The sequence below is a fragment of the Sceloporus occidentalis genome, unplaced genomic scaffold (assembly GCF_023333645.1).
Source record: "Sceloporus occidentalis isolate IW3139 unplaced genomic scaffold, rSceOcc1.0.p SCAF_52, whole genome shotgun sequence".
Taxonomy (NCBI): domain Eukaryota; kingdom Metazoa; phylum Chordata; class Lepidosauria; order Squamata; family Phrynosomatidae; genus Sceloporus; species Sceloporus occidentalis.
Window position 1 is genome coordinate 1,666,400 of NW_028317032.1, and position 144,179 is coordinate 1,810,578.

The following is a 144,179-nucleotide window of genomic DNA, read 5'->3' on the forward strand; positions in this document are numbered from 1 at the left end:
CGCAAACGTTCCCCGATTTTACTTGGTAAATGCTTTACTAGATCTTAATGAATGAATGAGATCTTTTATGAATCTTTAATTAATTCCTTCGCTTTCTTGTGCTTTTGGAATGACCAACCCCGGGCCACCGAAGGGTTAATAGGTTAGGGTGTTGGTGTCGCGTGTTACGTAATGTGCAGAAAACGTTACGCCGGCTGCATTTTTATAAACATCGCAACATGACCCGAAAATCTCAGACGAGGAGAAAACAGGACTCGGCAATCTGGTGCAAGAACCTGGATTTCTTGGCAGGAAAGGGAGTTTTTAATGAGGAATGGAAAAAATGACTTGGAGTTTCGATGCAGGTGGAAAAAGGTTAACCCAACTAGGCTGTCAGATGTCGTTAGAGAAATATCAATCGGAATGAGTTAAAATCTAGAAGACAGATAGCGAATTACCTAAAAGTAAGTGCTAATAACCCTGTCGGGGGATTGATTAATACGGGGAGGTTGGCATCGGCTCGGGGTTCTAAGGAACGCTGGATTCCGTACTTCCTTAACGTTTGCTGGCCTTTCTTTGGGTTTAACTCCGATGTGGTCTCCTGAAGCCATCGTCGGAAAACAGAACTATTGAACTTTCACTCCCAGCGTCAACGGGATAAGAAATAGCAAAAGCCGAATGAATATTTTGTATCCCAACCCTTGTGTAGAGATGTGTTCAGTGAGCGCAAGTTCTACCTGCCTAACCCGGTCTATTAAAATAACGATTAGCGCGTGTGTTCCTTGGCTTCAGCTCAACTGGGCTCCCGAGTGGATGGGCTTGTTGATGGAATACGACCAATAATACACATACCCTGAATTAATTGACGGGGATTTCATTATTAAAGCTAATTTGAGATGTATTGCTTTTTTTGTGAGCGATATAAATATATAAGAAAAGTTTTTTATTCGGTTTCTCATGGGCTCTACCATAGCGTTTTTTCACAAGATCTGGTGTGCTGTTTACCGGGCAAGACCCTAAGTTCTCAAATACAGCAGGACATGGTGGGACATCCCGAGTGTCATCTCACTATTTTGGTGTCCTGTTGTCTCCTGACTTTCAGTATGGACGGTGAAGGTTGCTGGTTCTCCTGCTCTTAATTTCAAAGATATTCTGGTTGTATCCCTTGAAACCGGTTCCCTGACTTACACAGTCTGAAGCTCTTAAAAAGTTATTTGTTGATCTCAAAATTCGCTCTCGGGTACCTACAGACCCAAAACGAGGAACAAGCGACACGCTGTGCTGACATACTGAGCAAGTGGAGCAATCAATTCCCTTACATATCCCAGAATGCATAAAATAAATAAAAATGTATTTTTGAATGATAAATTATAATTTAATGTATCTTAATGAATATGAAAGGACCATATAAGGTAAATAAATGATAATAATAATAATAATAATAATAAAATGTAATTTTACATTTCTGATATTTTTTATTTCTATGGCAACATTATATCAGTGCCTGGTTATGTGTCACATGAAAATTAAGCATTCCAATGTTTCCCTAAATATTTGAATTAGAACTTTGGTATTTTATTAATGATAATTATTAATCATAATTTTGAAAATGTTCATATATTTAGGAAGAAATATTTTTAAAATAAATTATAATGATGTTCTTAAATGAGCAATAGTAACTATACCTTATTTATAGAATTGAGTTAGGGGATTTGTATTAAAGTGGACCATATCTTTAATGTATATGTTATAATTTCACGTTTTATATACTGTGAAAACGTGCAGCATGGAAAAATAATTACAAGAAGGTGGAGAAAAAAATAAGGTAAAAAAAGAGTGTATGTGCTTTCAAGTGTGTACCTAGTGACATGGTTCTTGGATCGTTTCCAAATGTGTAAGCTGTAGACATGACAACACGTTCATAATTACAAGCGGTGATGTGATCGGCCTGACTTTAAAAAAAAAAAAAAAAAAGTCACTAACGTTTTTAATCAATTTAGTGATGTCATAAAGACACCTGCTACCATTTTAAATCGTGGTGAAAGATCCTGTTACAAACCAAATTTGTCATCATTTATCTGCATGACATTTACTTGTGATTGTATAGCGACTCGCGAGAAAGCCTCTGACATTATTAATATAGTGCCAATGAAAACAAATCATATCTGAATAATATATATATATATATATATATATATATATATATAATTATTATGATTTGAGAGAATTATGAGTTTATCAGAGAATCCCAGGTGGTTAAAACAGATAAACGATTCTTAAGAGAATTGTGAGAAATAGTATAATGTCTTTAATAAAAAGTAATAATTTTCAGAGCGGTACCTTTTTCCAGTGATCCGTATAACACAGTCTCCGTTTCCCAACCTTATACACTAAAAAAAAAAAAACGAAACAAGAATATATTAAGGCCCGGCCAAGGTTACCTTTATCTCCGATTCTGTGGGGTCTTTGCTTCCCCAACCCACTGGACCACAAATGATCTCCTGCTGCCCTTTAATTAGTGGTTACACGTGGGGTTAAATTAGTGAGAGTCGGAACTCCTGGCCTGGATTAGTTAACTTCAAAATGTGGACTAGAGCGCTGGTCCACCCCACTATGCAGATGTTCCACCCCAGGAGTACTCTACCTTGGTCTATTTCACAGTACGTGTAAGTGTCCATTTTCTTTTACTATATTGAGACACATAGGCTAAATAGAACAATGCGATCATCATGGATCAACCAGGAAGGATAGATGTAGGTAGAAGAGTTGAACTCGATGGACTTAGGTCTTTTTTGATTACTTTGTTACTAAAGAATGCGGCAAAACAGTAATTGAGGGCCACCAAGTGGACACCAGTGACGCAAGACCAACTCATTCGTCAAAAAGAACTCTACTAGAGTTTTGTGAACTCTCTTATTGCTCTTTAATCAAATGTGTAATTGTATTGAGCGTACCATCCCAAAAAACTGTTTGGTTTGTGACCCTTTGGGTCAAACAATTGATATATATGTGACCAGTGATGTCCATGGCAAGGCTTGAGACATCACTGGCGCCTGTAGGACATTCTCAAAAACATCAGCCACAAAGCCTATTGCCTCCTATTCTGTCTCATGTTCCTTAAGTTGAATCTGGATCTTCACCGTAGGGTAGCGTTTTTAGCTGAATTTTACTCTCGCTAGTCCGGAGTTTTAGCGAATATGTCTGAAATTTTTTTATTTTTATGGACGTTTAGCTTCTTAATGGAGCTAAGCAGACACTATTCTCATGCCTAAGCTAACAGCATAAGTACAGGATGTGGTGCGTCAGAAGAATTATGTGATAAAACATCACGTTCCCTCCTGGGTCACGCTCCACCTCGTCTGAACCTGGACGCTTCTCCACACGCAATGCTTATTTCACGGATAGTACTGCAATAATAACTGTTGTAGAATACACCCAAAGCCCAGTAAGCGCCCTCAGTCAAGATCATGAGTCTTTTAATAGACTTAAATAACATCTCATTTGTTTTGTAGGTGAATAAACCTTTGGTGTGCCCTGGGTATTTAATAACACTTCAAAGCTTGTACAGATAGCCTACACATCAAGCTTAGATGTTAAGGGCTAGAAGTCTTCCGCTAGCCAGATGGCATTTAGGAGTGATAACGGAATTTCTTGTCTCTTTGACACACATTGGAAGCCTCTACAACGTGAACTTGTTGTCTTCTTTTGGATCAACAATGAGGATTGTGTCTTTTTTTTCAGCCTACGTTACATTCTTGTTTAGGATCTGGATTCAGGGTTGGCTCCAGCTGCAACCTGTCCACGCCATCGCCATCGGCAGGGGTTTGGGTGAAGGGTTGCCCCCGCAAACTTTCACCAAACCAGCTGCCATTGTTAGTGGTTTTAGTGCAAGTCGTGCAAGCCTAGCGATTCACTGTGTATTGTGGTGGCCATATCCTAAAATAAATGCGCATCTGCACTGCTAATAGTACAACTTTTATATAAACGTCACTGTGGATACAACATTTTGTGTTATTGTTTGTACAGTTGTTGTTGGTGAATAGGTAATGCATGATTGAGTCTCCTTGTTGTAGACATTTCTAATGTTAACAGCTAAATGATTTATTTATTTTATTTATTTTTGTAGGGTGCCTGGCAGGATATTACTCAGTGACACCCCAGTTTGGACTTGAATTTTGTATTAAGGCTAAGGCGACTTGGTGCTTCTCATCTCCCAGGTAAGAGAAGTGACATCATCATCACACAGGTATTAATTGGACAGTAAGGACTCGTTGATAGCCTTAAAGAAGTGGTTCATATGTCCTTTTTTTTTTAATTAAAAAGTCTATTTCTTAACCTTGCTCACTTTCACCACTCAAGGGATGTCCTGGCACTCGGGGGGGCTGTTATTTAATCAGTGGGTAGAGTTGGAGATTGCGCATGTTGTTGTGGTGCTATGACATCATCGGTGCTGCGAGCAGATTGCGCAAAGCACTTTTCATATGTGCTGCCAGTAGATCATTATCTGTCGGGACCCAGCCGAGTCAAGTCCAAATGAAGTGTGAAGATGCTGCGGGAATGCTGTGACATTTGATAAACCCACAATCTTGTATGTAGACGGGACAATTGTAGCACCGTCCTGGTTTATCGCTGGAAGCCGACACAGTTTTGGTGAGCAACCAGGAGCAACGTTGTCATATCAGACACAAAGTGTTTCATCTCAGGGTACTTTCTCAAGGTGGAATCCCGGTCTGCATGAACATCCCCGCATGGATACCATAAATAAAAAATCCAGATGTGAGAAGGCAACATAAAATATCTTTCCGTTGGACTATACACTGTCCGCGTTTGTAGGAGTCCATGTACACCAACATCTTAACTTCTAAATGTATAGAATAATTCATTAGAATCATCTGTATACATTCAGTTTTATCATGAGTTCCTTTTGCTACGCAGGCGATGCTGACGATGGAATTGGTTTGTAAGGGTGGATGGAGGAGAATAAGCGTAGAGCGAAATAACTGATATGCTAGTTCTGCCACACCTTGCCACACTCATGATCTGCATGACGTCCAATAGTCCCAATTATCTCTAATAACAATCACAATAATTTGGAAACAAAAAACACAAGCTATAGATAGTTTTAACAAATTAATTAAGTTAGGCTAAAAGCGGTGACATCAACAGCTTCCCCAGGTAACTGTAACGCATCATGAAATGAAGTTTAATCCGTCCACCATCCTGATATTCGCCTTTTTTTACAGTGACATCTCCAGCCGACTTATTAAAAATGTGTATGTGCTGCATTTTATTACATTTGTTAACACATCACCGGCGAGTAATGTCTAGTTATTCCTACGTACAAAGCTGAACAGTATGTGTTCCACGGCGTGTAACGATATTCTGCGTTACAGCAAAACGACTCGACATACCGATATTGCAGCGCTGTACGGGGGGGACCTATAAAAACGTCCACAAACAAAGTTTACGCTGCACAGACAGTGAGAGGTGTTTGATTGATGGAGAAACCGACCGAGCAAAAGCTCATTAAGGTCCACAATGTCGACTTTGCTGCGGAGGGGAAAATTATTTCCAAACCATTTGGGTCCGAGGCGTTAAAAACATCCCTAGGTGCTAAAATGTAGTTTGGCAGTTAATGGCTGATAAACTCTTCTCCATAAAGTTGGAAACACATTGGATAAATAATAAAGTAAAAGCTACGAGTAAACTTAGAATGTGTTTAAGAAATGGGGTAACGTCTGACCAGCACCTCCCAGACGGGAACATATATATATACATACCTACATATATGTGTGTGTGTTCTTCAAGTCGATGTGCCGCCCTCGCAGGTTTTAGCGTATTTATTTATTAAAATTATAGATCTCGATTTTATTAATCAGTCTAATTAACCCTTAATTCATAATGCACCTTACTTATAGATATGCCCCTCTGCTCCCCTGATATGCCAATCGCCCCCCCCGACTTACCATAGATCCTCAGACTCCCTGGTATCTACCGCCGGCGGAAGTGCCAGCAGCAGTGGAAGTTGCCTGCGAGCATTGCACAGACGTTCACCGGCTGCCCGAGAAGAGGATCCAGGTCTCCTGCAGCGCTGCAGGGGATCCTCATCTCTGGCAGCCGGTGAACGTCTGTGAGGTGCTCTCAGACAACCTCTGCTGCGGCCGGCACTTCCGCGGGGGCGTCTATGTTGGAGCACCGGAAGGTCACGACACCAACGTTCCACCATAGAAGCCCCGGCGGACGAGGGGGTTGTCTGCATGACGCAGATGTCCACCAGCTGCCAGACAAGCTCTGCAGGGGACCTGGATCCTAACCCTGCTGCTTACCCGCAGCACGGCTAAAAGAAAACCTGCCCGGATTGCGCATATAATTGGGCCAATATGGTATAATATGTAAATATGTTGAAAAAATATTTGAATTGTTGGTAATTACAATATATCAGAGCTTTCCTAATCCATATACCTTACATTCTACTGGGAATACGGAAATCTATCACCAGAGTGACTTCCTAATTATTGATCGATTAAACAATTGATTGCCAGAGTCTTGTTGTTTCTATACGTTATAATCACAAGACAATAGAAACCAAGAAAGGTGGTTTTTCATTGTCTTTTCCAATACCTGCCATCTGAAAAAGCTGCCAACATTTTAGGCATTTGTCTGTTTTGATCTATACATTTTATAACGGTTCGGCCGGCACAGTATACAGATGGTTTTATATTTGTTATTACCGGCTTTATAATGCAATGTATGCTCGCAAATAGCGTTATGTGAGTTGTCTTTTTTTCTTTTCTTTTAGCGTAAAATGTCGGACGATCACATCCCTGAGCACGAGGAGTTCGTGTACTGTGGCGGGGCTGCCACACAAGTCTTGAAGTTTGGGCCATGGATAGACCTGCAAAAAACCAAAGGAGAGGTTCCACCGAAGCTGCTGTTCTTCATCGTTCCCGGTAGGTGCGCGTTTAACAAACATTTTGCCCCAGTGGCGCTCAGAGTTAGATAATGGCTGATTCTTCATACATGTTCACGTTATTTAACCCCTTCATGACAAAGCCCGTACATGTAGAGTCTTGTTTTAACTCCCTCACTACACTATTCATTATAAAGGGCCAACGCTGACAGGTTTCTCCAGTAAAGAAGAGCTGGGCTGGCCCTGTATTATGTATGATTAATGAGAAAGAGACTTTGAAGAAACCTCACCGATTTAACAGGACATTATACAGCACACTGCGATGAGGTTGGCCCTTCAAAATCCAATCGTAACGCAGCTCATTGTTTAGTGAATAAGGGCCACAGGCGTTAAAGCTGCTGTTCCACCTACTCTGAATGTAGGGTTTTTAAACTAAATGCGGCGTTAGAAGCACCATCCATAGTTACGGGTTGGCAAAAACGTTTATCCAACTCCAAAAATGGGTGGAAAGTAACTCTTTTTTTAACTCTTTGGAAACACCCACATGAAACTTAATGATCTAGGGATGAAATTGCACAGCATTTACTATCGTAGAACCCCCCCCCCCAGGAAACAAGAGGGGTTCTGTTAAATAGATGAATAATTATTCAATCATCTAATTTTTTTTTAGGGAATGCTTAATTGTCATGTGACACAAACGCAGAACCTGATTGGCTGCTTCTGCAGAAATTAACCCTTTAGAGGAAAAAATTAAATCTGCTAAAATGTATTTGTTTATCATGCTAGAGAATACCATCAATGTTTGATGAAACAGTACTTTTAATTGTAATGGTTATTATCCAACCACCTATTTTTTCCTGCACAAACAATATTTTTTTAACTATTTATATCACCGCCATGCACCCCACATCTGGGGGGGGGCGCACCTAAAACCTGCCAAGCACTTACTGCAAAAAAATATATATTAAAATGAAGAATAAAGCATGTTTACGAATGACCTGAAAACGTAGGGCATATCTTCTTACTTGTCATCGAGAAAAATAAATAACAAATCAGGATATATTCCTTGTCTTTGATGTGTGGAAAATTCTTACAAAAAATATAGTCCAGGCGGCAGCATTAATACATTAATCTGAACACGTGATCAGCGTTCCAGAAGAACACTGTTCTTGCATATAATTACCGTGGTGCGTTTCTCATATGGTTCTATATATTCATATTCTGTGAAAGTCTAAGACAATGTGGTACCGCTTTGTACCGTGACTTTGATATGTAAAATACTCCCCCCCCCCCCAATGTTTTTTCTTACTTTTAAGCATCGGAATGCAGCACGGTATCTTAATATCTGGATTTCTAACTTTCTTCCTTCCCATATTTCCAGATACTTTTCTCTCATTGTTTTGGTGAGTTTTAGCCAAAAAGTTGCGTTTTATATTTGATAAATGTGTCGTAGCTGGCTTGAAAAATGTTGACTGTAACCATTTCCGACCGGTGGCTTATTTTGCATCTTGTAGTCTGTTGGCGAGCGTCCAGAGAGCTGCTTCGCTTCTGCCAGGGTTCCTGCTTTGTCCGTTAGCACTTGGATTGCTTCTGGCTAACTGGAACCCAATGACAAGTTCTCGGAGGAAATTGGTGGCGTCTTTAATGTTATTGGGATCTTGAGTTTCAAAATCTTCTTCGAAGACTTGTCTTAAGCTATTGTTTCTTTTTCGGTTACTTCCTTTTAATCTTATGCTATGTATCTGAAGTTTAAACTGACATTTGTTGCTCTCTGGACATGATAGCTGTTCTACTATATATACTATATTATAGTATGTGGCATCTTGCACATGCTCAGTAGAACTCCCATTTAAGTCACTGAAGCAGCAGCCAATCACACGTATGCTAGCAAACCATCAGGGTTCTGATAACACGTTATGGCGGTGTTATATAGCAGTGAGTTCTACTGAGCATGTGCAAGCAGCATACTGTGGTATGCTTCCTGTGTTTAGTAGAGGCCGCTGGGGGCGGAGTTTAATGAGAAGAACTCTCATTAAAATGGAAGAACTCCATTTGCCAAAGAAACTCCCGCACCGATTTGCATGCAGTCAAAATGCACCAGAGCACGTGCTAAATGATCTCAAATGCTCACTTAACATGGAAATAGGGCTGGAGTGCTCATTTAATGGAGTCTCTCCAGGCAGACACACACAGGGTGATATTTTAGATGCTTTGAACCTAATTTTGTGTGTGTGCCGGGATGCATGTGTTCTGCTGATGTAAGCGTCGTCATGGCATTTTATTTAAGCAGTTATTGACTCCATGGTCGACAAATATTCTTGGAAGTAATTGCCCTTTATATCTTAAAAAATGCCTTTTCAAGAGGTGTGATGGACAGATTTCTTTATTTAAAGAAATAAAAGCACTTAGAAAGGTGTTTCGAATTTTTTTCAGGTTAGGGCTAATATATATTAATCTAATATATATTAATATATATATTTTGTATATAATCTAATATATATATCTATATATATAGTTTAATTATTTTATTTGCTTTTTATTAGTAGCCAACCATCATAGTGGGGCATATACAAGTCGTTGTTGCACTGTCCACGCCTGCCAGAAGGTGGTGCTGTTTCAATGATTTACAGTAGCTGTCATTTGTAATTGAAGCAGAAAGCCGGGGGTTTGTGACACTTCGGAAAGATGCTTCTCCAGGCAGGTAACGAAAAGGCTGTTTTTAGAGACAGAATCCCTTTAAGACAGCGGATATTTACCCTCTGCGTGAAAAACACTGGTATTATGTGGTTTTATTGAGCCTGCAGCTTATGTATTGTCTAACGTGCGGCACACAGAATGACAAAGACCCGCAAGAATTGCAGACACAATAGTAGCCATAGCGTTGTTTGCGTACAGAGGGTATTCTTAGTATTTGCTTTCCTGTAAAAATGCACATTTAGAAATTTCACACACAAAAAAGTGTTGGACTTGATATCCTTGAAGTGATAAATGGTGACAAATGATACAAAAACTACCTTGGCCGGAAACAGACGGCATTTAATAAATTTGCCGTACAGATGGAACCCAACTGAGATTTTTTTTATAAAAAATGTTAGCTCCCCTTGTGTTTTTACGGAGGAAACAAAAAAACATCAACATCCCGTCTATTTTCATTTGCATAAGGGAACCAAAAGTGTGTATCGTTAGTATGGCATCATCAACGTCATCGTCATCATCATCGCCTGGTATCCCACTAGGCGTTGTGAGCAAAGAGGCAAACGTCTCAACTTTTCAACTTTTCAATCAAATTCCACCCGTAGGTTAATCAGTAGATTGCAGACAATAACGATAACATAAGACACAGCGCCGCCCTTTCCCCAAATACTGAAACATGGACATGTATAGAAAATATAAATAAAAACTTTCGGCTGAAGACCAATCGATTCGGAAAACAAAACTAGCAGGGTGTTAGTCTGGGCTCTCGTTTTACTCTTAGAGAGAAAATGAATGTTGTTATATTATGCTATTTTCACTCTCCCGTTCTCCTTTCTCAGTTTGCTCCTCCATCGTTTATTCGTTTCATTCCCCAAAGTGTTCTTCAAGATTTTCCCTTTTCTCCTGAATCGCTGGCATCATTGAACATCTCGCTGTTCTACATAAATGCCGTATTGAGGGGAAATTTATCTATAACATTCCTGTATACACGTATGGGTGGTGTTGAGATGGAGAGGGGCCGGTGTCTAGGACCATGATTAAAAGCCACAGAGGAGAAGTTCAGTTCTCTTTCATGTTTAGAAAAATCATTCTTAGCGGTGTCCTTCTTGGATGCCTGTAGTAGCCTGTTTGCTGTCAGTAGGCCATGAAGATCATTCACTAAAGCTTATGCTGGCCCCAAATCCAAAATACCGAGCAGGCAATTCACGAAACAGGAGCTTAGGAGTTTTGCCCCTTTCAGTGAATGAAGACCAGTCTTGGGGGTAAAAAACTGCTCAGTGAACAGTGAGTTTGTAGTTAGAACCTAATACTCCAAGTATTAGAACCAAATACTCACGTGGTCCTTAAGTCAGAAATGTTAGGGTTTAGTGAATAACCCCCTTACCTGCTTTCTTTTTCTGCGTCTTTCCCTTGTCATACTTTTGTTCCTCCGCGTGAGTTAAAGGTACGAGAGACAAAGGCTTTATGCGTGTGCTGAAACGCTGATCTAAGTAAATCCCCACCATTTCGCCCAAGAAGAGTTGGCGACGTTCCTTTAAATCCTTGTAGGCGATTGAATCACATAGAAACCTCGGGGCAAAACTGATCACCGTTCAAAGGGATGTGTTTCGCAGCCATAAAATCTAATTTCTGGGGGAAGAAAACACATGTGGACATAATGAATATGCTTAGATGTCGAATTCCATATCTAGATCCTGTAAGGTTCCAGTTACACTTTACACTTTGGCCATATGTATGCGTTTAAGACGAATATAATACAAAATAATGTTTTTGCACGCCTCTACACATTCCTTACACCGGTTTCTCAGCTTTTCACGTACTTAAGTGATGGGACACAATGTAAGTGCAGAAGTGTCAGAATACAATAAAACCCATTTCCAAATACTGCTCTGGGCTCCTAAAGTCCCCCGACAAGGCTTGCGGGAGGATTAGCATCCAATCAGTATGACTTAATTAGAATCCTAGCAATGCGGTGTATGTTGTGGTCTTTGATGATGTCATATCTTTTAAGACTTAACTTGCAGATGTTTGAAGCTCCAAGACTCTGTCCTCAGCTGGTGGCCTTAGCGGGTTTTTTCCCAGACATTTACAGGTGGATTTGAATAGAAAACGTAACATTACAAAGACTGAATGCAATCCTGTGTAACATTGAATTAAAATGAGAGATAAGCCAGGGCCAGACCTGGGCCAAGTAAAAAAAAACACTCTTTGGGGCCCCTTTAGTTTTTTTTTTTCCCCATTTATATCAATTATGATTTTTTTAATTTAAGCTTTTAAACAAAATTATTGTGTGTCTACACAATTTCATTTATTATTGTTTTGTCTGGGATCTAGGATTATTTATTATAGATTTATTTTTAGATTATATAGATTAAATGTATTTTTACAAGACTTTTTTTTTATTTGTTTTTTTTTCCATTATATTTGAATAATACAACACAGTGATGGTGTTTTGGGACCTGCCGTTCTTATTTTGGTTATCTTGTGAATCTTTTATTTTTTGTTCATGTTTTAAATGTGAAAGAAGAAAATAAAAAGAAACAAATAAACAAAAAATACCAGATGGCAAACTGTTTTTGAGAATTTTTTTTTCACCTTTTGGATGAAAAAAAAATCTTCTAATACAATAATGTTTGTAAGTCAAAGCAGCTGGTTTATTATGAAATGAGAAGCACTAATCCAATAAAGGTTAACAGGGCCAAGCATTTTGAGCCAAATGTCAAGAGACCACCAATGACCACTTGCAACTTTTTGGTAGTTTTTGGAGCCTGTCACCAGGAATAAAGAAGTTATAGAGTTGGGGATTTAGCTTCATGGCTGCATATTACAAACAGGTTTCTACCTCCTGTGTGTGTGCTCAGAAGCTATTTTTTTTATGGTATCATAAGGATAAGCTAACTGTGGTTGATTTAGAGTCTGAGCACATTAGTTCCAACCCTTTTTTTGTGTCCATTTTCCCCAAGGGTGCCCACCAGGGTCTACTTTGAATAGGGTCTCGGCGCCGGGACATGATCTTTGGGAGGGCAAGATAGAGTATGGAGGCTGTGCCATCTAGGAACAGCCATCCATAGTATAAATGGGCCAGTTATTTCCAATGAGCTCAGTGAGTTGATCCTTGGTGTACCATGGAGCCTTATGTCCCAGTTGGTGATCTACTGACACCGGAGTTGCGCCTCCCCAAACCTGCCACCTTAGGTCTAGTTGGCCTAGGCCATAATGCCATCCTGATCAAGGCTTAAGTCAGTCTTGTTGATTGTGCCAACAATTCTGATTTATAGAGCTTTATACAATTTATATACCGGGGATCATATATTTCCAGCTGTAGATCTTTGTAAACGGAATCCCGGAGTGTTTGGTAAATGATACTCTGTGAAGACATTTTTAGAGGTATTGTGTATTGCTCTGGGATGACCGTCTTCAATTTCAACAGGTCGGGTCTAATATGTGGACGCGGCTTCTGTCCATCCAGATGCTGCCCCAGCATTCCGCAAACGGAATATCTTAGCTACAAATCGTCAACACAGGTTACTCTAAATGTGTTGACGTCTCTTGTAATTCCCAGCTTTTCCAGCCCTGAGTATAGCAAAGTTTTCCACATTAAAGTTTGCTAATTACATAGAAAGTGATCAGAAACGTGGCGAGCGACACTTTATATAAACCAGTGTTTGTTGTGTCATCATGAAATAATTTAATGCTAACAGTAGTACACTTTCCGAAATTATTTCAAAGGATTCCTGAAAATAAATAGTGTGTGTGTGTGTGCATGCGCATCATTTCGGCTGAGGTTGGTACATCACTAAAGACTAAAGTGATTTTTTTTGCCCCTGACTAGTGTTTTCGCAGCCCTGATTATGCCGCGAGTGCAATTTAAGCATTATTCCTACCAATGCGGTTGGCACAATACCCCCTCTATGCACTAGAATAGTGATCAGTGCATTGCATGGAGTTTCACCACAATGCTTGTGGTTTGCGCAGGAGCAGATGTTTTTACAGTAAGTCAAGTTTTTATTCTGCGGGTTATCTGTCCAAGCCTGTAAAAAAAAAAAAAAAAAGAAGAAGGAAGAAACCTCAGGTAAAAGTTGCCATTTGCACAGAATAAAAGGGGCGAAAGAAAATACCGACATCAGTCACAAGTGTCAGGAGGAAGCCAAGGGTCAACTGAGAAACTTGACAGGTGGGTTGTAAATGCTAATTACTTTCACTCTCTATCCAGCTGATTACTGGGGGGTTGATGGGGAATGAGGCCTAGTGCTAAACCGAGGGGTTAATTCTCCTAAGGGTGTGCTATTTGTTCCAAGAAATTAGAGAGGATTTTCGAGAGACAATGGAATCGTGTTAGCTGCCTGAAAGTGGATATTGTAATTGAAGGGTTAGGAAAGAGCGTCTGCTCGGGGGTCAGGCTCGTGTGTTTACTGTAAACAGTTTAATGCATTGTATGGCCCTCTGGACGTGTTACTTCAGAAGGAAACCCCCCCGAACCTCCCCTCTCGTCCAAAACCCACCACCAGCTTGTTAAACATTTCCTTCTATTCAACAATATTTAGCAGCTGCTCTGCGAAATACATACGATGAGGAATATAATGCCTAACGTTTCCTAAATCGCATGAAGAGATTTAAGGAGCGCTCATCTGGCCTTATAGAACATCCACAAGCGAGGAAGGTGAGCGAGGTAGAGGATGGGACAACGCTGACAATGGCGGTTCCTTGTGCCCTGCTCTCTTGTATCGCTAACAAATGGGTTTTGGTTGACATTAAAAATATTTTTTTTCTTAAAGTTCGCACAGACATTATCTTAAGCTTCTGAGTATTGTATACTATAATATATTTATATCACTTACCTTACAGCCGAGCACCGCTATAAATGATATATAAGTCAGTATGGATGCTGCCAGAGAGCGGAAAGAGATCTGCTTCCTGCAATTTATTCTAATTATTGTTTTATATAGCGCCATCATATTCTGCAGCGCTGTACTAAAGCCGGTCGGTCTCTTTTCACAAATATCACGTTTTACAAATCTATACATAAAAAAAAAATTGGAACTAGTGTGAAGCGTGTATTGGAAATGTGATGTCACAGGAACTGGCATCTTAACTTCCTGTTCTCCGGATCCCCATGATTACTCCTCTTTATTATTTTTTTTTCAGCCTGTTGTTAAACCACTGATTCATTTTAGTTCAGGGAGACATTGTAAGAGTGATGGGAGTAGAAGAGGTATAATAACTGGACGGGAAATTGATATGCTAGTTCTGCCACATTTTGCCACAGACCTTAACCTTTCAGATCATATAATTGCCCCTTCCTTTTGAAGAAAAAACAAAAAGCGCTAACTGTATATATGTTTTACTACAAAGCCCACCAGCTTACCTGAGCAAATTGGCTACTTTAACCCCGTAGGGGTTTCTTAGGTGTTACATTTCTTATCCCGTGCCCTTACTACCTCCTACTTTGCTACTGTCATAGCATTTCCCATTCCAGCGTATGCTGATTTTTTGGTAGCACGCTAGTAAATGGAAAGTAGCGTGTTTAACCCCTTAATGACAAAGCCCGTATATGTACAGGCTCAAAATACATTGTTTTCAATGGGTTTAGGGACCGCCAATTGTCCTTAAGGGGTTAACTTTCACAGCACAAAGCTATATAAATAAAAAAGCGAAATAATTTCGCTGGTGAGTACATCTGATCGTCCTTAGTGGCTTGAGAAAACCCATCACGCGCTTGTTAGCCCTTAACAACAAAGCTACGTTCTACTTGGCCATTAAATGGAATCTGATAAATAGAATTGTAATGCAAAATGATGTCATTGCCCCCAAAACCAAAGTTGGTTATTTCACCTGTGCCAATGCAGAGGCGCCCTGTTGAGGAATGAAGTTTGAGTAACCTACTAGAGATGCCAGCGTGACCTTTAATAAGGATGAGAATGCTTGGTATGTGTATTCCCTCTGGCCGCATCTTCGCACCTTGGTGGGGGAGGATGATTGCAAATGAATAGTGTTAAACAGCGGCCCCTAATCCCCGCGAGCACTTAGAGGATCCTCCTAAATGTCATGGATGGTGTCAGTACTTGCCGAGGGACAGCGGCCCTTTTCACCCCGCTTCGCTGGCCTCGAACGCATACCGGAGAACTCTCAGGGTTTGACCCTGACTCTCTCTGGGTTTTGGCTTATATCTCAGGGTGAAGGGGCAAAATCAAAGGGTCACGCAGTCTGGAGCTGATGATATCTGAGACTAATTAATACTAATTAGGGCTTTTGCTGCCGGTATGATATGATTGACATGCATGTTTGAATGCGTGTTATCCTAAGTGTATCTTTAAGTAATGACAAGTCAAGGCTTCCACGAGGACAGGTCTTAGAGCCATCTGGCTGACCTATTTGATGGGTCGCTACATAAAATCCATAAATGGTTTAATATTTAAAGAGTCTCAGCGTCGGCTCATTTAGAAAGTTCTCAGGTATACCCATATGTACTGTGATCACCCCACGACACCTTTCTTTTTACTAAGACTTTCTATGTGACTGTTAGACCTAATAATAGGCATAATACACATTATTGTGACTTTTGGAACTGTAGAACACTGTTATACACTCCTACCCAGCGAACATTCTGAGCTCATAGGAAACATGGACATCAGAGGAGAAAAGAGCATACCTAGGAACTTCTCATGACTTCTCATGGCCTGACATTACCCACCTGTCCAAGAAGAAACTGACTCCGAGACCCTGGAGAGCAGGGCTTCACCCGGAGACCCCAGGTCAAACCTGAAGCATTTCCAGTTATCTAAAAGAGGGACAGAACAGAGGGACTGCTTCCTAAAGAAGGATAGTTGAAAGGTATGATATTCTATGTGCACAATAATTCTGAAAATATATACAATTATTCTTTTGTAGGTAATCCTGGCATTGTTGGCTACTACAGGACATTTATGCATTCGTTGTACCGCGGCTTAAATCAGAAGTACCCAGTGTGGGCAGTCAGCCACGCAGGTCATTGTGCGCCACCTAAAGGAATGGACATGATTGACGGTATGTTACACATATTAATATATATATATATATATATATGGCGCCACGTGAATTGCATAATGTATTGCATTAAAAAGCAATAAAGAACTAAAATAGCCCATCAACAACTATGAACATTTAAATATATAGAATCTAACTTAAAAAATATATATATTATTTACTTGGATAAATAAGGTGTTAAAATAGGTGCATTAGATCATTTATCCAGAATATATTTTTGATATGGCAGTTCATGATGAATAGCAATCCATCCCCTGCATCCTTGTGCCCCGTTTACCCTACTTTAAATAAATCGCCTGCCCAAACACTACTTTTCCTGCCCCATCTAGGCTGGCTTTGTAGCCTTCTTCCCCACCACCATGCATATTTTATAAAGCCCGAGCAGATCCTACAGTGCTTTTATAATCTCTAGTTTATATGCGTTGGTTTAATATTTATTACTAAAATGAGCAAACCGATTCCAGATTTAATGCTTTATAAGTGGCAGGAACGTTCTGAGCAGCATGCAGAGGAATCTTATTTGTTTAGCCCACTCTTTGAAGTTCTTGTCGGAAACTGTATTGCTAGTGACGGATAATTTGTGCTCAGTTTTTTAGCAAATTAAATCTGAAGTGTGTTTTAAGGCTGAGGTTAGTTCCAGAATGTTGTTGTTTTTTTTTCTTGTTTCTCGCAAATCTGCGTAGACAGGTTAGCATGTTAAACATAACGAGAAACAATGACTTGCCCTGCAGCTAACACGAGATAATAGTCTTGCTCTGTCATATTAAAACGTAGAAGTCCATGTAATGTGCGTCTCTCCTTAAATAATGTGCTGTGAATGACAGCCAGACTAAATGATTGCTGCAATGTGGTTTTTTTTTTCAACTTCTACATCCTATGGAGAGTTTCTGTTGCCCTTAGTTGAGGCAGATGAGACTTGGAACAGCCAACGGGTGGAGAATGATGAACAGAAAAGCATTCTTCCGTTCTACTGTTTAATTGATGTTTGGTCCATGACCGTCGGAATTCCATACCAGAACAAGTCATTTTGGGCACCCTATAAAGTCTAGACAAAAAGTCTGACAAAGGCCTACAACTTCCTGCTGGTTATCTACAACACTTCTTTTCATGAGAGTCAAAGCGAGAATGGGAAAGTGGAGATTAATATGGTGTTCTGGGTTTGTAGAAGAGGGCTTGTGGTCAACAAAATGAAGGAATGTGTGCCCGAGGCTTTGACGGGGCAACAGTTACTGCAACCAAGCAACAAAAATGTCCCAATACCCTGGCCTATCCGCACGGAATAAATCTTATCCACGACGTGAAGGTAACGTTTGAACTGTTACACATGCGCTTTGATTAATATTACATATGGAACGTAGAAGCTACACGGTTTAGGTCATTTTTCCATGTGTTGGAATTTTAAAGATCATCGGTCCAATGAAAAGCAACGACGACTCATATCGCGAAACCATCTCCACCTAGTTTTTACCTTTTTGGGTTTTATAAAATGTATCAATTTGTGTATTAGTCCTCTCTGCCACGAAACACCAATGTTCTAAGGTCAAGGATCAATATGGTTGAACTACGGTTAAAGGTATCCTGCAGAGCAAATATGTGATCGTTAGACTGGATGGACCAACTTGTTCGCATCACCTGTCAAAATCTAACTTTTTTTTCCTGAACACCAAGATCTTTTTCAGCCACATTTCTACCTATTTCCAATAGCAAAAATATTTTCATCTTATTACCACTATAATATAATATAATATTAATATTTTTCATCTTATTACCACTATAAATGGAAGTAAGGATTATTGGGGGCGATACCTACCCTATCATGCGTTTTTGTAAAAAAAAAACAAATTTTATTAAGAAAGTTTTATTGAAGTTTCCACTGTAATGTACTATTGTGGATTCAACAGAGAAATCCATAGGTGCACATTTTCACCTGCCAATGTAGCATGACACCACTACGGAGGTCTGTATGTTATGAATTTGGAAGGAATACCGAGCTTTGTGCTACTCAGGCCTTTTAAATTAATTCTTTTACAACTTACAGCTGTCACAGATAACATCCGTTTCAGCTCCACAGCATGAAATGTTTTGTTTTTTTTCTTTTTCGAAGAATAGTCCGTATTTAACCCACACCGTTCCGAGGCATTCCTATTCGCCATGATTTCACGGGAACATTAAAACAAAACAAAAAAACTCACAAACAAACTTGAAATGAAAACACGAGGTTATAGAAAAATAATATTCATAAAAATACGAAATAATATTGGATAGATAATATACAGTCTTTTCTCTTTAAAAATGGACAATGAAAAAAGTATACAATATTTAAGTGTCCCCGGCTGCTAGATGTGTGGTCCCCCTGAAGGACTCATCACTACATACTTAAAAGTGTACCCAAACAGTCCACGGATTCTGAACTTTTTTATTATTTTTTTTTATTTAGCACCATCATATTCTGCAGCGCTGTACAATGGCATCTTAGTAAAGTTTTTTTTTCTATCTTTAGCCATTTTGTTGGTAATTTTAAACCATTATTTTTTTCAAAAGAAAACTTGCACGCGGAGCTTGATGTCATTTTGTTTAAATGATTGGTTTGTGATTTATTTCTTTTTTTTTCTTAGTTTATGTGCTTTTCCCCATGAGTTTCCTTGTTTTGTTCTCTGTAGGTTTATTACTCGTGAGACCCACTCTAGTGAAACAACTGGAGTAATATCTTGTTTTTTCATGTTTTTTTTTCCTTTTAGCTGTATTTTAATTTTCTCGTACCACTTTTCACCATATAGTCGTGTTCCGCCCTCTCCAGAATACAAAAGTAACTGTAACACAAACACCGGATCCACGTAATTTAGTTCATGAAGGGATCAGTAAATATGTATGAATACTTCTTTCGCATTTAACTGTTGGTGCTTACTGATCATCATACCTGGGAACTTCCATTCTCTGCCCCCCCCCCCGGAGCCCTTCCTTTTAGGGTAGCCCGATGATGTCGATGGGTGTGATCGAAATCCTGGTAGTTAGTGGGCATGGCCAGTGATGTTGTGGGTGGGGCTAGCACTAGACGCTTTATATTTCTTTGGCGGTGGGAGGCGGAAAATGGCCATGGGTGGGAAGTGAGGCGTGTCTAAAAGCTATAACGACCCATAGATTTCAGGCCATGACCAGGAGACCCACAGAAGTTGTGCTTCATCAGGAGTCTCCAGGCAAAGCCCAGAGAGTTCCCAGGTATGTAGATCATGCGTACAAGTGAAAAGGTAAAAGATTAACGGTAAGATCCAGAATGACTATGTCACCTTTATGTCCTTTTGTGTTGTATTGTTGTTGGAACTTCCATAACAACTAATAACTTCCAAAAAAGCATAGTTTCAATGTTGAATCTCATTTTCCATTAGATTGAACCGTCCCTAAATGTATTTAACACAAATAAAGAGCTATGCGCCATTTTCTTGGCTTGGTTTGGGGGAATGGTAATACAGGAGTTAAAATAAGCCATTAAAAGTTGATAAACTTAAATTTTAATCACTTAATGATCAACAATTAAATTAATAGCGCCTAGACCTGGAAGGGATCTGGCTCTTCAACTCTGAAATGTTTTTTAACATCTTAAGTACCGTCTAAGATCGTCTGCACTTTCACAACAATCCTGGAGTCCATACGATAAACATGGGAAATGATGTTTACTCAATTAGTAGACCTGAAGAGCCCTGCAAAGGCATAAGAGGCAGAATGTTTAATTCTACACGAAGGACGTTAAGATTGTTAATAAACACAGATTGTCATTAAATGGTTAAGTGGTTCAGGATTAGTTAAGTTGCTGATTTCAGGGTGCCTTTGGGGTCCAAACTTTTTCAGATTTTTTGAACCATTACAATTTGCAAGATGCACCTAAACTGTTAAATGTAGAAACGCTGTTTTATGTCTCTCCTTTTTGGAACATCGGCAGCTTAAAGGTTCTAATACAGAAGTATGACAGGTTGATTTTCTAGCGCTGGGCTTGAGACCTCACTCTCCTTTTCACTTAAATGAATCTTTTATCGAGCACTCAAACCCATACTAGCTCTCTAGGAGACATACTTGCAGTGATTTATCTGCGGTAATCAACTGGTGTTCACTTCTGACTGTGTTTACATTTTAAGAGAGAGACAAAGGTCATATGATTGGATGAAGGCATTTTTAAGAAATACAGAATTATTATTATTTATTATTTTATATAGCGCCATCGTGTTCCGCAGGGCTGCAGAATGGGTAAACAGGACAACAAGTAATGTATGACATAACAATGTGACCCTGATGCCCGTCTAGTCTCCCCATTTTTCCTGATGTAGAGACTCGGGTCTTAATCAGTCCTTGGTCATCTTAGATTCTAGATCTCATGCATGTTTAAATTCCCTCATTGAGTTAACATCTACCACTTCTGCTAGGAGACTGTTCCACTTATCTACTACCCTCTCAGTAAAGTAAAACTTACATTCCATCTAAGCTTTTGACCCTCAATTTGGGTTTAGAAATGTATCTAAAAAACGTTGTATTCCAAAAACAGAACCGTAAAGACATCATTTTCAAAATAACTAAACTTATATTTGAAATTTGAAATTGTCTACTGACAATACAAATTAAAAGCAAAAACATGTTTTAAAGGATCAAGCACGACATTTTAATGACATTGTTGCAATATATTTTTCTGTTTAAAAATAAAAATAATAATCAAAAAGTGGGTATGGCTGCCCATTTCAATGTTTAAAAACCAGGCAAATGTTTCCGTTGCAAGATCTCGTCTTTCTCGTGCGTGGCTGGTCCTGCGTTGATCGTTGTTTTCTTCACAGTCACCATCTCTTTCGACATATGTTCCTCTGTTCTTTCACCTATTGTTATTTACCGACTCCAAACGTCTTCACGCTAAATGATGCAATCGTCATTCAGATAAATGTTACCCCTTCGCAACTGGTCCTAATTTAGACCTCGAGCTTTGGCTCTTTGATTTTTGTAATGGATACATTTCTTTTTTTTTTGCGGAATATAAAAGGAAGATTCCAAATACAACATAATAGGTTCTGCTCATGAGGGAGTGTTAAATGAAATGAATCTTTTACAGCTTATTCCCTTCAATAAGCCATGACGGCCTAGGGCTAGTTTCAGTTGGAATGGCTTTGTTGGCTATTTCTCTAAGGTTTTCTGGTTTGGATCTCTGCTGCAGAGAAAATTCCAAAATTTCTCCTATAGTAATTCAGATATTTGATTTAAGCGTCTTGAAGAATGTTTTAATCACCTTCCTATTGTATTTTGGGAAACCTTGAGCACAATTGTCTTTAATAATTGGCCTGTCCTCCTATTTGGGTGGCTCGAAAATCTTAGTGGGTGGCTGCTGTGGGTTTTGGTAATTTTTTATAATATTTTTTTACCTTGAGCATTAAAAACCAGTGCTGTAAACATATAGACGTTAACATAATCCTGGTGAGCTAGTGAACTTCATTTATCTGCAGACCTGGAGGCTGCCAGGCGACATGTTGGGTGACTTTATTCCTCAAACACTACATTGAGCTGAGTATTTATGGCTATGTTTATGAAGGCTGTTCCTAGTCCTACATAGATTTGTGTCCAGCTGGGTGATTAACACCGAGCCATTCTACTGTTGATGTGGTGAATAGGGATGACCTCAGACAAGTGTTCCTTAGTCCACAGGTACAACCAATGCTCTAATGCCATCTTTATGCTCCTGAGAATCTGCCCATTCACCTTGCGATTGGGGCAAAATCTGTGAAACCCAAGGAAATACCATAAGGTTCTTAAAATCGTATTTACTCTTCCTGTGGTCGATGGCGATATAAGTACCATGCGCTTAATAAAGCACACAAGTGGCATTTTGAAGACAGAGTATGTACGGAAGAGGACAACGTATCATGAAATTAAAGGTCCTTCTTAAAAACCTTTTTATTATTGCTCTAAACTGAAAATATAAGAAGGAAAAAAACTAATAGGACATAATCCCATTTAACAAACAAGATTACCCGAATTTGATTATGTAATTTAATTTGTCCATTAAAATATTTTATCTTAAGGTTTGCTTGATGTATTTTTACTTTTTGTTATATAAAATAGGTTTTTAGGGTTCAAATCAGTACAAAGCGTGTTACCTGGAAGGATAATGGATGCATGAAATAGCAGAGCTTCTGAGGTCAAGTTTTTTAAAGATATGAATTTTTTACATTTTGGTCATGCCTTGCATGGTCGTGAGGTCACGTTTGATAAGAAAAGGGACATGTTTTTTTAGGGTAGACAATGAGAAGAAAAAGCTTTGTAACATTAAAAAAGGTCCATCAAGGTCAACGTGTCCAAAATGTCCCTAATTGTACCGGTCATACTCAAGGCAATTTAAAAAAAAACCTGGATTTTTTTAAAATTAATTTATTAGTAGACAAATGCTACACCAAGGCTGGACAGGTGTGTGCAAACTTCAGGTGTTCAAAGAACTTGAGGAGCCAAGAAAATATATTTCCTTGTAATATCACAACACCTCCAATGGCCTTCACAGATGATGTAACTGCCAGGGTTCTTTTTCAGAAAGCTCTCCGTGGAAACGTTCCATTCTTCTCAAAATCAGTATGGTGAACATTCCATAAAATCTAGAATTACAATAACTTTTTAGACAGTGAAGTAAACTAAAGTGCTGCTATTACTTACCCAGTGGCTTCATCTCGTCATCACGGGCTAAGTACATCAACCTAGTCAGCCAAGAGTGTTGGTTACTTGCGCATGTATGGGTTCCAAGTATAGCCTAGTGAGAATGGGTAGGGTGTTGACCAGCTAATAAGGAGGGTGGGTTTAGATTATTTACGTAGGGTTGTTTCTTTCCCCCCACAAATGGCATTGATAAAGAATTGGGGAACATTCGCTTTAATGTTAATTTAATTAGAATGAAATTGAAGAAATCATTGAGTCTATTCAGCCTCCAAGTGCCGCCAGCTTGTGTGGCGCCATCATACTCCATGTACTGTATCAAAATCTGAGTGAATTGTTAGGGTTATATAAGAAAAAAATAATGATAAATGCTCTAGTGTGTGTCTTAAGTCGAGTTTTGCAGCGTGCATTTTCTGCTAAAAAAAAATCAACGTGTGTATCGTATTATATGAGATCAAAATTATATTATGAATAACAATGTTTTGGCCAAAGGGGAATTTAGAGGTTTTCGACCATACAAATAGCTTCCTTGTTTTGAAATACAAAATGAAGACCCCCTTTGGCTAAACAGCATCTTATCTTATTTATTTGTGTCTGCGTGTGTTTTATTTTCAGTTCCAAATGAGTTTTAACCCCTTAAAGACAAAGGCCGTACATGTACGGGCTCAAAATTCGTTGTTTTTAATGGGTTTAGGGACCGCCCATTGTCCTTAAGGGGTTAAGAAACATTCTGTATGTCCTGCCAGAGTCTTAGAAGTAAATCATGCTGGGATTAATATATATATATATGTTATTTTTTACTATATTAATATTTTTTATTTTTTTTATCTTGTGCTGGGGCCGTTATATTTTCCGAGCTATTATTCTTGAATACTGAAAGGTGGGGAGATTTATTAAGTACTATACACTGGAAATAGAAAGGTTGGTTTAGGTAATTTAAAACATGTTAACAGTACACATCGAATAAAATAACACCGTCGCTGTTAAACATATTAGTTCTGTTTATATAAAAGTATTATTTAATTTTTAGAAAGTGGTATGGAGATGTTGCGCAGATGGATAAACAGAGCAGGGCGAAAATATATTATCTGTCACCGGGGTTCTCCGAGAGGGTCCGTGCTGGGGTAGTTTATATATTCAGGTGATTCTGTATACATCCCAAACAAAAACTGTGCTCAAGTGACCTCTTTTGTGTACGGGGGAAAAAAGTCAGAATTTGAGTGTTAAAAGGCCATCCTGAACACACTTACACCCTCCTCCTCCTTCAGATCTTAAGGGGGTCTGGGCAAGTTTGTGCATGTTGCCCTTTATAATTTCTACTGGGGGGAGAGGCTTCATGGAGACAGAGTTAGCCTCTTGTGGGTGGGGCTATCCTCGGAGTACCTTTTGTAGGTGGAGCAAGCGGAACACAGACATGGAGTGGGCGCGGCTACACACTCGCTCCCCTGCCCAGAGTCTCCGGGTCAATAATTAAATAATAGTTTGATTGTTGCCAAGAACATATAATTGTCACGTGACACAAAAACAGGCGCTGGTAGGTTGTTGCCATGGAAACAGAAAATCCTACTTTAAAGTTTAATTTAAAAAAAAAAAACATTCATGGGATTAAAGGTTGTGTCACTGCTTTTAGGAAAAATACTTTTTTTCTTTTATTTTTATTATGTGATTTGGAAATGATGGGGTTTTTTTTTGTTTTTTTTTAGAATCTTTACTTTTATGAATAGATTACGTTGTCCTGAAAAAAATATACGTTGACCAACTTCGGTAAAGTAGTCCCTCCACTCAGTGGCTTAAAGGTGCCGTTCCACTTATATTTAGTGATAAAATGGCACCGGATAGGTGCATCAACATATTCCATAGCGCTGTACAATGGGATTAGGTTTGTTTAATGGAAGCATAGAATAACAGAAACATTTCAGATTTTCAGTTAAAAGTATTTTCCTAAATAACATACTAATCTCGACATGTGTGAAAACAATCAGAAATCACAGAAACTTTTGAAAAAAAGGCTGGAGAATATATCTATTCTTTACATTAGATTACATTTGTTTATATAGCGCCAGCAGATACAGTATCGCTGTATACAATAGGCATAAATTAAATTCATGCACATTGTATGGATTCAGGATGACTGTAGCTCTTTGTTTTACAAAAAAAGTACTAAGAAATACGCTTTGGTGCTCGTAATCGGCAGGATAAGGAGAGCGGGACCTTTAAATACAATCATTTTTCCTTCTTGCAGATAGAGATGAAGACCAGAATGAAGATATATTTGGACTCAATGGACAGATTGAGCACAAACTTTGTTTTTTAAGGAAGAATGTACCGCCGGATACAAAGCTGGTTCTGATTGGTCATTCCATTGGCTGTTATATCATACTGGAGATGATGAAGCGAGCCTTACACCTCCAGGTAATCGCATGCCTTTGGAGAGAAACCTAGAATATGCGTGTAAAGGTGAACCAGTGTGTCATTTCCTTTAATTATATAGGTACATGGCTAGACCCATCGTTTGGTCTACATGGTGATTCAAGCCCATCCCTGCAAAACACCCATTCCACAGCACCGGGTGGAAGGAAACTATGGAGTTTGCACAGCCTCGATATAGCTAATGTGCCATATGAGACGATCAGAGATTTCCCTTTTTTTTTTTTTTTAGATTAACTGGCTAATTGAGCAGTAGTGATAGAAGGGGCTTGATCTCCCAATAGGGTAAATAGCTCTCCTTGTTATGCTCTGCCACCCCCCCCCCCAAACTACCATCCAAAATGGCCAGAATACGCCATTGATTACCATATCAACTAGTACACTATTCCAGCTCATTGGACTGGTCCATTGGTTGGTTAGGAAACAATGTCACTGGTAAAACTTTGATTTTTTTTTACCAGAATCTCTTTTTTTTTTTTACATAAACCCCATTTCCTTGCTAAACGTTTTTGTTCTGATCTGCCTGATGCATAACTTTCATTTATTAGAGCCTGAAAGCGTTACATCGGGTTCCGTTGAATAGAACTCATTTGTTACAGCCTTTAAACAAAAGAATCCTTCGAAGTGTAGGGAGCCGCAGAGCTCTTGCGGGGCTGCAGCCCGCAGATCATGAGTCGACTTTGACAATAGATAATATTTCAGCTACCCGGAGCGTTGTGCAACTTCTTTATTACTGCCAATAAAAGTTAACTGCTAACTTGGATAACATATGAAGTGTAATAATCAGAAACGTGTGTTCACGTCTCTATTATTGTGCTGAATGCAGATATGCATGTTTTAGGCTGTCAGAGAGGTTTTTGGATCCCGGACATCAGAGGTGAACACTTATGGGTGTCAGAACCTGCGGGTAACATTTTTATAATCAGAATAGTCCATTATGCGGCCTGGAAGGCAGCAGGGTCAGCATTAACCCCTTCAGTAGAAGAAAGGTGAGCAGCTTATTGATTTTCAGCACATTGCTCCCTCCCCTATCACAGAAAGAGTTAAAGACACCCAGGCAAGAGGTTCGGTTTCTTATATGCCATATACACGCTGTATCGTACGGTAGTCAGGGTAATATCGGTAGTTGCTATGGATCGGCGTCAATTCTTTCGAGCTGATCATGTTTTCCAATTTTGTGGTTAGCGTGGTAATCGTTACTAGTCATAAAAACTAAGGAGGGTTATTTCTCAGGGAAGGATACCAGAGGGGCTATTCACACAGGAAGGGTGGGGGGTCTTTTTGTTTTTTTTTATCTAAGTCCATGACGTCTTCTTCCAGCCACAATAACCAGTATTTTAAAAAAATGTCTTAATTGTGCTCTGTTTCCCCATCAAATATCCCTCCCGACCTTTTTTTTTTATTTCTGGGAAAACACCGCGGTTCAAAGAAGTCATTTTTAACAAAAAAAAAACAGTAAGTACAGTTTGAGCCGTTACAAAGACGGGCAGCCAAGGAACGTACCCCCATCTGGGCTCTCTAGCATATAGATGTATAATGTTATATCTCTTTATGAGTCCAAAGCGATGACCTCTATATAAAATATTCCTAAATAAGTAAAATATTTGGAAAATAATAACAACTTTTATAACACTTTAAGCATGCGTGCTATAGCCTGTATGGTTTTTAATTATTGTATTTTAAGTTAGAGAATACTAAAATCTGGGAGTTTTGATCTATCATGATATTTAATGTAAAGGATTTCTCCCCACATCACTTCTTTAATAGGCTTCGGTTTTCTCTATAGGGACAAACTTCCTGGTTGAGAGAGCCCCATTACCTTAACATTACCATGGATAGGGCTAGGCATACCTGGGGACTGATTATTGGCCTCCAAGGCACCGCCCACTCGTCATCACAGCTCCGCCTACTCTCTATCCTATTTGTCAGGGGGCTAGCCCCACCTTCCCGCCTTGGTCCCACCCTTCCCAATTCCTATAAGATGGCTTTGGGGGGGAACTTCCCAGGTATTTAAATCCAGCTGTAGTTCATTACCTTGTGTTTGAGCGCATAGCTGTCACATAATGGCAGCGAGAGTCGGGGTTAAAAAGCCATAGAAGTTCTAACATAAGGAATAATGATATATTAAATTATTTGCCTGCAGGTGTCACCTATAATTGTGTCTTTTTCTGCATGACCTCATTGATGACATAATAGAACGCCATCATACACGACACAGGTGTAGATTGGTGAATTGCTAAAATTCATATAATTATTATTATTATATTATAATTATTGCGTAATTTCTCTTACTTGCTATAGGTTTGATTGCTTTAAGTAGTGATCCACACTGTTACGAAGCCGTACAGATGCTTCGAGGCAGATGTTTACGCGCGTATGTACTTCATTTCCCGTTTCCTTCCTATTAATATTTTTATTTGCTTTGAAGTCGCTTGACATGTAACATTATCCCAATGTCTGAGTATCTGAAAGTAATTAATCATGAAGTGTCGGGGGAAGAGACACAATGGGTAGGGTGAAAAGTAATACTCCATTTAAGTCATTTCTGATGGGGGAAAACTTGACACAAGTAGGAGATTACAGGGAACAATAACTCACAGAGATGCTTGACATGGCATTCCAAGTGGCAGGTATTGTTTAACCTTCGTAACCGGCATTATTGTGTGATGAGAAGGGTCAAAAGTGACACCGCATGTACCGAGAGGCTTACACTGTGTCAGCTTTCAGCCTAAAGCCCAACTTTCTATTTCAAAGGGGAAAACAAATAAAGTAAGCTTTGGGGAAAATCCAACATTATGTTTAATTTTACTTTAAATAGCATACTGTTCACGTAAAAAAAATAATTAAATTTTTTTCAAATAAAGTGAAATAAAATAAAAAATAATGATTAAAATGCTGCATAGCGTCACCGGCTTTTACTGTAGCCGAAAAAAAAAATATTTAACTTCCGTAAGTTACCGTATTTGCTCGATTATAAGACGAGGTTTTTTTCAGAGCAAATGCTCTGAAAAATACCCCTCGTCTTCTAATCGGGGTCGTCTTCTAATCAGACCTCAAATAGAGGTCTGACTATGAGACTAAGATCCAGATCCCCCGCACCGCTGCAGGGGACCTGGATCCTTCTGTCTCCCCCCATTTAACACTCCCCCCACCCCACCCCACACACACTTACCGGTGCTTCCAATTTCCTGCTGTATACCGGGGCAGCGGGTTGACGTCCACGTGATCCGCGTAGACAACTTCCGCTGCAGCCGGATGGAGGTGTGGCTAGCAGCGGGGGTTGTCTGCGTCCATCGCGCAGACCTTCCCCAACTGTCAGAGATCAGAGTTCCCCGCACCGGTGCCGCACTGGTGCGGGGAACTCTGATCTCTGACAGCCGGGGGACAAACCCCCGCTGCCAACTCCACCTCCTTCCGGCTGCAGCGAATCGTGGAGACGTCAACCCGCTGCCCCGGCAATACAACAGGAAATTTGAAGGACCGGTAAGTGGGGGTGGGGTGTTAAATAGGGGGGAGACAGAAGGAAGACTGCTGCACCGGTATACAGCAGGAAATTGGAAGCACCGGTAAGTCTCTGTGTGTGGGGGGGAGTGTTAAATGGGGGCATAGGGCATTTCTGGAGGCAGAGTGCTCTATGAAATGCCTTTTAACCCCCTGAAGCCACTCTGCCTCCTGAAATGCCTTATACCTCCCTCAATGCCACTCCGCCCCATAATATGCCTTTTAACCCCCTAAATGCCAGAGTGGCATATATAAGGCATTTCTGGAGGCAGAGTGGCACATAGGGGGTTAAAAGGCATATCATGGGGCACAGTGCCATATTGGAGTGGCAAGCCTGGGGGCAGGTTGGAAAATACAAGGAAATAAAAACAAAAAAATATTTTTCTCAATCATAGCTTTTATTAAAAAAATTTATAGTTTACATGAATTAACATTAACTGGAAAAACTTTTTTTCTATAGGGTCGTCTTATATTCAGGCTTTTTCTTTTTTTTCCTAAATTAATATTCAGATTTTGGGGGGTCGTCTTACAATCAGCCCTTACGAAAAATTACTGCAGTTTTTTCTGAAGTAATACTGCAGTTTTTTGGACATGAAAAAACTGCAATACTGCACTTTTACTGCAGTATTACTGCACATTTACTGCACTTTTTTTTTATACTGCAAACCTACAGTTGTACTTCAAAGTACTGTAGCTTTATTGCATTTGTACTTCCGTACAAAAATAACTGCAGTACAACTGCAGTACAGTGAAGTACAAATGCAGTAAAAGTGCAGTAAATGTGAAGTAATACTGCAGTAAAAGTGCAGTATTGCAGTTTTTTCATGTCCAAAAAACTGCAGTATTACTTCAGAAAAACTGCAGTATTTTTTTTGTAAGGGAGGGTCGTCTTATAATCGAGCACATACGGTAATATTTAAATTCCATTACATTTTCTGATAGCATTATTGTGCTACATTATATTTAATTGTATGTATTTGGCTGAGAAACTTTTTTTTAGTTGTTAGAATGTATTTTTTGTAATATTTTTTGTATGAAAGTTTGGAAATCTGCCCTTATTTTGGCCGTCAGGCAATTATTGGGTAGCAGCTGATTCAAAACCATTCAAAAGCACAATATGTCCATTAAAATTGCCAGGAATGGACCAGAAACGGCTGATTTTTAATGGAATATTTTCATAGGTGTACAGAGGCCCTTTATCACTCCCATCACTCCCATCACTCTTTATCACTCCCATCACTCCTTTATCACCCCCATCACTTCCGTATTTTAATGGCACCTTTTGTTTGCTGATCCAAGTTTAAGTTTAAAAGGCTAATTAATCGTTAGAAAACCCTTTTGCAATTATGTTACAGCAAGAAATATTCTTGTTTTCCGTGAAAACTGCTAAGTGACCCCCAAAGCATATATATATATATATATATATATATATATATATATATATATATATATATACACACACACATACATAACCTTGTGTATAGTATAAGCCATTGATGTATTTATAGTCCTACCAACATAACATTATATCGCAGTACTCCACCTTAATATAAACTATCAATCAAACATGTACTTGGCCTCCTATATCAAAACTTATTTTATTGCTTATAGTATTTTTACACAAATGCTGCCATTTGAATTTGGTCGCTACTGGATATTTGTTTAATTCCTTAATAATGCTAAGAATATATTGTCCGTTTCGATATTAGGTGATTTAAATCACGTAAAAGGAAAAAATATTTTACAAAAATATCTCCTATGGGACAGATTTTAAGTCAACGTGGATGAATACATACAATAATGTTACGCATTGTGTGATATAAATCAAAATTCCTTCATTTGTCTATCATCAGACTTATTGAAAAACGAAAGTACCGTATTTATAACTAATATACGAAGCTGAAACCCTACCTGCGTGTTATACGCCGATGAATCCTAGAGCTGCACGATTTGCAGCCACGTCTCTCTCTCTTCCGGTCCTGGGGAGGGGGCGCGTTATACCCCGGCGCATTTTATACAATAAATATGGTATCTAATACTGAAGGGACTCAGATCTAGTCTAATTTGGGAAAACCATTTAGGTTAGACTTTTTCCTGTTCTTCTAGAGAGAGAAGTATCTGCGCGTTTTATGAGGCGGCTGCCTTCCCCTGTTGGACTTAAGACAGGGGTGTCAAACCTGCGGCCCTCCAGCTGCTGCTGGACTACATCTCCCATACTCCTCAGCCAGCCCCTTAGCTGAAAGAGCATTGTGGGAGATGTAGTCCTGCAGCAGCTGGAGGTCCGCAGGTTGGACACCCCTAACTTAAGAAATCAGTTTGTGATGTCAAATCACGGCACTCTCAGTCTACCCTCTAGTCCCTTCTAGGTAATCACCAAATGTTGCACCCCCAGGTTATGAGAGCAGACGACTCAGGACATCAGGCGACGGGCCCCAAATGTATTATTCCATGGGCCCTTCTTCAGTTAATTATCTCTCTAGCTATTAAAATAATCCAATTCTCAAAAGGGGAATGTACCTGAATTCTAAATTGTTCGCCTTGCTACACCCTTAGCTTGGCTCCCCCAAGCCGCCCGCTGCTCGGTAGTTACCGAAACTTCCAGAGAGTGTTCTTTGTACAAAATCAAAATCCGTGGGGTACTTGTTTGAAACATAACTTTTAATCCATAATTAAAAATCATGTTCGCTTCTATTGTACACAAAGTAACAATCTAACTAGTTACAAAATGAGATGTAGTTAAATTGATATGATAGATACCAGTAGACAATTAAATAAATAATAATAAATATAATATATATAATATTATATAATAAATATATATTAAATATGTAATTAAATATATTCATGATATATTTAAAATGTATTATATTATGAATATACTTATTTCCTTAAATAGGTTTTAAATATAATTAAATAATGAAATAAATTCGGAATATATTTTATTATATATTTAAATATATAATCACTATCCATACATGCATTGAGACTATTGAGACATTACATCATGTTCTAAAAGGTAGCTATTAAAATAAAATTACTAAAAAGAACTCTGAGTTATTTACATTGCATTCCAAAATCTTTTTTGTTTTTGGGTTTAGACTAACTCATTTCCACAATATTTTTTAATACTAATTCCTGATCCCTGTTGTGTTTTATGTAATTTTTTTGCTTTAAGTTGTGCCTTTTGCAGTCATTTCGTGCAGATGTGTATGATTAACCTCACTCGGCGAGTTAAGTATATCTTTTTTTTTATTTTTTTTACCGTAAATATTGAGCAAGTGTTCCTTTATTTTCATTATGATTTTCAGGTCTTGGGTCATTTACAGCCAGAGCCGTACAGGTGTTAAGTTGTTTAAAGAGTTCTTTGCGTATGTTCTGGAGAAATAGGATAAAGATGACTTGTTTTTTCTCAGCGATCTAAATTAAGTGCTTCAAACGTATTTACCCCCTGCACATACTTGCTCATGCCTTTTACGTCTTGGCGAGTTTGAGACATAGTTTTTTTTTTTTTGTAAATATTTGTTTAATGTGGTCAGACAGTGACATTTGTATGATATATTCCTGGGTAATGGTCATAACCAGAGAACTCCCTGTATCTTATTGTTGGCACAAGAATCGTTCGAAGAAAGCATTTTTATTGACAGAAGGGTAATTTAATTTTGAGTTATATCATACCAAAAGTGGGGATATTATCACTATTAAGGAAACTGTTGATCAAAAGGAAATAACATCCTCTAAAATCAATAGTAAGAACATAACACATTTTAACGACCTGCGTGAAGATCGTCCCATTGCACAGCGCTGCAGAATATGATGGCGCTATATAAAACAATAAATAATAGGTAGCAATCCCAAACTAACAATGAGCAAACAAAATCTAAACTCCTCTAAAACAGTAGATGTTTTTGAAAAGGTCTTTTCCTAAAAAAAAATTTTTAGGAAATAAAATTGTATTTGTATATTCTGAATAGAAAAGTAGAAAATCTTTACATTGCAATCTGAGATTTTCTACTACAATGGCATGAATCGAAATAGTAAATTTGGCCAATTTACGACTTTTTATATATATCTTTTTTTTTTTTTTGCACAAACATAATAGCATTATGACAAATCTGTATGTTTTTCTAGGTATTAGTGTATTTTAGTATTTTTTCTCGCACACGCTTTCTATACACATGTGAACTGTAATTGATCTTGCACACTACTCAGGCGTGCACAGCACCAAGTACAAGGGTCTTAGGTCAAGAACAAAAATAATTTCCAACATCCAGTGATTAGTATTTGTAAGGCAGAGACGGACACATGCAGTGGAATTCGAGCAACATTATCTCCCCACGGTTAAGTTGCTGATTGTTCTTGATTGTTCAGGCAGTCTTTTTAAGGAAGGGAGTGAACCTTAGGACAGGGAATTAATTAGAAAATGACTTGCTCTGCCATGGGTTGATCTCAGCCTCCATTAGGTGCATTTTGAAACGGAATATTTCCGAAACAAAGAAGTAGTTTTAATTCATTAATTAATTTAATTAAAAGCTTTCACTGTAACAGTTCAACTTTAAAGCAAAAAAACCCCAATGTCTTTGTAAATGGCCCGTAAGCATTTAACTCTAGTAATAGTCCCCTTTAAATGTGCAGTCGGTCACATCTGTAGGTAGAGCTGACAGATAGAGAGGAACTATTGGGGAAAGAAAACACAGTGTTAGTAAATAGACAGATTGAACTAAACGGAGTGTGGAGGCCTTTCAATGGATGATTGCAAAAGGAACTGTACATTTTCGAACATGTTGAAACCGATATCTTTATGGATTTTTGTTATCGTTCTTTTGCGGAATTGTCCTTTCTAGGGGTCACGTTAGAACACAGGGTTGAGAGCGAGGTGGTAGCCAGACTTTAGTAAGAACGGGTCCCTAGAGTTTTCCAGAGTAAGCAAATTGGAATCCATAACAATTCGTAGCATATTTTAACAAAAACGCCGCTCTATATTATATTGCGTCCATGTTCTAATCTGGAACTGGCATCCGTACAAGAGCCGTTTCCTGCTCGAATATAGCCTGAAGTGCGTCTTTGACTGTTGTCAGGTATATCTTTCCTTAATAGCACCTGATAGGTTCTTGTATGTCCTAAGACGTGTTCCATATCTTTTTATCAGTTTTTTATTTCTTTTTTTTTTTTTGTAAAGCTCTAATTAAAAGAAAATAATGTAATTTTATACTCGATGTTGACAGGTATAGAACGTCCTTTGTTTTTTAGGTTTGTTTTTTCTACTCACAAGGAAAAGGCAGAGAGCACAGCTGCCTTCGTGTCCCATACATTTTACTTGTTTGAAACCAACAACGCTTTGCTAAATAAGTAAGAGCTTTATAGAAAATCCCAGAACCCCCTCCATATAACTCTGTTGTCTGATGATGGCAGTGAAGTCTTCTAATAAAAACATAATATTCTATAGGAAACTAGACAAGGCTCATACACTATATGGACAAATGCATTGGGACACCTAACCATTACACCAAAAGAGACATTCTAAATACATGGACACTGATATGTAGTTAGTCCCCCCCCCCTTTGCAGCTTTGGTAGCTTCCACTCTTCTGGGAAGGCTTTCCACAAGAGTTTTGAGTGTGTACGTTGGATTTTTTGCCCATTCATCCATAAGAATGTTTGCAGTAGACCACTGATGTTGAACAAGAAGGTCTGGCTCACAATCTCCGTTCCAGTTGATGGGGTTGAGGTCAGGGCTCTGTGCGGTTGGTCAAGTTGGTCAGGCAGACCAAACTGATCTAGCTATGTCTTTATGGACCTTGCTTTGTGTACTGGGACATAGTCATGCTGGAATAGGAATCGGTCTTCCCCAAACTGTTCCCACAAAGCTGGAAGCATAGCATTGTCTAAAATGGCTTGGTATGCTGAAGCATTAAGGTTTCCCTTCAGTGGAAGTAAGGGACCCAACCCCTGACTTCAATACTTTCATCCATGTAGTGGTGCATAAAGCAAGGTCCATAAAAGGGATGGATGGATGAGGTTGGTGTGGAAGAACCTGACCGGCCGCACAGAGCCCTGACCTCAACCCCATCATGCAGGTCCCAAGAACGGAAAGTTAAGATGGCTGCTCCCATAGTCTCCATTTTACAGGGATTTTTATTGCATATACCGGATATTGCTTATTAGGGCCAAAGCCAAAAAAGCTTTCTATAATTTTGGTGTGTGTTTGTGTACCTGGTGTTTATAATACTACTGTAACTATTTAAAATTCATGTTCAAATTACTCAAAAGAATAATGACACTATTGAATGTAACATCTAAAGCATCTTAAAATGACACAAAGTACGTACAGAAATTGCAGAGGCGACAAACTAAATAAGTCAACCCCCAAAACGCCCATTACCTAACACACACACGTACTTCTCCTAGACATCTGTCTCAGCTCAGGGAACGCTCCCTCTTGCACTAGTAAAGCTTGGTCGCGTGAAATTGCTTTACATGCCCTGCTGAGAACCTTTCTGTTTCAAGGAAAATCTTTTATTTTCCATTAAATATTTAGGTTTTGGGCTTAGGATTTGCTGTTTTTGTTTATTCAGAAACTGTCCCAACGGGGTCTGGACGGGTGCCTGATACCCCCATGATTCACGCACCCAAGGAACTGCCTGGAACTTCTGGCACCAAGACTGGCCCTGTTCCTTATTTTAATAAATATACCATTACACTGATTTATTTAGGGTTCCTTTCATAAAACGTGCACACGAACACTCTAATGCATGCACTAATTCGCTCTTACCCCCTTCACCCAACATTGTCTTGTTCCTCCGCCTTATAAATCAGGAACATGAAGAGATGTTCATTAACTTTTGCTTATTTTGGCAGCTTTCCATCTTACAAACTTAAAGAAACACTCAATCCTTGGAGATACGAGAGGAATTAATTTAATTGAGGTGTTATTTTTCAGATCAAGAGATTAAATTGTATTTTGGGCTGTATTTCGCAAACTGTGTATACAAAATCAGATTCCTACCTCGAGCTAAAAGACGGGATTATTATTATTATTAAAACACTTCTTTAAGTTTCCAGCATTGTAAAGCTTTTTGTATATTCTATTAATACTGCGTGACAGTTCATCCATGTACGGCCAAGTAGTCAGAAGGACAGACCGTATTCTTCAGAATTCCATATTTATTTAAAAAAATATTTCCTATAATATCTATTATTCTAACTTTTTTTGTATTAAGATTGTTGATGTAAAGTTAGAACAGGTGCTTTATTTTTGTTCAAATTATTTCATTTTATATATTAATTTCTTTTACTGTGAAAGAAACTCAGATTTGTTTCTAGGGAGGAAACAAATATAACAAATATAAAACTGAACATAAGAAATATAGAATTTGATGGGCATCTAGGCTGCTAAATAAATCTCCTTATGGTTTTAGCCTCTACCACTTCTGCTGGAAGGCTGTTCCACTTAAGCTACCCTATTCTAGTCTAACCAAAATCATTCATGATGGTGTCTTGATAAAGTAATCAGTGAAGCATTAAAAACTTTGCTTCTAGTATAATTCGTTTTTATCTGTTTACCATTATGTTAGTTAAGGGTTAATAGGGATGGAGAAAATTTCCTGCTAAAAGAACTATGAGAACTGCTATGAGAACTGAAACTTCCTTCTTTCCATAGGAAATCACGCAAATCATGTAAATTCATTGTTTTTGCTCCATTTTGTGTACCTATTAAAAAAAGTAAAAATGGATAGTTTTGGGACTTTTTTTTTGCATTTTCATGCTATTCAGGTGTTCAGTCGGATGTAAATTTCTAAAAATTTTGTTTTTGCAAAAAAAAAAAGCAATCATTCCTAAAATGTGAATTCTAAATGTTAAAAAGACATTCATGTATTATTGCCCCATTAATGGAATATTTAGTGCTTTATTATTATCTATCGTTTTATATAGCGCCATTAGATTCCGCAGCCCTGCACAATGGATGCTTATAAACTAAACACGACTAACTTCTCTGTATGCACTTGTTTGGAAGGGGCAGTAATACCCAGATTGTTTCACTGGCCCATCTAATAGCCCTGCTGGACTGGCTCAGAATCCCCAGGTAGTATTGTAGATCTAGAACATCTGCCATATCTACAGGATTCTTTTTTTCCAGTGCTCAAGTTTGATAATTATATTAGGTTTTAAATTTAAAATTGAGAACTCGATATATTCATTTTTTTTTTACCTGTGAACTTTGATGTATGACTTCTATTCATCCGTTTACAAGAATTTGCCACATTTTGAAACCTATTTAGTTACCTAGCTGAAGTCTGGTGTATAAGCTTTCAGGACTGTTTGCCATCAAATATATGTATATAAAGTAGCAGAGTCATTCACCTGACTTAACAAATTAAATGTACGTTTCTGGTGATTATATTTAATATGATGGAAAAGTTGGCCTCCTTTGAAAAGAAATTTCAGAAGAATCAATCATTGAAGTAAAGGAGAGGGTGAGGTTCATGCGAGGATTAAACTGCTCGGTCAGTGTGACGTGAGAGTAACAAATTGACAAGTGGACAAACATCTGTAATGTATGTTTGTTTTGCTCATTTCCTATTGGCTACACAGTGTTTTGTTTTAGAATGTTGATGGGCTGATACAGACATTGGTTCTTGTGAATAAGGGATTAATTAATAGGACCCGGTTTTTCATTGTGTCTGCCCTATCTCCCTATACATTGACCTTGCTGCTTGCCACTGACGCAGAATGCACAAGATGGGTTACCTTCACAAACTTTTATCTTTCCAATCTACAGACGAAAAAACCCAAATCACTCACTACCAAAATTTGCAACAATTGTGTTCCTGAATTTAAATTGTTGGCAGTCAGTGAGAGTGAGTGTGTAAGTGTATAGTGTTGGTGAATGTGTGTATGTGTATGGTGGTAGAATTGGTAATGAATACTATGTGGTGTAAGCGTGTAAGTGAGTGTATGATGTTAGCATGTGTGTTACGATATGATGGTAGAGTGTTCATGTGTTAGTGTATGGTGTTAGGATGTGTTAGTTTATGTTGTTGGCAACTGTGTAAGAATATGGCATTAGCATGTGTGAGTGTATGCTGTTACCATATGTGTTACTTTATGGTGTTAGTGTGTGTGTGTATGTTAGTATATGGTATCAGCATGAGTGTGTGTGTTAGTATTTGATGTTAATGTGTGTATAGTGTTAGGGTGAGTTTATGTGTCAGCTTAGGTCGCAAGAGGGAGATAGTTTGTGTATAATTTTAGAGTTAGTGGGTGTTAGAGTGCGTTTGAATATGAGCGCTTGTTGTATTTAAGGGGGGACTGAAGAAACTCCATGCTCCACTGACCCTAGGTTCATCCCTGCAGGTAACTGCCCCACCGTCTTGCTTTTGTAGGTATTGAGGAGCCTGGGCCAGTTGGGGAGATCCTCAGATCTTCGCTGACTGGCCCAGGGAGGTGAACAATCAGCGGAGGTGTGTACTGTTGCAGCACAGACCTCTATTTCAGCTCCCACTTTGTCTCCTTGTGACATAGTGTCGTCAGGTGGCTATTCATGTAAGGTAAACAGGTGATGACACCTTCCACACATCCGCTCCATGGGCTGGTCATGCCCTCTCCGCCTTTTGCCTCACCACCCAACTCGGCTGTCTCAATTTGGCTATGGTGTCAGCATCCAACATGTGTTTGATCCTAAAGGGACATACAAGTGATGTTTTGATGTTACTTTTGAAGCAGTTTATTGATTTTGTAGGGGTTCCCCCTTTGTAAAGTAAGACTAAACATTACCGGATCTTTCAAAAACCACAGTACGCCCTGCAGCGCCATTAACTTAAAGAATGATCTTTAAACAAGGCCAACTTGGCCCTTCTCACAGGAGAAACTTGCTAAGGCTGGGTCTTAAAAATGTTGCTGAGATCTAGCATTACAGGAGAAAGCTTTAATACATTATTGTCCATAATCACTTTAAATGACATTAAATGTATTTTGTTTTACTTTAAATCAACCTTTTTTTAGAGGCCATCGTGTTTAGTGCCAGTAATACACTGCACAGCTGTAACTGCAGTAGCACTAAAGAGATCCCTTGAGTTAGCCACAGGTGTATGTTCCATAGAACATCTTGAAGTATACAGCCCATTCTCTTTCTTCTGTAGATAAGCAGGACGTATGGATGTTGCCAAGTTTAAAGTGCTTTGCGGAGAGCTGGATGTCCGGATCTTATCTTTCCCTTGTTGTAGTAGCCTGTAGTTCTTGCTTTTAAAATCTGTGGATTAAAGTTCCTGTCTAGATAAATTAGTTGTAAAATGTTTTTTTTTTTTAGCATTCAACTTTAACATTCAAATTTGGGTCCCTAAAAAGTTCCTGCTTGTTGTATTAAAAATAATCCCAAATACTTAATGGGTTATTGTTCCTAAAGGATGGCTTCAAGTCTTAAGCATCATTTGTCTTATTACCCATTGCGATGCCCAACCAAGCTCTACGGGCAGAAAAAGTGCTTTTTAGTATGTTAAATGGTTCTTATTTAGTTTACTGTGAAATTAAACACTAACATGCAATCAAGTAATGGTCACTTTCACAATCCTAATAGCAGGTCTCATTGCCAGTGTGTTGTTCTGCAGGCAGAGCCTAAAAGCTGTGTGACAACGTGGTACGATGAGCACATCTAGGAACCTAGGGGGAGTGGTTTCATAAAAGGGAAGGAGCAGTTACAAATTTGGGCGGTTCTAGCCACAGGTAACCTTTAGTAGAAAGGGAGTGGGTGTGGCCAAACACCCCTCCCCTGCCCAGAGAAAGGCAAAACTGTGCCAGGGAACGAGGACTCCCCCAGTAGACTCCAGGTCCAGTCCCCATGTATGCTGATGAGACCCCCGTACCCTTTTTGTTGTTTTGTTATCTCCTGATTTATATTTTTAGGGAGAAGGATTCTGGTTTTCCAATTTAACACCAATTCCAAAACTAAAATCACAAGGAAGTTTTAATTACACAACTTTACGCTAAGAGCTGTGGCCATCTTTTCCCTTAATTTAAAGCATAAGATCCTATCTTTTCTGAGAAATGTATTTTTTCCTGCTTGTTTTTTTTAGTATCTGCCCGAGATAAGTTTTGAGTTTGTCACCCTGTCTTAGATCTTCATATTTTCAGTCTTTTTATCTTTCAGTTTTCTTAAATGCATTTTATTTTTAACGTGTAGAGTCTGTAACCTAATTTGTAAACATTTCTTATTTCTTATTAAATTATTTTGTATTATTGTAATCATAAAAACGTGTTATTGTACTATAGAGTCTTCCGGAGAATACTTTCTTCTGGTTCTGTGTCAGTCCATTTTATTTCATGGTAAAAAGTCATGTCACTTACGTATCATGTATGTACTGCTTATAAGTCGGGCATTTATATATTTGAAAGGCTTTTTATGTAAAGATTGTTTAACCAGTCTAGAATAAAAGGTGAAAACTGTAAATCTAAAGTGAACATGTTAGGGGTATTCTTGGCCCCCAGCATAGTCCGTTTGACCTTTTTGGAGGGTAGGGGTTTAATCTAAAGAAGTGAAGACCTGTTAATGGTTTCTCTTAATTAGCTTAGATTGTATATATAGATCATAATTAAGAAACATAGAATGTGACCATAGATAAGAACCACTCACCCCATCTAGTCTGCCCAAATTTCCTGCTGTAAAGACTCAAACCTTAATCAGTCGTTGGTTTCGTCTTAGATTCAGGGGCCATATGCGTATCCCATGCATGATTAAATTCTCTCATTGTAATAATCTCTACTACTTCTGCTGGGAGGCTTTCTACTTCTCTACCATCCACTCAGTAAAGTAAAACTTTCTTACTTTACCTCTAAGCCTCTGACCCTCTTACTTTAGGTTATGACCACTTGTTCCAACATTTCTCCTCCTTCAACATAAACATTCCTGGGGATCAAACCCACGACCCTGAGATTAAAAGTCTCATGCTCTGTGCTACTCTCTAAGGGCATAGCGATACTGAAGGATTATACAGAGATTCACTCCAAAGAATTAGGTGAGCGAGCTATGATGGTCTGTAAGCGTAGCTGATGTTAAGCCAAGACCCAGATGAAACAAGTTCCAGGTGGAGTTGGTGCAGAGTCCTTTAAAGGGCTGTACTAATCAATTATTGAAGGTTAACAGAGGCGTCCCTACCTGAGGGCCACATGAACAACCAAGCCTTCTCCATGGTCCGCTGATTAGCACGGCTGATTGGCTGCTATAAATCAGCGGATAAGTGATAGGGAAGCGCTCCCATTAAAATCAACGGAGTGCTTTCTGTGCATCCACACTGGAGGTCTCATTAGGGCCCCATGCCCAATGTTTGGCAAGCCAGCACTGGGACAGAGGGGCAGTAGGTAAACTACATGTCAGCAAAAAGTGAGACGGGCAGGAGGGCAAAGGGGGCAAATCCATATGATGGCTGAAGTGTCCCTTTGAGCAGAAAGGTGGATCATCATGGCGCATCATCATGCAGCAGGAGTGGCAATTGCTGAGGATAAATATAGCACAGTTTGCCTCACATTTTCTTTTAAAAAAAAACACAACAAAAGGACATGCCTGACCTTTTAAGGAAATGCCCATGATTTTACAGACAAAGTGGACCTCTTTCAGATTCTTGGGAAATTTAAACATGATGTGACCGTGTTGTTTCAGCAATTTCACTTGTTATTTTTCAACCCCCTTTAAAATGTTGCAATATTCTAGAAACACAAATGCCACTTGGGTTTAGTCATATTTTCTTTAAACGATGAGAAAATGTTGCCGCGTGCCAATAATTCTTCATCTCGATGAACTCCTGCCAACGATAACACGCAGGTAACAGAACGATTCTCAGAAGCTCACTCGGTGTCATGTTCTTCTTCAGGGATCAACAAGCCTCCGAAGAGATTCTCAGGTATTTCTTAAAAACCCCCTTGTCTTTCATAATGTTATCAAACACATAAAAAAAAGTTAATTTACAAAGTGTGACAAAAAAGAATCTTTATGAATGTTTTGAAAATACTGTTTCCATGTAAAGGAGATCTAGTTTAGAAGTGTATGGGTTTCAGATACCAATATGGAACACGTTATGACGTTGCCCTTAGAGTAAAAGTGACTGTTATTGTAGAAGGACTTTCTTTGATGCTGGAGGAACATTAGAAAATTGTGTCTGTTTTGTCATGTGCGTTAACTTGGATGCCGTCTCGACGCAGCTGTGTTAATAAAACGAGAGTAGATTTCATTGACCCCGGTGATTTTGCCTGCAGGTTACTTCATGCCGACGAGAAGAAATTGTGATTAATATGACACTGTCACTTTTCGACGTTGGATAACGATTAAGTGTGTGGTTATGTTACGTCCTCGGTTTCACCTGACGGAAAATAGCTGATCCCTCCACCCAACAACCCAGAGAAATGAAATGTGCGCAAGGGAGGTTTTCAGATACATCAGAATGAACGTTACGTTTGACAGGGAGCACTTTTATATTTGGGGGGGGGGGGCTTCAGAGATTTCCTCATCTCCTTCCTGGTCAAATGAGGATATTACCGTCTCAGAGCACTTTGCGTATCCCGTAATTCATGGGATTTTGGTATTTTTGGATTGATGCGTTTTTATGATCATTTAATGTTGATGATTTAAGACGAGCTTCCAATTGGCTCTTAGACGCCGACATGATACTTTCTTTAATCCCCACTTCATTGTAGAAAAAGAAGCATTTCTCTTTCCGGTGAGATATGATGATATTTAATGTACTATAAAAGCACTCTGCTTGCTTCATTAATCTTTAATTGAATTTGCAGGTCTTATATTTTGACAATGGTTCTGTATGTACAATTCTCATTTCCTCTGTTCTGAGGTCACCGATAAGGGTTATTCAAGAATATCAGTTAAATTTACAATCATTACTAACTTCAGAAATCTGTATTCAAGGTTTATCTTCTTTTACTGGTTTTATTTGGGAAATAAGTATTGCTTATCCTGCTGACACCACCAGCTATACCTTACCTGATGGATGAACATCTCAAGGTGTCCACGGATAGCTCTGCTAATCCCTTTGGAGACACATTGACCGATTTATGTCTTTGGGTCTCAGGAACGAGGCTCCAAACAAATTTGGGGAAACCACTGGCTAAATTCCCCAATGAGGTCTAGAAGCCCCGCAATGGACACATTTGTCCTTGGACATGTCTCCTACCACAACGCCTGATCTACCAGTGCTTACATGTGTCTATTGAATTATCTGCCAAGGACAGTGCATGTCCATTGGTTGATTCATAAATGTTCACTGCTATCTAAAAAAAAAAAAATTTTTGTCCGCAGCTGTCCTTAGCATGATCCCCAAACAAAACATTGAAGTCCAACTTTATCTCCAGAATGGCCTGCATGAGGGTTTTTTCTCTCTAACCTCTTTAACAGTAATTTGTTTACCAAGTAACTGTACTTTCACCAATACTGAAAAAAAAGGAACAAAATATTTACTTGTTAGTAGTATTCAGTCTCAAAAAGTACAAAAAGAACATATGAGAGGCCTTATCAGGTTGATGTTTGTGGAGACATAAACGTTTCTGGCTGTATTGATTATGGAGAACTTAAAACTTAAGCAAATTTAGAATTACCCCCCCGGAGTCAGGGCTTCACCAAAAATGTGTCCTATTAGGGGACACAACGGGAACCAGTTTGCCAAGTCTTCTTTCTTTGGGGGGCACAATCCCCAGAAGGTTATGAGACCCATTCCTTCGCTCCTTGTCCTACAATTACCCATGCAATTATGCAAATCCTAATGGTTATATTTATATGCAGCATACATATTGTGGTGTTTTTTCTGTCCTTAACCTTGGTTATTTTTCTGTTGGCCGCCATCTGCCTGCCGCAGCATATTTTATGTTTCTTCTCCACTTTCTGAGTCATGGGAATAACTTTACAGAGGAATGGCTGGGTTTTAAACAATCTGTAGTCTGGGAGGCTTCTGCACAGCTTGCGGAAACAATGCATGCAGAGCACGGGTTGACAGTAGGATTCTAAAGTAATTGCCGCTGAGGGATCATGGGAAATTTGCATGGAATGCCGGCGTGATTGTAGAACTCGTGAAATATAAGTTTGAACAACTAAAAATGGACCATTAAATAAATAATACCAAAAGTGATGTATGGTTTTCACCGCTGGATTCAATTATGATTTTATCTCTGATGTGACATTTCCTCATTAAATTATTACTCGACCCATAGAAAATAACTTGATGTAATTTCAAGGCTGCTGAACAAACTGTTCTCTCTCTCTCTCGGAATCTGACTGTTGATTGGGAGATCAAAAGCTGTAGGCAAAATGCAATCCAGCCCATCATAGACCATTATTTTGACAATAATTTGTTTGTACGCAGGGTGTTGCTGCTCTCGGACTGTACAGGAACAGGCTCTGTCCATAGCGTGTGATCAGATCCTCACTGGTATCCTCATGTGTTTAAGTGCTGGATTAATGATTATTGTTAGGGGACCTGGAAAAGATGTCACTCTACGACTCATCCAGTTCCACTATTTCTTGGCCCCAGAGGATTATCTCTGGGTCATGTCTTCGTGTCTCAAAGGTCTAGGCGGCCTAAGACAGTCTATGAAAGCTGTAGCTTTGGTCAGGGAGTGATAATATCTGTACTTCGCCCTCTAGTGGCCCCTCACCTCATCATTTTCTTCATTCCTCCATACCCTCCCTTTCTTCCGTCTTTCTTTGAATCTTTCCTCCCATTCTGGAATTGCAAATGGTGCGTCATGGGTCAAATGGTGTGTCATGGGTCAACACCTTGCTCAGCTCACACGCCACCTAGAGGAATATGATGGGGTAACAGCGATTTTGGTGAAGAGTGGTGCAATCACCATAGCAACAAATTCAATGTTCAACCTCAACTACCCCCAATGTGTCTTGGTTTTAAAGATGTGCTAGCAATTGGATACTAAACTCACAATACAGGCTTTGAAAGTAAAAATATGCAATTTTTTTGGTGAGGATTCTTATTCATGATCTGCAGTACACCACCCAACATTCACCCAGGTTTTCTCTTTACCCCTTGGTTTTCGCAGGTTCTAAGGGCTGTGTTGCTCTTTCCGACAATAGAAAGGATGGCTCAGTCGCCCCAGGGCAAAATCATGACCCCGTTGTTGTGCAGCCTGCGCTATATCGTATACATGCCTCTCTATCTTCTCTCTTTTCTGCCTGAAAGTTTAAAAGCCTCGGTGGTGAAATTTATCCTGCGGGGGGTAAAGTCTGTCGATGAATCTTCAGTCACAGCCTCATTGAGCCTCTTCAGGGTGGATTGTGCAGGTACGTGTCCTATTATTCTAATTATTGAGAGTATCTCATATGATATCTTTACTTAACCCCTTAATGACAAAGCCTGTATATGTACAGGCTCAAAATGGAACCCAAAACCTATACATCCTTTATTAATATGATTTCTGTGTTGTATGCCTTGTGGGGGGATTAAACGAAAAGTAATGGTTTTATTTACTAAATGGCGAAGCTCCCAATACCTATAGTACAGCATAGTATTTCCTTCCCCTGGCAAGAGCAATTTTGGTTAGGACATTCCACTGGTTTATATAATCATAAGTTATATAGACCCGGAGGCCGCCATTGCTGTCGGTCATGTGATATTTTGGGTGACTTTCCCGACTCAAACACCACACTGAGCTGATGCTTTATGGAAATGCTAATTAATTTTTATGGTAATGAGGTCCTCTCTTTCGTTGACATTCATGAGTCAAAGGGTCCCTCTGGAAGATTAAGATATTTTTAATTGTTTGTCACAAGGCAGTATGATGATAAGTGTTGGTCTAGAACATATACAGAGCTGGAACATATACAGAGCTAGGACATACACAGAGCTGGAACATATACAGAGCTGGGACATATACAGAGCTAGGACATACACAGAGCTGGAACATATACAGAGCTAGGACATACACAGAGCTGGAACATACACAGAGCTAGGACATACACAGAGCTGGAACATATACAGAGCTGGAACATATACAGAGCTGGAACATATACAGAGCTGGAACATATACAGAGCTGGAACATACACAGAGCTGGAACATACACAGAGTTGGAACATATACAGAGCTAGGACATACACAGAGCTGGAACATATACAGAGCTGGAACATACACAGAGCTGGAACATACACAGAGCTGGAACATACACAGAGCTGGAACATACACAGAGCTGGAACATACACAGAGCTGGAACATACACAGAGCTGGAACATATACAGAGCTGGAACATATACAGATCTAGGACATACACAGAGCTGGAACATATACAGAGCTGGAACATACACAGAGCTGGAACATACACAGAGCTAGGACATATACAGAGCTGGAACATACACAGAGCTGGAACATACACAGAGCTAGGACATATACAGAGCTAGGACATACACAGAGCTGGAACATACACAGAGCTGGAACATATACAGAGCTAGGACATACACAGAGCTGGAACATATACAGAGCTAGGACATACACATGTGCAAAATGCGCAGCCATTTCTAAACATTATATTATGTGAAAACTGGAATTGTTTTAAAACAAAAAAAAGTAAAATGAATGATACTAATATTAAGCTATCGGAGAAAGTTTTGATCCAGTTTGCTCATTATGTCCATCATTGTGTTTTTGGTAAATCTTTGTTACCTTTACATAGCTGCTGTAAATAGCTGGCCCAAAAGAAGTTGTGTATAAATATAACTATTTGCAATACCAGCGACGATTGTCCCATCTCCCAACGAGGAAAAGTGTGCCCCCGACCCCTGGGCACTCAAGGGTTAAAAGCAATTAATTTCCATTCGAAACAGTAGTCCCGTTCCTGCGATACCCTTCGCGCTAAAGCGTTTCTGCTTTTGTATAAATAAAGGTTTTATTTTTAAGTTTTGTATATTTCCATTTTCTGCCAATTTATTTTTTTTTGCCCGTTTTTGCATATTCTAGATACATACATTGACAATTATTTATTTATTTATTTTAACTGAAAATCGTAAACGTATCCACGGCGGTTCCGCACCGACGCGGGGTCATACGAGGGCAGGATGTTTTATCTAATAGTGTGCCTTTAAAGCAGAGTGCGACAGAATGAAGTGTCTGTAACCCGGTGCTGGAAAAAGACACTGGCTCGCAGCTTTTAATTCACACTGAGTCACAGGCACCTGTGGAACCCTGTCCTGGGGGCATTAAAAAAAAAACAAAACTTGACGTTCCACGTTTTGAGGCTAAATTCCAGAATTTCATTATCATTCGTGGTTTGCTGCGCATCACCTCCATCCTGAGAACATTAAACAAATATCCAGTATCTCTAAAATAGCCGCGATTATTTTTTCCAACTGGAGTGTGGCCCACGATAATTTTGCTAGATGCGTTCCCCTCGGCTGTTAAAACGCGTTTGGTCTCTGCAAGAGGTCTGCGAGTGTTTGTAGGTGACCTTACTTTTCTTCCTGTGGTTTGTTTATTATCCGCTCCTAGTGACGAGCCGAGGGTAAGGGACCCCGGCCAAACGCTTTTCTCATACAACGTCCTGAGGCTCCGCTCGGCAAATGCTTCTTCAGGCCTCCGGCCAAACAACACGTTTAATATAAATTGACCCAGAACTGGGCAAACGCTGGTACAGGATGCCGTACGTTTTTTGGTTTTTTTTGTACAAACACACAGTTCGTGTAAGTGTTTCAAATATTGACACAGTTTGTAGATTAGTGACCTGCTTTCTGGGCAGGATTTCCCATAAGGCTCCGTTAGTTTGAGGGAAAATTAGTTTATACCAGCCGTTAACTCTAAAAGTAAACTTTAACCATCCACGTTGTGTCGATGTGCATATTCCACTAAACCGATTTTTTATTTTAAAGAGAGCAATATTTTTTTTAATAACTCACTGTGTTGCATGAGTTTAAACTCATTTACAATTTTACCTCAGATAAAAGTATTTGGCCACATTTTTCCCTTATTTTTAGTAATGCCTTTTTTTGTAAGACCCTTGTAACCCAAGTGGGGAGAGGTGGAGGGTGGAGGTGTTAATAGAGAATAATAGAGAGACTCATCTCTTCTTTTGAATTTCACTATTGCCTCTATGCCGACAACAGGCTAGTCTCATCTCCTGATCTCTCGATCTCTTCCTGTGCGCCTAATTGTCTCTTGTTGTTTGTTATCTCTCTGTCTCCTCTATCCACAGTATCATTACCATACCTGGGAACTTCTGAGCTCTGGCCTTCCCATGCGGGACGCGGCCAGGACTACCCACTGACGGCCGTGGGCAGTCCCGCTGCCGTTGGTGGGCGGTCCCGCTGCTGCCGGTGGGCGGTCCCGCTGCCGTCGGTGGGCGGTTCCACTGCCATCGCCGAGCGGTCCCGCTGCCATCAGTGGGTGTTCCTGAGGACGTCTAGGGCATTCCCAATGACATCTGGGGCGTTCCCGCTGATGTCAGTTAGCTGACATCGTGGGAAATGCCCCCATTTAATGGGAAAATTGGCAGGAAGCGGCGGTGTGTCAAGACCCCGCACCCCCGACCCAGAGCACCGGTGCTTCACCCAGAGTTCTCTGGGTCAAACCCGGGGAGTTCCCAGGTATGATCATTACTGCAGAGAACAGGTTCTCTGCCTTGGTGTTTTGGCTCGCTGTCTTCTTCATCTATCCTATACAGTCACTCGCCAATTCCTAAAGCCTTCACCTGAAATGTCAGATTAAGCATTTCCTCACACAAGAGACTAATTAAATATTAATCAGTTTCCTTTCGATACTCCATCTGGATTATTGCAACTGGCCTCCACCCTTGGCGTTTCACCCCTCCAATCCATTCTGAACACCTCTCCCGGACTAATTGTCTTATCCCATCACTGTTCATCTGCTGCCTTGCTGTGCTGGTCCCTTCACTGGCTCTCTTGGCCCTTACCTACAGAGTCCTTAATGCACCCCTAGATATCTTATCTGCTCCACCCTCAAAACCTCCAGACCATTGAAGTCTCCTCATCACCCTCACTAAAACCAAATCATCTTCATCTAGGCAGCCATGTTTTTGTCTCGTTTCCCCTCAGCCTCCTAATAGCTCACAGGGGCAGTGGGCTCATCTCTGTCTGTACCAGTATGTCTTGACGTATGGCATTGTCAATGTTCTTATTGTGTTAATGGTGCCAAGCCATCTACTGGTGTTGTAATATAATGTAAAATTAACCACAACAAGAACACAAGTTAATACATACTGATACAACAGGAGAAGAGGGCTTTGTTCTTGAGAGCTTACAGTCTATTAGGAGTGCAATAGTGATAAAAGTGATTAAAGGTTATTTTTGAAGTTAACAAAAAAAAAAATGTCTTCTAAATTAATAAAGAAAAATCTTTATGTTAACATGATTCTCTTCCAAGGAAATTCTTTTATGTCAAACTGGGATGTAGTTAAAACAGATTCAGATTAATTAGTCTGTGTCTCTATAGAAGCCGCAGTGATTGGCTTTTTGCCCCAAGCATTTTATTTGGTGTTGATTGTTCTGTTTGTTCTATTACAGATAGAACATTGTAATGGAGCTCGGAACAAAGAGTGAACATAATAAAATATAAAGTACATTGTTATTTTCCTCGTAAGAATAAAACATTCTTCTTCATTAATATCAGTTTCATTGGAACGCTGAACACTTCTGGGTATTTAACGGTCCTTAATGTGTACAGAAAGATTTGATGGGGGATAGATACATCTGCAGTGTTCCAGTTTCAGCAAAGAAACATTCTTATGTTCTGGTCGTCAGTTTTATTTTTTGGCAGCTGCCCCTGATTGTGACAACCAACACCTCTGCATAAGCAATGTCAGAATAAGGCGATATGGCAGAGCTGTTCATTTGCCCCATCAAACATATAAAGTGGGAGGAAGGTGGTATGACGTTGCCAATTACATGCTGCGAGCAGACCTGAGAAGGACATTGTGCAAACTTGGGATTCCCAGGAAAGAGACGCTCAATTGTTGGGAATAAATAGGTTATCTTGAGCAACCCAAGGTTTTGGTAGCATTTACCCCATGACTAGATCCTTCTGTGTCCATCGGTTGTCTTTGTGCACTTTTACTTTTGTCAATTATCTGTAGGGCTGGAAGGAGCAGTGCTTATTCTACATTTTTGGATACTATGTGTGTCATAATGGGCCACTTGGCTTCAAGGTTTCCTGTCGTCTCCTGGCCATAAAGTGTATTGAAGGGACACGCCAGCCACCATATGCATTTTAATTTATTTGATTAATGGTTCCTTTAAATTTCCTAGTGGACCCCATTGCATACACATGGGAGTACTGAATAATTCCACCATATGCATTTTCCTCCAGCTATTTGCCTTCAAGGAGATGCTTTGGCCGACCACATCTCCTGCCATGTCATATACTTACCACCGATCAGCTCCAGACAATTTCTGGGGAATCTAACGAGACACCAACCCCCATCCCCCGTGGGTAGAAAGCTTTCCTATTGAGTTGATGTGGGAAAAGTACAGAGGGTTCATGTTTAATAATATAATTCCAACCAAAATGTGTGGATGAACAGATGGATAAAGAGGTAAGCACAATAAGCATCCATGCTACAATTTCACCAAGAAGGAGAAGCTAGAAAACATTAAATGAAGAAAATTGTCTACAGTCATGGATGTAAAAAGTTGCTGTTGCATTTTTCTTTTTTCTTCTTTTTTCTTTTTTTTTTTTTTTTTAGACATTTTAGTGCTGAAGTTCTAGGCCAGTCAAAAATAGTTAAGCAAAAATAAATTCAGTTTAGGCAATTCAGACAATTCCATACATACCAACCACATACCCAATGTAACTATTTTTTCAAAAAAATAAACAATAATGGCCGAAAAGGTATCAAACATGACATACATGCAAAAAATGTAATACTAAAACATGGTTTAATAAACTTTATTGGTCTGACGTAAGGTTTTAATCTAAATTAAGTGCGGCCGCCAAAACACGTGCCTCGAAGCGACACAGGATTTCCAACGTGTATTCTTGGAAAATGAATTAATATCTGTCTGGAAGCTGAAAAATTTCCCATCATAATTTTTTGACAATTTTCTGTAATTCAGAATTAGCCATTTAGCCAAATAAGATATTAAATTTTGTTTTTTTTAAAAACTATTTTATTTTTTTCTGTTGAAATCATCACAGATTTGAATGTACATGGATTATGTTACCTATAGTTTGTATTTGTAATTAATCTTCTCCAAAAACTTTTTTTTTATATATGATATTTATATCTAAAAATCTATTATTTGCCGACACGTCAACACCACTTGGCTCCATGTCTTTGGTCTTGCCAATTGGGGTCTGTTTACTAGGGTTGGATAGATAGAAGAGTTACGTTTCAGCCCCTTGACTTCACTATATATATATATATATATATATATATATATATATATATATATATATATATATATATATATATATATATTATCCCCTGTGAGCTTCTGCTGCAGGGGGAGCTTGTCTGGCCCTGTATAATGTGTAATTAAATCAGTGACATTTGACATTAACAATAATAACCGTGTCATCGACATAAGTGAGGCTACTAGGACCATTTTGGGACTGATTCATCCCCAATCCATATCTTCATTTGCATGCAAAGCCGCATTCTTTCATTGGTGGCCACAGGTAGATGTATTTATGATGTCATCTTGTTAAGTTATGTTTTGTGTGCTATACACAGGATTCCTTCATCTTTGTGTCTTTACAAATGTATTTGCTTAAATAATCAACAATATTGGAAAGGGTTTTTTTTTTTTTTGTTCTTTTCGTTGTCCGGAATGTCATATAAGCTGTCCAGTTGCTAAAAAAATACCTTTCACAGTTTTCTGCATAAAATTCTATTTCCTGAGAGCATCCACAGTTATAGTATTCAGTATTTTTTTTTAGAATCTGTAAATATGGAATATCAGATCCTCTTAGTTGTCTGGTTTTTGTACACTCACGTCAACAGCGGCAAACCACATTCTAGCCACAAACGACCCATTTGCCACTATTTAAAACATTAATAACCTGAGAAACATTTTCTAAGTCTGTGCAGTCTTTCCACAGAATGTTTTCAGTTATATATCCTGAAAGCTACTGAACTGCCAATAAATGTATATTATTTTAATCTTTATAAAGCTATAAATTTGATGACAAACCTATTTTATAAATTATAACTAGTCATCCCAAACGGAGAAAAGGAAAAGATGCAAAATTCATGGAATAATGGGAAATACTGGTCCGTCAGAAATTACAGATTTATATAATCTTGAGATTCTGCGTACTTCAGTTTGAGAATAGAGGACTCGCTAGATTTTGTATAATAAGGAAGTTTATTGCTTCCTTCTGTTTGGGAGTTTTCATACATTGAGTTTTTTTTATTGTTATTTTATTTAATTATAAGGTAGTTTATTTGGGGATTATAAATGTTAAAGTAATACTCAAGTGATGGGTAACTATAGGCACTGGATCTGTTGTCATATATCTGGTACTTACCTATAAGAGATCCTAAATCCCGTTCGATGCCCCTCTTTTCTAGAAGCGCAGAATGTATGCTGGGTTCTACAGCCCAAAACATCACAATAATCTGTATAATCAGCAGTAAATGGGTTCATAAATGACATTGTGTAAATAAAATACATTATTATTCTTCTGAATGTCTTTGTTTCATAAACAATGATGAATATGTCAAAAAAAATCAAAAAAGGTCTAGTTTAAAGCCCTCTGTCTTAGCCATGCCGATAACCACGACCATGAAAATAAAAGTGTTCCTCTGTAGAGGTGTCTGTGTGTTATGTTGTGATATAAATCCTTCCGAAAGACCCTTCAGGAAGGGGAAACAGGAACTGATTGATTGATTTTGTTACAACTGGAAACTGATACACAGAATAAGTGGATCTTGAGGGAGTTTTTGACGGACTGAAGGAAAACGGAGGGGGGGGGGTCAGATAAGTCAGCAAAGGACATTCCAGAGAACGGGAGCACCCCCTGAGAAATCTTGTAGGCGAAGAAGTGGAAATCCGATCAGAGGACAGACAAATATCATTAGATGAGCGGAGAGACCAGGTGTTTGGACATAAGAGAGAAGACAGTCCGGTGTTATATGCTCCTTTCATTATAACATTATAGTCCCAAAAACCGTGGCCGACACAAATGTGGACTAATAATTTACTCATTCAACGATTTATTTATTTTTACTATGTCAACAGTTAATGTTGTCGAGGATAGCCGTATTGGTCCTGTGGTTTAAATACCAAAAACATGAGTATTGGAGTTTGCGGTAGTATCTTTTTTTATTGGACTAACATTTGGTTTTAGGATGACCTTTAAAGAGTATGAACTTCAAAAATATTGCACGGCGTGGTACTAAATACGTATCTGAGGAGTGAATGACTGGTGCGGTGGTCATAGTCGTTTGAAAAAATGTCCTCTAGCTCCACCTAGAGGAGGGGAACATTAATATTGGCCTTAAAATCTCTACTGCAGCTATTGGCAGAGAATTGACCCCTCGTGGCCTGAAGAATAAGGGGCACATCTGTAATACCCCATGGAGTTTTACGATTAATATTCAAGCCACCAACATTCTACCACCAAATCAGCTGATACCGGTTCACCCACTGTCATGCCATGTTTTAATAGCATGTTTACATGTGCCTGAGTGTGTTTCTAATTTGGTGACGTGTTTAGGATAAATCTTGTTCCACTCAAGTTTTGAGACTAGTACAACATTCCTTGTCTTTGGTAGCAGTAAATATATAAAACTCTATATACAACATTTTTATATACGGACAATATAACCTATATTCCAGGGTATGTAACGATGTCAGAATGATAATTGTCGCCAAACACTTTTTTTTTTTTTTTTTTGATGTACTGGATTTTTTTTGTAAAGATTTTTAGGGGGGGGGGGAATATAAAAAAAAAAACTTTAGGGCTATTTTTCCATTTTTTTTCCCCTCATTCTTTAAAATAAAAAAAAAACATTAAATATTGTAAAGGCTGCACTCAAATTTTTATTTTTTTTAAAGAATTTTCATAAAAATGTTTGGTTCACTGTAAAAAGGTGAAATTTCCAGATTTTACCATTTTACTTTTTTTACAGTGATCCGTTTCTCTGACGTGCGATAGGGAGAGGGACTAATACTTGTATAACACAATGAGCTTTATTACATGAAAATGTAATTACCTAAAGCCCAAACATGAAAGAGGGTCTCATAGCCCCCCCTTTTGCGTTTGCTTCTCTGTGCCCGGCGGACGTGTAGAAATAAGAAAACGCAAACCAGCGAAATTTGGGAAGAACAAATAGAAATTCTACCAGCGGCTGAATAAATCCAGTAAATTTACATGATGGATATGAACTTTGCTATAACGCATGGGGGACCCGGTTAGTTTCACAGTCCTAGCCATCTCTAGCGATGCCCCCCAATAAATTACATATAGTATGATACAATGAAAGTGTTCCGTATGTGTTGAGAGGCGCAAAGCTTGTTAACTTTTTTAATGATGGATAAGGGGGAACGGTTTAAGTAGTTGTTGGTTTTCATGTGCCAACCTGTTAATATAATCCCACGCAAATTAATGGCATATGTCGGTGGATTAAGTTGCAAACTTCAGCCTCGATGTTTTGTAAACCGCCTCCTCCCCTGTCCCCTGCTCTAAACAAATGTCTTCATATGATACGGTGTTAAAAAAAAAATCCCTGCCCCGTACCTCGGACCGAAATCCAGATCTAGTGACTGTCCGTGGAGTTCCAAGACACTTGGCAACAGTGGAGAAATGGGGGTTGTAACTCTCAAATGATGCATTATACTTCACTATATGGGATATCTACCCTCCCCCCATTCCTACTATATTTTAGTGAATTTTAAGAGTTTAGTCATTTTGTGTGTAGCGTGACACGCATTACACAACAATGGTTTATAGTTACATGTGTTAGGAAGGATCGCAGTGTCTAGATTTCTCCCAATATATAAAACATCTTTCTTGGACCGTAGACCCTCTTTATTTTCCTATGGCTCGGTTGTGTAGTGTATGTACATTATGTCACAGAGGACCCCAGATGCTTGGCCAGGCATTAGTGTGTGATATGGTGTTACATTTAAGGGGGGAACACAGTTGCCGAAGTGAAAATGTGACAAGAGAGAACAAAATAGAACTACTAGTTTAATAGTTTGGGGTTTTTTTTAAATATATATATAATATCAGTATAAATGAACAAGTTAAAGATATGTTCATTTTTGAAACTTGGAAAAATAAAGAATAAATATTTTTTTTGTGTGTTTTTAGGCACATAAAACTTATTATAAAATCCTATGAATAATAAAGTCTGTAAGTTCACATTCTATTCTAATCGTAACACAGACTACGTTACAATAGGTTGGATTTCTAGGGCTCCAGCAGATTCCGTAGCGCCATTACACCAGGGTACAACATACGATGAACTATAAGGTTAAAACAGATAATATACAACATAAATAATAAAATGAACATACGTTAAGACGAAGTATTAGAGGAGGAAAGGGCTCCTACTGTTTGCACATATATAGTATATATTTTGTAATGTGTAAAGTACTAGTATATACATAAAGCAATCATTTTTAGATAAAATGGTCAACAATTAGTTTTCCCTGCTAGATTTAGTTTTAGATGGGTTTGTGAAGGTAAGGTTTCTGTCTCCTTAAGTAACCCATTTTGCTTGCAAACTACCCTATTCCTTTACCTGCTTTAGGTATTACAAATATCACCTCAAACTACCCTATTCCTTTACCTGCTTTAGGTATTACAAATATCACCTATCCATCTCATCTCTGGCTCAGTGTCCATATGTCTTTGCTTCTAAGCGACAAGACTAGGCAAACTGCGACACCCCATGCGTAGCCAACTTTAAATCAACTGATCTGTTGCGGTGAAGATGTTGTGACCTGTGAAGAAGTAGGACAGATGGCTCTTGGTAACACCATTTTATCCCTCTCTAAATCGGGCTCGGATACATACGTAGAACCATAGATATTGTTTTACAATCGCGGAGAGTCCGGGGTCAAACGCGGATGGCATGGTGATAGGTCTTTGACAGTACTAGGCCTTGGGCAATTGATTGTTTTGCCCATGGGATAAAATGTCTCTTATTACTTACATGACTTATTGTTTATTAAGGTCATTGTTCCTATTCACAAACGACCTCTCTTTATCCCTCCTGGTGCTTAATTTAGCCACTAAACCACTTTAAACCTCACCTCCGGCTGTGAGGACATCTCCACAAGAAAGAACCATCAGCTCACCTTGAATCCCTCATTTCCTTTACCTACCATCTGTTGACCGAGTTTCTAACCTTCCCATGCATCTGGTACGGCTGGAAAGTATAAGAAAATGCTTTGTTGACTAACCAAGCTTCTCCATTTATAACTTTTTTTTTTTTATACCGCAATTATGTTTATAAGACGTGTTTTTTTTATTTATTGTTGGATTTCTTTTGTTTGTTTTTACAGCAAATGCCATGTACATGGGCAGCCAAGAAATGGTGAAAGTTGTGGAACGAGACAACAGAACCATCAAAGAAAACTTAAGCAAGGTAATACTAACTACCAAAATAAAAATGAACAAATGTGTAACAATATATATATATATATATATATATATTATATATATATATATTATATATATAAAATATATATATTATATATTATACATTTATTACCAAAACAATTTAAACATTTAACTGCAATATGTTGTTTGATCATTTTATGAGTAAGCTAACTAAATATTTATTTTAAATTTTATTTATTATCATTTTTTTTTTACGTTTATCTTTTTTTTAGTCCCTCCCCCAATGCACTAATGAGATCATTGACCGTGCCAATTGCATTTATTTGCACGCTAACGAAAAAGTAAAGAGGTGGCGGAAACCTCCTTACAGTCAACACGGCATTTACAAGAATATTTAGTAATTCAAGATGCTGTCTTGGCAAGTTTAATGGGACGAGAATTCTCACACTCTGATCTTTATAACCAATACGTCGAGTCTGTCTATATTCACTCACCCCTTGTGGCAAGTTTTGTTAATCTCCTGTTGTCTTTAAAACGCATTTTGGGGGAAAAGAATCTGAATTGGGTTCAATTTACATTTATAGCGTTCTACCCTTAAAAGTACAAAACAAGAAGGAAAAACTTCAAAAAAAAAAGTGAATTAAAAAAAATTGCATTAATGTTTCTCTATGAATATGGCTGAATATATTGTCCCATCTGCTAATGGATATATATATATACTGGAATGAAATAAAGGATAATACTGTTAGTAAATAAGCGACTGTTTATTTCCCTTAAAAAAAAAAGCTGGCATCCATTCATAGTTTGTAGTTTATAGACAGGGCAAGTGGGTTAAAATTATAAGGGTTGGAAGTTTATAAAAACAAGCAATAAAACCTTAGTTTCTTTACAGTTGGCAAGTTACCACTCTGAAAAATTTATAGTGTTTAGTAGTTATAGAGATCGTAAGTTAAAAGCCAATCTTAACACCTGGCTTTGCCAACCACTGTGAAATTGAAAAGTTATTCCTGGAACCTGCTTGAATCTCCGTGTTCTGAAGCTGATGGAAGATGAGGCACTAAATTATTCCAGTCTGACATCAAGTGCGGCTTTAGGAATACTTAACGCTATCCAGGGAGTGATTGAAAATATTTTTATTTGAGGTCTTGTGTTCCGAATGTTGCTGTTGTAATTAGCGTAATACATGTCCTCTGGATTTTGGAACGGCTTTGACATGTTTTAATTAATTTTATTTTGCCCGGTACGTTTGTGCTCCTAGTAACCCATGTAATATCCGTCGTTATGCGTAATATATTTATATTTGTCTGTATTACATTGTGTTGTGAACGGAAGAGAGCATTCATCTCCCATTGGCTCCACAAGGTTCTGCCAGTTGATCTAACTGTATGAATTCTATGCCACTGGGGAACATGTCTAGGGCCCCGGGCCCCCATATCTCTGGAACCTACTTCTACCGAACCTTCAGCTTTCACCCTCCCTCCGAACATTCAGGAAACATCTCAAAACCCCGCACTACCTCTCACCTTTCTCTGCTCCTTATGCTTGTCCTCACCCCATTCCCTCTAGATTGTAAGCTTGCGATCCAAGCTCTCTCCACCTAATGTATCGTTTTGTCTTAGTCTGTCAATTCTCGTCTTGTCAGACCCCTTGAATTTATGTATTGTATTAAGCGCTGCGTAAATTGTTGGCGCTATATAAATAAAAGATAAAAATAATAATAAAGTAGCGGCACTGTGCAAACTCAGACCACGTCTCTCCCGTTCTTTTGGTCTTGCTTGTTAAGATGGCTGCTCCCATGGATTAAGCATTGGATGGATTTCTAATGTATACTAAATATATACTTAGACATTTTGTTGTTTTTCAAAGAAAAGCCAACTTTGTCCGTTAAAATAACATGAAATGGATCAGAAATCCAGCGCAGGTGGGGTTAATGCTGTAAATTACTATTGTAGCTGGAAATGGCTGATTTTTAATGGAATCTCTTCATAGACGTACAAAGGCCCTTTATCACTCCCATCACTCCTTTATCACTCCCATCACTCCTTTATCACTCTCATCACTCCTTTATCACTCTCATCACTCCTGTGTTCCAATGGCACGTCGTGTTTGCTGATCCAAGTGTAAGTTCGAAAGGCTGATTGTTAGAAAACCCTTTGGCAATTATGTTACGGCTCGAACTTTCCTTGTTTTTCCATGAAGCTAATTGACCCCAAACTTTTGTGTGGCAGTGTATGTATAACCCTTGAGGGTTTAGGGAAGAGGGTCGAGCTGGGTCTATCCAATTACTGCCTTCTAAAAAATTCATCTGCCATCAGAAGGCCATCAGCTTTGTGCCCCAAACACCTGCGCTACTAAAAAGTACAATTACGGTCACAGATTCCCCTTTTTTAAAGAAATAAAGGTTTAGCTCTATTTAGCGGTGTCCGTCACAAAAGTTAGGATATTGTAACAACCACCACCTATCCCTTTTATCAAAATTTCCTGGATATGCCTTAACTACCCGCAAAAAAGCCATGCCTAATGACTCCATAACGGCGTGATTTAACTATTGCACGAGTGCCTGATGGGGCACGGAGTTCTGGGGAAGGGGATTTGTACGTTTTCAGTTGATTTAAAAGGACCAGCTCCAGTTAAAACAATGCAGATGGTTTCAAGTTGATAGATGCATTAACAAACATATTATTCATGTAAACAGCTGCTAATATCTGACTAATGTATCATAAAAAATATGGGCAACATCGCTCTCAACATCTGTTACAAAATTTGTTTGGTCTGTTCTAAGTTATTTACAGAAATAAAAAATGTTTCTCTAGACTGTACTTATTAACCGGTTTCCTGTTCTGCCCGAACAACAGAGGCCTCGTCCAGAAACATTGTTACATTTTGTGAAATTGACACAAGTATAAAAAGTCAGGAGTCTAAATTATTCCTTTTTTTTAATATATATATATATATATATAAGTAAATATATATAAATATATATCTAAAACCAAAGGTTCTAGAGCCAGATCCAAAAGCGTGACATAGCGGAAAACAGAGCAATAAAATTCGAATAGGAAATGTCATCGATAAAATGCGAATGAAGTGAAATAAGAGTTTTATTTACTTCTTTTCAATGTGTGTTACAAACCCAAGGAGGAAATATTTGTTGAGGATTGGACTATAAAAATAAATTTTCTTGAGCGTGCCACTTGACAGTAAACATAAGTATTAAAGACGGATATACTTGGTCTTTGTTGATAACTTTTTATTGCGACAATATTGGAAAACTTGTAAAGTCTCAGCGTTGTCTTCTTCAAGACAGTGTTACAATATTACTCTTTAAGCATGTCGGTTTAGACTTTTGCCATCACACCTTTTATCATCACTAAATGGATTTATTAAAAAAACTTACGGCTCGGGCAATTGTTATAATTGTTTTGGAGATGGTTGCTTTAAAGTTTAACTAAAGGAATCAGAGAAAAGGATGTGCATTATCCAATCAATTTCCTGTTTTCAAAGGTTGTCTGAAACAGTAAGCATCATAAGAACAGGGAAGACTTAATTGGGACGAATAATCATCTCTTTATAAACAAGGACCATCGTTTATGCATATAGTGCGATATGATATGATATGATGAAGACTTACATGAACGTGAAATGATTTGTGTTTGGAATGTACAGGTGGACATTTATTCCCGTAGAGCTGGATAAGTTTGAGCAGGACTAAGGGGCTAAAGAACCAACGTTGGCTTAGGATGAGATAGTAAACCCTAAACACACGGCAGGTCAGGCTGGAGTCTCTGCTGTCAGCAGGATCAGTCCCCATTGGCCGTGCGGAGACACATGAAGTGTCCCAGTGCAAGCGCAAGTGGATGCCCCAAACGAGAGTTCTACTGAGAATTCTCCTCCACTGGAACAATAATAAAAAAAAAGTTCCTAGAGGGTCTATCCAGAGCGAATAAAAAAAAAAAAAAGATAAATAAAAACATTTAAAAAAAATTATTGATAAAAAATTAAATATAAAAAAATTGTAAATAAAAAATGCAAAAAAAATTCTAAATAAATAGTCTGGCCCCAGGGATGGGACTACCAAATGTACAGACCTGAGCGCGAGGGTCTGCGGCCCATACTTACATAGGCAGAAGAGCACGTCCTTTACAGAAAGAGAATTATAGCCCAGTCTTACACTATGGAGAAAGGCAGGTACGGGGGGGGGGGGGTTACAGCTCATTACTCAGTGTCCTCATTGGGGCTCCATAAATCACCTGCTCCACCAGACTCCCGATGTGAAATGATGTGGTCGACACTCGCGTTTCTCCTCCCCAGACTGACATCTTAGCAGGATGATCATTGCTTATCGTTCTTGGGAGCCTTCAGCTCTCCTGAAGTGTTACCAGATGTTTCTACAGTAAATTTCAATCAGACAACCTGGCTGTTTAGGGGAATGAAATTTCTTATGGATGTCATCTCTCAAAGTTGCACTTAGGAAAGTGTATGGATTTTTTTTGGGGGGGGGGTAAATGTATCGCCGCATTCAATGAAGAAGGATACATCCCAAGAGGACAGGAACATAGTTGCATGTAAATCAGTTAAATAATTGCTTGATAAGAAATTAAAATATGGTAAATCACACTTTTTACACTATTAAAGGCTTCTGTAAAAAAAAAAAATCTGTATTTTTTTTTTTCTTTTCCAAGAACCAGGTCTGAGTATTTACCATGGTGACATACGTTAGGTACACGTCTCTTCCATGCTCCGTCCAACACATTTTTTCTCCTCTCCGGCTTACGAAATATTTTTAACTTGGATTTAATTGACACTTTCAATCGTGCTGTTTTGACACCCATTTTTTTTTTATTTTTTTTTTTTAACACCCAACGTATCTGGTGCACTCGTGCTTTCTCATTATAATGAAAAACAGATTGCTATCCAGCCTTGACAATGACATAATTATGTGGACTAATACAGACACATAAACTGTGTTTCTGTCTCACCAGGTGCATCGTATTAGCTTTTCAAAATTGTCATTCCCAATCCAGAACAACATATACGCATGAGCTAATAATCATCCCAGCTCCGTACATACTGTTCGCAAGCCACCCCCAAAAACTATAACATTCTACATGGACGTGCATATAAAAGAACGAAAGCGAGTGGCAGAAATACATAAATTGGATTAATCTGTGGTTTGGTGGAGCGCACCGTATGGATACGACAATATTTATGAGTAGGGACTCATTTGTCAGTATTTTAGGGCTATGATGCCGTTTCTTGTTTGACTGAGGATATTTTACACGGCAAAGAAAAAAAATTGTTATTGTTCCCGTTTTATATATTATTTATTTTGATGAGAATTTATATGCTCAATGCTGTTGAATAAGACGCCGCCGCTTGTATTTTAGTGACAAACACGTGGCAACACACATTGATGTTGGATCCTTTTGTGAACAAGCAAATACACTTAAAAATATATAAATGATAAGGGAATATTAATGTTTACGTGTAATTATCTTAATTGTGAGATTGAAAGCAAGTGATAATTTCCGGCTTTCACACACACGTACATATACACACATGTACACACACACACACACACACACACACACACACTGCAGAACTCAGCTGTCAGTAACATGCTGGGGCATTTTCAGGCCTTTTAAGGTCCATGTAGCTCCCTCATTCTGTTTTGGCCCCATTACAGAGATGGGGTATTTGTGGGGTAACGTTGTGTCGTGATGCAGTGTGAGGGGTGTGAAGCTTGCTCTTTGTTTTTTTCCAACACAGGTGTAGATACATTCCATATAGAACGGAAAAGAAACACCTTCACAAGTGGGTAGGTCTTGAAAAATGAATATAAAATAAATTACAGTACCCTACAAATCTTGCTGCTCCCGCAGATCAACACTCCTCATAAGTGTTATAACAAATGATGTATAGGCAAAGGTCGGGGCGCATAGATATGTGGGAAAAAAATAAAACAAATATAGTGTAATAAGTCAATACGAAAAAAATAAAATAGAGATGTTAGTTGCACTCACAAGTGTATAAGAAATTGAAAGCTCGTCAAAAATCCATATTCTCTTTCGTCTTAGGAGCTTCTGTGTAGAAGATAAGAAACGAAATAGTGCAATAAAAACGATATTGTTTAATGAATATAGATTAAAAACTTACAAACAAGTAGGCATAACAACTGGGTTATGCGTAAAAGCAGTGTCCTTTATAAAGATAAGTGGATGATCATCAAGTCCATGTAAAGTCCAGGTTTTCAATAATTGTAAAGTTTTCCAAAATATCTCTATTATTTTGGAAAACTTATCTTTATAAAGGACACTGCTTTTACGCATAACCCAGTTGTTATGCCTACTTGTTTGTAAGTTTTTAATCTATATTCATTAAACAATATCGTTTTTATTGCACTATTTCGTTTCTTATCTTCTACACAGAAGCTCCTAAGACGAAAGAGAATATGGATTTTTGACGAGCTTTCAATTTCTTATACACTTGTGAGTGCAACTAACATCTCTATTTTTTTTTTTTCGTATTGACTTATTACACTATATTTGTTTTATTTTTTTCCCACATATCTATGCGCCCCGACCTTTGCCTATACATCAGTAGATACATTCCATGCCTGGAACCTGAGGTTATAAATGACTGTCCAGATGGTATCATACTCAGGTTATTTATGCAAACAATTGACCCCTCTTTCCCAGATACTTGATGGTGCAGAATGGCTAGATTAACCCTTATTGACATCTAGTTGGAGCGTCCAATGGTTCTGCAGTAATGGAAGAGAGCGTTATTAGACAGATCACTGAAAATAATTATATTTCCGTGTAAAAATACAAAAACGCTGACTTCTTTCACCTTCTAAATGCCACAAAAGCAGTTATAGCTGCCTTATGGGCAAATAAAGTCTTATTCCACCCCTAGATCATGAAGGTTGGCGGATGGAGAAACCAGTCCTCTCTTCTCCACACCAATTAAACACCTAAACCTGATTCTACTAGATCCAATATTCAAGACATAGGATTACTACATAGTTATACGTGCCAAACATACCGAATAGGATTTACCAAATTATTCCCCCACTTTACTGCTTTACCCATTCTTTACATTCATCGCTCTCCCCGAGTTATTCGTTTTTTCCTTCTTCCTTGAAGCTTACCAAGAGGATAGAGCAACTAAGCAATAAAAACCCTTAAAAGAAAGATTGTGTTCTAATTTTGATCATTTTTTACCCATCTATCAGACATAAATTTTAAAATATTAAAGATACTATATGGTGGGGGGGCCTTTATGGAATCCGTCTTGTGATACAAGAGGGACAGAAATCCTAGACATTCTATTAAAATGCAAACAAAATCTGACGCTCATGTTAATTCCAATGAAAGTGTTTATTTTTTGGGGGTGGGAGTTCCAGGTCCACAAAAAGGTCCTGATTTCTGGATATCTTAGTTTCAGCACTTGGGTCCCAATCAGAATGACTGAATCAGATTAACTCCCCTTTCCTCAAGGACAGATATCCCAAACTCATGGGCCGTGCACAACAACTTGACACTTGGAGTCACTTGTGATGACCCTTCCACGCCATTGGAATCAGTCACTTATCCTTCTGTCATTTTTTATATATTATTAACATCAATTTGGAGATTATATTTCATTTTGAAATGCTCGTTGTGTTCCGCTTTCACTGAACATTTGAAATATTCCATATTAAGAAGAAGAAAAATCAGATGTTTTTACCTCCGGGCAGTTGGCAGCCATGTTGTTCTAGTACTTTTTAGACCAGATTCTTTCCATTTTAAGCAAACCGAAGGTATTATCCATAGCTAACCGATACAGAATGTTATTTATGGGGGGGGGGGGTTTCCAAAGACATACAAAAATCTAAACCTAGTTTTCCTTTTTTCCAGCTTTTTTTCTACTACGGGGCCACAGACAACTGGTGTCCTGTCCAATATTATGAAGACATGAAGAAGGAGTTCCCCGAAGGCAGTATTTTACTTTGTGACAAAGGAATCAGGCACGCGTTTGTGTTAGAATCCAGCAAAGATGTAGCTTCCATGATAACTCACTGGTTAAAGGGCCAATCAGATTTGGGGACTATATGGTAGTGAAGCTATATATATATATATATATATATATATATATATATATATATATATATATATATATATTTAACTCTTGTAAATTAGCTTTATGTGATTCGGATAACACACGTTATACAATAACAGGCTTTTTACATAGCTCAGATAAAGTCCACAATGAATTATAACTACTCATCCATCAGGACCCTGGACTTCCTGCCATTGAAATGTTGGCTGCATGTTATTCACGCCTGTGATACGTTTTATAAAGCCTGTACAAGTCAGCACTATACACAAACATATAATAAGCTGTTTGTTGACTTGGTCTTGTGTTACAGACCTCAGCTGCTGCAACGCCTCTTTTGCGGATAAGCCACCCTTAGAACTCCTGTTTGAAAGGGATTATCTAAAGAGAGTTTGCAGGAGAGTTGACATTTTAACTCGCTCGTTTCACTATATATATTTAACGGGTATAATCACCCATTTAATGGGTGAGGAAATCTCTCTGATTTAACTATACATCGTACAGGGCCAACCAGGCTCCTCCTGTCCCAGAAGCCCACTGGGCTTGGCTCTTCATAATGCATAGTGACCTCAAGGAGCTGAAAGCCAATATCCTATCAACTCTTCTTTTAGTGAATGGACAACACCGTTGCAGCTTTTGGTATAGCGACATGTATTGATAAAATTGCTACGGCTTGTTCCTTGTGTCCTGTAAAGATACATTGTTTTGGAGAATGCCTAAAATAACCCATTATCTGCTTCTAAATGTATCAGAACTGCTTCATCTAATCAACTTCCTGCATTGGGGTTCTCATTTTCCTGACGTTAAAATAACCGTCCCATGGTATAAACATAGGGTGGTTGCCTAATAAATGTATAATTTATATACCGTATTTGCTTGATTATAAGACGAGGTTTTTTCCAGAGCAAATGCTCTGAAAAATACCCCTCGTCTTATAATCGAGGTCGTCTTCTAATCAGACCTCAAAAAAATGTCCGCTGGGGCCAGGCTGCTTACCGGTGCATTGGTCGCGAGCAGCATCTCTTCTAGCAGCAGGAGAACAGGAAGCTAGCAGAGTGTCACATAATTCTGCCTCCCCCCTCCTTCCTCTGGGGGCGGGGCCAGAGAAGTTGCTCGCACAGCCGGGCCCCTGCAGAAGTCTTCGAGTGAGAGATCTGCAGTTCAGGTAAGGGGGTGGGGGAGGGTTTTTGTGATTAATGTGTGAAGAATGAATGAGTATTTAAATGTTTGTGAATGAGTGTGTGTGTGTGTGTGTGATAGCATGGATGTGTAAGGGGGGTGGTGGTGGTAGCATGGCATAGGGAGGCTGTACTCACACTCCTATCATCCCCAGGTTCCAGCATGTACTTGGCTTGATAGGAGTGTGATTGCTGTTAACAGTTTTATATATATATATATATATATATATATATATATATATACCTCCAGAAATGCCTTTTAACCCCCTATATGCCACTCTGGCATATAGCGGGGTTAAAAGGCATATCATGGGGCAGAGTGGCATATAGGAGGGTATAAGACATTTCTGGAGGCAGAGTGGCATATAGAGGGTTAAAAGGCACATCATGGGGCAGAGTGGCAAATAGGAGGTATAAGGCATTTCTGGGGGCAGAGTGGCAACCCTGGGGGCAGATGTGCATAACTGGGGGGGCAGGTTGGCAAATAAAAGGAAATAAAAAATTATATATTTTTCTTAATTATAGCTTTTATTAAATATGAAAAAATTGTTTACATTAATTAATATTTACTAGTAAAACTTTTTTCCTATAGGGTAGTCTTATATTCAGGCTTTTTGTTTTTTTCCTAAATTAATATTTAGATTTTGGGGGGTCGTCTTATAATCAGGGTTGTCTTATAATCGAGCAAATACGGTAATATATACTTAATTGAAACTTTTTCAGATGCAGGTCTGTACAGAACAGACGTCGGCAATGAGCGAATTTTATTATACTTTTCCTAGACTATAGTATTCTTGCTACTAAACATGCCAATGATATCTACCTTGTGGCTGTCAAGTTATAATATAGATCTCGTGGAACGTAACCTCATGGCCACACATAGAATAATTCTAGAATACTGTAAAGCCAAGCAAACGTGGAAACACAAAACATTTAAATAGATCTGAGCTCCTGTTTAAACTGGCTTTATACTTTAAGGTAATAAATTAAGAAGGTTCCTCGTTCTTATCTAGATCACACTGGGTGGTAAGGATTTAGGAGAAGAACATTCAAAGTTGCACTTTCTGCTTATTAAAAGCACAGGTGGGTGGCCAAAATTATTTACGAGGGGCTGAGCTTGTATTTTAATAGACGCACCTCATTCTGTATTGTATTTTTCTCTGTTGGAATAGAAAAATCCAATGAGCTCCATTTGACATAACTAGACAGCTTTACATATTACTATTTAGTATAGCGCACACACAAGGATCAGTCCCCCCCCCCCAAAAAAAATTCATTTTTTGATTTGTGCCAATAGCTAGCAGCTGTTGATTCCCAAAGCGGGTCACAAATGTATTCCGCAGATCGGTACTTTGGGGAAAGCCTCTACTGTTTTTCAGTTTAACAATTTTCTGTTGTACTTCAGCTTGTTTTAAGGACATGTGACCATGGTTTGTTTCCGAAAAAAAAAGAAAATACGCAAAATACCTTCAAACACAGCTTAAAATCGCCCTTTTTGATACTTTTACTTACAAGGTAGATGTATTAATGCAATTTTAACCTTTAAAAATCATTTTGCAGAATGGTATTGACTTTTTAGAATCTGTAATACCAACAGTCAAGCCTCTCCTTTCTCCCCAAAAACAACTCCTGTCCAAGGAGAACATCAAGGGTAGTCACAACGTACGACCTTTTCTTTTTGTAAAGGAGAAATCTTTGACTTAATTGACTTAATATATCATTAGACTGCTTGCCAGAAGTTGAAATATACACTTAGAATGGTATGTGGGTTCACATACTACACATTCCATTAGTTTTGGGCCAGGCATGTCCACGCGGAGGAACAGAGCAGATGCTTAAAGGTCCACAAGATGCAAAGCATGAAGCCTGACCATGATGTTGGGTTTTTAAGGGATGTAAGACGTCTCCTAGGCTTCATAGCATCCAAGATACCAACGAGGGTTATTGTACAAGGCGAATATCTTGCGTTACAATTCATTAGAACCGCATCGACCAACAGCAGATCTGTCGTTCCTTCAATGGTCAGTTGTCTTCACACTTGGATGATTCTCCTGCAGTCCGGTTTCCTTTAGTTTTTACATATTCCATTGCAACATGTCATAGTGGTGCTATTTAAGAAAACTTGACTTGTAAATCCTTCTGTTTTTTTTTTTTTTTTTTAAACCAAATACCTCCTTATTATTATTATCAGATGTTTCAACTTTAAGGCTAATCAGAATTTTATGGACCAGTTTATGACTTCCTCTTAGAATGCTAGTTAGTCGTACCAGGCAGCTTACCAGGACCTCAAGCAATATCTCCAAACAATACACCCAGTTCTTACAAAAAAAAAAATGTTTTTTTGTCTTACATTTTAATTAATTGTGTTTAATTTAATTATGATAAAGGCCTTTAAGCAATAAAATATACTACAATATATTGTCTGCTCTGTCTCTTGGTCTTTATTTGTTGGCACCTTGTTCTCTTGGGTTTTTGGGGAACATCCTGGTCTTGTTATTATAAACGCTTGTTTGTCAAACGCACTGCCGCTGTCCTTAAGCGCGTTCCTTCCCTCTCCGGAGATCGCTGTGTCACAGTTTATGGTAATTAAAGTGCGTATCTGGTATTGTTGCTTGAAGCTAAAAGTTGTGTTCTCTATTTTCATAGAGAGCATTTCCGTAAGAACACGCAACCGTCCTGTAACACATGTTGATAGGACAATGAATAAAACTGCACAAATACGAAGCAGACATGTCGGTTTAATTGATTGCACGGAACAATCCAGATATTATGAATACACATTTTGAATATCAATGTAAATTGAAATGTAGCAGTAGAGCAATGGAAAGGACTTTGAAGTCATGACATAATAGCCCCTCACTTTTAAAGAGCAATTCTCAATAAGTCTTCAAGATATTGGGCCATTTCCTTTTTTGATAATATTTGCATAATATAAAGTTTTCTGACAGCTACTCGGTTTTTTTTTGCCCGATCTACTAGACAAACAACCTGACTCTTTATCATAATGCCTGTGGTAAGAAAATAGAATAGCTCAGTCTTAATCGCCCAGCCGCACATTCTGACTAATAAATGTTTATGGAGGAGCGGACCTCATCAGCATCGCCATAAAGAGTCAGCTTGGTACTCGAAAGTGTGACCCAAAATATCACATATGCGTGGATTGTTGTTTTTAAAAGGCACTGTGGTCCAATGTGCCATGAAACATAGGAATTGTATTAGACTTCTAAATGGGGCAATTCTTACCTAATATTCCATTTTCATACCGTATAGGCAGGGCTAAATCTACCTTCTTGTGGTCAGTAGATACAATCCCACTATCCCCCCCCAATGCCTGATAATCCAAATTTCCCCCAAAGCTTGTGATGTTCTGAAAGCCAGCACAGGACAAAGTTATTAGAGCAAGGAACATGTGAACAGCAAGGATTTCAGAACACTGGAAAGGTATTACTATACCTATATAAGAGCCCCTTAAATGAGTGACTTCTAACCGATGCATAAGCATGAAAGGGGTTCCTTTGTCTCTCCTCTAGTGTCCTTACAAACAATGCGACAATCAGTTATCTTCCACCAAAGGGAAGAAGTAGCGAAGTAGCTCGTTGAGGAGGAGTAATCATGACAGCCTGAGAACTGGAAGTTAAGGTGGCTGCTCCGTGTATTCTGGCCTAGGCTTAGTGGGCCTGGTACAAGGAAAATCTCTGATTTCCCCATCCACATCTATGGAGGTGTGTACAGAACCGGCTGTAACCATCTACCCGGAGCACACAGAGCAATTGATCCTCAGAACGCCGGGGCCCTGTACCAATTGCTCCAAGGGCCCAGTGTTCCGATTGATCTATACCTGTTACTTGTCTTATGAAGCAGTGATCCAATTGGGTCCCGGAACATGCGGCAGCCGTCCTCCCTCACTGACCCTGCGCCCCTGAACATGACATCACTTCTCAACGTGTAGTGACGATGATGTCACAGGACCCGGTCTGATCGCCACTGAGTGGGGGAGCTACAGGCCACAAGGAACGTACAGGAGGGAAGTGGAGTATGCAGTAGTAACTGTGTATATTTGTGTATGCGTACATGTGTGCGTCTATATATATATATAAAATATATTTGTATATGTGTGTTTATGCATATGTGTGCGTATATGTATATAACTGTGTGTGTGAATATGTATGTGTTGTGGGGCAGAACAGAAGTTACAAATAGGATGAAAAATATAAAAAAGCAGACAGGATAGAAGAAAAAAGAGAAAGACAACAGAAAAAAGTGAGGAAAAGATGTGAGGTGGAAAAAGGGATAGGAGAAAAGAATTGAACAAAAGGATAAACGACTACAAGAGACAGACAAGCTTCCACTTTAAACTGCCATTGGAGTGGAACTAAAAACCTCAATTTGTTTAAATAAGCATAGGGATTTGGGATAGTGCGCACGTAACTATTTTTTGGGTGTTTATTCTACATATCACAATGTGCCTTTATAATGTGGAAATTGCAATTAGTCCCATAACCCTTAATGTAACAATGCAAAGCCTCAGACAAGGCATGGACACATCCTGCCAATCCATGTGTTCACTCCATCAGGCGGCTGAATGTGTTGGGAGTAGTAGTTCACAGTCTTTGAAGTACAAGACATGGCCCTGTCTTTGCATAGATGGATAATCAATCAAATGAAAATGGTGTAATACGTCTTAAAACTAGATTGGTTGCAGAATTGGATGTTGTGACCAGATAAAGAAATTGACTAAATGGGGTAGGCAGAAAATATTTAATAAAAGTATCTGTACAAAAATATTAAAAATCATGAGTTAAAAGCGTGTACAGGAAAGTATAATTGACAAATATATTCCACTATGCAGAATACAAAGAACATATAGAATGAAGTTTACATTTTAATTTACATTTCAATATTTACAATCCATTTAAAACCCAATTACATACAATGCATTTACACCGTCACTAATGTATACATTTCAAAACCCAGGCCTGGTATCTTTAAATGTAAAACAGTAATAAGAATAAACACCAAACAATGGAAATATATTGTAGCAGTGTTTACAAAAATATATTATTCCATCAGGGCTGTATTGTGGTTTATCATAACAATTTCCAATTTCTATCAAATGCTTTTAAAAATTTTTTTTTAAAAAAAGATAAATAAATAAAAATAATATGTCTGATAAATAGTGATGCAGGATTTATAATATCTCTCCCATTGGTCACAAACATATATAAGAAGCTTGGATACATCGTTATATGTGATCTTCTGTTACGTTAAAGAATGGATGGACAGCTGTCTGGCACTCAAGGGGTTAAAATGTGTCCCTTACATTTTGAATGAGTTTTTCCTATTTCTAAAAAAAAAACATGGGAAAAATAGCTCTAAATTATTGCTTAATAATTTGCAAACTAATAAAATTGATGGTAATTGCTACAGAAATTAACCCGTCCAATGCCAGAGTTCATTGTATGTGTGTGGAATACTTAATTTCTGGAAATCAATGAATTAAGGGATTAGTAATTTATTATTTTGGGCATTTATTTGCCAATACCAATTATCCCACCCTATCACTGTGTTAATATAGAGGGGACATACACATTTCTGAAAATGGAATCTGTAAATATGAATTAACCCTTTGAAAACCAACTCTGGGGTATCCCTAAAGGTATGTAGAATTGTGGACATTGAATTCTTACAGACAATTGCACTACAGAAGAGCAGAGAAAATGGAATGTTATCTATTGCAACGTTCCTACCAGACAGTTGGGCATTCCTCAAAATTCCATAGAAATTAGAAATATCTTGCTTAGGCTAAATTCAACAATTAAAGGACCCTGCATTTTGGAGATTTAATTAATGTTACAAAACTATTTTATTATTATTATTATTATTGTGGGGGTAAAATTTGAATATTAAATTTGATAAGTTAAAGGCACTGTATACTCATTTTGCCAAAAACTAGCTGAAATAAAATTATGCTCTCAATAATGTCACAGTAATACCAGACACAGACTGCATTCACACTTTCAAAAAAATTATTTTCTAAATAAAGCATAGCAAACCATTACACTACAAGCCATTCCTAGCTGCCTCTCCCAGGGCTCATTTCACTTACTTCTAGCTGCTGGGTAGAAGCTTCTACCCTCTCACTGAGGGAGACACATATTTGGCACTGTACCCAGGGCTGGGGTCATTGGCTTCTATAAACTCTTAAAATGCACATTTTTCTGAAATTACTGCAAAGAAATGGCAGTGGAGGAGGTAAATAACCCAGCAGCCCTTTTTTGTGTTACTAATCTAATAATGGAGTTTGGTGTAACTGGCAGACTGACAGGGGGGTCAGCAGCTGAGTACAAAGATCATTTAAGGCCTCCTGGTGCTTCATGGGTTAAATGACACTAAAAAGTGCAGCAAAGGACTGATAGGTAAGATGAGCTGCTCTGTAATTTGCAATGAGCCCCTGTAACATTAACCCTTTCACTGCAAAGGAAGTTTTATCTTGTATCATTTAACTTAGTGTATAGGTACACATTATACAGATGTGTAATTGTCTTAAGAGTTAAATAATAATTATATTTTTTTCAACCTATTCATTTATTAAAATAATAGGAATTCTATTGAATTGGCTGAGTTTAGCAGATTACTAAGGCACTTGGCATTAACTACCAGTATTTCTTGTTAATGCATGTGAAAGATCATACACAGAGTCCTTAAGAAGAGGTAAAAGAAGACAATTAAAATTTTAATTATAATCTGAGATTGTTATAAAATAAACCTCCCATTGATGAGGACGTGACTAAGCAGAGAGCTGGTTATGCCTGGGGAATATTATAAATTCACGAGTTTTAAGATGTAGAACTAGGGGTTCAAATACATATCATTTAATTTATCACAACACCCTGGCATTTTATGAGTTAAATGAAATTGCCATTGTTTTGTAAAATGATTTTAACATATAATGCAAATGTAGTGAGTTAATGGTCCCAGAGGTTCCAAATATCTGTTTATATGCATAACTAGCAATTCTGTCCTACATTTAATTTTATCAGCAGTTTCCATGATGATTCCTCCAAATGTAGAATCCCACACTATGCTCCATATATGTCATTAAACACCAGTGAGGTCATTACCTCTGGGCTGGTGACGTCACAGGCTGGCATTGCCTACAGCCTTCAGGTCACTGGGCTAATATTATGAACAAATAATGAATAGGAAGGCAGAGAAACATTGGAAAACATTATAAAATGTCACATGTCCATTTATCTTTACAGTTTTCCAAAATATTAACAATGTTTCTTTTCTAGCAGTCATGAATTCATTTTATTTAAAATGTGGCTTTCCTTGCCAACTTAAAATTGCACCTACCATTCAAACATAGAAATCAAACCCATATATTGAATCTTTACCTTCAGGCATCTTCTGCTTGGATCTAATATAAGAAATCTGAGTTCTTATAGAGCATAAATTAACCCTCTCGATATCAGAGGCTAGTGGGACTGAAAAGGTTAAGTGTATATTAAAAGAGGACAGAGTTAATGAAAAAAATAGAATTTGTTTAGTGTGGATAAGTAATAATATATTTAAAATGTAGCCGACATTCAGTCCCCATATCCTATTAATAAAACCATTCGAACCAACTTTTTTTTTGTAATTTGCTGTTTCACCCAATTTATACTAAAATCCGAGATTTCCCATCAAACGCATAATCCATCATACATTATTCATAGAATTTAAATTTGCACTAATCCCCTAAATTAAAAATATTGTATTTTGCACCTAAACTAAAACAAAACTTTTAAAATAATGACACATGGGAGAAACAGAAAAATATATAATAAAAAAAAATATTTTATATAATATAATAACAGTCCTGGCTGAGTTAAACTGATGGATGGATAGATGACTCCAGCATTGAAATGATTACATGGACCAAATAGTGCCTTTGGGATGAGGTCAGTATTCAGCCTGACCCTGTTCCCACAGTAAGTTGTATAATAGTTCTAAAATAATTCTGTTTGCTGGCTGTTACATATGTATTGTTGATACTTGGGATAATATTAAGGCATTATGTATTTGTACTTGTAGAAACCTTGTAGATGGAGAACACCCCCACTCCATCTTACCCTCACCCACTCTGTAATTGTTAGTGGGTCACCTATCTGTGGCTTTCTTAAAACCTGTGCCAGAGAAGAGTGGTAGGTTGGTCCCACATCTCTAGTACTGGGTAAATGGGTAAAATAGATTACATACACAGAGCTGATTGTATAGGTCACAAATATTGTCATCTACTGCTACCTGCATCCACAGTTTTCCACCACCATGTCCTCATACTGTTTATACACCACGTTGTTACCAGAGTCTATGTATAAAATACTGATAGGACTGAGTTTGGAAGGAACGCAACAGCTTGGTGGGGTGGACTCAGGGTCCATGGAGTTCATTAAGGTTTGGATAATGGCATGATTGGTGGGTTCCAAGTGGGATCTCAAAGGGAAATCACAAACCCCTTCGCAGTGATAAGCCTCATAATCCAGTGGTGCTATGATCCAGTCATCCCAGCCTAACTCCTTAAAATTTACATGTAAGGGCTTCTTGCTGCATCTAGTCTTGGACCTCTTACCATGCCCTTTTCCATTGTGTGTCCTGGTGGGTAGAGTTGACCTTTTTCTTCTTCTTTTGGTGATGGACTTCTCACCAGAATCAGGTGGCTCCAGTAATTTAGGGTTACCCATTGATTTTACTTTGTCCCTGATCTCTTTAAAGAGGTTTTCCTTCCTCTTAGAATTGGAGTAGACCACCAACAAAGCCTTTTCATTAGCCTGTTGCCCCTGTCTGTTAAATCCCCATTGCACTGGTGGTAAATATGTCTCCTTGAGATCAGAATACATCTTCAGCATTAAACACAAGGGTTGTTTTCTGTAGCCCATGGCCTTCCAGACTTTGAATACTTCCCACTTGGGTTCTGTATAGTCTAGAAGATCTACCGATCTAGAATCTAGAAGCATCGGTTCTTTCCATCGGGAAGGGCAGGTGTAGATATGAAAATGCATTAGGTTCTCAGCTTCAGACAAAACTTGACTTATGTTTTGGGGAAATTTAGGCAAGATCCGAATTTCTGCATCCACAATTTCATCCATTTCAGGCAAACTACTGGTATCAAACAGGTATTTCTGCTCTGGAGAATTTACAAGAATTTCATCTGAAACAGATAGAACAGACAAAATGAATATGATTAGTTATTTATTTCTATACCGCCATCATATTCTGTAGAGCTGTACTATGGGATTTCATACATGAGAAGCTAACACATATGTGTTTGTGTGTCAGTAGCGCTAACATCTACATTTGGCTACTGATTACATTTGTGTGTGTATATACCGGTATATATATATATATATATATATATATATATATATATATATATATATATATATATATATATATACACACATATACACATTATGGCTTTAATAGTCACTCTTTCTACAGCAGCGATCCAAAGAAGATCATAGCATGTAATGAAATATTAATTTTGTGATTTAATAAATTATGACATAGATGAAGCTTCTTCCTAATAATGTAACATCTAATAAACCCCAACCCTGTGATTAGTAATTAGTCCAATGGTAAAAAAAAAACCCCAGTGATTTTCAGATTCTTTAACCATATACTAACCACCCATCAAAGGGTTAAGGTGCCAATATGATGGTTGTGGGAGTATGTCCAGACTTTTTAACATTTGTAAAATAGATTTTCGGTGTCTTATTCCTAAAATATATATTGCAAACTTTAGGGAATTTTTAAAGGTTGAATAAATATGTTCAGGGGAGGAATAACTCAGAATGGTTTTGATAATGGATCTCAGCACTAATATACATTACTCTTCTCTTGGGTTCAAAAAGAGGGGGAAAGAATCCAGAATTGCAGATAAGAAAACTCTTTGAATTGGTCATCTGGTTTCATTTTCAGTTAAAACTCGAAAAGATTTGGGATCTCTCACTCCATTAACTCCGCTACGACCAAGGAGGTGTGCAACGAATTTTACACGGCCATGAAACGGTTAATAAGGACCCTTCTCCTCAATTAATATACTCTCCTTTAAATAATTTATGTTTCCGAAATTCTACGGAGCACTAAAATAAAACATATTAAAGTAAATCAATTAATGTTGTTATTATTATTTGTATTGAATTATCACAATACATTTTATATATCATTTAATCATAACTAGTAGTCTTCATAGAATTATATGTCATATATACCATATATAAATTATTACATTATTTCGATTTTTTAAAGATAAATTTGTGCCGTTTTTTGTACGATTTTGGTTATTAATTGAGATATGATCACAAAGAAATATAATTAGTTACAAGACAAAAAATAATAATAGAATATAGAGTAGAAACAAAGTAACATAATTTTACATCAGATAAAAAGATTTGCTTTTTTAGGAAATACAAGAAATATATTCACGAATATACAAATTTCACTAAAATTAACTAAATTAACTGAGTGCATTTTTGAATTAGAAAAAAAAATTACAATATACTTGTAGACGCTATATTTATACGGAATATTTCAATTATTATCAGTGCCCAAACACTCAATATAATGCAGATATTAAAAAAAATCTATAAATAATTTATACTAGAAAATAGAACATCCAAATAAATTAAATCCCTGGAAAGTAGATATTTGTAACTTTGTATTTAAGAAAGTAAAAAAAAAACTGTATTATTTTTTAATATGTTAACATGCTTTGTATTTCATATTTCATAGTGGGAAATCGGGTGGGAACTTAACCCTTTTTTCTAATCACATTACTGTTGTATAAAGTGATGGTTATTTTACAAAAAGCAAACCGTGAATACTACAGTGAATATATTTAATTAATTAACACGAAATTCTTTTCTTTTAAAGCTGAGCCGCCTAACATTAGAATACGTCTGTAGTTTTATGGGTAAATTATTGCATGGATTAGTTTAACATTTTATTTTATCTGTTAAATTATATTTTTTGCTAAAAACCGGATATCGGACTGATATTTTATATATATATATATATATATATATATATATATATTGCTGCGACATGCCCTTAGATTCCTTTTTAAATGCATTTATTAAAGCAATTGGAAGCCGTACAATATGTATTCATTTTGTTTAAAGGGTTAAATGTTCCTGTAGGAATTCACCTCGGTTGTAAGGCTACATTTTAAGCCGAAATAGCTCTGTATTAAGGCTAATATGATGGTGTGAGGATAAAACCAATTTTACTTCCAATAATCAATAATCGAATGCATGGAAAATATTAGGTTTTGTATGCAGGACAAAAAAAACTATTCTTTGGGGGTTAGGGTTTTGCATGGTGGTGGTCAAGTAATGTAGCTGTATTACCTAAGAAATCCTACACCAGCTCCAAACCATTTCTTGTGCCAAAAGAGAACTGTCAAGGTGACAGTTATTCCTGGGATGGCATGATATAGGCACAGAGAGGTCCTAGCATGACATACCACTGGGCACAGAGGTCCTATCATGTCTTGCCACTGGGCACAGAGAGGTCCTAGCATGGCATACCACTGGGCACAGAGAGGTCCTAGCATGGCATACCACTGGGCACAGAGAGGTCCTAGCATGGTCTGCCACTGGGCACAGAGAGGTCCTTGCATGGCATGTCACTGGGCATTAAAAGGTCCTGGCCTGCATGCCTATGGGCACTGGGAGGTCATCATTCGGAAGGCAGTGGGTAAAATCCTCCCAGGTCTTATGGAGAAGGTTGTCTGCAGGGGGTGGAGGAGCATGCTGGTGGGAATTGTGTGAGCTCTTCTACTCTCCATGGCTACAAAATGAGGTTTAGCAGGCATCCTACCAAAAAACTCAAATATTGCAATATAAAACCAACAGGAGGCGCCTCGGGTCAGACTAATCCCAGCCTACAAGAATGAAAGATGGGTGTCTGGACAGACCCATGCACTTGTCCAAGACTTCTGCAGGCTGATTAACCAATGTTCCCACCACCATAGACATCCCCTGCAAATTTATCGGTTTAATTCTTCCACCCCCCAAAAAATGTCACTCTAAACCACACACACTGTACTCCCCTGAATTCACACTTCATTCATCCAAAATCCACTGCAGTAACCAGGAACCCTCTTAATACAATCAAACCATTTATAATCCCAAACTGGATTTTAGTAAATCCAGTTGCAATCAGATTTCATTCCCAGTGTAGATTCCCAGTAAGGTGACTTTCACCATTAACGGATGAATGCATAGACTCACTTAGGGGTGTGGAGACCCTACAAATTACATGGGGATAAACAGTAGCACTCCTTTCTTAATACAAAAATTGGTTACATCTGAAGAAGGGACCTCTAAGGTCTTCAATGTTTATGAACTCTAGGAAGATGTCACAAACGTCCTCAGACTATTATCTATTTATATATAAGTTCAGTTGCTCCTTCTATATTTTAGGACATCCTGGAGGTCCTCCTTATACCCTCTGATTTCTATACCCCTGATATTTCCTAGCAATAATTGCAGAACTCACAGGTACTGTCTTCTGGTCTAGTTATTTTACATATAGAGCCAACTGAAAATTGCAGGTGTATCTAGAAGTGTCCAGATCCATCCTCTACACATCTATTATCACAGTGATAGTCAGGGGCATTAGATACAAAGTTTCTTTCTAAATGAAAAGGATGTTCCTGGAAAAAAAAAAGTTCACTCTAACCACCCAGTGACTCTACTCCCAGTACCCTTTAACCCTTATTTGTGACCCTGCCTGAGACCTAGATGGGGAATTCCAGTGATCCCCAAACCCCATGCTATAGATACCTGTTGATAATGCACACCTCCGTATTACATTATATACAGCACAATGGCAGTAAAGACATGTTATTCTAAATGTTTATGGAGAACAAAGCAAAAAAAAATGACAAACTGTTTTAACTGGGAACTCCAGCTCATATAAAAAGGGTCCCTCTTGGTGCTTACTCAATAAACTGGCTTAGGGTTACCAGAGTAGTACTCCACAATAGATGGAACGCCAAGGGATGCCTGATCTGAGTTCCTTTCTCGAATTGAGTTTACTCTGTGGTGTCACTCACCCTACATGTCCACCTGCCCATTAGAGTCACACTTACCGTCTTCTCCTTGGTCTACAAAGCTGGTGACTGTGTTAGCCCTTGTCTTGTCCCGAGTTAAATTTGACTCCAGTCCTCTTTGCTCAGTGCGGGACAGACGTTTGTAAAGAGACAACATGTACTCATGGGGTACCACTGTACCCTTCCAGTTGGGCTCCTTCCTGGACTTTAAATGGCTGTGAGAGTCCCTGTGTAAAGTGGCAAGTGCCTGGCCAGTTAGCAGTGCCCTCCTGGATGCCCCCATGAGCCTGTGTGAGGAGGGTAGCACAGCAGCAGCCTGTGGGTTCTGCCCAGCCCAGAGCCAGGCACTCCACAGCCCCAGACACAGAGCCGCAGCCTTCCTTAGATCCATTTTATCAGCGCACTCTGTTAGGGAATGAGAGACTTGGAGGGGGTTTCATGGCTTTGGGAACTCCCCCTGTTGCTTTTTCTAAGACTGTGCTAATAACCTGTAAGAATTGGGAAAGAGGATGTGTTGTGGCTACCTCTAGTGGACAACCCCAGTAACTTCAACAGATGTGTACCTGCATCTGGCTACAGGAACAATGGGAGCTGATAAAGTCTGGAGGCAAACCAGGCATGGAATGTCTGCTGGTGACTCAATGCATTGGCTTGTTTCTTTATGGAATCTGGTGACAAAACTCAAGATCCTTATCCTTCCATTGATTGTTCATGCTTTAATTTCACTTTAATCAGAAGTCCTTGATCCCTGCTGCTGTGAGGCTGCTTGAGAGCTAAACTTTGCAATTAAGTCCTGGTTAGTGGTGGAGGTCATCAGGATTGTTCTCTGCCACAACTAGCCCATTAAAGTACCAAAGTATCTGAAAGGACTATGTACAAAGAAATCTGAGAGTAACGGTGAAGAATTGCCCACGATAAAAATAGGGCAAACAATAAGGGCACTGGTTGCCATGGTGATTGGGCTTGTTCTACAACAAATTATTCTTTTTCCCTAATATTTCTCTTTGTTGGGGGCTTAGGTGTAAATGATGCATATGGGGCATCCATTGCTTAATACACATCAATAATAAATTCCAAGTACACTTGGCCTTTGACTTGCCACATCTCAGCATTGGTGGGCTACTGAATAAAGCATCTGGCCATCCGAAATGATGGTCGGAAGGCAGTTATGGGTTGGACAGATGTCCATAACAGCTGTTACAGAACTACTAGTACTTTAATACCAGAATTCTAAAAAAAAACTGAATGTGCCTATAAATGGGTGAACATAACGTTTATTTCCACAACAGCTGGAGGGCTACTGATGGCTACTACTGGTCTAAAGTTACCAAGACTTTCATATCTACAATATATGGCAAACTCCAGTTATAGACACCTAATCTTTTCTCACCCCTTCTGTATTCTATTAGATGTTAGAAGATATGTGGTAACAATAATGATCATATTTACATAAAGTATGTAGGAAGTAACGCAAACATCTAAAAATATGGTAGTCTGGATTTATGAACTGACGCCGTGGTCATCACGGTTGAGTGTGAGACCGGAGGCATGTGGAGTAACGAGCCTGTTTCCTACAGGGGACCCTTATGCCCAAAATAAAAATGATAATAAAAGTGTGAGCCGTCGGCACAATTGCAAAAGATGAATGACGATGAGTAATCTGTATTAGGTTTCAGCAGGTGTGAACTAGGAAAAAATATTTCCCTGAGCTTTACATCCATTATCAAAAGCGGCTCAACCCACTCTACTGTCATATTATTATTATTAGTTATTGTTTTATATAGTATCATAATATTCCATAGCGCAGTACAATGGGTAGACAGGACATAACAAGTAGTATGTAACGTAACAATTTGACTTACAGAGAGGAGGCCCCAGCTCAAACCAGCTTACAATCTAGACGGTCATATGATAATACGTATATAAACGACATCACACAGTGGTCCACCATCCATGCATTGCCCAAGTGTGCCCCGTGGCCAGTCTGAGCCTGTTCTGGAAGGACGCAAGAAATTGAAATATTTTTAAACACGAAAATAAGTGCCAAATATTAATCTTTGGAGCGTTGCTTGTTTTCCATGCTTGTGAACAAAAACATGTTTGAAAGAAAATCTATTTTTCTACCAGCCCACAAAGTTATGAAGTAATTAAAATGAATGAATACATTGTATGGTGCCTTATTTTATTTCTTTCCTCCAATCCCAAGGAATATGGTTGTAAGATCCCTGGCGATAAGGACAATGTGTCTGCCTGTAGCCGAGGAGTTCAGACCCTAATACTCCTAGCTTACAATCTATTTTAATAAATACACAGAGGCAGTTAGCTAAAACCACTTCCAGCAACAAATAAAAGGTGGCCAATCAGAGCAATCAGTTCTGCTGGCTTAGCCAATGAGGATAAACCATTGTATTTATGATTGGTTCATTTTGTATCCATGCTCGCATTGAGTCTCTGTGTTGCCAGGTCATACAAAGAGCACATTCCTGATTGGTTCCCTTGTATTCTTTCTACCTTTGGGTTTCTGTGTCACTAGGTGACACTGAGAGAACTTTAAACATCCTTCATCAGGTTGCTGATCCCTTAAAGAGCCAGTGTTATTGTGTGTTTGGGTGTGCAAGCCCCGGCTTTCTACATGTATTACCTTCACTATGTTTTTGCTGCCTTCTCATCTCTCTGGTTTGATGCTTTGCATGTTGATGTTCCATTTGTTTCTGTTTTGACCTTGGCTTACATTTTCACTATGAGTCTTCTTGCTTCTTTCGCAAGTAGCTTGACCTACATCCTCACCATTGGCGGTATAGACTTGTATCACCTAGTCGTGATCCTAGAACTGACCCGTATTAAGTAGCGAAGAAGTGGAGGCATCTGAGTACCCAAAGGCTCAACCAAAGGGCAAAGGTGACTGTTGTCAGTCCAATGACCATGGATGTTGTTACTCTCAGGTCTGTCTAAAGACTAATCATTACATATATATGAATTACATATGTTGGGTTCGCACACTTTGGTGTCAACATCAGATAGTTAAACCACACAACCCTTGATCCCACCAGCTGCGTTCTAGTACCTTTGTGTAGGGGTGCTATATCGAACGGTCCGATTAGAGAGTTTCATAGCCCTGACCTCAAATCTCATATTGTCCCATGTCATCTGAGTGACCAGGAGAGGGAGTCTGAGATGACATCTGCATACCCTCCTCCAAGGTCAGAACCCCTGGGACTGGGCAAAGCTATCCTCCATGAGGCCCGACATAGCCGTTTGTATCATTATATAGAAACACAGCAGCCATGGAAGTATTCAACTACTTTTATTACACCATTAAAATTTAACGTTTCTGGGTCTTCTTAAAACTGTCTTTTTTTTCTTTTTAATAGAGACTAGGCAATCATTGGAACTTAACAAATCTCTTTTAATTAATTTGCTTTATGGTATAATGTAGGCGTCATTGCCTTTTCTCTGTAAAACATGTTTCCGAAATGCCTTCGGTCTATGAGCGCACAATGGCGTGATAGCTTTTTAATTCTGGGAACACTGGACTTGATTTATCTTCGCATACAGTGAGGCCACTTTTATTTGTAAGCACTCATAAAAAAACAATGAAAAAATATCTGCCTTAGGGTGGCATTGTGTTTTTTTTCCCCTATTCTTTCTGGTCTTAGTAGAAATCAGATGTTTCCTTGGAACTTGATTGAAATAACAAAGCAGTGTGTTTGTGAGGATATTATTGTATGTTCTTCAAAACCGATTTCTGGGTCTGTCTGTTAAGATCCCTTAAACAAGCTGAAAAGAGCGCTGAATGATTTATATTATCTGTCGGAATGTGTAGCTTTTACCCAAAATAAACATTCCTTAAGACAATCATTTATTTCTTTGCTTCTTTCAAGTTCGTTCACTTTGGAAATATGTTTGCGGCTTTAATATCACAGGTGCTCGGCGGTGAAATCAAAAGTCAGCCATTGAGTCAAATAGGGTGATAGAGTCTTATGAATCAGCGTGTGATTGAAGCAGCGATAGTAATGACAGGGATTAACCTTTAACTCTTCCAAGGCCAACGGGACAAGGAACACTTGGTTTACCCCTTGGAGCCAGAAGGGTTAAGCCTATGAAATGGTTAATGGCCACTGTCTGAGATGAAAGGAACAGCTCAGTCTAGCTTCTGGTTGATAAGTTGTAGTAGTAACATAGCTCAAGGATTCCCGGTGAACTGACTCACTAAGCTGTCTGATACAATTATATTTAACATAAACAGACCCCATGGAGGAACACTTAGAGGTCCTTCGGCTCAAGCTTAATATTAAACTTTACACTGCCAAGGGCTGAGTGTAAGGAATTCTCCTAGGAACCCTAACACTGAATAAAAAAGTGCTAAATTAGATACCTACATAAAAAGGATAATTGTACTCTTTATTGAAGTTCTAAGAATTATATTTTTTGAATTGGAGAAGGTATGGATGCTATTATGGCCAAGGAGGCCTTCATTTCTTCAATGCTTTTGGGTGTGGAAAAGCTAAATTCCAGATTGCTTAAAGGGGGGACTATCCTCCTATAAATGCACGATTCAGTAACTTATGTGTGCTAATGACCCCTCACTGTCTAGGCATGCTATGGCACCAGAGTGTAGTCATGACTATATTTATGACTATATTTATAGTGGTAGCTCTTCTACCACCTAAATAGGGTCCACAAGAAAGTACACTAATAATGCCCTCCTAGAGTCTGTAGGATTTATCCCGGAAAGAAGAAAGGCCCTTTAAATAGAGATGTCAGCCATCCTCCTCTTAACACAGAATCTGCACTGGTCCATAGGAGTGTGAGAGTAAGTGTGCATGTAAGTGTGTGTGGTAGTGCGTATATTACTCACCAGGAGTGGGGGTCAAGGGATCAGGGTACATCAGCTTACCCTGCCCACAGGCCAGAAGGGGCCAGCACTCCCTTGTATGTACAGTGTGTACAGTGCACACACGTGTGCAGATCCTTTGTTGTGTTCAACATGACATTACACATTGATTTGTATGACTGAACAGGGAAGATTGGATGCTCACACAGCCTCCTTTCTGGGAAGAGAACTTCAGGTTTATACAATGTATCTAATTTCATCTATCACCTCTGTACATTTGTAGATAATTTTGGTAGCGCAATGTATGTGGCATTGTGTATCCTTCCTGGGCTACAATGGAAACAAGGAAAGTTTCTCCTGTGTCTGAATGAGCAGAATCTCAGGGTCACACATAGCCTGGAGATGGATATAGTCTTATTTAATGATATCTGAGAATCCCAACTGGTGCCTTTTCCACAGGTACATAAGAGAAATTTAAAAACTGATGTTACCCTTCAGTGCTAATATTAGGTATATATATTAAACAATACTCTGTAGTGGGCACTGATACTATATTGGATCATTCAAGTAGGTTCTGAGTGTGAGTGATGTGCCACTGGTGCTGGCCCTTTGCATTTAAAGTCCCAGCCACAGACAGGGAAAAGAAGCTGAAAGCCATAGGTCTTGTGCGACAGGGGTCCGTTGCCCCATATGGAAAGTGATTAGTCCAAATTAGTACATTGCCTAGGGTCCCATTGAGTATAAATCTGGATCTGCTAACACACTGGCCAATTCAGTAATGAAGTGGTCATCACCTAAAGATGTTACATAGTATATTTGCTTAGAAATAGCACCACCTAGTGTTCAAAGTTATGTAGCACAATTAACAAGCTAATGTTTTTCGAGTGTTAATTACATTACATTTATTATATAGCGCCAGCAGATTCCGTAGCGCTTTACAATCTGAGGCAAAATCAGTAGGATAAATTTAAAATCACAAACAATAACAAGCTGCTACATATATAAAGTTATATGGCTTATTTTACCACATGAATTCCAAAAATACCTAAAATTCTGAAACATTTGAATTCTGAAAAGAGAACTTCAAAAATGTACATCATATATGTCATTAAAAAATTGGGAGAGTCCAATCTAATTTGGAACCTAGAAACATATATTTTGATAGCAGATAAGAACCATTTGGCCTATCGTGTCTGCCCATTGTTCTTGGTGTGTCGGGAGCCATATGCCTATCCCATGCATGTTTAAATTCTCTCACTGTGTTTGCTTCTGCCACTTTTGATGGTAGGCTGTTCCATTTATCTACCACCCTATCAGTACAGTCTCAGTTCAGGACCACTGGCCACTCTGAATGCCGAATATCTTTAAAATAAGATGATAAGAAAATTACACAATGTATCTCTAAATATACAAAAGGATCTTTAAAAATATCATAGTGCAATAAGTAGTATGCTAATAGACCACTCAGGAGATTTTGCAGGCATATAGTTATGCGTATGATTTAACAATTATACCAAGCAGGTGCTAATGATCATGAATTTAATATGTAGGGTGAACAGAAACAGCTAGGAGGAATATAACTGGGTGAGGAACAGCTAAACTCACTGACAAGGTGAGGTCGCTGAAGTCATACACCATGGCAAGACTGAGCACAGCAACAAGACACAAGGTGGTTATCCTGCATCAGCAAGGTCTCTTCCAGGCAGAAATTTTAAGGCAGACAGGGGTTTCCAGGTGTTCTGTCCAAGCTCTTTTGAAGAAGCACAAAGAAACGGGCAATGTTGAAGACCATAGACGCAGAGGGTGGCCAAGAAAACTTAGTGCAGCAGATGAAAGACACATCATGCTTATTTCCCGTTGTAATCTGAAGATGTCCCACTGTGGGACCCTGAAACAACCATCTATTGCAGGACAAGTGAAGCATGGTGGAGGTTACTTGCAGGTTCGGGCTGCGTTCCTGAAAATGGAGTTGGTGATTTGTTCAAAATGAATGGTCTCCTCGGAGCTGAGAAGTACAGGCAGAATGAATGAATGAATGAATGAATGAAGTATCTGTCATGTAATACCATCAGGGAAGCATTTGACTGGCCCCAAATTCATTCTGCAGCATGACAATGACTCCAAATATACAAAGTCATTAAAAACTATCTTCAGAAGAATTTATGCTATTTTGAAGACAAAAGGCGGCCACAGCAAATATTGATTTGATTTAGATTTTTCTTTGCATTTTGTTAAATGCTAAAAATAAACTATTATTATGTCTTTTTGGGAGCATCCTTACTTCGCAGCATTTTTCACACCCGCCTAAAATCGCCCTTACCTGATGCGTAGAATAAGAGCACAAACACAGCCAGTATAGACCATCAGGTAAGTCACCCTCAGTCCCAAGCCTCAGTATTTTGTGTTACTTACTCTAGTACTGGGTCCATTTCAGAGGAATTTCAGATTTGAACAAATATAAATGCATCTACCCCAGCCCCTTCACCCCCCCCCCCAAAAAAAAGAGGAAGAGCTCCAGGTAGTCTACCCTGGGAGGTTCCAGGGGTCAATGACTGGGATTTTCCAAGTTTGTACTGGTGTCTATGGGAATCAGATCTTCAAGACAACCTTTGATCAATGGGTGGAAAAACAGTGTTTGGCTCTACTCTCTCTCCATCCATATCTTGTCTACTGGGGGCTAACCAGCCCTGAACAGAGGGGGCTGCTCAGTTGGCACCAGCAGGTTTTTTGGGTGGACAGCTACGAATCATTTCTAACATTATTATTTATTGGCTGTTAAACAAATGGAATCTGCATTCTGCTAAGTTTTCCTTTTTCCATATTGAATGTTTGTAACCGATTGGGTTTCCATTAGAATAATGGAGTCAGAGAATGTTACAGTACAGTAGGTGGTCGGTCCTCAAAGGAGCTTCTCTTTTGGTCACATGAGCGCGGATTACATGTCAATGTTTGGGTTTCAAATTGTTTTTAGGCAAGTCGCAGAGATCCCCTGTGGGTTTTAAGTGCTATTTAATAAAACGTGATTGCTTTTGCTAACTTGATTGTCCTGAACTGCCAACTGGAATTTGTGAAGCTGAACACAGTACGTCTCTATAGAGATCTTACCGTTATATGTCATTTAGACAGACGGGTGACGCTTTCTTCAATAATCTGAAAACAGACATTTTCTTTAGTAAAGTTAGTAAAGTTAACACTAACAATAAACTGGGTTTTTTTTCACATTTTCCACAATTATTAGTATTTTTTACTTTTATAGCACCAACAAATTACTCAGCGCTTCTTACAGTCCGTACATTCAAAGGGAGAGAGGAGACTAGAATAGACAGACTAAGGCAAGCCAATACATTAGCTCACAAGAGCTTACAATCTAGACTTAAAGCAGTGAAACAATCAACAGTCCAGAGCACATGTATTTTACAAAATAATTATTGCCCAAAATCATCCATATATCTACAAACATCATCATGATATATGATGGAGGGACACTCCCTGGATAAAGCTTATAGCCGAAACGTTGACAAAATCCCCGATCTGATCCGCTGGATCTGGTTAGTGCTCTGAGAATTGTTTGATATATAAATTCAGGCTTACGATTTTCTTGTGGTTTTTTTTATATATATACAGTTATGGTGAAATTTCTAGATAAAATTCAAAAAATGGGTTTCAGAGAGTTTCATAGGGGGGTCTGGGGGCAGAGCCCCCAAAACCAGACAGACTAAAAATAAAATGAAAATTAATTAAGATAAAAAAAAAAATGCTAAAATTATGTCAGCATTTACATACGTGTAGTGTTCATAACACGAATACTAAGTCTGTATGTAACATTGTGGTTATTTGTATGTTTTGCCTGATTATGTGCAGTTTTAACGTTTCTTGGTTAATTCCGATGAGAATATTCCCTTCTTTTCAAGTTCTTAGAAATGCATGTGGTATTTTTTAGTCTAAATTAGAGTTGTGCATTACGATTTGTATGAGTTTTACCCAAATTTGCCAATTTTGTTAATTCGTATGAATGTCTCCCTACCTTTTCCGACGACCACTTCCGTCTCCCCATCTTCTTTTGGAGGAATGGGGGAGAGGCTGTGCCCGGGGGGGTGGGGGGCACCAGGGCTCTTTACTGAAATACTCCAAGCAGCCAGAATAATGCAGACGGATTCGCGGGGAAGGAGCCCCGGTTATCAGCTCAGTGTGGTGTTTGCACCGGGAAAGTACAGAGCTGGGGGGTTATTACTGTATACAGCGCTGGGGGTTATATTACTGTATACAGCGCTGGGGGTTATATTACTGTATACAGCGCTGGGGCTTATTACTGTATACAGCGCTGGGGGACATGGGCGTAGGAACCCCTAAAAATCTGGGGGGACAGCATTTTCCCCCATCAGATCCCCATCTCTCACACTAGGAGTCACACTCCTATCATACCCAGGCAGCCAGTACATGCTGGTACAGGGTGGCTGTAAGTGATGTGCAGACCCCATACTGCTGGCAGCATCAATACACAAGGGGGGCAGCTAGCTAGGTTTCAGCATGTACTGGCTGACTTGGCATGATAGGAGTGTGATTGCTAACAGCAATCATAGTCCCATCATGCCTAGGTTCCAGCACTTACACATCCATGCTATCACACACACACTCATTCATTCATATACTCATTCATTCACAGATTAATTCCCTCAATCACACATACTCATTCAAAGACCCTCCCCACCCCCTTACCTGCACTGCAGCTCCTCGATGCCGCTCACAGACTTCAGCAGGGGGCGCGGCCTCCCTCTGCGTTCTCTGGTACTGCACAGAGGAAGCAGGATGTGATGGGATGTCACGCGAACTCTGCTGGGTTCCGCTTCCTCTGTGCAGTACAGAAGACCCTCCCACAGGTAAGTAGCAGGGCTCGAGGTACGGACCGCGTAAGATCTGTTGCCCTGGCTGCCGATCTTACGCGGGCCGCACCTCGAGGTCTCGCTGGCCGCATTTGCGGCGTTTCTATTGGGGGGGTTCCTACGGCCCTGGGGGGGATTTCTTCATTATCGATCCCCCCCGAATGAGTTACTGGGGGGGGATCTGTCCCCCCTGGTTCCTACGCCCATGCTGGGGGTTATATTACTGTATACAGCGCTGGGGGGGGTTACATTACTGTATACAGCGCTGGGGGTTATTACTGTATACAGCACCGGGGGGTTATATTGCTGTATACAGTGCTGGGGGTTATTACTGTATACAGCACTGGGGGGTTATATTACTGTATACAGCGCTGGGGGTTATTACTGTATACAGAGCTGGGGGGTTATATTATTGTATACAGCGCTGGGGGGTTTTATTACTGTATACAGCGCTGGGGGGTTATATTACCCTTACAAAAAATTACTGCAGTTTTTTCTGAAGTAATACTGCAGTTTTTTGGACATGAAAAAACTGCAATACTGCACTTTTACTGCAGTATTACTGCACATTTACTGCACTTTTTTTTTTATATTGCAAACCTACAGTTGTACTTCAATGTACTGCAGCTTTATTGCATTTGTACTTCCTTACAAAAATAACTGCAGTACAACTGCAGTACAGTGAAGTACAAATGCAGTAAAACTGCAGTAAAAGTGCAGTATTGCAGTTTTTTCATGTCCAAAAAACTGCAGTATTACTTCAGAAAAACTGCAGTAATTTTTTCGTAAGGGTACTGTATACAGCGCTGGAGGTTATATTACTGTATACAGCACTGGGGGTTATATTACTGTATACAGCACTGGGGGTTATATTACTGTATACAGCGCTGGGGGTTATATTACTGTATACAGCGCTGGGGGTTATATTACTGTATACAGCACTGGGGGTTATATTACTGTATAGCGCTATAGTGTCTGGGGTATTCTCTGCATATTCAGCGTTAGGAACTAACATGTAGAAAAACACAGTCCAGGCTATTTTTCTGTTTATTATTATAAATGATTTATATAGCGCTATCATATTCTGCAACGCTGTACAATGTGTGTTATTATTATCATTTATATAGCGCCATCATATTAAAAAAAGGGCCACTTATTAAATTATATGGAAAAAAACTGGGGAGGAAAACCACAAAACACATACACAATCCTTGAACTCGCACTATAACAGCACAGTAGTCGTGGCCGAGTGGTTAAGGCGATGGACTAGAAATCCATTGGGGTCTCCCCGCGCAGGTTCGAATCCTGCCGACTACGTTCCGCTTTTTTTTTTTTTATATAATTTTCCCTAAAAAATATTAAACGCACTAAAACACAATTAAAAGCCGTTCCTACGGCAACGCACTGCATTCCGTGACATTTGACTCGATTTCCTCTGGTGTTTCCCTCCGTCTGCCTTCCCCAGAAACCAGCCCCGCTTGCTATACCAGCCGTATTTCGCACTGGTGTCGGAAGCATTACACCCGGCCCTCTGCTGTCCTGTCCCGTGACTCGCAGCCCACGGGCCACGCACAGCCCCGGACTCCCCCCCTCCCCTCCGCTATGGCCGCGCGGTTGGTCACGTCCAGGTCAGTGGTCCGTTCCTTTTAACCCTTTGCGCGCCGGGCGAGGATGGCTTCATTTGCTTTTGTTGTAACGTCACTCGGATCTGAGGGAACCGTTTCCTGTCTCGGCTCCACACCGCTTCCCTTTGTTGTTGTGCCGTTGCACTCGACCGTTTCAGTGTTGGTTGGGTAAAGAAGGGTTAAAGAGTGCTGTTTTCGGTTAGAGCCGTATTGGCTGTTGTTGGTTTTGGAATCACAGCACCCTCAGCCAGCCACTGTAGGTCTCTGAGCATGCTAAAAGAGCTGGGGGTTCTTATCCTCCCCTAATGTAATGTAATGGGGGGATGGAGAGGGTTATTTATATTGTTTTATTGTAATGCAAAGTATGGAAAAATCTTATCTTGTACAGCGCTGCGGAGTATGTTGGTGCTATATAAATCAGTAGGAGCATAGAACGTGACGGCAGATCGAACCCCATTTCATGTTGAAAAGATTCAGACCTTAATCAGTCCTTGGTCTTGTTAGTATATCGGCGTATGTTTAATTCCCTCACTGTACTAAAAGCTACCACTTCTGCTGGGAGGTTGTTCCAGTTATCTACCCCCCTTTCAGTAAGCGGCTGTGGGATAGTTTGGAGCTGGCCTGTTGTTTCCATTGTGGCCGCATTTTTCTCAGAGATCAGAATTCTAGAATCTCCCCAACCCAGCTAGTAAAGTATATGTTTTATTCTGTAGTAAAAATACCTTTTATGCCATTTTGTTCCCAGTCGGAGTAAAAGAAACGCAGTAAATACTTCTGTGTTAATCATTCTCTGCAAACATTCAGTAACCAACACGAGGGCCGTCGGGGCTGCAGCAAACGGCCAAGAGGGTATTGTGGTCTGGCTCAATGCGGAGTAACACATGTAATATTATTGTCCGTCAATCTCAGGCATTCTTGGAGTTAATTGATTATATCAATCAAGTAATTAAAATATTCACAACCAGCGTGTAGGTTTGTGGCCCTCTGGAAGTTGCAGCACTGGCCATTTTAATTACTATTATTTATTATTATTATTAATACAATAATAATCAAAATAACCATCCCAACAACATCAATAATAATAACATTATAATAACAATTATATAACATATAATATTATATATATATATTATTATTATTGTTGTTATTTTTGCATTACTTTTGTTTATTTTCTTCCACCTGCCTCTTTGTGCCACCCTTGCCAGGTTGCCCCTGAAAGGTACTGGGGTGTCTGGGAAGATCCGCCATGCTTCCTTTGAACGGCTTTGGGAGGCAGCGATGCCGGGACTCCGTGTTGTTTGCAGGAGTAACACAACACGCGTGTGCCTTTGGACAGACTTTTACCATCGTATAACGGTCTAAAAGAAATAGCTCGCAGTGGCAGCAAAACGGTTAATATTTAGTAGCCTCTAACTTCGACTAGTGTTTTTAAGTAGCCATTCTGGGGCAAAGTTCTAAACGCAGAGGTCTGCCCCAGTATGACTCTATAACCGTTTGAGTGCCAGGGCACGTTTAGGAAGACAATTTTCAGAGGACTGGACTCTGTCTTGGTGTGACATAACGATGTATGACATCATCACGCGTGGAGAGGGAGCGATGAGACAGACGTCTCCCTTTGTGTTGGGCTGTTTAGAGAGAGATCCATGATCTCTCCACCTCGCCCTGATCCTCCAGCGGCAGGCAGTCTGCCCGTGGGCCGTGCAGGGGCAGCTGTTTTGGGCCCACAGGGATGACAGGACCGGGGCAGCTGCCCTTTTGCCCTGCGTTAAAGATGGCCTTGGTTACATTCAGTGGCATATGCTGGCCTACGGCAATCGGGCCAGCAAGGCGGCAGCCCCTCTACCGCATAACAGGGAGCCAAGTACCTTGGTGATCAAGCCCCCCGGTAGGGGGTTAGTTAATAGGGACATCACCCATCTCCCCAGCTGGCCCATTTACACCGGGCACAACCTCCATAGGATGCATCAAAAGGCCCTGCGTGCCGTTAAGATACAGAGCGCCAGAGACAGAAGAACGAGGGCGAGGAGGGGCAACATTTTTCTTAATTCTGGGGAAAGGGATTTAAGGGGGGGGAATGTGGGAGCTCACGATCCCCGACCGGCAGTGTGCTGGCACTTTAAATCACACACACACGGCATCTATTAATATGGTAGCAAGCTGCCGTATTAGGCTGCCCTCTCCATGGGGCGATCACTGCCTTGAGGGCTGTAATTTTAGTGGATTTTATAGAAAGACTGTGACCGATCTATTGTTTTTCCTTCTTTTAAGAAAAAAACTAGCACTTTTAAAACTAAACACATACCTTTTCTCCTATTGTGCTTACTTTGAAACCAATGCTGCCAAAAATTACTTGAAGCGGGACTCCGGGGTGTCACCTGTACCTGGTGTGTAGCTGGCGCTGTACCCCTTTTTTGTACCATCTACATGGCTGGCACCCTAAGGGTTAATTACGGTATGGCTGGAAATTGGTCATGCCTCCACACGTCTCCAATTTTCCTCTAATTTCCAACATAATAAATAATATATAAAATCCACGGTATTGCTATAAAAAAAAAAAGCAACATCTTTAGAACTGTTTTTTTTTTTATTTTTATATTTTATATATAAATTCCAAATTAAAAAATAGTTTGTTGGCTGCAGCGAGTTGGGAAACTTTAACTGAAAACCATATCAGGCGCTGAACGGCAATAGAGGAAAATTCAATTTTACACTTAAATAACAGCAGCTTGCGGCGGCGCCTCCCTAAGGGCTTAAACCCGCATTTAGATATTTGTGTGTAACCTTAACAACATGTAACACTTTTTTTTACATTTACAAATCCAGAGGCTCCCTCGATGAGTCCCTAAAATTGGCCGAGCCCCAAGGAGAGGTTAGAACAGGACAGAGGCGTCACGGCGCAGTAATACACACCATGTGTACGGCATGGCGGGTGGGATATGGCTGCCTCCATCCAGTAATCCGCTCAATGAAAACAGAATTAGATGGAATTTGTTCAAATTCCCTCACTGTATTAGCATCTACCACTTCCGCTTGGAGGCTGCTCCATTTATCCACCACCTTTGCAGTAAAGTAAAGCTGCTTTGCATTACATCTAAGCCTCGAGCACTCTAGTTTTAGATTATGGCCTCTTGTGCCTCGTTTTAAATAAACCTCCCTCCTGTTTCCCACAATCCTTCTCATTCCTCCACCCATGCCGTGATTCTTCCTGCTCGTCCTCTGCACCGTTCTCCTATTTTTTTTCTCTCCATTCCTTAACCCTTCGCTCTCCTTATCTTTTACTGAAGTGGATTTGAATCCATGTCTTGATAACTTCAGGTTATTTTTAATTTGCTTATCTTTTAGACAAATTCAGAATGGCCACACCGGCCTGGATCTGTGGGTCCCTGAGTATCAGGAGATACGCGGGCGGATGATGACCGGGCACGTAGAATATCAAATCGTCGTCGTTACCAACCTGCCTGTTTTCAAATCTGCCAGACATAAGCCTGAAGATGTGGTGCAGTTTGTTGTAAGTTTGTTTTTCTCTATATGGGGCTCTATATAGGGCAGCCTGCAGGATTACCCCGGGGTCCCTGTCTCTGCAGTGTCCTGTGCCGCTGGAAGGGGGAGGCAGAGATATTGCCCCCCCCCAAGAGATCTGTGACCTTGCTTGCACTCACTCACTCTAAGACCATACACACACACACATACACACTACTTCCCTCTTCTCTTGTTCTCTTCCTCGCTCACAGGCTCCACTTAGCCTAGGCTACTGACACCATACACTAACACACATGGTAACACCGTATAGTAACACGCACACACACATGCTAACACTATACACTAACACACATGGTAACACCGTATAGTAACACGCACACACACATGGTAACACCGTATAGTAACACGCACACACACATGCTAACACTATACACTATCACACATGGTAACACCGTATAGTAACACGCACACACACATGCTAACACTATACACTAACACACATGGTAACACCGTATAGTAACACGCACACACACATGGTAACACGGTATAGTAACACGCACACACACATGCTAACACTATACACTAACACACATGGTAACACCGTATAGTAACACGCACACACACATGCTAGCACCATACACCAACACGCATGTAACATCATACATTCACCCACACTAACACTGCACACTAGCAGACATGTGCACACACTTACTTTAACGCCATACACCTACATATATAAACACTCGTACTCACTCTCCTTCTTTTCCTCTCCCCTTCTCTCAACTACATCTCTGGAAGTACTACCTCTCACAGCTTTGGACCAATTACGTCTCCCAGCACCTCTAATTACTAATTTTTTTAAATAGATGACGCACTCCCTACGTCAGACATTATCTTATATTGTGGCAACATAGAAAAGATGTAGAGTCACAGAGGCTTTTGGGACCTCAGAGGTCTCTTCTTCAGATGGAGGATGCTAACATATGAAGAAGAGATGTATGAAGTCCTGAAAAAGCTTCTTCTATGTTAGTTCACACATTGTCAGGAATGACTATACAAGGTACACAAGCTTGATCTTATAACCATGTAATAATTAGAGATCTGTTCAGGGTCTGTTGTTGGCCAAGGCCGGCCGCACGGATCTCAATTCTGGTCGTAGAACCAAAACAAAAAGGACCCAAGAAATACGGATTAAATCTCGGTCTCCTCTGAACCCAGTGAGGTCCTTCGAGCTCAAAGGTATGCCAACGAGACAGCTGCCACGTCTCTTACCCCGACCCAGTGACGGTGTATCAGAATTCCATCCGTGGAGCAGACCTTTGGACCTGTAGTGCATTGGGATCTTATTCTCCTGTCAGTCATACTAAGTGCACATGACAGATATCAACCCCGCTTCGGCTCAGAGCTGGCCCGCTGGGGCCGATGTCATGCTGGCAGCAAAAACCTCAATGAATAATTGATTAAAGTGTGCGCCGAGACTCGTGAAACTCGCTACAACGCAAATAATGCATCCAAGATCTCTTGTCGTCTTGGGCGTCTGGTGCTGGAGAGGTACCGGGATGGATCGCCAGCGTCTGCGTTCTTAAGGGGTTAAGTAAGGATGATGGGGGGGGCATTCACACTCCGACACACTCTTTACATTAGGATAGTGTTTCAGTTGCTGGCGTTTGCTGTTTATTTGCGCAGTAAATTGAATCCAGACGGCTGCCGGTGTCGTAACGTGCGATTTAGGCGCGCTAAATTAAATTAATAATCCGTACATCTGCCAGGGCCCTGTCCTGATTTCTGAGCAGATATGGCCAGAACAAATAAAATGACGTTTTTTGGACTAAACCGTAGCAGTAACCCTGCGCGTGCCAGTAGGCGGGCATGTTTTGGTTAAATGCGTTTCACACCCTCAGTGGTACTTAAAAGGGTAAATAACAGTGCCTCCCTACCCCTGTCTTTTGTATTTTTTTTTCTACAAATTGGCCCACTTTGTTCCCCTCCTACCAAGACAATCCCCTTGTTTCTATGACATCTCCTCTCTCGCCTCTCCTCTCCTCTATTCTTCTCTCCTCCAATCTTTCCTGAAACATCTCCCGTGAGCACCCGTCTGTTTGAGTTTCTTAACCTGTAATATCGCAGTCCTAAAGCACTTGGGGGACCTCAGAATAATTTTTAATTATAAATGCTAATAATGTTTCATTGATCAATTTCATTGTACTAAACGCCGTGAGAAGGGTAATTTCTCTGCAGGAGACGGCTGATTTCATTGAGCCTCCGTCACTTCCGGACACGCAGCCACTTCCTTCATCGAACCTCTGCAATTAGGTTATCTCTGCCCATTAAAAGCCATTAAGACCCAATGAGGAATGGTTTTTAAAAGTTATTTACTATGAACATGAGCGACAGAGAACAAAATGTATTCTGTGTATCATTTGAAATGGATAAATTTGGCAGGTTGTTCAGCAATCAAAACGCTAAAACAATTATCCATCTAAAAGGAATGTAAGGATGAAACCATACCTTTTCACCAATATTTTAGTTTCCTTGTGTTCCTGTGTCTGAATATGTTTTGATCATTCAAAAACCTCTCGATGAGAGAGACGGGGAAACAGAGTAGGTACTCACTGGATGCAAATGTATCACCCTCAATCATGAATATGAAGAAAGCAGAAAACTCAGCCAGGATAATAGTCAAAAACAGTTCTCTGAGGCTGATACATTTGTATCCAGTGAGTACCTACTCCTCTGTTTCCCCTGTCCCACTCATTGAGAGTTTTTTGAATATTTATTGTTGCTACCTACAGAATGGAGTTCACATTCATAAGCAGCTCCGGTGATCCATTGCTATATTGTCTGAATATGTTTTGGCCTTGTCCATCCCTGTTGTACAGCGCTATGGAATATGTTGCCATTGCACAAACAAATGATAATAATTCTCAATAGAACCTTTAGCACTACGGAATACAATGGCGCTATATATAACAATACATAATAATAATAGTAACTTCCAGCACTCTATCAATATAATGTAATAAATTATGCCCTAAAAGCAAAATCATTGGTATTCTTGTCCAGCAGATGGCGCTCAATCCCCTTTGTTTACCAAAAATGTCCTTCTTCTTGTCCAGCAGATGGCGCTCAAATACCTTTCGTTTGCAAAACAAAAATTTCTTATTGTCCAGCAGATGGCGCTAAAATCCCCTTTGTTTACCCAAAAAAATCATTCTTCTTCTTCTCCAGCAGATGGCGCTCAAATAATTCTCCTAAATAATAGGAACTTTTTAGTTATTGTAAGTGAAAAATCCTATTGTATTTTGCAACAATATTTCATCTCCACAATAACGGGATTTGTAGCTACCAGCGCTACCAGGAAAATGCAGTGCATTCCCCAATTTAAAAAATGCAAAAGGGGTGGTGTGGACAAGGCAATCTGTTTCTCATAAAGCTTTTTCAATTTTATTACTTTTTAAAAAAATATTACTGTTTTTCATGATTTTTTCATGACTTTCATTACTATAAATTAAGTAATTTTTTTTCACAGTTGAGCATGGAGTTCGTCAGGATTGCCCGCTGTCTCCTATTAAGTTTAACCTTGTGTTCCTTGGGTGAATTGAGATAAGGATAGTTGACTATGAGCTTCTACTATTTTTCCAGTAATGCTTTGCCCCATCTTTTCAAGCTCCTTGGCCGGAAACTGGAGTGTTTGAGAGGGTTCCTATTGGAATCTTGCATTATAATAATTATCAGTTATCAAATCCTTTACCATTTATTATCAACCACTACGGTAATTTTAGAGTGGTCCTCTTATCTAAGACTTGACACGACAAGCTAAAGCTCAACCACTCTTGAATAAACACAACTCATTCGCCTAAAAGAAGAGCGGAGCGATGAATGAGACTACGTGCATTACTGTTCTTTATGTGTACCCCGTGTACAGAGCCATCTTATCCCAATGGCTTTAGAATGGTTTAATTCTAATAAAACTACCTATAATTGCTATTTCAACCTGACATCTGGTTTAACAATAAGAGAATATTTTTTGCCATAGGGAAGATGTGGTAAACAGTTTAAAGAATAGCATGATCAGGGGATCCAAAAACATCTGGGATTAAGACTCATTACATGGGGTCACGTGGTAACACAATGACATCACAGAATGTTCTGTGAGTTGCGCAATATTGCTAATTACCAGGACTTTGTCCCAGAACCATCAGAGCCTGGAGTCTGAGGATCTTTATTATGCTGGTTTAAGGTGGAAGTGATTGAGCTCCGTGGACTTGGGGCTAAAGCACCCTTTAGCTGCTACCCCCTGAAATACTCCAGTCTCGCTATCTCCCTAAAGATACCATAAGTGTAACAGTTCTCCTTTGCAGACAATGAGGAGGAATAATGAAAAATAATGAAAGGATTCACTTCTGTAAAATATTGTCCCACCCAACTGTCCCCTGAAACTCCTCCAAGTTGTTGCCCTTTTTTTTGAAACAAAATGTTGAACCATAATTTTATCTTTTATATTTTAAAATTGTTTTAGGTGTTTCGGAAGTATAGTGAGATCGAGGAGTTCTATCAGAAGTTATCTGCCCGTTATCCCAAAATTTCCTTGCCATCTTTTCCAAGAAAGGTTTTATTTGTGGGTGAATCTGACATCCGAGAACGTAGGGCGGCTTTCAACGATATCGTCAAAGCCGTCTCCAAGGAGAAGGAACTGGTCACTTGTCCGGAGCTGCTGGATTTCCTAGGTGAGCGGTTATTACAGCTGATTCATTGTTCCTATAGCGAAACTCGCTTTAGTTTATAGTAAATGCCGGAAATGCCATTTAAATCGCCGGTTGTCTCAGACGTTGGCTTCTGCGTTCCTGCCGCTCCTTCCATGCTAATTAGTCCTCCAATGTTCTACAGGAACGAGGTCCTCAGACTTTGTTGATTTGAAAGGAGAAAAGCATCACACGATTCAGTCTGAAGAGGGGGATTTCTTTAAAAACGAGGAATCCTCTACGGAAGAACTTCTTGCATCCATAAAACAAAACAAACCTTCCGAAAGCCAGGACAACGAAGATGAAGAAGAGGAGGAAGAGGTCGATTTTGACCCTCTTGGAATCATCAAGTAAGTAGCACCAAAAAGATCAATGAATATTATCATTTTCCTATCATTTCTACATGTCTGTCTCTTTATGTTAAACATTGATTCGGCCTCATGCCCTATGCAGAAAAGTGCATCTCTTTCCAGTAGATGCCCCGGCAGTCTGTTCCGCAGGTCACGCTAACAACGGCACAGACGGGTCCCAGTAGGGTTCGATCTGGTGGGAAAATGTATTGCCCAATGGAGATTTAGGCATGCTGCCTCCCGAGAACCAATGGGGGAGAAATAAGCATCATTTTAATGAAAAGCATCAATGAAAAAAACACGGAACAGGATTTCTGAAAACTGGCCAAAATAAAACATGGCCTTTAATTCACAAAAGGTTGTTTTCATGTCAGCAGCCACATATCATTAATATGATTTTTGGGGGGGAGGAATCCATTGTTCAAAGGTTTGCATAGATCCAGACAGTTTATCTATTAGAAATGATATCAGAACCACGCTGGGGTCCCTTAACCCCTCGATGACAATTGCCGGTCCGGGCACGTCACAGAAATTCATGTCGATAACGACAAATGACGTGCCAGGACCGGCACGTCATTAAACGGGTGCAGAAAGCGATCTATTTACGCTTTCTGCACCGAAACGGTGTTGCTGTAATGCCTGGACCTCGAGGCATTCAGCAACGCCATTATCGGCAGAAAGGGGATGGACTGTGACCGCTCCGGAGAGCGGTCACAGCCGCAGCTGCCGGTGATCTTCGCCATCAGGAAGATGGCGGCGGCCCGGGAAAAAAAATAATAAAGATGAAAAGGTTCGCTAGACGGTCTCCTTGCAGGTTGAATACAGGTACTGCATTCAACCATGCAAGTCAATGGAGCTCAGCTTTCTAATCATAATTAATAATTAGAAAAAAAATAGTAAAAAACCAGTAAAATGTAAAAATAATTTCCCACTGATGTCACTATCAGGGGAACCTTCAAGTTGAAAAAAAAATGTTAAAAAAAAATATATATATATATAAAAAATATATTTTTGTGAGCAAGTCCTAAAATTAGCATATTAGCTTAAAACAATTCTCGCATGGAAAGAGTTAAAATACTGGCATATTAAATGCCCATGGGGTGTCTACTTTTAAAAAATGTATGATTTGATGGGGTAAATTGAATGGGCCAGGTTCAACAATGTCCCAAATAACACGGGGAGAAGGATGGCCACACATCTAATTTCCAATTAGAAAAATGCACACGTACCAAATGTGGCCTTTTAGTTCCCCCCAAAAATGACAAACCCATGCATGTGGGGTATCACTGTACTCAGGAGATGTTGCTGAACACATTATGGGGTGTCGTGTGACAGCGGCATAAACCAGGAGCTGTAAATTCATACATAAAGTAGGTGTGTGGGGGAAAAATGCACACAAAAAAATACTACTGCAAACTTTGAAAAAATGCTGGTGGTAAAATGTGTACATGCAAAGAGTTAAAATACCCTGGGGTGTCTAGTTTTCCAAAATATATGGTTTTGTTGGGCACACTGAAATGGCCCGGCTCAAAGATGTACCATGTGATAGTGACATATACGAGAACTTTTTAATTCATACCTGAAGTAAAATGTGTGTGACAAAACAAATGCAAAAAAATGACTACCACAAAGTTTGACAAAGACTGGTGGTAGATATGGTGCATGGAAAGAGTTAAAATACTAGCATTTGAAATACCCTGGGGTGTCTAGTTTTCAAAAATATATAGCTTTATTGGGCACACTGAAATGGCCCGGCTCAAAGATGTACCAAATAGGGCATGGGCAGTGGATCCCCAAATGCCAAAGTTCAACATTGAAAAATGTGCATGGCCCAAATGTGGCCCTTTTGCCCCCAAACAGCCAGGCAAAATCATTCATGTGAGGTATCGCTGCGCTCAGGAGATGTTGCTAAACACATATTGGGGTGTTTTATGATAGTGACATATACCAGAACCTGTTTATTCATACCTAAAGTAAAATGTGTGTGAAAAAACAAATGCAAAAAAATTACTACCATAAAGTTTGACAAAGTGCTTGGAAAGGGTTAAAATACCAGCATTTGGAATACCCTGGGCTGTCTAGTCTTCAAAAATATATGATTTGATGGGGTAAATTGCATTGGCCGGCTTCAAAGATACCCGAAATGGCACATGGGGGGAAGAATTACCAGATTTGGAAAAAATGGCTTTGAAATAGCAAAACGCTACCTGTACTTATTGCTCCATAACGTGCAGAAAAAAGCAAAAAAAACATTGGGTATTTCTAAACTCAGGACAAATAGTAGAATCTATTTAGCAGGTTTTTTCATTACCTTTTATAGATGAGTAAAAGATTTTTCAACTAAAAGTTAGAAACAGTCTTTTTTCAAAATTTTTCACCATATTTTTACTTTTTTAATAGTAAATAATATGATACAATCAATACAATGTCATCTAAAGAAACCCCTTCTTGTCCTGAAAAAAAAAATATCTAATGTGTGTGGGTTCAGTAAACGAGAAAGAAGAAAATTACAGCTAAACACGAGCAGCGCAGAGATGTTAAAACGGCCATTGTCACGAAGGGTACAAAAAGTAAAATCAGCCTTTGTCACGAAGGGGTTAATAGGGTGTAAAATGGTGTAAAATGGTAACAATTGAAATGTATACCTATAGAAAGAGCCAAATAATATAAATACTATCTGGAGGAATTCAGGGGGAAAAAAAATGTACCATTATACTGAGTCAGCTAACCAACCATTGTGTGTCCAGATATGTGGTTTTTTTTATTGAACAGGGAGTGATATTTAGCAGTCTCTTCCCTCCAAATTTTGGGCACAATTCCAAGTGTTTTATTCCAAGTTGCCACACGGGGGCGCCCTAATACTATCATTTGCAATAGTATTGGTTCATTTAGAATGAAATCCCCGAAATTAGGGATGACAGCTATCGTTCACATCCATAATACTGCATGTAAACAAGACCATAGTGCAAATGCATAGGTTAAAGAGATCAGAGATCTCCCCTGTTACTGACCCATTGAGCATCAGCACACCAAGGGGCCCGATCACCCAAGAGTGCGATTTGCCCCCTGGTTTTGCCCCTCTGGACCTGCCTAGTCCAGGATTCGTCACTATGTGTGTATATATGTGTATATATATATATATATATATATATATATATATATATATATATATATACACACATTGTGAAACTCTACTGTCTTGATACAGAACTTTCTTGCTGCATATTTTCCGCAAGGCCGCGTTCATTTTCTGCGTACATGGTCTCATCGTTGGGCGCGCTGCTTTCTTTTGTACTGTGCGAAAAGCTTTGGTCTCTGATATAATCCGGTAAATTCCTTGTGAAACGTGTTGGAATCCCACGGATCTCCTCCGTCTCTCCAAACACTAATCATCAAAACTAGTGGAAATTTCCAGCCTTCTATATGTGCTTCATAGCGATTTCTAGCCAAGCGTTTTCTCGGAGCATAAAGCTGCCCCAGAGCAGCACCCCAGCTGCCCCCTCCCACAGCCAACCCCCTTCTCTGGTGAGCTGCGCAGGGTAAGAATACTATATACCTGTGATATATACACATATACATATACATATATGTGTGTATCAGTGTAGCTGAGCCAGATCCCTGATATCCGCAACCCTTCTACTGAACACCATGAAGCCCTCTCATTTAAAAAAGGCAATTGTTGCCGGCATACACCACTGATTGCCTCTAACTACTTTAATCAACTTAACAGGGGCTACTTATAAGGTTAATAAACAAGCTTTGAGGATGAATGGTGGCTGGGCTGTGGGGCTATTGCCCCTGGGCCAGTCCAAAACTCTTTAAATGTCGGAGCTGTGAGTGTAGTAGGGTCACATAGTGTGAGTGGATTCTATTGCATAGATATTGGTTACCTGGAGGGTCCACTTGGCTTTACCTCCCCGTTCCTCAGGCCAGTAGGAGCCATCTCTACCGTGAAGGTGCTGTATTATAGTTAATTTAATTGTGTACGGGATAAAAATGATTATTATTATTATCATTACAGAAAATCGGATACTTTGAGGAACATAAAATAATGCCTAATCCAGCACGGGAAAAACTGAATGTATGTAATATCACTAAGTGTAATCAGGGCAAGGGGGTCGGAGTGGGTGGTATTGGACAAACATCTCTCACCTGCCCAAAAAATGTGTCCCGGAGACCAGCGGAAGCAGCACTTAACCCCCAAGACTCCCGATTAAACCTGGAGAGATCCCAGATATGCTGTCCGGCTTTGGCAAACTTGCTGTGTCTTTAGCCAATAGACCTCCGTGACTCTAAAACTAGAGGGTCAGAGGCTTAGATGTCATTCAGAAGTTTAACTTGGTAGAACAGGCGCCCAGCAGAAGTGGTAGAGGCTAATACAGAAAGGAAATTGAAAGGAGCATGGGATAGGCATGAAGTAGATGGACCGAAAGGTTCTTATCAAATTCTATGTTTCCATCACCCGGTATATCCCACCCCTTCCGATCTACTCAAACAAGCCCCTTACACCAGTGGGGGGGCTTGGCACTTACAATTACAGTAGAACAACCTATTGTTGGTATCTAAGACACTTATCACCTTATAACGGCAGCCAACTGGGTCACAACATTATGCCGAATCTACGAGGAACATCATACCGAGTCTAATTTATGTATCAACCGTCAGCCATTTGGCGGCAACCGTCAGCCATTCTTTGGGTAAATATGTGCTTTCATGTGTCTGTCCTCCTTTCTTCAAATTATTAATAGCCGTTGCTATTTTGGACACATACAAGAAAGATAAGAGGATGCTGTTAACGGCCCTAAATCTGAAAAAAAAGTAACAGCCCTACAGAGTGGAATAAAAATGTTTATACAGCTGGTTCATAGAGAATTAGAGGAAACTGCAGGACACCACCGTGTCTCCCGTTAGGTATCATAAATATTTTCTGGCAGGATACATTGTGAATGGAAATATGAACTCTTAAAGGGGAAGCCCCTTGGAAAAAAAAAAATATTGTTCTCCCTGAGCTGTATACGGGGCAAGAACCTGGTTTCATCTCATTTTGTCCCAATAAACTCCCTTTATCTGTAGACCTGGAGGCCGCCATTGTCGTCAGTCACGTGGTGTTTTGGGCGACGTTCTCTGCTCGGAGACCACGCTGAGCTGATGCTTTATGGCAGCCGTAGAATGCCAGCATTTTATGGAGTTTTCTATCCTTTCTGAGAATAGGAGAAAGGCAACAAGTGGACTGAACCATGGATCCCACAAGAGTCGCTAGACATCTGGATTTCTGTGGCTCCACTTGGAATAATAGAAAAATAATCTCGTTGTCCACCAACAAATAAAAATGATAGCTGGTGGACTTTTAGCGTTAAAATGGGGCAATATGGCAGCTATTCTGCTGAGCAGATAAGAACCATTCAGCCCATCTTGTCTGTCCTTAATCAGTCTTTGGTCTCGTCTTAAAGCCATATGCCTATCCCATGCGTGTTTAAACCCCCTCATTGTATTAACCTCTACCACTTCCAATGGGAGACTGCTCCATTTACCTGAAGAGCTACCCCCCACTAATCATTTCTGATGTGGAATTGGTGTCGGTTTAACTTTTTTTTTTTTAACTCAGAACTAATGCCTTTCCTTTTTAGGGCAGGAAAAGAATACAAGTTGGGTCCTAAATTCATCTCACCTCCGTCAAACGCAAGCTGGAAAATGTGCAGATTGCCAGAAATGTTGCAATCTTAATTTAGCCAGCGTGACTGCTAGAATTCCTCGGTTCTATGGAGCAAAGGAATTGTTATAGAAATGGAGATTTTGTTTCCGAACAACGATGAAAAGAAATACTTTTGTAACAATTTGCCATTTTTAGCAGCAATATATTTTAAAGTGTAACACGTGCCGGGCAGTGCCATCTAAAATATGCATTTTAGGTAATTATGTAAGTATGCAGTCTAGTGTGTCTCGACATGTGTCATGTTGTGATTCGAAGATTGTCAAACTACTGTCCTACTATGATAATAGCGCCATAGGATCTGTTGGCATTCTATAAATGTGATGCCATGCTGTAAACACGAGGCACCATACTAGGCATGTTAGGTTTTGGCTGAATGTTGACTGATCCAGCCCTGGCTTACCCGAAATGACCTGACCTGGACTGCATTATTTGTAGGGATGGCGAGGGTTAATAGTATGGAAGTCAAGGGTTAATGGTATCTGCCCATTCCCTGGTTATGGAGACCCGGTAGCCGTCCTTAATTTTGTGTAGTTAATAAAAAGGGATATGGCCATATTAATCCAAGAGAAGATTTAGTCTGTAGTGGAAAATGATAGTTTTTATTGGGCCAACACAGAAAAAATTGTAAAGTTTTTTGGCCAACTCAGAGGTCTCTTTTTCAGATGGAAAGTTATTCTGTCATTGACATAGAAAAGCCAAGAGAAGCCATACAGATGACCTCTCAGCCTCCGTGAGATATCATGTAACCTTAATATACTTCCCTTTGGTGGTTGCATGTTGTCTGAAACAAGCCCAGTCCAGCAAACCCCATATCTGCCAGTTACAGGGTAAATGTCAATAAAATAACAACTTTATAGAATTATTTAACGTGGATACGGGTTTATGTTTGTTCAGACGGGTACGCCACGGTGACACCTTCTTTACACAAAGAGATGTATTTATGGGGCTGCTGCTCTAAGCCAGGTCCCACAAGATGCTACAGAGGTCCAAACAGACCTCCACAGTATAAATGAGACGGTTCCAAGGAAGATCTTTGATGTCCGTTAGAATGTTATAAAACAGACAAACATTATTAATATTATGCGTAAGATAGGGAGTGCTTATGTCCAAAAATATTTGTTTTTTTGGGGAGAGGATGTCAAGGCGGCTTTATAAACATATCAAAGAACTTGGCCTCCCATCTAAAGAGACTTGGAAGAAGTTAAAGAACACAGAGGACTTTTCAGCTGTCTCTCCTGTGTTACGACTCGCTGACATCTCACACCCGGAAAATTAACGGCAATTAGCCTTTCACTAAGAGCAGGAGCCGTGTTTTCTTTTGCAGTTGCTTGTCGGAGGGAGGACACGTGGAGGTGCATGTGTTCCCTGTGCGCAGGAGAGAGAGGCTGAGCCAAGTTTAGGCTTGTGTGCTGTAGGTTCATAAAGCTGGCATTGTGAACGACTGAAAGATTGCTGTGTCCTGTAAGCCCCGTGTAAAGCCCCCTTTGTGCGTGGCGTACTCGCAAAGCGCTCAGACTTCTGGCACTCCAGGAGTTATGAAAACATGCGCTCTCTTCTGAAGAGCATGGCACTGAAAGGCCTTCGCAGCTCGGCGGGATTTCCGATGGATGTCGGGTCATATTTTAATATTTTCTGCCCCAAAAAAGGGGCAATAGCGATTCACATGCACCAACATGGTGTTGTCACCATAGCAACCAATGGAATGGTCTATTCATAAAGAAAGATTCCATTAATTAGGAAACTAGGGAGCAGAGTTTCGAGATTCGATGTTAAAGTGACCAAATTTAAAAATGTATGCCAGGAGCAGAAAGTGTGGCTGCTGTGCCGATAAAAGCACTTTTACAACTTTGCAGTAGAATCACTTTTTTTTTTTTTGAATGATTTTTGATTGTTTTATATAGCGCCACCATATTCCGCAGCACTGTACAATGGGTTTTTATACATAAGCCCCAATGACATACAGATACATGGTAACATCTCCAGCTGTCGCTCCTTAGTGAATATTGTATCGAGGCACTTGTTCTCCTGTCTCTGCGGGTCGCAGTCGGTGTCACATTATGTTATCGAGAGACGTCATTCGGCTCTCTCCTGACACACAGATGTCTCGGATCAGACAGGCAGCTCTTTGCGGGGCGCGTGCCACGTCTTTAATGAGGATATACGGACGGACCGTTACTCCTGCCGGGTGATATAGTTTACTGTCCATTAAACCGCTTTACATTTTATTACAAAGAAAACGATCGCAGGAGATGTTTATCCGAGGGGAACAGAGACAGGAGACCAGCAGATACTTTACATCAGGATGGGCTGGATGGGTCTGATCTGCCGTCACATTCTATGTTTCGGTTACATTGCGCATGTTTTAGAGTAGATTTGTCAACTGGATATGGGTGATTAATAAATCTTCTTTATAAAGAGAGGCGGCACTAGAGATTATATAGATTAAAACGTTCCCTTTTCGTGCCGCATTGCCCGGCTCACCGCTCTAGAAGGAGGCTTTTGAGTGCAGCAGGACTAGTCTAAGCAGGAACACAATTCCGTCTTAAATTACCCTAAATTAATTGGATGTTAATGACTTTCTCCAGTACAAATATTTTCGGAAGAGGTTTCTTTTGGATGCAAGACAAAATAAATAAATAGCTTTGCCTTTCTTTTTTATTTGTGAACGAGGGCGAGGTTATAGATAAAATGGAAGGACGAGAGTCGCAGAATTCCTTCCACTATAGAAAAATGGTTCCACTATAGTTTATAAGAGACTTGGGTACCTACGGCTTATAAACTATATTTGAACCGGTTTCTATAGTTGGAGGACTCTTATCCCGTCGGGGCTGGAGTTATGTTAAAACAATCCCAACGTAAATCCCAATCCCAGAGACTCCAGGTCAAACCCAAATATGAAACCTAGTATTTGACCGCCCATCGAGTCTAGTATTGGTACTCTAATAATTTTACATTTAAAATGATCAGGCTGAGATCTAGTACAGACAATTAATTCTCAAGTTACATTTAGGTTATAATTAGCCCTGTTCAGAACATTGTGAAATCCGACTTGCCTGGGAAGTATTTCCATTAGGGATGCACCGAAATATCGGTGGTGGAAAATGGCATTATCAGCAAAATGCCGAAATAAAAAAAATGGGAGAAAATCCAGGGGCGGGGGTGGCAGGACGGCAATTGCTGCTGCTTACCTGTGCGTTGCTCACACACACTGTGCGAGTATCGTCTCTTGTTCCGCCCGGTGGAAGCATGAACCCAGCAGAGTCACGTGAATCTACGTCACATGACTCTGCTCCGGTCCTGCTCCCCCTGGGGGACAAGAGAAGTTGTTTGCACAGAGTGCGAGCAACACAGGGGGAACCCGCGGCCCCTGCGGAAGTCTGCGAGCGGCACCGGGAAATCCGCAGTTCAGGTAACGGGGTGGGGGAGGGTTATGAACAAGTATGCGCCATTAGGGGAATGAATGATTATCTCTGAATGAGTGAATAAATGAGTATCTGTGAATGAGTGAATGAATGAGTATATGTGAATGAGTGAATGAATGAGTGAATGGATGTTTGTGTTATAAATGTAATGTTGCATATCTATAGTTTATGGAGGACACCTCTTTCTTGCAGGAGAAACTCCTTGGTGTTGGCTGTTGAACACTCCAGCCATTGTATGCACTTTAGTGGCTGTCGCTATATATCAGTGTATGAAAGGTAAACGGTGCTTTCCCACCCATACCTCTTAGAACATCTACGTGCATCTGTGCCACTAACCAACTGCATGGTTATATTATAAAAACCAAGGCGATTATCCAGGGCTGTCTTTCAATTCCATATTGTAATGACGGTACGATTGGCTTCCAACACGAAAACACAGCTTAGAAAGTGAGATAATAAGATGCGATTCACAGGGCGGCTTCTCCGAAGGGTGCTTATCGAAACCTGGTTGCATAACACGTTTCTTCCTGAAGCCGAGAGGACAAAGTGTTTTAAAGACCTGGCATTCCCATTCAGCCTTTGCATGGGTTACAGTTTGGAACTATATGGGAATGGTGAGTTATATAAATGCCGGGTCACTTCTTGGTTACATCCACACACTGGCTGAGTCAGAGCCTACAACGAGCTATTGGCTGCCCATTTATGTTTTGGGTACAATATTGTGAACAATTTCTGTGGATGAAGGAATAAATCGCCAAAGAAAATCATGTTCTCTCTAAGTAAGATGAGTGCAAATGCTTCTGATGTTGACCTGTGGATCAAAAATGTCTGCTGGTTTCCTTTAAAAAATACTTGAATATATTTCAATTTAGGGGATTTTAGGGATATTTGAATATTATTGTGAATGCAGTAGTAATAATGTACTATAATGTAATAATTTACTATAATGTCCTCCTATCTGCAGTATATACAGGCCACAGCTTATGACTTATTACGCATAGGACAGTAGATCTCATGCCAGTTTACCAGGGGCAGTTCCTCCTATAGGGTAGCGGATGCCTCCCAAGTGTCCTGCTTTTCCACGGGAAAGTCCTACCGAGCAACCCCAACCGTACCCTTTTTGTGGGCATCATAGGCTGGTTCTCCGATCTCCGCTGGTCCTTCTCTGAGCTGTGAAATCGATCAAGGTCCATGCTGTTGCACAAAATTTGAAATGTATAGAACTTCAAATCCATACTTACCAACATTCTAGTGTCCCACGCCAGTATCTGAGCAGTTGTGTTACATCACACTTTACGCATGACACAACCCTTCTTTCCATCCAATCAACACTCTCCTCTTTTTTGCCTTTTCCATCATGCACAGTACCCAATCTAGTTATTAAAGGTGTTTAGCTGCCGACGGCTCCAATAAACAGGACATTTACTGGCACATAATCCCTATTGCAAGGACTGCCCCGTAAAATCTTGTGCTGTTGGCAGTTATGCAAATCCCACTCACTGAAATAGTCTCAAAGCAGACTTTTTGTGCTGAAAATAATTGTTTACAGCAATAATTGTTTGCTTCGCTCGTTACATGGCCGTTCCATGATTACACGCGCATCATTCTAGCAAGCGCTTATGACGGCCCCGTTCTTACAAGCTTAAGTTAAATAGAATATTAAAATAATAATAAAACTCTTTCTCTTCATTACTCTTTCTTTAACCAGCACTCAAGGAATGTTCTTCTAATGAAAGGAGAACCAGCGAACCGGGGTTTATAATTGATTGTAATTTTGGAAAATGAAAGGGCGGAAGGCGGTTTAGACACGCTGAGAACAAATGCATTTATAATAAGTGCTGGCTTTCTGTCTGAACTTGGAGCTACGAACCTATTAAGGGAGTGAAGGTTGGAATCAAACCATTATGTAACAGAGGACTAGGTGACAGCTAAGATTTGTAGATGTGCTGGTTCTCCATGTGATGTCCCGGGCTTATCGTGCAACAACGACACCATGATTTCCACCTCTCTCCCAGAGTTCTTAAGTTGTTTTTCCTGGAAATAACACCTACGGATATGTTATATATAAAAAAAATAACTTATAAGCAAGAGTTAAAATCTACGGTCTTGATATGATGAGCGACTGCCAGTGATATACCATGTTACTCCCTATCATGGAATATAATATTATTAATATAATCTTTTTTTTTTTTTTTACTGAATTAATATGCCAAAGACAGAATGCTGATTTATTTACTCGTATTAGCAAAATAAGTATTTTTAAAAATACTATTTGAAAATGTGTGATGTCATGATGAGTGTATGATGTAATTTCAGGAGGGCTCCTCAGACATCCTTTGGTTGGATTAGATGTGATCTGACTGGGGAACAGATGGCTGCATTTAGGGGGAGAAATTTTGGTATGGGGGGAGTTAATAAGGAGGGATAATGGACACCACTGTCTGTGTTTTTTAGATCCTAGGTTGGACATTTGTCAGCTGCCCCCGGCAAGTGCCAGTTTTTTAGCCCCTGACAAGGCCGCTCTTTCTCTTTTTATGTGTCCTACCATTGTACGTATTGAAACACTGAATGCCAATTCTTCTCCCCTATTACTAGCTGCAGACTGAGAGCTTTAAGGGATTGTCCCTACGGGGGTTAATCTAGTGCGCCATCTGGTGGCTAGGTTTTTAATCGTTTTTTTTCCAGCTAATCTTTTAATATTTTATGTACACTACATCAGCAGAGTGTGGAGTATCATTACCCTGGGGGTTATTCCTCTTCTTAGTGTAGATCGGCCACTTATTAGGCAAATCCTCTCTGTTATATTGCCACAGAGAGGGGCATTTACGGAGACAAAATGGCCATTGGCCTTATAACACTTTTATTTTTTATTATTATATTTTTATTTAAGAAAATATATATTTTGCCTCATAATTAACCATCATAACTAAGCTAGCCGTATCTGTGTATGAGATCCATCTTAACCTCATAGCTTGTTTAATTATGAGGTCAATTGTTTTTTTTTTTTTGTCCTCTAGAGTTGAAGAAGTAGGTTTTTATCACACAATTGCCGGTATTTACCCACCTTTTAGCTTTCTGGTCCAATGAGTAATGGAACTGTTCAAACTTTCTATTGTGGATAAAAGAAATATCTCCGCAGATAGCCTATTGACCTCGATGAATTACAGGAAATACTAAATCAATAGCCGATCTTTCTGAGTCGAGGGGAATAAAAGTCAATGTTTGTTTTAGAGGGTTTTTCTCATCCTTTATCTTTTTTTTTTTTTAATGGCCTTCAACCAAGTGAAGAGCTAAGTGTAAATCTTTGTACACGGTCAAAACTAATCTAGAACTCGACATATCTTGAGTGGAACAATCGAGAAGCATAAAATCCCAAGTCCCTATGGATGTGGCTTCCTGCGTGTGTTGGCATAAAGACAATTTCTTTTTTTTTTGTAGGAATTCTGTCTCCTGCTTGTTGTGTGTTGTATCCTGTCTGCGGTAACACACATTGTTAGACACAGTGACCAAAACCATTGTTTTTCACATAACGATGGTCCAAGAACCTGTTACTGCACTGATGCAATACGCTGCCGGAGGACATCTACTGAACCTAGCACATGGGAGTAGGCTTGATGGTCTAAACTGTAGGGTTCAGGAATAGTGACAGATCCGCGTTGGCTAAAGCGGGAAAACCAATGGATGATTAAATAGAGAGACTTTCACAGCGCCGGTGATGAATCCCGAATCAATGCTTGATCTGCAATATTCTATGCTATTTACTATACTCTGCAAGACTGGACATGGCTGGATTGAAGTGTGTCTGTAGTTAAAGGAAAATAACGCACTTCAACTCAACAGGTCTCAGTTTTTGGATGGCTTGGCTTGAGCACAATAAGAATCCATGAAATTACTTATTTTCAGGTAGGGGTACTCAGAATTCTTGTCCTGTTTACGACCCCCAAGGCATAAAGTCGCAAAATGCTGCTATACAGCCGATTTATGCGTTCCATCAAATAACTCTAACATTGTCAACTTATGTCTGCTGTTGGCTACCAATAAGAGGGCATAGACGCAATGCAACATTCATGGTCCCAGAAAGAGCAGCGTGGATTACATGGCGGGGTGGTCATTAACTGCTTTTGGGGCATGTACAGAAAAGAGAAGACATTAACATATAATGAACAGGACCAGTCTGAGAATGGGGATACATTTACCCCTATTGGAGGGGGGTAGCGCAAACAGCACAGTTTGCTAGGACAGTTGTCTCCAACAGGTAAGTTATGAGCCAAAGGTATCGCCCTGAGTAGCTCTCAAACAGCCAGGACACTCCGTGTCTCCATGGAGGCGGTGGTGTACATTTAAAGAAAACTAAAAAATGAGCACTTAAAATATTGTTTTTTCGATACATTTTCATGGTAATCTCTCAAAATGATTCATTAATCATGACTCTCATTAAATGTAAAGTCAGAGACTCCTGGGTTAGGGCATCAAACGTCCTTGGTCTGTCCCTGTTTTCTAAGGGTTTGGCCACTACATGACTTTTCAGATGGGGTTTTGTTTTAGTATCATTAGCAAACATTTGTTTTCCTACTTTAACATCCCTGATTATTTGGGTCAAATCCTGAGAATTCCCAAATGTTGTTATTGCTATGGCGATGTTAATTTTTAACATGCATACTTACCCACTGCCATCGTAACATTTATATTTGAATGGGAATAAAAATTCCAAAAGATATTAATAGATCTTTTCAAAGCTCTAGCCGTAACCATAATATGAAATTAGGAGATTTCTTTATTAAAATCTGTTTTCTTGCACCCGGTAACACGATATCGTTGGGGCCGGTTTAATGGTTCTGGGTTTGGTGCCTTGAATATTGCTAGTCCAAACATTAGCACTTTTATAAATAGTACAGATATTTTCCATTTCACATCTCATTGGAAGTTTATAATTCTCTTGCCAAACTAACTGCCACAGCTTCGAATTTTGTATATTCAGTGAACTTAAAATATGTATCTATTTTTGTTACCGTAAGTGACCAACCGGTCTAATAATAGTTTGAAGTGCTTTTTCACATAGGTGTCCCCCCCCCCAACTATCCTAAATCCTTAAATTATTATGTACTACCCTCGTTCTACCCATGTTAAATAAACGTATTTTTGTTTTAATATTGTTTATAATTTTTTTCTGTAGTTTCTTGTTGAAAGCCTCTTAATTTGTCCCCTCCGCACCGCTCTGCTCTGGCTGCCTGCCAATTACTGACATCACAGAAGGGATGTTTGCTTGAAAGGTCTATCAGTTTAAGGGCACTGGGGGTGGTCTTAGGATCTTAGACTGCTCTGATGTCATACATAGCTTTGTAAAACCGACTGGACTCTGTTGCTAAGCAGCTCTCGTATCTCGATAAACCTTGTAATGCAGTTTTTTTACCTGCGGTGTACTTCCATGTGATATTCTCTGCATGCTTCTAAGCCCATGATATTACTCCGCTATCACTAGTCCAAATTAGCATTCCCATTGCATGGATCGGTCATGGATGAGATCTGTTCGGAACCCAGTTGCCAGGAGATTGGGAGAGCAGGTTTGACTGAAATACACATTTACTTATAATACTGAAAAAAACAGTTTGCCCCCCCCCCGGTCTCTGATAAAATAGACATGGTACTGTCCACAAGTCCAATTGGACCCACCAATCTCATAGGGTCTTCAAACGACCAAAGACCGCCGTACCTTATTCTAGTTTCATGTTATCTAAATGTACTTCTTCAGTGATATCGCTAAGGGTCCATTCTGTGTGTTACGCCGCAGCTTTCGGCAAAGTCATTAAGTCGACAAACATTTCTTTTATTTGCATTGGTTCCACTTTCTCTCCGATAGCCACCACTTGACGCGTACTTCACTGCGTTGCTAGGAAATGAAAACATAATTAGAACATTTCATTCCATCTGAAGGAGAAGTAATTTCCTTTCATTCCATCCAAAAGGAGCTTTTAAACACATTTTACCAGCACCTTCATACTGAACATTGTAGCCGCCAATACGGACAATGGTATTTTTGGCATTTGGGAAACTATTAAAAAAAATAAAACTTTTTTTGCTCCTAAGTGAGAAATGCGACATTATGTCCTCATTTATTAAGCAGCAAAGGAGAGGTCACTGAAATAAAGACTTACATCACTACTTTCAAAATGTGATAAATAACATTTATTTATGTTATTACAATGTATTTTATGCTTATATTTGTTAAGTATTGTTTTAAACTGTATAACCCCCAAAATTTGGGGTAAACACTAGAAAATGTGAACTAGATATCGGGACAACCAGCTTCAAACCCAAATACAAATAAGAGGTTAATCCTATGCCTTAGAAGCTGGATCTGCCCCAGGTCTCGTGGTATATGGGCAGATTCTCGGGGTCACACAGACTGTAGCTGAGTTGGTGCTTTACTTTGTGGCGGTAAATCTGGGACCCTCTGGGACCCCTAGAATGCAAAAACCATGTACTTTTCATGTAAATGTAACCCAAGTGGAGCTCTGGACAGGGCTAGCCTTATACTGTATTTATTGGGGGGCGGACTGGCGCAGCGCGTGGCAAAGTTGATGGCGAGTGAGTAGAACGTGGCCTGGACTTTGGGTGGCCACCTGCCAGTCTCCTGCCCAGAGAACGAAGAAATTGCCCCGGAGACCCCAGGAAGCAGGGCTTCACCAAAGTGTGCTTATACATATTTTGTTTGGGGGCCCTAAAAATCTAGAACGGCCCCCCTGAATATATAAACTAGCAAATGAATGCATGTTTAGATCTCAGTTTATATAATGGGACCATAACTCATGGATTTCTAATTTGAAACATAGAGAGCGTGAAAAACTATTTGGCACAGAACTTGGTGCGCTGAGCATCACAAGAAATGTAGTCCTTAAAAAAAAAAAATAATAAAAAAAAGGGTTTACCCCTTTATTGATGTTTCACATTTAAGGAACAGTCCCCAACATATTTATTGTGATAGGTTTTTTTTTTATGACCCTCGTGTTCGACTAGTGTCTCCATCTGTGGCAAATGACCCTAAATCCCCAGCTTGATGGCTTTTCAGTAAATTACAAAAAAAAGTCATGAAAGCGTTTCCAGGTATTCGCGAGAGGCTTTCGTGGGGCTCTTCTCAGAATAAGAATGCCTGATTTACCAAATTAATCTGTGCCCACCTGCCGTGAAGCCGCGGTGCTTCCTGAATCTTAGAAGCTCCCGTGATAAAGGTGCTTACGTGAAATTCAATTAAACTGAGATTAAAACCGGTAGGGGGGCTAACATTTTATAATTACAGTATACTTGGCCCCGTGCCATTGTGTGAAAACTAAATTGGGTAGTAGGGTGACAAAATGGTTAAGTCTTTAAACCAATTAAAGGACTCGAGACGAAACATTAATCAAAAAGCATAAAAACGCCCCATTTCTTGTTAGCATTTTTGACCCTTATATTTATAATCTAAGAGTTCAGATAGAGTGACCCCCCCCCCCCCCCCGAGGATGACGATATGGGGGTCCGGTTGCCGTTACTTTGGCACTGGCTGCTTTTTTGGTTCTATTCACAATGAAACATTGGACCTTTTGGCTTCAATAAAAAAAGTCCAACTACCTATTATTGGACATTACACTTTGGGCACAATGGGCACTCGGCTCCTCCTATTTTTTTTCAACCAGTTATAAACCAGGTTTTATTTCTGCTTTATAGCTCTTTTTTCTGGGTGCGAGTGCCTACGGTTATAAACCTTTCACATTATAACATATGGTGGAATTTGGAGACATAACGAGCGATAGAGTTAAGAGATTCTGTAATCGTCTAAATCAAAATGATCTGCCGAAGATGCTGCAGCTTCAGAGCCATTCGCTGGCAGGAAAGCGCTCCAGCTGAAACATTAAGGTGCATACGATGGCTGACGTGTCTTCTTAATGCATTATTTTACACATAGCTTTTTGGTATTTATAGGACAAAAAGGGTAAAGAATCCGGTGAAAGCGAAGAAGGCGGAAGAACCGAATGTGAAACCCAAGCCCAAAATGAGTCTTTTCGATGATGAAGTGGATCCCGATGCCGAGCTCTTTGAACCAACCAAGGAACCTGCATCCGGCACAAAGAAACCGTTCAGCGCGTCGCATGGTAAAAACACATTGTGTCCGGATAACGCATTCTGCCAAATGTTAATTTCCAAAGGGACGTTTAATTATCATGTGACATAAAAGCAGGCGCTCTATAGATTCTTATTTATTACATCATTAGTTTGGGAACACACAGACCCCCATATCATACTGAATGCGTGCCCTCCACATCTACTGAATGCGTGCCCTCCACATCTACTGAATGCCAATCTCCGCCATAATGATCAAATGGTGTACCACGAGTTTAGCTAACTGTAAGGCATCATTACCTAGTTTATTTATTTTACATTGTCTAATAATGGGGCATTTATTGGGCTTTCTCCATCAACCAGCTTTCCCTGTTTAAAGTGTAGTGTAAAGGGTGTCCTTACTGAATAATGTAGTCATTCGGCCAACATGACAAAAGTTTACTGTATGATCCTAACCAGACGTCCCGACTTCAGACTTCCCGACTCTCCAGTTATTGGATGATGATATGAAAGGCCATTGCCCAGCACAAGCTTGTCTTGCATTACATCGATGGCTGCTTTATAAGTAGTAGGGTGCCCAGGCGTTCTCATTTCAGGGTACGGTCCCATGATCGGAACTTGGAACTTATTTGTCCTGAAATTTCCCCTGAATCCTTCTTAAGCCTAAATGTGAATTTTTGTTTGAAAAGTAACTTTTGATTTAAATTGTCATAAAATATATTTACCAAATTCAACATCATTATAAAAATCCACGCCGGTCATTTTGTTTTATTGAATGTCAGTGTTACAGCGGCCCCGCAAAAAGTCTTCCATGTTTAAATACACACCTAAGATCTCTTTTATACACGGACGATTGTGTTCCAATTTGGGCCAGACTGGGAATAAAGATCAGCCCTGGAAATAATTGAACACCAGCCCCAAATGTCCCGGTGCTGTTATGGTCCAATAAATTCTATTATGTTCAGCACTCTTCGTAATAACCACCCCACCTAACCCTCATACCCCCAAACCTTTTAATAACAGCCCTTTTAAACACGACCAAGTTGCCTAGTGCTTTTAGATTGCTAAAAATAATCAATTGTGTCAAATGTTTTTTCAAAAGGCATGGTTAATTGTCATGTGACATAAAAGCAGGCACTGATAGGTTGTTGACACAGAAGCAGGAAAAACTTTTCAAAAGTTTCTGTATTGTTTTCATGAGAGGAAACTTTCAGAATGTTACCGCAACGCCTTTAGTGCTAAACTCCATTTATATAAGAAGTAAGTTCTCCCATTACAGTTGCAAATGATAAAGAAATTCATGCTGTGCATCGTGATAACTGTGCAAATGCCGTGAGTAATAAATATGATTTACGATAGGGATTGGATGTGAGCTTTAATAAGGCCGTTCGTTGACTTGCTATGTCTGCTTTTGTCTCCAGACATAAAATTATTTGAAGAACAAGACCTCGGAGGCAGCGTGAAGTTAGGGGATTCGCTTTTGCTGCCCTCGGCCTGCACCACCGATCGTTCCTTTAAGCCATCGCATGATGAGGACATTGATGAGTTATTCAGGTAACCGGCCCGTTTCATACGCAAGGTTTCTGGTGAACATGTCCTGTAAGGGAGAGTTCTGTGCCGGTGCCGAGATGCCGGTAAGCGGGTTGTGCCGTCACTGGCTAGTGGCGCTTCTCATCCCTTACAAATGTATCAGCGGACACCGAGCCATGGGAGAAAGCAGAACACTGCTGTAGAGCGTGAGGTTCCACTTCTAAATACTTCATCAGTCACATGCTCTGTACTATACAACCAACATACATTCATTACAATTACGATAACCTCTTAACTCCTCTCTGGCAACTATCAACATCTTAACCTCTCCCTGCATCACAGGCCTCTTACGCTCTCTAAGACAAAAGCGCTAACCTTCTGGACGTTGTAACATGACTTCCATCATACCCTTCCTCATGAGCGGTCGCTCGATGATCACTATATCATTATATGGCGTTGCAGTTCCTGGCAGATTTCCTCCAGCTTCACACCTCCCTCTGTGATGAGTTCACTTTGGATGAGTTTACAAAGCCCGCTTCCTTCCCAAACCCTGCATTTTACAATTCCACCTTATGCTTATATCGTACCTCGTGCCATCTTATTCTCCTGTTACGTTATTTCCCCTCTTTTTGTTACATTTCTCCCCCCAATGGTGGAAGCTGGTTGTTATTTTTAGTAAGGGTGCATTAAAGAGACGTAGGCGGACATGAAATTAATAGAAATACTATTTTATTAGCTGTAGTAAAGTTTATATATATATATATATATATATATATGTAGTAATGTGGGAAAAACATGTCATTTTTTTTTATAGGTTTTACCATTATTATTTAAAAGTGGGCATTGTGGGTTTTTAAATCCCGCAACAAAGCCAAGATGAACACCAGACACCCCGTAGTAATAAGTCATTGGTAAATATGGTTATCTGTTAGCTCCGTGCGTCTGTTCCCTTCAGATGATGCATGAACTCTGCTCCAGTTTGAAGTGACGTTCCTCCGGTGTCCTGCCGAGCAGATACTTGACTCCGATCCAAAAAAGCACTTTGACATAAATTTGAAGCATCCAGATGAACATTGTGTTATAAGGACAAACTGTTTCAAAAAACGACTAGTATTCTAATCCCTTTTTAGGCAAAACTTAGAGGTGACATTACGCACGTTTACGTTCAGATTTATAGTGACAATAAGTGCGGAGTATATACGGTAGGGGATTTCGGACTTGGAACAGAAAGCTAGAAAGGAAAGAGAAGATTTGGGGGAAGTGGATGGAAGGACCTTTTTTGGGTGGATGGAAGGACCTTTTTTAGGTGGATAGAAGGACCTTTTTTGGGTGGATGGAAGGACCTTTTTTGGGTGGATGGAAGGACCTTTTTTAGGTGGATGGAAGGACCTTTTTTGGGTGGATGGAAGGACCTTTTTTGGGTGGATGGAAGGACCTCATTTTAGGCATGAAAGAATGGGCTGCCTCTCAGTTACATAGGCAGTAAATGGGCTAAAAGATGGCTAAGCCCCGGTTAAAAACTGCAAACATCACAAAATGATCCGACAAACCTATACTCAGAAAGTGCCTTAATGAGCAGCTCACTTCAGGGAATTGTCGTTCGCAGTAAAAGGTTACTGTGACGAACTGCCTACCAGTGGGCATCAGGAATTGGATCTTAGCCGGGGCTAAGCAAGTGGAGATCCAGTATCAACCCAATACCCTCTACTATACAGAAAGCAGTAGATTATTGGTGGGGTAAACCTAATGCAAAGGACCTCCCAGAGACAGCTTAAAAACAAACACACTTTCATTTATGAAAACCAATGCTTGGCCGGAACACCAGATGGAATGTTAATATTTGTTTTATCTGCTGTCAGCTTGCAATCCACAGTTACTTGGATTTGTTTAACCTTTCTAGCATTGTACTGGTTATGAAATGATTCACAATGGAGTCTATTCACTAAAGAGAGACTTTGCAGGAGAGTCGTAGTTTCAATGCCCTCTCTTCACTCTTTATTAACACTGGCAGGTTCCTCCACCAAGACAAGCTGTATTGGCCCTGTATAGTTTATAACTATACATTATACAGGGCCAGCCAAACTCTATATGCAGCAGAAACTTATTGGAAATGAGCCGTTTATAATGTATAGTGAGGTCATGAAGCCTAAACGTATTTTTCCTTCAAACGCCCCAACCAAACCCCAATGCCTACTTTCTCCATTCCTCCACCACACTCGCATATCTGATCCACAAGCACGATGGCAATGGTAGGAGTGTGCGATCGGCTGATTGCAGAAGACATGAGAGATAACATTTTCATGTGAAATCACTATCAATATATTGTTCGTATGCCAGGTAGCCATGGCTCCTCAATTTTTAGATCAGGCCCATAACTTTGTGTGCCATTTTATATTGATCTCAATTCATGTACCTCTTTTTGGCACCCACAAAAATGGCAAGCTGGCTTCCAGATGTGTTTGTCGGGCTCTGTCTTAAAGATAACGTAGAATAGAACTTTTCTGTTAGAGTCAGCTAAACCCTAGCCGGACAAAGATAAAAGACGGTCAACCTAATGGATACACTTAAGGGCCGACCTTATTCACTTGATTTTCTTTGGCCAAGGGCCAGGAATCCCAGGGATTACCTCCTTTCCTGCAACATTTTGGTTCAGGAAACAAGGAAACTGGTGATGAGTCAACTGGCATTGAGCCAAACTGCATAGCCAGAGGCTTCTTTGCATACATGCGTTCCGTTCCATTAAAATGTAATTTATATGAGCAGATTAACCCCTTAATGACAATTGCCGGTCCTGGCACGGCACGGAAAAGCATGTGCTTTACGACAATTGACGTGCCAGGACCGGCACGTCTTTAAACGGGTGCAGAAAGCGATCTACTATCGCTTTCTGCACCCAAAAAGCGTTGCTGAATGCCTCGACCTCGAGGCATTCAGCAACGCCGCGATCGGCACGAAGGGGCCATCTCTGGCCCCTCCACGGGGCGTCAACATCCGCCATACTTTGTATGGCGGCGGACGCCCGTTTTAAAAGCGTTTAGGAGGCGATCGACGATCGCCTCCTAAACTTAAATGGTGTCGCTGGAATGCCTCGATCAGGAGGCATCCAGCGACACCAAACACTAACCTTTTGATGGGCTGTGACCGCTCCGGAGAGCGGTCACAGCCGCAGCTGCCGGCAATCTTCGCCATCAAGGAAGATGGCCGCCGTCCTGTAACAGGAACCACAAATTTTAAAAGTTCGCTAGATAGTCCAGACCATCTAGAGAACTTTGGCTCCACTTGCAGGTTGAATACAGGTACTGCATTCACCATGCAAGTCAATGGAGCCCAGCTTTCTAATCACAGTGTGATTAGTAAAAATAAATTAAAAAATAAAATAAAATTAATAATAATTAGAAAAAAATAGTAAAAAAACAGTAAAATGTAAAAATCATTTCCCACTGATGTCACTATCAGGGGAACCTCCAAGTTGAAAAAAAATGTTAAATTTTTAAAAAAAAAAAAAAATAAAAAAATATATATATATATAAAAAATATATTTTTGTGAGCAAGTCCTAAAATTAGCATATTAGCTTAAAACAATTCTCGCATGGAAAGAGTTAAAATACTGGCATATTAAATGCCCGTGGGGTGTCTACTTTTAAAAAATGTATGATTTGATGGGGTAAATTGAATGGGCCAGGTTCAACAACGTCCCAATTAACACGGGGGGAAGGATGGCCACACATCTAATTTCCAATTAGAAAAATGCACACGTACCAAATGTGGCCTTTTAGTTCCCCCAAAAAATGACACACCCATGCATGTGGGGTATCACTGCACTCAGGAGATGTTGCTGAACACATTATGGGGTGTCGTGTGACAGCGGCATAAACCAGGAGCTGCAAATTCATACATAAAGTAGGTGTGTGTGGGAAAAATACACACACAAAAATATTACTGCAAACTTTGAAAAAATGCTGGTGGTAAAATATGTGCATGCAAAGAGTTAAAATACCCTGTGGTGTCTAGTTTTGAAAAATATATGGTTTTGTTGGGCACACTGAAATGGCCCGGCTCAAAGATGTACCAAATAGGGCATGGGCAGTGGATCCCAAATGCCAAAGTTCAACATTGAAAAAAGCGCATGCCCCAAATGTGGCCCTTTTGCCCCAAAACAGCCAGGCAAAATCATTCATGTGAGGTATCGCTGTACTCAGGAGATGTTGCTGAACACATATTGGGGTGTTTTGTGATAGTGACATATACGGGAACATTTTAATTCATACCTGAATTAAAATGTGTGTGGAAAACCAAATGCAAAAAAATGACTACCACAAAGTTTGACAAAGACTGGTGGTAGATATGGTGCATGGAAAGAGTTAAAATACTAGCATTTGAAATACCCTGGGGTGTCTAGTTTTCAAAAATATATGGGTTTATTGGGCACACTGAAATGGCCCGGCTCAAAGATGTACCAAATAGGGCATGGGCAGTGGATCCCCAAATGCCAAAGTTCAACATTGAAAAATGCGCATGCCCCAAATGTGGCCCTTTTGCCCCCAAACAGCCAGGCAAAATCATTCATGTGGGGTATCGCTGCGCTCAGGAGATGTTGCTGAACACATATTGGGGTGTTTTGTGATAGTGACATAAACTAGAACATTTTAATTCATACCTGAAGTAAAATGTGTATGACAAAACAAATGCAAAAAAATGACTACCATAAAGTTTGACAAAGACTGGTGGTAGATATGGTGCATGGAAAGAGTTAAAATACTAGCATTTGGAATACCCTGGGCTGTCTAGTTTTCAAAAATATATGACTTGATGGGGTAAATTGCATTGGCCGGGTTCAAAGATACCCGAAATGGCACATGGGGGGAAGAATTACCAGATTTGGAAAAAATGGCTTTGAAATAGCAAAACGCTACCTGTACTTATTGCCCCATAATGGGTAGAAAAAAGCAAAAAAACATAAAAACATTGGGTATTTCTAAACTCAGGACAAATAGTAGAATCTATTTAGCAGGTTTTTTCATTACCTTTTATAGACGAGTAAAAGATTTTTCAACTAAAAGTTAGAAACAGTCATTTTTTTCTAAATTTTTCACCATATTTTATAATTTTTTTAATAGTAAATAATATGATACAATCAAAACAATGTCATCTAAAGAAAGCCCTTCTTGTCCTGAAAAAAACAATATCTAATGTGTGTGGGTTCAGTAAACGGGAAAGAAGAAAATTACAGCTAAACACAAGCAGCGCAGAAATGTTAAAAAGGCCATTGTCACAAAGGGTACAAAAAGTAAAATCAGCCTTTGTCTCGAAGGGGTTAAAAAGCACATGGAAGAACCCAGTTTGGAGAAACTACTTCCATCAGCTACAAATGGCAGAGAACTCTCACAATCTGAATCATAAAGTCCCGGCAGTAAGAATGTGATTTTACATTTCATTTGATTGATATTTAAGTAGAAAGAATTTGTTGGTCATTTAAAAAGAGCTCCATGGTCATGTCATTATTATGTGGAGATGGACCCACCTAAAGGTCAAAAACATGGCTAAAGCTGGTGCTATTAGTACAATTAAAGAGAAACAAGTCATTTTGGATGGATTCCTCTGTACAGAGAGTCTCCATACAGCGAGCTATTTAGGTTTGGTCTGTTGTGACTTTAGCAATATGAGATGGGCCATAAAGAATCACAAAGATTGTCCGGCTGAAGTCCAGCACACTGCACTGGGGCGGACACTGGATTTATCACACATAACTCACACTGGCTAACCAGACACTAAGGGACGCACTTTACGTAAGTTCTCCTGCTCTTCTACTTCAAGTAACGGAAACCCTGTCAGCAAATAATGCCATTGCTTGGTACCCTATAGACAATATAAATACGGCACATGCAAATAAATGGCAGGAGTTTCCCTTTTAAAAAATATTCTGCAAAGATATACAGAATTCTTGCCTTGTTTGGAGCCCTCGATACCTGTAGTTTTGTACCACTGGTCTAAAGATCTTGTAACCATGTTGAGTAAATCTCATAGCCTACCGAGCACCGCAATCATACAATTTTGTATGTGTTTACTAAAGTACTTACAGACCTCTGCCAGCCATGGAAATGATTAATACCCTACCTTAAGCTCCCGAGTTTCACGGTAAATATATCACACGGTAGAAACTAACATTTTATCAGTATGTTTTTATTGATTTTTTTTTTCTTCTCATTCCAGGGTTGAAGAAGGTTTAGAGAAACTCTTGAACCTTGGAGTAAAGTCAAAGAGTAAACCGAAGCCTAAGATACCAGCCAAACCGACATTCTTGAAGGAGCCCAACAAGTCAAACCAACCATCGCGTCTACAGCCGGAACAAAAAGAGGCCAACGTACAAGCCATGAACGAGACGGACATTCTGCAGTACATTAAAGAGAACGAGTGTGCAGACGATGACTCACTTAGCCTGTTTTGAAGGTGAACCTTCAAACTGTTGCCATGCTTAAAGTGTCCTTTATTTGTTCAGCAAAAACAGAAGGCCTTCCAGCAGTCATCCAGATTTGTAAAAGGAAGAGGCATATAGCTTTAAAAGCCGGCACGTCAACTGTAAAAAAGGGTGAACGTTAAGCTTTAGGGTATTAAATGACCATATGCTGTGTTTATACCTAAATGGCTCAACATTTTTATCTTTTTTGTAGCTAGTGATGACATCAGCAAGATGACTATTGTCATATGTCTACAACATAATACGTTTCACCACCGTTTTGGGTCAAAATGATCATTAAAATACCCTACATGCAGCTGATGTGTAAAATGTTAACAGATCATAATAATACATTTTGAATCCTTTTTTGATTAATATATAGCTTGACTAAACCACTCCAGTTCACTCTCTGGGGATTCTGCTGTACCAGCCTTACAATTTTTGGGTGTAAAAATGTTATTATTTGGGTAACACACCTACACACCCTACTTCCCATTCTAGAAAAACATTTGCGCTAAGTGCCTTTTGATCTATTCTGCTGCTACCAATGAGTCGAGCACAATGCATAGATCAACATTCGGTCCAGTGTGAAAACATGCTAAGTTTAAGTGTCTTGTGCCCACATGTATACTGCATCCCGATAACTATATAATGAGTTGCCTCTGTAAAATAATACAGGTTGTGCCATCTCTGTGTGCATAGGCACAGAAGGAAGGAATTATGTCTGGAACATGAAAGGTATTAAGAGTTGTGAATGTGCATTCATTTTAGTTTATATTAAATGCAGTCTGCTGTAAGAAGAATGAAATACAACATGTATTATGTTAGAACTATAATATCCCCCACTGCTGCCCTTACGGTCATCCTATATTCCTAAATTCATGCAATTTAAAAGCTTTATGGCTTTAGCGAATGAATGAAGTAATTACTTATTAACAAAATGTAAGTAAATTTCTGTTTGAGTTACTCATGCTACGTTACTATGCTGATAGAGAAAATAACCAAACAAAAATAAAGAATGTAATTAAAATGTAGATGGCGTAGATGATGATGTCATGGTCGGCTTCCATATCTATGGAAGGTGCTGCGTACATTCTAAAAACGTGTGGAATGAAATAATGCATCGACTGCATGCTATGAAATGACTGTATTGTATTTTCTCAGGTTCCTGTTAATATCTCCAATCTAGACCACTTTCTTGTATAACCTGCTAGTTGTTGGTAAACCTTTGTCAAGAGACATCAGAATCGCCTGTAAAGTTTAACCTGCCATTAAAAGGTTTACTTCTTGTATATGTTTAGCTTTGTTATACACTAGACAAACATACATGTTCTTATCATACAGTATCATGTTTAACAATAGAATGTCTCAGTCTTAATCACTGTGATGGACCTTCGGACTCATGAAAGTCTATGGAGTAAAGGACTTTATTAGGATTAGGTCAGTATGGTGTTCAAGTTGTTAAATGTAACCAAAATATCATATGACTGCCCACAACAGTGACCTACAGATTATCAGTGCTATATTACAACACATTATTTAGACCCGAAATGAGCGTTTCTAGATCCACCACTAACAAGTCATAAAAGTCTCCCGTTCAGAATATATATTTAGTTTCTCACATTGGGTTGTTGTGCCAATGACAGCAAGACCACAACTGATAACCAAGACAACAACATTCATCGAATCTGCATTGCTGTTAAGTCAGTTCTCTACAAGACCTTCCATGCTGTTCAATCAAGATACCTTTTCCTGATTTTGTAAGCTCAACAACTGCAACGTTCAGATGACTGGATATAGTTTATAGTATGTAAAGGGCTATTCAGGGGCAAAGTTGTGTAATTACCATAGCAACCAATGGAATGTTTCTGCTGATTTTAAAACTTTTGCCACTTTGCACCAGAATCAACCCCTAGCGTACTTCTTTTTTTTTTTTACTGTACGATACTGTGATGTCAACAGAAAAGTGCTAAGTGCACAGTATATAAATCCATATAGTATGGTAGGTGATTCCGATGCGGAGGACTCGTACACTTCTTTATAGGTTGGCCGCAGCACATTTTAATTCATCTTTTAAATTTCAAGCTTCACATTTCTTCACCAAAAATACCAAATCTACACATTTGTGTCCTGATTAACTCTTCTGTCTAGTTTTTTCAGACATTTCCGGAATAAAACTTGCTGTTGCCTGTTGACATAACTTTTATGAGTCAACCATATTCTTAAAATTCATGTTGAACTTGTAGGAATGTCTCGATCGGCCAGACAAATCCTTTTACGTGTTTCTCAATAAGTTACAAAGCGATTGTGGAATTCCTGTCTACTGACCCGAAAGAAGAAACGTTGGTCACTAGAATTCTTTCACCCTATTATTCATTATTTAGTGACCAAGCGTAGAAACGCTCTATATGGGGCTCATATCATCAACGTCTTGACTATAGTAAATTTTAATCTATTTCTTAATTGATTTCAGATATGAAAAAATGAACGCGTAAAAAGATGGAGAAAAGAGCATTTTACGCATACTTAATTAGGTTTTTTTTTTAATTAGAATTAAGAAGGTCAATTCTGACACACAACTAAATTGACCAAATTTTAATTTTATGCACGATGGCCAATATTTCTGAAAGCAGAGTTACATCTCTCAGGAAGACACTAGTCATAAATGAATGCAGGAGAGAGTAGCTGTGACACCATTCCTAAACTTCTTAGACTTATGTGCATGAATGAATCGCAGTATAACAATAGGGATAATACCACCAAATGCTCTAGATGGGGTGCCAGTAAAGGCTACCTTTCTAGGTGTTTGGCAAGTTTTAACCTATATTTATATCCAGGGATCTATAAAAATTAAATCGCAGACAGAAAGCCACACTTGTCTCATCAGTAGAGTTCCAAATCGCAATAGGCTAACAAGATGACAGGCTAGATATCATGGTGTAAGATCAGAGGAGCAGAGGCTTAGATTAATATAATAAAGTGTTTCTGCGCAGAAAGGGTGATGAACGCGTTGAGCAGTGGGTCAATGGGGTCATTTGAAGGGGTGAAATCTGACCCGGGGCACAGGCGGAGGGAATAGGGCTGGGATTTGACTTGGAGGTGAATGGCAGAAGATTAAGAAAACTGAAAACTTCCGCTGCAGACACAATGTTCCCTAACGTTCTACTGTACGTCTTCCGCGAGAGCTTCTGTTCTTTGTCATCTACAAATATGTTTTTTGTAGTGCAGTTCTTTGAAAGCTCACAAAATACAGAACAAGCAGTTCGTAAAGCAAATCAGCAGTTCATTAAATTAGAAAGCAAATGTAATTAACAATCACCAGCCTGTCTTAGAAAGATCTGGTTTTACTTACGGACAAACATCTAAAGGCATAAACCAACACGCAGACCTTACCAGCTATTGCTTGGAGGTTTGAGAAGGTGACCTCATCTCTTAAAACCCCGATAACTGCCTAAATAATGCTAAACAGAATTAAAAATATTTAAAGTATACAAAATATTAAATTCAGCAATTGGACAAAATAATTTATATTGGACTTATTAGGAACAATTTGGGGGTATGCAATGGCTTCCAATTCTGACTTTCATCCTGGAAAGTGCTAAAATGTATCACATCCCGAGACAAAAAGGGTTTTCTAACGATCAATTAGCCTTTTAAACCTAAATTTGGATCAGCGAACACAACTTGCCATCGGAACACAGGAGTGATGGGAGTGATAAAGGGCCATTGGAACACAGGAGTGATGGGAGTGATAAAGGGCCATTGGAACACAGGAGTGATGGGAGTGATAAAGGGCCATTGGAACACAGGAGTGATGGGAGTGATAAAGGGCCATTGGAACACAGGAGTGATGGGAGTGATAAAGGGCCATTGGAACACAGGAGTGATGGGAGTGATAAAGGGCCTCTGCGCGAGTCATTTACAACATTAACCCCGTCTGCGCTGGATTTCTCATCCATTTCATGTTATTTTAATGGCCAAAAATCTGTCTGGTCTCTTTCCCTTCAAAATGTTAGAAAAGAGGAGAACTTGACTGTCTATAAAGGAAGATTTTTATGGAATTATGCTACGATACATATTTATCTCAATTTAGAGCTTTAAGCATCTGAGAAAACCTTAAAGTTTTGGTCAAGACGGTGATAGCCTTAGCCGGATATCTTCTAAACTCGGATATAATATATAATAATATAATTCACATGAATCATTAGCGTGGGGATTTGTGAAGTTTTACCATCCCTTAAAAACTCACTGTTCAGTTATCACTAAGTTTATAAGAAAAATGAATAATGGATATGACCCACCATACCTCTCATTCCTGTAAGTCAAATAGTTATACACTACTTGTTATGTCCTGTTTACTCATTGTACAGCACTACGGAATATGATGGCGCTATATAAAACAATAAAAAAAAAATAATAATATTCTAACTGTAATGAAGTCTTTAGTTGAAGTTGATACCTTTCATTGGACCAACACAGAAAAAGATGTAAAGCTTTCGGGACCTCAGAGGTCTCTTCTTCAGACAGAAGTTGAGGAATAAACCCCTTTTTGAACTTTAGAATTCTATAGTATGTTTAGTGACATCACTTGTTGAGTATTTCTTTGTAAAAAAGCAACAATGAGAAGTAATGCCTCAGGAATGTCCTTCCTCCAGAGTCTTAATCTGGTCAAAGCGCACAGACGGATGGATGCAGGTGTCAGAATCCCGACCTGCAGCTGGGTTGTCCACGTTTATTATCTGTGGATTTTTTTTTACAATTGTTATGAATTAAGGGGAATTCCTTTTTGAAAAGTAAAAAAAAAAAAAATAAACCCAGCACAATAGTTCTTATTTAGCATTCTAAAACGTAGTTTCCATCCTGAACGCTGCGGCGAGACTAATCTTCTGCTGCCCCTCTGTGCCAATCGCATCCAGAATCCAATTCAAACTTCTTACCCTGACCTACAGAGCTTTAATCTCTACCCTCCTATGCAAATACTTTCCTAACCACCCTCTCTATTCCTCCATGTGTCTCTCCATCATTACCTCTTCCCGCTCCCGTATTCAGGGTTTCACCCGTTCTTTACCCCTTCTCTGGAATTCCCTGCCCAGTTCCGTCAGACTTTTCCCCTTCTTACTGTCATTTTCATTCACTCCGTAAAAAAACCCACCTTTTCCCAAAAGCGAAGAACCGTCCCTCCTTATAACCTCATCCAGCTCCTTAAAGAAGCCGTCTGCGAGGTCTTCCTAGCTTCAATAAACTCATTCTCACCACCGACTAAAGAGGGGATTTTCTGAGTGGTAACTCTGGGTGAAAATTTTTAACTTTTTGTGAAAAATTCTATTCCATGCCATTTGCTTATTTCATTACTCCGTGGTCACATGTCTCTTTTCTTAGCAGGGCCAGGTTGGTTATCACAAGGCAGCGCTGGCACTCTCTCTATGCCCAAGTAGCATGCAGATGGGCATATCCAGCCACTGGCCGCACACTGGACCGGCACATTGGGGTGCAGGTGGCCATTAGCCCGGTGTGCCAGATGGCCAGTCTTGGCCTGCTTCTTCGTGAATCTGTGGGACCAAAAATGAAAGCTGAATGACAATTAAAAGTGTGTTTTGTACAAATAAACTTCAGTCTTTGTATAATAAGAATGCGTATTACAGATGTGTGATGTGCTCGAGATTATGCTGCACAATTGTAGTTTTTTTCAACACAAAATATACTTTCTATTGTTTTTTTCAGCATGAAATGTGCTTTCATTCATTAACGACCTTAGGACAAATGTTTATGTCCTACACAAAATGGTCTAGATGACCACGAGGACATGATTATACGTCATATGTTTTTTGCACTAGTGGGGAACATTGGAGATCAGCAAGTAAAATTGTGGAAGAAATCTAAAGCAAGAAAGTGTTTTTCTTTTTTTTTTCTTTATTTTTTAACATATTAATCATATTTATGGATTATATATATATATATATATATATATATATATATACACAAACATGGTGTCAAAAGAAAACAATATATAAATGATGTGGAGGTACACTAAACATACAAACGGATATTTAGATCACACTTGTTTGTGTAAACCCCAGTCAAAAACCCCAAAACAAAGCAAAAAAACCCCCAGAAACTGTCCCAATGCAAAAAAGAGACCCCACTGTATAAACTAAACTGATGCAATTTTACTGACATGCAAAGAAAATGTTATGGCTTTCTTACTGCTGCGGTAATAGCACGGAGGGCTTACACGTTACAGATCATTCAGAACTTGTTCAATTTCAATTTAAACGAAATTCCACGCCAAGTTTTACACAATAAGCACAAGGCGCATTATTTAAATAGCTAAACCAAACGGCCGGAAAGACAAGAGTGTTTACTCGGGAAAGCCTAAAATAGGTTTGTTCCTGGGCCGGGTCTGTTCCTATACATGTTCCTCAGATATTTTATCTCATTGTTCCACTCAGGAAGTTCTGAGCCGCAGTCTTTAAAACTCAGACTTCAAACGCAGGCCATTCGAAGGACGTGTCTATTTACGACGCTTTGCCACCCGCTTTTCTTTCTTTGAGCTTTTGCACAACAAGTAGGGTTATTGGGTTAAGGTTTGGCAGGGAATTCCCATGGCGGTCTCCTGTTTCCTCTCAGCTTTGATAGTTGCAATGTCCAAATTTAAGTGTTTTTTTTTTTAAAAAAAAGAACAAAAAAATATGTAATGAGGATATTTTCCTCCAAGTCCAAAAATGGCCGAGTCATTTCATATCTAGTGTCTTGATAGTTCTTGATAAGTTGTCTTGTGTTCTATCTTTTTTTGGTTCTTCTTTCTGTATCGTGCAGAGCCGGAAGTCTTCCTCGCCCTTGTGGTTGGAGGTTTTTCCCGAAACCAACCGCGAATAGCAGTGCTAAAAATGTGAAAGCTGATCAATATAAAAATGTATTTTTTCTCTATATAATGGGAATACTTTATGACTCTGGGACATCTTCATCTGGGAATACTTTGGTTTCCAGACCTCCAGGGCAGAGTTTAATCTTGGAAGGGGTGCTATTTGTTATCATTTACTTCCATGGCTATTGTGGACTGGCTCAATCCCCAAAACATGACTCGTACTTTTCCAACTAATCCCGTCCCTTCCTTCTTCCCAGGGAGTAGAAGACCTCCAGGTGACCACCACCTACAAACCAACTGGGCTAATCGGCTAAACACTTAAGATGATTTGTTTCATTGTGAAACAATGTTTCTGAAAAAAGGGATTGTGGAGGACACTAAAGCTCTTCATTCCTGGAGGTATCGGGAATTTAAACTCGACCTGGGAGTTTGCACTTCATTTAAAACTTAAAAATTCAAGTATTTGTGAGTAAATGTGTACGTTGCACCTTGTAATTGCCGCAAGAAATAATGCGTTATTTTCGTCATGCTGACATGTGACAGCGTTATTCCATTAGCATCGAGCTTAAATGTAATCACCAAATAATCATCAAATGAAATAATTCCAGAAAGTACCGAGCACAACGAGGATTTAATGAATAATTCGACATTTATCTCGCAAACCATTAACCGGTGAATTGAGTTAGCAACGTTTGACCTATTGTGTTACTCATCATTTCGCATATCATCGCATTGTAAACCACTCCTAATTATGTATCCATTTTGTTTAACCCCTTAATGACAAAGCACGTACATGTACGGGCTCAAAATGCATTGTTTTCAATGGGTTTAGGGACCGCCCATCGTCCTTAAGGGGCTATTGCCACCTTGCAGTAAATACCCCCATTGCTTCCACGCTTTAAAGGAGCGTCTCGGGTGGATCTTGAAGGATCGGCCCCTGCATATCATCACATTTATGTTTTCGTGGCTTTACTTTTTTACTTCCAGAAGGTGGCAGAAGCTGAAAAGGGCATTATCGGGAACGTCACATTGTTTTCTCTGAAGAAACCAAAAAATGCTTAAAAAAAACATATGTGGAACATAATCAAAATAGACCATAAGCCTAGGAAATAATGAGCCTACGTATATAAACAATACATGTTTCATGTACCAAGCACAGTGGAAATGAATGCGTCAATAGAATAAATACTTTAAAATGGATTAACCATTAACGTAATACAATCAGATTTTTTATATATATTTTTTAATTTTGTTTTATAGTTCTATATTTATACAAAATAGGAGAAGGCCTAAGGAACGTTTAGATTAATAAATTAAAAATATGTACTATATGGACTATTGCTCATATGCCCCTGGGGGGGGGGACCAACTTCAGTACACAGACACCATTGACAAGAGATGTATATTTTTTCTGACCTTGGACTGAAGTTCAACCACTCAACAGAGGTCGATAGATGTATTTAGGTCTAATGATTGTATGTTGTATGTATTTATAATCTAATTTTATTTTTCTCAATTTATTGATAAAATAAAATATAAGATATTATAAAAGGTAAATGTGCTATATGTTGTGTACAGTGCCGTGTATAAGGTAGAGTTGTGTGAGAATCAAGCACGTACTGTGTGGCTATATGGTTGAAAAAGGTTCTTTTAGGGATGAGTGTACGACAAGTAAAAAAATGTTTTTACAGAAGGTTTGCTGGTTCCATCCAGTAACCCTCCAGCCTTAATCACGCTGAGTACACGGCAGACCCGGATGAATCATTATGTATTTATTATTATGTGTAATACTAAATGGGGCTAATCCAGTCTGGCCATCGCTTGCCTAATATCACATGCTACTGACGTTGTTCCGTGTTTCGGATCGAGTGTGAGGGCATGTCATGTACCAGGGGCCGGTGTAACCGCACATGGAGCATTTGCTCCAGGGCTCCAGAGTGGTAAAGGGCCCCGAGCCCCATCCTGTAGCGGCCTTTCTTGCTTCGCAGCAGCCTGAGCGGCTCCTCTGAGCGGCAGAGCTGGCTCCTCTCTCCCAGTGTCCTTCTGCACCCAATCAGGAAGAAGTGGGAGGACTTTAGGTCGCATAGTGAGCTCTGATTGGCTGCTCAGCCTCCTTCTTCATCTCTCGCTTCACTGACCTCCCTTTTCTTTCCCTCCATGTTAGATGGGCTCGTGTGCCCGGTCCCCGGCCCCCAGACAGCAAGGAACACCTGATAGCAACCGCAGGCCAGTTTAGAGGAGCTTTAGCGCCTCATTTTTTCCCGCGTTGTGGGTTATATGTTACATCATCATGAGATAATACATAAATTGGGAATGGTAAATTTCTCACGAAATTAACTTAAAGAAGCCAGATTTAGGCTAAATAAATATAGAAATAAATAAATGAATAAATAAATGATAAAAAAAAAAAATTTGAAAATATAATTTACATTTTTTTTTACATTTATTTGTATCATTTTCTGGCCGTAGCGCGTGGAGATGCCCTGGAACACGGTTCTAAGAAAAGAAAAAAATTGGAAATGCTGCATGTCGTTCATGACCTTTAAAACATAGAAATAAACCCAGTCAGTAAAGTCTTTCCTTCGCACGCAGCCTTTTTCCCTTCAGAAATCACAGAAATCACAGCTATCCTCAGCTAAGTTTGTTCTTAAAAGTTCAGAGTTGGAATACATTTCCGTGCCTCTCGACATGCAGCAGGACGCAGGGAATGTGGCTTCCACCTTAGTACAATTTAGCTGACATGGGCCTTTGCTTACCAACCAACCATCGATTTGTAGAGCGCAGTCGCGCATGCACAGTGTGACGGTACCAGGATAACCCAGGGCAATTGGGCATCCCGTTAATAAAATTAGGTGGATCGCAAGGTATAAACACATCCACTAAGACACCCTTTAATACGCACAGGCTTATTTTTTTGTTTTTATTGTCACGTAATAACGTAAGTTAGAAAACCAAAAACACCCAACCGTTCAGTTTTAATCACATAGTCTTCTGCAAAAAAAAAAAGTTTTCAATATATTCCGTAGCATTCAATTAGCCTCCCCGATGAAACTTGTAGAGTTAAATCTGTTTAGAGCTGTTACATGTAGCGAGACATTGGTTTCCTGGAGAGTCCGGTCTGCTGATCCGTGTGAAGTGTCCCGGCCGATGACTTCTCCGATAACCAGACTTCCCAGAAACATCGCTGGCTCGCTGCCCGGGCTAGCGCCGGCTTGTTTTCACAGTAATCCACCCACTGACTCCGCACAATGTTTTACATCATTTTATCTAAATATTTTACCAACTTATTATAATTTTTTTTTGTGTGAATCATACAAAATATTAAGATTGAGTTTGTCAGAAACCTACGAAGAATTATACAATTAATGAAATGATGCCCTCTGTCGCTCGACAGCCATTACTCTCTTACTTTTCACTCTTTTCAGTATTCTCCTGACTGTTGTCTGCTTTCTACCTCCCATTGTTCCGTTATTCTAGATAACTTGCATTTGGTAGTTGGTCTCGCTCTGTCTCCCCACCTTTAGATTGTCTACTAACCGTGCTTCTGTATCTATAATTATATCTTTATACAGCCCTAAGGCTAAACCCGCTCCTATTACTGTTCTTATGGTTCTTGTGGTGTCTTTGCAAAGGTCCATTCCCTCTACGTATCACCCACCAGACCCACCCGACCTTATTCATGCCTCCAGTAATGGCATATTCTGGGCTAGGCCAACCTAGGGCAGCAGATCCATGGGGCAGGGGCACCTCAGTAGCAAAAATGAGTGCGGATCTCATTGGCGTGCCTCTGCCCAGAGATCATCTTCTAACTTTTCCAACTTAACTACATTTTTAGACATAGTTCAAAGTCTTTTTAAAATCCCAGCTCTACAATGCTCAAAATATGTTTATATCCTTTCTCGCTGTCCTGCTGATGCCTTGTTGGTAGTTGGGGATCATAGGCTGTGCCCCTCAAGGTGGCTCTGCAGCTTTTCACGCCAAGGTGCTCTTTGAATAAGGCTGGCATGTGGCCACGCTTCTCACTTGGCCCACTCCTACCACTGGACCCTGCCCCTCCTCAACCCTAGCCAAGTTGGACACCGTAAATATTGGGGGGTATAGTATTGTGTAGATATCGCTGACCATTACTATTAGAATCCAAATCTGTCAGCTCTTCTGGTACTGACTATTCCACCCTTTGACTCAGCAGCTACCAGACGTTATTACGCGTTCATTAATTCTAAGAAAACCGCACTATGTATTTGTGTCCAAGGGGAACTGCTATTTCTGCATTTCGACAACTGTCCTATTTTTATCTGTCATTATTTTGATCCTAATTTTTGGTAAACTTGCCGTCACACACATTTTGTCCCCATGCTGTTGAAGGATTCACAGTCGGGATATACTGGGGTTGACAGCAACTTCCTGGAAAAAGCATTATTGGGTATTTAGTAAAAAAAAAAATGTTAACTGGAAGCGTTGGCTGGCATTTGTCATGCTGACTTCATTGCTTTCAGATTTACCCCAGTGTCTCACATGTATTCTAGCTAAATCCAGTTTAATTTTATGTTTAAGAGTAAGGAATTCAGCCTCTAGTCATGCCTACGATGTGTCGAGAAATGTTGACTAAGCGGATGTACCACTAAAACGTCCATAAACCATTGAAAAACCACCACATTCCATAAGCCATGTATATCACACCTTGGAGTCTAATCAGAATGGTTCCATATGTTTTATTGTATGGACATCGCAAGCATATCCCACGCCCAGTCTATTATAGATATAGGTAATATGTCAGAAACCATTGGTTGGTTCTCCACAGAAAAGCCAAGAGACAGCTCATAGAATGGAGCATGGTTTACAGAATTAAAAGCAAAAAAGAAAAAAAAAACATAACAAAAAACAAAGAATCTTAACATGTATAACTTTGATGAAAGACAACAGAGATGGGGATATGATAGACATTTACAAATCCGGAATAAAAGTGATACCGGTTAAAATACATTTTTTGATTCTTCCACATTGAACGTTCTAACATGAATTCAATGAGAATCAGCTCAACAATCACAGCCATGTACAGCAGAGGAAGTGTCAAGGTTTTATCTAAAACGCAGGTAATCCTATTAAAAATTTAATCGGAACAAGGTTAATTGGTTTACGAGAGAGAAAACTGGATGCTCGTGAGATAAGATTTTGAAAAGATAGTTGGAAACTCTGGTTTGGCAGACTTTATGAGCCCAATGTTAGTTTTTTTCTATCATCGCTATTATTGTTATTATTATGATTATTATTATTATTTTTATGATCTTTTTATTTGTATAGCACCAACAATTTTTGTAACACTTCTTACGGTCCATACATTTGGAGAGGGTAAGAGGGTCCGGCTCACAAGCTTACGCTTAAGCCTGTTTGAGCAGGAAATATATTCCTGCGAGTATACATTTTATATGATGTACAGCAGATTAAGTCCTGTTTACCCGTTGTATGGTGCTGTTAAGTATATATCAGTAAAGTAAGCTTTAAACTTCAACAAAATGTAAATAAACTTGAGCATATGGACCATATTTTTCGTTTCGTTATTGTTCCATCTGTTTTCCGACAAAGTTCCAATGAAAGTCTGACGGCTTTTTCCATTCGGAAGTGAAATTTGCTGTCACTCACGTTCACTCACACTCACTCTCTCAGTGTCTCCCTACCTTCTCCACCAACAACATTTGTGTCCCCGTCTGCTTTTATGCAGCTCCACTTCTTGTCATGCCTCTTCTTGTTCTTCGCTTCTTCTGTCTTCTGTCTTGAGCCGCTTCTCCCCGCAGATCCGCGGATAAAGAGAAGTGCAGAGATGCCACAGAGACAACCTCTCCCCCATTATACCAGTTTGGGGTGAGGTTGTGCCCGTGGTGTGGGGAAGTGCTCCAAGAGGCCTGAATATCGCATAACGAGGAGAAGCGGACTAAGAAAGAAGACAGAATACAAAAGACAGAAAAACAAGAAGAGGCAAGAAAAGAAGCAGAGCTGAGAGAGTGTGAGTGAATGGGTGAGTGAGTGAGTGAGTGAGAAAAAAACAAAATGCAAACGAAAATTCAGAGCTCTCTGCTTTTAGTACCGGGCATCTGCCAGCTGTGGGAACACGCTTAACTGAAGCGCTGGTATCCATCCTATACTTACTGCCCCAAAAAAGGCTTTCATTCTTTTCTAAACCAATGCTTGAAATGATTTTTTTCCTAAATGCACATGACTGGGTAACCAATGAGTTTCTCCTGACCTTTTGTTCATCAACTAGCCTGACTGATCTGGAGAAAAAACAAAATCCGAAATATATTTTTCGACCAACGTTTTATTACGATTGTCCCCATTGTGCCGAGGTCGTGAAAAAGTGCCTGGTTTCGCTGAAGGAGTCACATTTCATAAGGCGCTTTTTGCCTTAATTGATATGTTTCAGGATATTAAAGCTTAGCTTCCTAGGCAGCACATTGTTTTATTTTCTTCCAAAGAGCGTTGGTGACTAACGCAGTCCCTCGGAGTCATTATTGTCCTTGTAAATGTTTTATGGCAACAAAATTTGGAATAAAAAAGTTAAATATGTGCTCACGGATTTCCTGACTTCTTGTAACCGCTCCCATCTCCCTGTTTTACATGGTCGGCACTGAGAGGGTTAACGTACCTATAGGTTTCGTATGGAGTGCTTCTACCCATGAGACCGAGCGAGGGTTCTTTGTAGCTGACAGTCACATTGTTAATGAAACACTCTCTTTGGAATAGTATGCGGATACTAAGGTTAAGGTTTATAAGGTCCTTTCCGTATCATCATAGGTGATAAAAGTAGTAGATACAGGCGCCCTGTGCGGACTACTCCTCTGGCGCCCCCCCCTTACTACCCCCCCCTCTCTGCCCCTTCAAACTACCCCCCCTCTGCCCCCTCAAACTACCCCCCCCATTTACCTTGTTGCCGGAGTCCTGCGGTGAGAGCGGGAGGCATCCGTCTTCTCGCTCTGCCACGGTGCGGGCATTTCATGAGATGCCGGCACCGCAACAGAGTCACGGAAAGTAAGGGGCGCCGAGCAGCTGCTGAGAACTTCACGAGCAACGCGCCCCTGCCCGGGACTTGGATTAAAGCATCGGGTTTTTTTTTTTAAACTTTATTTAACATGAATGATGTTAAATAAAGTTTTAAAAAAAACAAAACGATGTTTCAAATTAAGTCCCGGGCAGGCACCCCTCCTACCATGGCGCCCTGTGCGGTCGCACACCCCTAAGGCCGGCCCTGGATACAGGAGGGGTTAATCTGAGTGTTAGGTTGCCTCTTTTTGTATAAAAATGAAGATAACGATCTGAGGCTGTGGGTGTTTAGTACATGAGGATCCGCTACTTTATTATGAAATCTATTCCTGCAGAATGAACGTTTGCAAACTTGTTACCCCGAGAGTAATAAGACTCGATAATCCCTGTTCAGTTTAATCAATTTGTCAGATGGGGGGCCTGTGTTTTTCTTGCAAACCCGTTGAGTTTAACAGTTATTATTGCTGCTGCATTAACCTTTAGAGTGCCAGCTACATACCACCTACCTGCTCCGGGCGGAAGCCTCGCTCGTTTAACCTTAATGGACAAGACTTCCATTAAGGAGGAAAGAAGACCAAATCAGCCATTTTTTTCTAGGACACGTTATTATTATTATTATTATTATCATTATTTTATAGTTTTATGTAGCGCAGTCATATTCCGCAGAGCTGTACAGCGGGACACATATACATTTCACATGATGCAGATCGGTACATGTACAGTGCTGCCCCCTGCAGTATGTGTGATGTAAAGAATAAAGTCATGGAGGGGAATCCCTTCCTCGGTTATACAGTTAAGGACTTGTTGAGCTTTTCTAGAGCCTCGGCCTCAGGCAAACATATTCACAGTGACAGAAACACGATCTAGGGTGACCCCATTCCACGTTTACCCCTACATAACACGCCTCGCTACAGGTAACAGTCTGGTAAACTTTTATAAACGTCAGATACTTGGTCACCGACCAACCTTGCATGAGGAGCAATCTTGTGGAGCTCAGCTGTAGAGCACCACAAAAACTCCATGTCATTGTTTTGGGGAACCAAGATCAAAGCCAACTTCACCCGAGCGGCTTCCTTTCCTGAATCCCCCCTGCCCTCACCCACCATTAGAAAGGCTGCCTGAATAAATTAGCAACAACAAGCAACTAATAACTCAATGGGGAGGAATAATAATACAAGCCCCAAAGACAGGAGTTTGAGATGGCTGCATGGTACACCCATTATGTGAGTTTTTAATACATAAATGCTTATTTTACCCTTAAATCCATTTATATATATATATAAATCCATTTCATAGGTTTGTTAAGTCTACAGAACTGTCAATTCTAAGACTCTGGGGGGGGGGGGGGGTGGATTACAATTCCTGAGAGATAATTTTAAGTAACTGGTGAATAATATTTTCACCAGGAGGAGATTGTTTTTGTAATGTACTTTAGTTGAGCACTTGGGGGTCCAGATCAGGAAACAAACAAGTATGGGTAACGAGTACAACAATTGTGACTAATAAGTATCTGGCAGTTCACCAAGTCCTTTGTGTGTTGCTACACAATGTTACTTCTGTTTTTCCGGTGTTTTCCTTAAATGAATAATTTCACATTTAATTCTCAGGGGGAAAAAAAAGTGCACGAGACAATGTAAGTCGCTTTATTTTGGAAATATGACATCAGGCAGCAGATAGACAGAAATGAACAATACAATTATATGTGCCATATCTTCCAAACCCGCCTTTCCACCCAGCCTTGTTAGAACAAGAGGTCATCGTCTAAAACAGACAGGGTCAGAGGTTTAGATGTAGTGTAGTTTTGTTTTACTGAGAGTGTGGAACAGCCTCCCATTAGAAGTGGTAGAGGTTAATATTAATACAGTGAGGGAATTTAAACATGGGATGGTGCATACGGATCCAAAATCTAAGATGAGACCAACGCCCGATTAATGATCTTTACAGCGGGAAAAATGGGTGACCAAATGGGCCAAATGGGTCTCATCTGCCGTCACATTCTGTTTCTATGTCAATCAAACATAATCATATCTGGCACATATTGGGAATGTTATCGGAATTCACAGTTTGCCCCCATTCAATATTGTAGCCTATAATGGGGGCTAAAAGGGCAACATAGACCATCATATTAGATATGGATACATTATATATGATAAACTGATAGGGACATAATCCTATTATACCAATATATCCAGCTATTTATTAAATATAATAATTATAATATATTATAATAATATACAGTTGTTTTATTTACTTCAATTGGTTGTATTTTTGCCCCTTGACAGCGCAAAAACAACGCAGATCATCCATCATATGTAAGTAAAGCGAATTGGGTTTCTGTGTTAATAAACCACGGCCAGCATAGGTAGGTTAGTGTACTCCTCACTGATCTAGCACTCATTGGATTAATGTGCACTTACATATTCTGTGTTTTATACTACAACAAGATCAAACTGATGTCTATCTGTTCCCCAATTTCAGTACAAGGGAGGGACCGTGTTCTCCACGCACGACACACATGCTAGAACCTGCGATGACAGTCTTGTAGCCACAGCCCCGGCCTGTCGTACCGGCTAACGCCCAGCGTCCTCCATCTCTGATATTCTATTTTAGGCTGGATTACGACATTTATGTGTGTTGCCCAAGAAAGAGGAACATCCTACATTTATTATTAATCGTTGATGTTCCAAAGCAGTTTGCAACAAAATGTATTTTTCACCTCTCCCTCTAGATAGATAGATAATTAGTTTCTGTTGATGATTACTACATATAGATAAGTAACTATTGGCTACTAAAACATCCTAGATTTAGATTTACAAGAGAAATAAGTCTGCAGACTCATCGTGTTCTTTCATGAGACCCCTGGTAGCCCCACGGGTGCCACAAAGCAGCTCAGATGTGTTGGGGGCACCAAGAACACATGATATGTGAAATTCTTTACATCGATAATGATTGAAATCAAAATGTTATTCCACTTATGGAGTAATGTCTTCCAAGCACCACTGTGTCACTGGGGCAGTTAGATAGGTTTGCCCATAGGTCAAGTTATCCTAACCAAAGGAACGTCATGGTGCGTGTGACATCGTCACGGGATGTCCATCATGGAGCTCATTAAAGACAGGGACGTCCTCTTCCTTGCGCTCCTTGCGCTTGAGACCTGGAGCTCTCTCTGCTGGGGGTGTGGTTTTATGAAGGGGTGGGGCTAGGTCTAGACTGCCTTAAGTGGGCGGGGACTCTGGGAAGTAGGAAGAAAGAGGCCAGGGAGAAGATAGGGAAGTGGGAGTGGCCAAAGGACACTCCCCTATCCAGAGAAACAAGGAAGCGAGGCTTTGCCCAGAGATCCCAGGTCAAATCTAGATAGCGTTCCCAGGTACGGTCATGTCCCCTTCCTGTTAGCCTGGGGGAGGGGTTTTATTCAGTAACATAAATAGCTAAATATAGGCCAAAAATTACAGAAAAAGTCTTGGTAAAGCCATGTCCCCCTACGACAAACGTGACCCTCTTTCCTCATTTGAAATGATAGTAAATATGTTGTTTAATTCTATCCCTTTTTATTTTTTTTTTCACGATTAAATATGGTATTAATCTGAAAATTCCTGTATTTCTTGTGGAATTTGACATTCAAAGCACCAACCCAGGTCTTGTTTTGAGAGCTGTAAAAAAATAGACATCAGAAGGTATGTTTGTACCACATTGTCTTGCTATGTGAAAAATTCCCTCCTGGCTAAAAACCTACAACAGGGAGGAGACGTGTCGACGAAAATAAAAAGTCTGCATAGAATTTGGATTCAATATATTGTTCCATTTCTCAGAAGCTTTGCGTGAAAAAAATCTTCACAACTGATGCAAATGATCAACTTCGATAACTTCCTGATCCCTCTAATTGTATCAGTCACATACTTGTCTGGGGCAGTTTTATGTGTCTATGTTTTGACCCTTTGGCTAGCGGAGGGTTAATCTTCCCCACAAAAAATTATGCTAAAAAATCATAACAGGTCTCTTGTTTGCTAGGAGTGTTTTGACAAATGTTCCATAATCCATTGAGATATTTCGGGTTTTTCTAAATATAACTATAAAAAGTTGCTAATATTTAGCGATAAGGCTAAGCCAAAAAAGCGGCAGACAAATGTTATCAGGTTCTTTTTTTTTTTTTTTAACCAAGGCGGTACATGCCAAGTATTGAACATAATTCTCCTTTGTCATTTTCGTGCACCCACACAAATTCTAAACAGATAGAACTTTCTTTTAAAACCATTTTAGAAGTATAGTCCAGCATTTAGTATGAAAAATACATTAAAATAGTGAAAATGTTTTTTGGTTTTTTTTTAATCTTTTTTTTTTTATGACCAAAATACCATAAAATATATTAGTGTAAGTGTCTTGAATTGGATTTTTTTTATGATTTTTGGAAGGAATGGGGCACAAAATAGAACACGCCTGTCTTTTTTTCAAATTAGAAATTCTAACATTTTGTTTTGTGACGCCTATGTCTCGTTCGGGACTCTTTAGCAGCCAACCAGCTCAAAATACCCCCTGCAGTATATATTTTGGAAACAAGACAACCCAGGGTATTTCACACGTTTCACATATATCTTACTTCCATTTGGTCACCAATCCCTGGCAGAGGGAGCTGTAACTTTTTGTTGTTTATTTTCCACCAACCCTATATCAGAGAGAGGGGCGCATGAACATGTGGAGAAAAATAAACAAAATACAATAGTGTAATAAGTTCAAAATAATATTAGTGATGATTAATGAATTGCACTCACAAAGGCAACTTGTAAAAGAGGCCCATCAGATAAAAGCTGTTCTTCTTAAAATCTGAAATGCAAATGAGGAAACCACAAATGGTGCAGTCTTGTGGAACTAATATTTAATAGAAAAAATAGCTCATAAACTCACAAATAAGTTGGCATAACCGGAATGTTATGCAAAAGCGCAGTATCAGAATAAAACGTCCAACGGATAAGGGATATCCAAATAGCATAAAAACTCGGTCTCAACGCGTTTCGCCAAGCTTCGTTGGCTTTTTCAGGAGAAAAAAGTAAGTAAAATCCAAATAAATATAGTGGAAATATAGTCTGTCATCACTAATATTATTTTGAACTTATTACACTATTGTATTTTGTTTATTTTTCTCCACATGTTCATGCGCCCCTCTCTCTGATATACCGTTGTTGTACACCTGTGAGGAGTGTTGTTTTTGGGAGCTGCAGAACCTGTAGGGGTACTTATACATATTATTATTATTATTTTATTTTCACGTGAAGGTGTTTTTTTTCTGCTTCATTTTCCACCAACCCTTCCATGTTTCTTGGGATTTTTTGCACGAATTACATGCAACTGCAGAGAAACCATCACAATGTATTCATCTGCATCTCCAGATTGCAGACATACCCCAGATTTTGGAAATCTACAGGGCGCACTACATGACGCGCTCATTTCACTGTGCAATAGAACACACAATAGAGCAAGGGGAGCACACAGAATACAAAGGGTTAAATGATAATACACTATACCAACATAATTTAGGTATAAAACATACGTTTACACAGATATGCTTTCTTGTGTACCCACTTTTTTGGGCCACAACCCGCTGATACTAGTTGTAAACCTGAGATTCATCAGCCCATTTAAAAATGAAAAAATAACACGTGGGTTTAGGTTTTTTTTTCTTATTTGTGGTTTATTTGTGGTTTATTGTATTAATTTGATTTGCAGGTGGTTGGCTGTGGCATAACAGCAGGGTTCAGACGGTTTTTCCAGTGTAGCTTACTATAGATTATCTGGCAACCTGTTGACACACTTTTAAAAAACTTTTTATTATTATTATTGCTTGCGCTATACATTTTTGGGCATACAGAAAAGATGGCTCCCTGATGTCCTCACTATTACAAATACTTTCAGTACCTTAATAGGAGAGCGATAGCTAATTTGGAAAAGATAATCATGCAGATCCTGAGAACATGATGGCTGTCCCCATGGTATACGCATGCAGTGGGTTTCTATAACTATTCATTTTGCTTCTTTTAAGCTGGGCTTGAGAAAAGTAGCTTCATGCGTTAACA

General features: G+C 39.5%; 3 protein-coding genes and 1 non-coding gene across 4 annotated transcripts; 3 read left to right on the forward strand and 1 right to left on the reverse strand.

Moving 5' to 3' along the window:
• The first annotated feature begins 6,784 nt into the window (after window positions 1-6,784).
• On the forward strand, window positions 6,785-64,815 carry LOC149288320 (lipid droplet-associated hydrolase-like). The gene is made up of 6 exons (XM_089491871.1): window positions 6,785-6,929; window positions 16,472-16,606; window positions 25,515-25,684; window positions 45,242-45,482; window positions 56,659-56,741; window positions 64,615-64,815. The coding sequence occupies exons 1-6, from the start codon at window positions 6,785-6,787 to the stop codon at window positions 64,813-64,815; spliced, it is 975 nt and encodes a 324-aa protein (XP_089347997.1).
• Window positions 64,816-74,273: 9,458 nt separating this feature from the next.
• Window positions 74,274-79,481, reverse strand: LOC149288321 (growth/differentiation factor 6-A-like). The gene is made up of 2 exons (XM_089491909.1): window positions 79,130-79,481; window positions 74,274-75,181 (listed from the first exon to the last, which is right to left on the reverse strand). Exons 1-2 carry the CDS (start codon window positions 79,479-79,481, stop codon window positions 74,274-74,276), a joined length of 1,260 nt encoding a protein of 419 aa, XP_089348035.1.
• A 10,558-nt stretch (window positions 79,482-90,039) lies between these two features.
• TRNAS-AGA (transfer RNA serine (anticodon AGA)) lies at window positions 90,040-90,121 on the forward strand. Its single transcript has one exon. It is a non-coding gene; the product is annotated as a tRNA-Ser (tRNA).
• A 285-nt stretch (window positions 90,122-90,406) lies between these two features.
• On the forward strand, window positions 90,407-124,205 carry LOC149288323 (HCLS1-binding protein 3-like). Its single transcript, XM_089491821.1, has 8 exons — window positions 90,407-90,432; window positions 93,772-93,937; window positions 98,429-98,636; window positions 98,797-99,001; window positions 110,052-110,057; window positions 116,093-116,262; window positions 117,652-117,784; window positions 123,971-124,205. The coding sequence occupies exons 1-8, from the start codon at window positions 90,407-90,409 to the stop codon at window positions 124,203-124,205; spliced, it is 1,149 nt and encodes a 382-aa protein (XP_089347947.1).
• The last annotated feature ends 19,974 nt before the right edge of the window (window positions 124,206-144,179 follow it).

Coding starts and splice junctions, on each gene's coding strand:
- LOC149288323 (XM_089491821.1), top strand. CDS start 90,407: ATGGCCGCGCGGTTGGTCACGTCCAG. Junction 98,637..98,796: donor GGAGCTGCTGGATTTCCTAG/GTGAGCGGTTAT, acceptor AATGTTCTACAG/GAACGAGGTCCTCAGACTTT. Junction 116,263..117,651: donor ACCGTTCAGCGCGTCGCATG/GTAAAAACACAT, acceptor TTTTGTCTCCAG/ACATAAAATTATTTGAAGAA.
- LOC149288320 (XM_089491871.1), top strand. CDS start 6,785: ATGTCGGACGATCACATCCCTGAGCACGAGGAGTTCGTGTACTGTGGC. Junction 16,607..25,514: donor AGGAATGGACATGATTGACG/GTATGTTACACA, acceptor TCCTTCTTGCAG/ATAGAGATGAAGACCAGAAT. Junction 25,685..45,241: donor AGCGAGCCTTACACCTCCAG/GTAATCGCATGC, acceptor TGGTTTTCGCAG/GTTCTAAGGGCTGTGTTGCT.
- LOC149288321 (XM_089491909.1), bottom strand. CDS start 79,481: ATGGATCTAAGGAAGGCTGCGGCTCTGTGTCTGGGGCTGTGGAGTGCC. Junction 75,182..79,129: donor TGTAGACCAAGGAGAAGACG/GTAAGTGTGACT, acceptor TATCTGTTTCAG/ATGAAATTCTTGTAAATTCT.